This window comes from Octopus bimaculoides, chromosome 10 (genome assembly GCF_046866305.1).
Source record: "Octopus bimaculoides isolate indiv1 chromosome 10, ASM4686630v1, whole genome shotgun sequence".
In the NCBI taxonomy this organism is placed as follows: Eukaryota; Metazoa; Mollusca; class Cephalopoda; order Octopoda; family Octopodidae; genus Octopus; species Octopus bimaculoides.
The window spans coordinates 50234158-50363169 of record NC_142937.1 but is presented as its reverse complement, the minus strand read 5'-3'; the positions used below and the strand labels follow the sequence as shown (position 1 = coordinate 50363169).

The 129012-nt window shown below is 42.1% G+C and overlaps 2 protein-coding genes across 3 annotated transcripts; both read right to left on the bottom strand.

Moving 5' to 3' along the window:
• Positions 1–12765: 12765 nt before the first annotated feature.
• On the bottom strand, positions 12766–47410 carry LOC106875499 (survival of motor neuron-related-splicing factor 30). The gene is made up of 7 exons (XM_014923668.3): positions 47340–47410; positions 37498–37563; positions 31548–31720; positions 24583–24670; positions 23582–23664; positions 16164–16290; positions 12766–15124 (listed from the first exon to the last, which is right to left on the bottom strand). Exons 1-7 carry the CDS (start codon positions 47385–47387, stop codon positions 14978–14980), a joined length of 732 nt encoding a protein of 243 aa, XP_014779154.1. The 5' UTR covers positions 47388–47410; the 3' UTR covers positions 12766–14977.
• Positions 47411–70220: 22810 nt separating this feature from the next.
• Positions 70221–94578, bottom strand: LOC149133712 (uncharacterized). 2 transcript variants are annotated; one of them, XM_089358627.1, is made up of 3 exons: positions 94228–94578; positions 81495–81649; positions 70221–74104 (listed from the first exon to the last, which is right to left on the bottom strand). In XM_089358627.1, the coding sequence occupies exons 1-3, from the start codon at positions 94494–94496 to the stop codon at positions 73947–73949; spliced, it is 582 nt and encodes a 193-aa protein (XP_089214753.1). In that variant the 5' UTR covers positions 94497–94578; the 3' UTR covers positions 70221–73946. The 2 variants fall into 2 exon arrangements, with proteins under 2 accessions (XP_089214753.1, XP_089214752.1); XM_089358626.1 differs by lacking the exon at positions 70221–74104 and adding an exon at positions 76699–77023.
• Between the last annotated feature and the right edge of the window lie 34434 nt (positions 94579–129012).

Genomic DNA, 129012 nt, shown 5'->3' with positions numbered 1-129012 from the left:
AATTTTTTGCAACCCCACTCCCTGCCCTCAGTCGTTTCAGTTTAGAAATTACAATATTGGAGAGCCTGAGAAGGCCGTTGCTGGCATTTATCCACAATGATTTTTTAAAAAAGAGTTGTCATCATCATCATCATCATCGTTTAACGTCCGCTTTCCATGCTAGCATGGGTTGGATGATTTGACTGAGGACTGGTGCAACCGGATGGCTACACCAGGCTCCAATCTAATTATGTAAATGATAATTCATTTCAGTAGCATACTTTTCTGTTAGGAGCAATAACTAGTGACCGAGACCTTTGGCAATATGCTGTGCTTGAGAAGATCCGTTAATCCAAGTGAAATTGTAGTTGTGGCCAATACTGGTGTCATGTAACAGGCACCCGTGCTGGTGGCACATAAAGTGCACTTTCAAGTGTTGGGCCTCATGGAGGCAAAGTGGCTGAGTTCACTTTGAGCATTGGGCCTCACGGAGGCAAAGTGGTTGAGTTCCTTTTGAGCGTTGGGCCTCATGGAGGCAATGACCGAGAACTTTGGCTTTATGTTGTGCTTGAGAAGAAGACCGATCGAGCCAAGCAAAATTGCAGTCGTGGCAGATACTGGTGTCATGCAAATGGCACCCATGTTGGTGGCACATAAAAGCACCCATTACACTCTCAGAGTGGTTGGCATTAGGAAGAGCATCCAGCTGTAGAAAACCATGCCAAACTGGACTGTAGTCTGGTCCAGCATTCTACCTTACCAACTCCAATCAAACTGTCCAACCCATGCTAGCATGGACAACAGACGTTAAATGATTATTATTATTATTATCATCATTATTATTAAAGCAACAATCTACAGAATTGTTAACACATCAGACAAAATCTTACCATTTTTTCCAGTTCTTTATTTTCTTGAGTTCAAATTTCCCTGAGATTGATTTTTGCCTTTCATTCTTTTGCAGGTCAGTAAAATAAGTATCAGTTGATCACTGGAATCAATGCATTCTGTTTCCTTCTTGTCTTAAAATTGCTCGCCTTGTGCCAAAATTTGAAGGAATTATTATAGTTGTTGTTGTTGTTGTAGTGTATCATTAATTATTGTTATAATATAATGACTGGAAAATCAGGTTTACTATTTGTCTAGTTTAATTTTATAGCAATGGCAAAACAAATATAATACAACAATAAAACTTTATTTCATTACATTCAAAGAAGCAAGGTCAATGAATACATGAATAAAAGTGATAACAATATTATAATACAACCGCAATAGGAACAACAACTGCATCAACAATAACATCCAAATACTCTAATAGAAGGAGCCACAACATAATCACTCATCCTCCTAGAAATAGTAGCTAAATCTCATTCACATTACACTATGCCTTTTTAAAAGAAGAAAATATATTAATGCAGTCATGAATATACTAAAGACTGGATAGTCATGGCTGGGGTATATTTGATCATACATAGGTTTCCTCAGAGCTGACTTTTTGCTAAACAATAAATATTCAAGTTTTGTTAGCAAGAGAGTTCCTGTGAAGTCAATCAACCTGAAAGTTATAGCAGGTAAATTTTCCTCAAAGCACATCATACCATTGTAAAAAGGATGGTCACATTGGCTAATGTAGTCCAGTTACACAAAGTCTGGAAGAAAAAAGATGGAATGGTCATGACTGGAACACTTTTGATTAGTGGAATCTTCAATCAGCACCAATAACAACAGATGACATCCAATTCCTCCAACAACTCACACAGACAGGCACCACACAAATCTGCAAATATATATTATATATATATATATCTGGCTATCAATCTGTGTATGTACACACACACGTGTATATATGTACTTATATATATATATATATAAACAAAAGAAGCACTGTCGGTTACGATGATGAGGATCCCAGCTGATTCAATCAACGGAACAGCTTGCTCGTGAAATTAACATGCAAGTGGCTGAGCACTCCACAGACATGTGTACATGAATAAAGATAAATAAAAAGTACAGTAAAACAAAAATATTATTAAAAGCTTCAATAATGATGAAGGTTATGAGCTATTGCTTGTAAAAAAATCTATCTTATTTTTGGGACTATATTGCTCAATAATTATCTGCAGCTGTTTCTTTATATCTTTATACTTTTGTTTTAGTCTCATAGATCTCACCTCAATCAAATTCAACCTTTCTCAGTTGTATCAAGTGTTCTTTCCTTTTCAGTGCAGTAATTAATTTTCATATATTCGGATGTGTGCAAGTTAAAAAACTTTGTAGTGCCCCTTAAAGGGATAAATGGTTATTAGTGTGAGGCATATCCAATTCTGTTCTAAAGCAGACATTCCAACTATCAATGGGAAACAAAGAAGTTCTTCATTGTCTAATTCCTCTAACTCGCATGCATCCTATGTACAATAATTCAAAGTAGGACACAAGTTCTTGCGGAAGATTGTCATTATCTACAAGATCTTTGAATCTGTCAATTACATCATTGAGAGGAAGAAAAGTCAGTACTGAAAAACATCTGCTTTTAATGCTAAACTCATTATCTTGATGGTATCTTTCCTTAAAGCCAAATTCACAAACTTTTCTGTACACATTTTGAGAGAGATGAAAAAGACAATATGAGATGGAAGCACTAGGAAACACAGATGAAATGCTATTAATGTGAGCTTTTTCAAAATCCATCATGTTTTCAGAGCTGTCCTTGATGTAATTCATTTAGCTAATTAAAAAGGTGTAAGTTTCTAGATTTTTGTTTGGAAACAATCACAGAACACTTGAATATGAAACATGTACAACTGATAAAATATGGTTGAAAAGCACTTAAAAGTTCCATCATCTGCCTAGTGTTTTGCATTCACTAAGTCACTTAGTCATCAGTTGCAAACATAAGCAATCAGTTTTGCCACTAACAAGGAACTTATAATTCATCAAGTATCTCATAACCAAATTGACTGAGGGATTGGAGGCTCACTTACTTTTGCTCGATGCCAGTTCCTTATATTGTGACTTACATATGAAGAGGAAGGCATGTGAGCCATTTCATTTTCATCAAGTTTTTCACAAGCAGTTGCAATTAATGAACAAGAAGATTCCTGGGAAGCAGCTGCTTGTGCCTTTAGGTCTGCTAAAGTTTGTGAACTTTGGGTTTCGAAGCACACAGACAATGACGATGTTCACCAATGTGCTTAATTATGGTGTAATCTTCATTGTGTGTTATGGTGTGGACTCGAGCTTTACAGGACTGAATTTTGCCTTTCCAGTAATTCTTAGATCAATTGGCATTTTGTTTCTGTGCTTCATATATGTAACAAGATACAGTTATATATACTATAATAATAATAATAATAATAATGATAATGATAACAGAGAGTGAAAGAGAGAAATTGTCACAAAAGAAGTTATAGCAACCGTGTGACCAGGAGATGGTGACGAAGGAACGGCTCCTTTTGCGCATCGCACGATCAGCACAAATATATAAAAAAACAAAAGATGGAATGAGGTAAGTGCCAACAAGAAAAGAGAGAGACTCAACCGGTACAGATGTATGAAGATAAGGTTTTATTGGTTGTCAACTTGAATGTCTGTGTGAGTGTGAATGCAACATAAAACAGAATATAAGACAGGCCGTCGTGTAAACAAGAGTGTGTGTATACAAATATGTGTATGTGAATGCAAGAGATACAGAGCATAGAAAACAGTCTATAATAAGGACGTTAGAAGAAAGTCCAGACACAAGGATTAGAAATACCAGTTCGTAGCTAAAGTACACAGTAGGTTGAAGTGCTGTAGAAGAGGTTGTGGCATCGAGGCATAGCTAAGAAGTCACATGTCGTAAGAAGTTGAGGCTTCCATGCCGAGCCATTTACTTGGTACAGAGGGTCTCGCTGTTATTCATGGTGAAGCAATTCACACAAACAATGTGGAGAAAGTTATGTTAGCGTTGCTGATTTGGTGTGTATGTTGAGACATCGGTGTAGACGCTGGCGACGAAGAAGCTTGTAGTAAACAGTTAGTTGAATGGTGGTGTTGGTTCTCCAGTGGAGTGGAGTCATGTCGTCGCTGGAACTGGCTGGTGCTCTGTAGTCAGTAGCTAGACCTTAGAAGGTCTAGGGCCAAAGATTTTCTTTTTATTCCTAATAAATAGGATACATAGAGGGGACAAACAAGGACAGACAAAAACATATATATAGGTCTTCAGTCTTTTATGAGTGTTCTATCGAATGGATGTTATAATGATATAATGTGATATGGTACATTAAAATATAAAAATTTTTTTCTTTTTAAATTCTCTTTTTTGGTTTGGGTTGTCTTACTAACTCACTGGTTGATTTCCCTATTTTTGTGTCTTTTCTTTTCTTTCTATGCTCGGTCTGGCTGTGTTGGCATGGCTCCTTGCATACTCAACTTTCTTGTGATTTCCTTCCATCTTTTCGCAAACACTCTTTGCGGCAGGCTCCTCCTCTAAAGACGGATCTTGAAAACAAGATGGGCAGTGAAATGGTTCACCAGTCCTTGTCTGGAAATGAACTGTCCTGTCACAATTCCTTCCAAACGCGTCTTCCATATCGTTTCTTTCAATATGGTTATTACGCAGAGAAATGCTGCCTTCTTCTCTTTGGAGAGAGAGGAAAGCAGTACAATCTTAATCATGAACTCAGTCGAGAGCCGTACTCCTTCTGTATCTGACATCAGTTGTTCGGCATAGGTTATCAAATCCCTCAGGTCCTCACAGTGTACAAAGGTGTGCGTCATCGTTTCACTGGCATGCCCGCACCTCGGACATGTGGGGGAGGTATCATATCCATGCCTCGATAACCTTTCCCAAACCGGTAAGGCCGATCGGTAGCACAGCCTGGTCAAGGATTTCTGGTAGTTATCCAGAGATCTCAACCTGAAGGTCCTCCCAAACAGGCTGGCTAGCTGCTTCTTATCGAAGCCCAGAGTCTCCCCCAGGACATCGTCAGACTTAAACTCTACCAATCTGCTATAAATATCCGCTGTAGTAACCCTGATGTCAGCATTGCTCACCCGGGAGAAGAGGAAAAGTGCTTGTTTGTACTCCACCTGCCATTCCCCCGTCTTAGGTCTTCGCCTGATCCATGCTCCTAAGTCCCTCAGGGACCTATACTTTGGGAAGTCTTGTTCGGCAAGCGTTGACCACACCTGCTCACCATCCAGGTGGCACTGGAGATGTCTCAGCCTCAGCGTGTGCTTGCACATCATCAGCCAGGGCATCCCTAGACCACCCTTTAGCGGTTTCTGGCAACAGATGGAGCGCCTCACAAGTGGAGTTTTCCTTCCCCACAAAAAGTGGAAAAGTATCCGCTCCAACTTGTTCAGCCACAAACCAGGGCAAGGTACAATGGTTAGGCGGTAGGTTTTCACCAATGATAAGAACATCTGCGCAACCTCCGCCCTTCCCAACAAGGATAACCTCCTCTCAGACCACTTCTGGGCTATGGCTGTCACCTTGCTCACCACCTCACTCCAGTTCTTCTCCACCTGGAGGTCTGGTCCAAACCAGACCCCAAGCATTTTAACTGGGCCCTCCATCCAGTGCCCAACAACGCTGTTGGGAGGCATCGACTTGCCCCTCCAGGTGCTGAATTGCAAGCCGACTGATTTTTCCTGGTTAATTTTCGCCCCTGCCACCATCTCATATCCTTTGATGGCGCTTTCTAAGCGAGGTAGGCGCCCTTCATCCGACACAATGATGGTGACGTCATCTGCGTATGCCGTCACATTCCTTCCGCAACAAGGATCATGCGGGTCCACCCCCACGTCCCTCAGTTTCCGCAGCAATGGCTCAAGTGCTAATATGTACAGAATCGGGGACAGGGGACAGCCCTGACGAAATGAACGCTCGATTGCGAAGGGGTTCGAGAAGAACCCATTCACCCAGACTATTGATTTGATATTGCTGTACATGGCTTTGATCCAGCCTCGGAAGGTTGGGCCAAATCCGGCCGCCCGAGGAACTGCCGCCAGGTATCCATGGCCAACCCTATCGAACGCCTTAGACTGGTCTAAGTTCACCAGTGCCTCATCGTTGCCATGCATTTTACCCACCCGCTCTATGGTGTAGCGAATGAGGTGAAGGTTTGTCCTGTATCGTCCTTCCTAGGATGGCACATGTCTGTGCTTCCCCCACCAGGTCGCCTATGACAACCCTAACTCTCTTTGCGAGCACCTTGGCCAAAATCTTTAACTCTGTGTTTAGCAGAGTTATGGGCCTAAAATTATTAACATTATCCCCCTTGCTCAGGTCTTTCTTGATTAGTGTCTTTCTTGATTAGTGTCACCAGACCCGGCGACTTGTCCCCGGAACTCTCGGACAGTACCTCTCTGATCTCCTTGGCTGTGATTGGTCCTTTGCAGCACTCAGCGTCATGAGTTGAAAGACGCGGGCTGCCGTCCAGAAAATGCTGTAAGGCATCCCCATGGTCCAACATCCCGTCCCTCCCGAACAGCACAGCAAAGTGCTTGTGAAAGGCCTTACATATCTTGTCTTGTCCTTGGATCTTCCTGTCCAGACTCATCTGTCAAAGACCCGATCGTAGCATCGATGCCACAACGGGTTTCTTCCAAGTGAGTCCATCTAGCAACATTGATACCTTCAAGGCCCATTGCACGTGTCCTAGCCCGAACTCTGCATCCTTCGTGTTTGGCATTGAAGTGTCGGTCCAGTGCCAATCTCGCTGTCAACACTTGTGATGTAGGGCCTGATCTCAGTGCCTCGTCTAATGCTTTAACTAAGTCCCTTTCTATTTTAGTCTGTTCTAGACTTAACTGTTTGCTAAATCTAATTGACTCAATTCAAAGGGCTCTTTTGAGGGCACTCCACCACCGGTTGTTGATAACAGCGCCGGTAAGTGCCCTCTTCACTAACTCCTTAATCTGGCTATGGTAAACCTCGCAATCCAATAAAGTCTTGTTCAGCTTCCAGTAGCCAGATCCCTGTCTATGTATCTTATCTATATTCACCCTACACGTCACTAACTTGTGATCTGTGTAGGGTACGTAGGTAAACTGTGGACAGCTAAAGCTATGTCTGTCTCTAGTATTTACTACTATCCTGTCTATATAAGACCTGACCATTCTGTTGTTTCTTGTCCAGGTCCACACTGGAACGTTCAGGTGGTCAAGTCTATATTGATCTGCCAGCCTGAAACACTTCAGCAGATGGATGAGGCATGAGTTTCCCTTTCTATCTTTTGAGCCTACGCTATCCAGGCGTGCATCCAGTATAGCATTGAAGTCACCTAGTACAACTACTGTCTTCGATGTCACCAGGAAATTCTCCAGGCGATGAAAGAAGTCAACCCGTTTGCCTGCATTACCAGGCTCGTAGATGCCCACCAGCCTGAAGGCTTTGCCACTGTATGTTAGATCCAGAACAACCAACTCGCCTTCTGAGTCCACGAAGATTGTACATATCTGCATGACCAAGATTTTACAGATCAAGACAGCCACCCCTCTGCTCCCTCCCTCCCAGCTAGGAGAAATTATTTTCTCATAGTCATTCAGGGAGTGTAGAGAAGGCCTGCAGCTTGTCCAGCCTGGTTTCTGTAATAACCATCACATCTATACTATGTGACCTGAGGTCGTCAAGGAGGCACGCCTGCTTCTACTTCGAGCTCAAGCCACGCACATTTAAATACGCTATGTTCAACACGGCCATATATAACATAGAAGAAAAAAGGGGGACCTACTTACCATCTCTTTCTTTCCAGGGAAATGGCTCTCAAGACGTTTGAGACCACTTCTCTATCTTCTTCTGTTCCTCCTATAAAGGGTATCTCCAAGGAGGTTTCAACCGACGGGTCAAATACTTTTTTAAAATCATTTAGTATGCTTATGTCATTGGGATGTAATTTGTTCAGATCGAAAAACAGAGTCCTTGCTATCTTTGCTATGACATTAGGACTCTGTTTAAAATGGTTTTTGTAGACCAATGAATCATTATGTGGTCCATCTAGATAAAGTGCTTTTTGTCCGGTATGCGATCGTCACTCGATCAACCGGTTTTGGTATTGTTATAGGGATGTCTATAAATGACATCTTTTCCCCTCTTTTGGTCTTTGGGGTTTCTTGTTTGTTCAGGGACTCCATCTTCCTCGAACAAACCTGGTACTTGTCTGTTGGTTTTCCTCTTCGCTATCAGTGATGAGTTCATATGATGTGGTCACTCCTAGGAGTGCCGTCTCTTGGTTGGATGAACTCCTGGTAACGGCCTCCGTGGCCAGGAGTTCACCCTCTTTAGTTGATGTCTTTTTGGTTGTAGCTGGGGGTGCACCTTTTTTTGGTCCTATAGGTGTTACAACACTTATAGGACTTTTTTTTGGTTCACTTTGGTTTTTCGATGATCCCTCCTGGGGATCATCTTCCTTGGAGGTGGACTGTTCCGTTTTTTATTTTCGGGACACTTTTCTCTTAAGTGTCCCTTCTTCCTACACTTGAAACAGCGAGTATAAGTATCCACATAAATGAGGATACTTATATCATCCATTATAATAGTTTCTGGTAGCTCCTCGAGATCTTTTGTTGTGGCTTGCACCAGGATCTCGAGGGTCTGGCCCTGCCAGTTCTGTGGGCCGTCTTTTGTGATCTGTATAATTTAAAATTTTTCTTCCCTTTTGTATAGCAGGGTGGCCACGATCCAGCCCACCTCCACCTCCGGGGGGATGTTTTTAATTTTTATCCGGAACGTCCTACGTCCCAGATATAGTGGCAGTAATAAAATGTTGCCACATTGCAAGGTTCTTGTTGACAGATCTCCTGCACATTCTGTCGATTCGAACCTTGCTTCAATGGTTGCGAATCTTGTTCCTCTATTTAAATACTTAATCTGGTTCATTATTGTGCCAAGACATTTCTCGATGCAACTCTCCTTCAAATCTTTTTGACTCCATATTATAAGTTTTATAAATGATAGCCTTCTCTTTTATTTTATTTTGGAGTTCACTTGGAGGAGTTATTCTTGATTCACCATCCTTTTTCGATATCATTCCGAAGAATGCCTGAATTTCCTCCACTTTCAATTTTATTTGTTCTCGGCCACTGACGGCCACAGCAAAATTCATATTTGTGTTTTCTTCCATGGAAGCCATTTTTTTTTTAAACAAAACAATTCCGTATTACGGAGAAAAATAATGTTTTCAAAAATGGAACCACAATCCAACAACAGTTCATACAGTATTCCTTCCCCCGAAGGGGGAGGGTAACAGTTCACAAAAGGGTTTGGAAGTCTGCATTATGCTACTTTCTTGTCACAAAAGTAAATCATTTTTGAATCAAATTGTAACATGATGAGAAATGGATCCAATACAATAACCGTAAACATTCAGCATAATACATTTTACATGTAAAGATTCATGTCATCCACAAGTTTCTTCATTCTGCAGATACTGTTAAAAACGTGAGGCATGATGTATGTATATTTCCTTTTAAGTAACTTTTATATCCTTGTAAATTGGATAAATAATTTAACAAAGTATTTACACGAATGCACAAGACTTAATACAAGGTTACACAGCTCACAGTGAACTGCTTACCAATCAACTGATAACTTGACAGTTCTTTATAGCAAATGTGACAGTCCACTTTTAATCATAAGTGGGTGGTTGGAATCCTTCCACAACAGCAAGGAATGAGGCAGGGATGGATCATGAGTAAACCTATAAACTGTAAACCATCATTGTCGCCATCGTCAACAACAACAATGAATTTCAATGTTTTATTTATTTATTTTTTCTAATATTAGGAGTGAAATTACCTAGAATCTTATATACATTCACATCATCATTGTATGTCCGTTTTCCATGCTGGTATGGCTTGACAGAATCTGTTGAGACCAAGGGACACACCAGGTTTCTTTATAAATACATATATATTCATGTGTATATAAAGAGAGACAGCTATGTTTCGCTGTCTGTCTGCCTGCCTATTGCATGGTATCCTCAGATGAAGATGATTTTCAAATAATTTATTTAGAGAAATGAAATAAAAAAAACAATGAATTTTTTCAATTTATTAATTGAATTTATATATGTAATATAAGAAAATAAGGTTTGCGTTTTATTTTTTTCCCTCAGAAATCAGTGAAAAAAAAGTAGCTATCAATATTCCACTCTTAAATACAATGATATAATGTGTGATAAAGGTAAAAAAAATAAACTAGAAGAAGAAAGAGAAAAGCGATAAAAATAGTGATGATCATTAAAACAGTTAATTCCCCAGTAAACCTATTTCAAATTGAATGCAGTTTATTCTACCACTTGAAACAACATATTTTGAAGTGGATAAACTATTTTATGAAAACCTTCAGCCAGTAAGACAGTCAATTAATTATTACCATCACCATCAGCATTCCAGTTGTCTCATTTCTATTGCATGTTTTTACTTCACAACTAAGACTGCTTCCTAGCTCTATTATAAAAACTTTGTTTTAAGTGACCTAAATTAAAACCTTCTATCAAAATATCAGCTAAACAATAAGTTATTTTACTAAACTCATCATGTTTTCAAAATTTACTGAAACAAAAGCAATATGTATCAATAGAAATATGATAACAAAAAGGTTAATCTTTTATTAGTTTTAGTCATTGGACAGCAATCATGCTGGAACAATGCCTTCAAGAGATTTTTTTGTCAATCATAGAACCTGTCAGTATTTATTCAGAATTACTGCCCTTCTAGACAGATTGTAGGTCCACACCTTGCTCATATTTTCCATTTTTGGCATCATTTATAAGGCTGGATGACCTTCTTAACACCTAGTGTCCTAGTGTACAGAGTTTTGCTGGGTGCATTTCATCATAGCATCAATACCGGTGAATTTGTCATGTCTAATGGGCTCTCTCAATTTTTGAGTTGTCTCCATTCATTCACCAACCACTTTATAAAAGTGTACTGAATGCATTTTATCATGATGTCAGTACTATTGAGATTGCCTTGTGCCCCCTCAAGACGACTGTGTTCTCACTACTTTATGGTGTCTTCATTTGTTTAAGGATCATACAAATGAGATTGATAGCAGAAGAACCAAGATGAGTGGATGGTGAGACGGAGAATATGATGAGAGAAACAGAGTTGGTGTGAGAAGTCAGTGATAAACTTGTAACAGGTGGATGTAAGAGTAAGTGATGGAACTCAGTAACAAATAGTTAGAGGAAGAGAGTTAGTTGGCAGCACAGAAATGGTGATGACAGAATGTATCATATACAAACAGATCTTATGATATCCTTTATATGTAGGCATCTTGATGGGAAGAGGAGTGATAAGGGTAGTGGCAGAATATACAAGGGTCCAATGCCATCTATCCTCTGTACATTACTACACTGGTAGCATGGTACAAAAGATAGGAGGGGAGATCCATTACCATTGTTTGTTACAGATAGCATGGCATAGAAAATAAGAGAGAGTGAGCAAAGAATATAAGTGATGAAGAGATGACTGATAAGATAAATATCTAATATAAGTACGTTTATACCTTCCAGCCTGTATCCCTACCACCTTTTGAATGTTCATTTGACCATGCTAACATTGAAATCGCAAAGTTGTGCAATAATAACATGCTTGAGTTAAAACAATGTGAATATATAAGCATTACACTTGACAGAATAATATGAATGCTAAAGGATTAATCAACATTATCTTCAAATTTATTTGCATAAAAAATTCATGTTTTACTCTACTCCTGACTTGTTAAAAACTTCATATTTTGACCACTTTGAAGGAATTGATACAATAATAAATTTCTAAAATGCTCAACTCGATGCACTAAAAAATGTTGAAATATATGTAAGAGATTCTGCAACTAATTTTGTCTTTTTTCATATACAAAAATATTTTTCCACATAAGTCCTGGCCATTTTCACCAAAAAAATGTTGAAATAACCAAACCAGTCTTGTTAGCCTTTTCAATTTCTGGCCATTCAGCACATTAATTTCAAGAATCCAGAATTCTATGTTATCATAAAAAATAAACTTGTTTCTTAGTAGCAAAAATACCAACTTTCTAATGATTATTTTGATCAATATAATTTCGGAACAGAAAGATACTGCTTTAACCCTTTAATATTTAAACAGACCATATCTGGTTCAAATATTTAACCTGTTTTACATTAAAACAAGCCAGATCTGGCAACCTATGCCTATCCAACATTTTCATTTTAAAAATAAACAATCAGGAGTGGCTGTGTGGTAAGTAGCTTGCTTACCAACCACATGGTTCCGGGTTCAGTCCCACTGCATGGCACCTTGGGCAAGTGTCTTCTACTATAGCCTCGAGCCAACCAAAGCCTTGTGAGTGGATTTGGTAGATGGAAACTGAAAGAAGCCCATCGTATATATATGTATATATATATATGTATGTATTTGCCCCCCCCCCCCCACCATCACTTGACAACCGATGCTGGTGTGTTTACGTCCCCATAACTTAGCGGTTCGGCAAAAAGAGACCAATAGAATAAGTACTAAGCTTACAAAGAATAAGTCCTGGGGTCGATTTTCTCGACTAAAGGCGGTGCTCCAGCATGGCCGCAAATGACAAACAAGTAAAAGAGTAATCACATCAGCAAAGCTCTAAGCTACAGAGATAATGCATAATTAATTCAAAACAATGTGAATAAATAAGCATTTGATAGAATAATTTGAATGCTAAAGGGTTTAAAGTTTATAGAAAAAATTTTGTAGCAAACTGACTGGAGAAATGAGTTTTGATTTTCAAACAAAAACATAAAAAAGCATGACAAAAAACAAAACAAAAAAACGACAACATATCTGAAGAAAACAAATTTATTCACTTCTGTTGACTATTTGTTTATATACAACAGCTCCTTTAAATAGAAAATGAAGGCCAAACATGTTATTTCAGTCTGTCACACAAGTGAGCTGCCAAAACACAGTATAGCTTCTACAAGTGCAACAAGACTATGCTTTATACATGAACAACATACAATGGAGTAAACAAGCTTGCTCTTTGAATTTAAGATGACAAATGAATTTTCTTAAATCCAGCAGAATTTAATATCTGGGATATAACCAAAATAAATTAAAAGGTAAAAAACAAAGTAATGCAGAAAGGTTTTGGAGTTCTTTAATTGAAGAAGGAAAAAAAAAAAAATTTGGTGAGATTACTTTGTAAAAGTTTAAGAATTTTACAACAGAAAGTAGGGGAGAAGAGAATCAAGCCAAAGTTTAAATTATGAATATGTTATATGCATTGCAATGCAGTGGCAATTTATAGAATCCTGACTAATTGTTTTTTGATGCTAAATTCATGTATACTGGAATAGATGTCACTATCTAGCGGCAAGAGATCAATGGCTAGGTAATTAGCTTCAAAGTGCAAGCAGTGCTAATTCTTAAGTCCTCATAAGAGAGCTAGTATCTATCCCAACATAATTTCAACCAATTTCTATTTTGATAAAGATATCAGTAAGAAAGGTGTTGTGCTCAATTTCAACTTACTAATATCTAATTTTTATTTACTTTTTACGGTAGCATTTTTCTTCATTTGAATTACAGAAATAGTAAACACCCATTAGAAATTAAAAACGTAAGTACAAATAAGAATGTTGATTTTATCAGTCATTTTGAAAATATAAGGACTTTCAAAAACAAAATAAATACTGAAATGAAAATTGAAGTGTTAAAGAAAGAGAAAAGTGATATCATGAACTTGGAACTGACATAATTACCCCGTATCACAGACAACAGGTGCCTATATTCACTAGTATTATGATTGTCAAAATCAAAAACCAACAAGAGATTCTGACAAAACTACTGACTTTCCCACACTATCACCAATTCCAAATCAAAATTGGCTGTTCCTATTCTACTAGAAGAGCATATCAAAATCTGAGTTACACCAAACATATTCCTAGATACACACAGGTTGTGGACTATGTACAGATGAAAACTAATTCTTACAAAATATATCCAACAAATGTTTTTATTAGAAACCTATTATAATGGCATAATTGCAAATTGTTTATGCTCAAGAATAAAATATAGTACAGTTGCTCCTTCTTCAAGTAAGAACTGCATGTGTGTAGATTTGGACAAAACAACAAAAAGCTAGCAAAACAACTACTTAATTTAGATTAGATATAAATGCAAAAACTAGTAATACACCATCTAAAAATTCTGAAGATCCAAATGTCTCTTCAGACACAAAAACAACTCGTATAGACATGGACAGTTTGTGGGTGAGGAAGGGTTTATAGATAGGAGAGCACCATATTAAAAATTTCTTAAGAATATAGTTTTGCACAACAAATTATCTAAAAGGAAAGTGTAAGCTGAAATATACCAGCTATGTGATATATTCCATGCAAATATTAAACATTAAGTCATTCATTACTGTATGCAAGACTTGTACATAAAAAAACCTAACAATAGCTTAATATCATGAAGTATTATAAAATATCACCATTCAAGGTTTGTAAACACAGCCACACACATAATTAAACCTGTACATAAAAGTTATTTGGCAACATCTAAGAAGTTGCACTATTTAAAATTTTCATGTTGTGCAAGTAAATGGAAGTAAGCTTTCTTTTAACATTCCATTTTCTTTAAACAAAAGTCCTGATCAACAGAGGAAGAACTTTGAGGAATTAAAAGAAATTAAATTTTCGACCAACAAAGATACTTAACACAGCAATAGAATATTATCAGCACCATTGAAAAAAATCTGTTACGATAATAGTTCCTAAATCATTTGGTTTACTGATTTTAAAAAAATAAATATGTTACCTAATTAAAAAAAAAAAATGTTTAATTAAAAAAGTAAGCAATGAGATAAATGTAAAAAATTGTATAGATGAATAATTTCAAGAGCAAGTTTAATGATAAAGTTGAAAGTTAAGAGTTATGTGTCAAAGAAAGAAAGAAAAAAAAAACTGATGGAGCTCAACAATAATCTATATACAAATCTGAGAGGCCATAGAAAAAAAAAATATTTGGGATGGGAATGAAAGCAGTTTCACTTTTTCCACTTTTCTTGGGGATGGTACTCTGTCATAGGTTTCCCACCAGTTCCACATGTACCAATTCCAACTCTTCCATTGATATTATCTGGAGAAGCAAATATAGACCTCTTCACTTTCCCCTTGTTTGTCTTGGAAAATGTCTGAAAATAATTTCAAAATATGTTTTCAGATTTTCTGCTACATTCTAAGTTTTTCATACATTTATAATCAGAACATGACAAAGAAAAATAAACATGCTATATAAATACATAAAATTTTTTGTTTTCAATTTTAGATTCTCTTAGATTTGGAGCAACAAATTGGTAGATTCTTTAACCCTTTCATTACCATATTTCTAATGATATTATTATGAATTTAAGTCTTACCTAGGTTAAATTTGCCTTTTATCCTTTTGGGGTTGACAATAAAATACCACTTATGTACTGTAGGATCAATGAAATCAACTCCTCTCCCAAGTTTCAGGCCTTGTATCTTTATTAGAAACCATTATTATTATTATCAGCAGCAGTAGTAGCATTACCATTTTTAGATTTGCTTGTAAGACTTTCTGGACAATAAATTCTCTTATTATTTCCATGTAATTCTTTAATTGCAGATAAAGTTTATTGAATAAATCAAAGACAAAGGCAGTGCAAATAAGAAGTGTCACCAGTCAAAGCTAATCTGCAGGTATGCATATCTCTTGCACAAATGAATTATTCAAGATGATTGAAAAAGTGTCATCAATAGAGCTACAACAAAGATTTTAATAAGTGACTATATTGGCTCTAAAATCAGTTAAGGCTTAAGTGCATCAAAATTATATTGTTCCAATCTAGTCACTAATGACATGCAAGAAAATTAAAAATAACATAAACAATATAGAGTAGGGGTTCCCAAGCTGATCAATTTTGTTATTTAAAAAATCTGAAGTAAACTAGTGAAAATAATAGTTTTCTTTGCTGATAATGGAGGAGTCTCATTCAGAAAACTTAGGTTCTGGAATCTGCTCATGGGTTCATAAGTGAAATAACAATATGCGCTATCTTCATGTTGTTTCACCTTAGTATTACAATACAAACAACATAGTACTATGAATAAAATAGCTAAAAATTGAGTATTTTTGTTGGAAAAAAAATTTTTTTTGCAGTAATCGCAGTCAGTAAAAAGTGAAATGTACATAAAAAAATTATATCTTACCTTTGCATTAAAATCAAGCCATTTATTTTTCTCGGTTTCCCTCTCCTCTTCTAATTGTTTCATGCGCTGGGCTTTCTTTTGTGCCTTTTTCCGCTTTTTCTCACGTTCTTCAGCAATCAGATCTTTCCTATTTGGAAAATAATTTAATCAGTACAGAATAATCTTTATATTCAAAATTAGAATATAAAAAAAATCAATATATAAACCTGATTTTTTTCCCCCAACTTCCTTAAATCAAGCTTCAAACTACAGCAAATGCTACATTTGATCCCATATTCTTCTCCCACTTTTTTTTTAACAAAGTGATAGAATAAAGTAAAACATTTAAGAAATTCTAAATATAAATTTTGAAAGCACATTCCCAATTTTTATATCACATTTTACATTTTTTAAAACTGAAATTGAAATGAAAACCTATATTATGTTAAAATTTGTAAGAGTTGAAAATACATAATAGTATAGATTTTAGTTGCATAAAAAACATATTGAGTTGGCAAGAAAGTAATTTCGTTTTTTTAGTGTGAAATAAAAGTAATTTTTTTCTCATACAAAGAATCATATATTTTCCATTTTGTTCAATGACCTTTTGCCATCTTTCTGGCAATTTCATGGTTCTGCGCTTATAGAACTTCTGGTCCTTATCAGCCAAACACTGAAGTGCGATTTCAGCTCATCACCATTATTGAAAGAATTTTGCAAACTTTGAAATAAATGGTAATCTGATGGTGCAAGATTAAGGTTATATGGTAGATGTGACATCACTTCCCATCTAAGCTCCAATAATTTTTCACAAGTTAGCAAAGACGTGTGTGGTCCAGCATTGTCATGGTGGAACACGATTCCTTTACGATTTGCCAATTCTGGCCAATAATTTTTCACAAGTTAGCAAAGACGTGTGTGGTCCAGCATTGTCATGGTGGAACACGATTCCTTTACGATTTGCCAATTCTGGCCATTTTTCTTTGTTTCCTTCAGTAAACATCTAAATTGATTGTTTGATTCCTTGGAAGCAGCTCAAAATAAACAACACCTTTGTAATCCCACCAAATTGACAGCACAACCTTTTTTTGATGCAATTCAGCTTGGACTATGATCATTTTCAATTGATGTTATTGTAGACAATCTATTTTTCATCACCAGTGATGATTCCTTTAAAAAAAAAGGGCAATTTCATTGCATTTGAGATGCATATCGCAAATATTGATTCATTGGGTTAAGTGAATCTCTTCCAATTTATGTGGAACCCAAATATCAAGCTTCTTAATAAGCTCAAGACATTTTAAGTGATTTTCAATTGTTTTGTGTGATACATTTAACCCCTCTGCAATCTCTTGCACAGTTATATGACAATCAGATTCAATTATGGCTTTGATTTGGTCATCATCAACTTCAGTAGGTCAACCAGAACAGAACATTGGTCAACTTTGAGTGAAAAATCTCCAGAATGGAATTTTTAAAACCATTTCTCATATGTGCATTCTGTTAACCCTTTCATTACCATATTTCTAACCAAAATACACCCCTTATGTGTTTCAATTAATTTCTAACATCAACATCATCATCATCATCGTTTAACGTCCGCTTTCCATGCTAGCATGGGTTGGACGACTTGACTGAGGACTGGTGAAACGGGATGGCAACACCAGGCTCCAATCTAAATTTGGCAGAGTTTCTACAGCTGGATGCCCTTCCTAACGCCAACCACTCAGAGAGTGTAGTAGGTGCTTTGACGTGTCACCTGCACGAAGGCCAGTCAGGCGATACTGGCAACGGCCACGCTCAAAATGGTGCATCTTATGTGCCACCCGCACAAGAGCCAGTCCAGGGGCACTGACAACGATCTTACTTGGCTTGCCGGGTCTTCTCACGCACAGCACATTTCCAAAGGTATCGGTCAGTAGTCATCGCCTCGGTGAGGCCCAATGTACGAAGGTCTTGCCTCACCACCTCAGCCCAGGTCTTCCTGGGCCTACCTCTTCCACGGGTTCCCTCAACTGTTAGGGTGTGGCACTTTTTCACGCAGCTATCCTCATCCATTCTCACCACATGTCCATACCAGCGCAATCGTCTCTCTTGCACACCACAACTGATGCTTCTAATGTTCAGCTTTTCTCTCAAGATACTTACACTCTGACGGGTATTCACATTGACATTACACATCCAACGGAGCATACTGGCTTCATTCCTTGCGAGCTTACGTATGTCCTCAGCAGTTACAGCCCATGTTTCACTGCCATGTAGCATGGCTGTTCGTACACATGCGTCATTCAGTCTGCCTTTTACTCTGAGTGAGAGTCTCTTTGTTGCCAGCAGGGGTAAGAGCTCTCTAAACTTTGCCCAGGCTATTCTTATTCTAGCAGCTACACTTTCAGCGCACCCACCCCCACTACTAACTTGGTCGCCCAGATAGCAGAAGCTATCGACTACCTCTAGTTTTTCACCCTGGAATGAGATAGAAGTTGTTTCCTGTTTGTTTACAGTCTTTATTGCACCTGAACATCTGCCACAAACAAAAACTAACTTCCTAGTTAACCTGCCTTTGATGTTGCTGCACCTCTTATGTGTCCATAGCTTGCACCGGGTACATCTTATAGAGTTACTACCTACTCCTTTTCTACATACTGAGCAAGGCCATCTACCTGAAGGTGTTTGTGTTTTATCTACCTTCCTACTTATTAGGATTTTGGTTTTAGCTAGGTTGACTCTCAGGCTCTTCAATTCTAGACCTTGCTTCCACACCTGAAACTTCTCTAGTTCTGATAGTGACTCCGCAATTAGGGCAAGGTCATCAGCATAGAGGAGCTCCCAGGGGCAACCTGTCTTGAACTCCTCTGTGATTGCCTGGAGGACTATGATAAATAAGAGGGGGCTGAGGACGGAACCTTGGTGGACCCCTACCTCTACCCGGAATTCATTGCTGTACTCATTTCCAACCCTCACCTTACTGGCAGCATCTCTGTACATGGCTCGCACAGCTCTCACTAACCATTCTTCTATCCCAAGTTTCCTCATTGACCACCAGATAAGGGATCGGGGGATCCTGTCAAAGGCTTTCTCCATGTCAACGAAAGCCAGGTACAGAGGTTTATCCTTGGCTGGGTATTTCTCCTGCAGCTGTCTTACTAGAAATAAGGCATCAGTAGTGCTTTTACCTGGCATGAACCCAAACTGCATCTCATCTAAATTGATTCGCTCCCTAATTAGTTGGCCTATGACCCTCTCTGTAACTTTCATAACCTGATCTAACAGCTTAATGCCTCTGTAATTATTTGTATCTAAAGCGTCACCTTTACCTTTGTAGCAGTTGACTATGATGCTGCTACACCAGTCATTGGGTATGACTCCTTCGTGTATCACCTGGTTCGTAATACGGGTGACTAGGCTATAGCCAACACTGCCAGATATTTTGAGCATCTCTGCAGTGATTGCTGATGGGCCAGGGGCTTTCCCGGTCTTCATACTCTTAATTGCTTTATCTACCCTGGTACTATCAACTCGGATAGCTGGTCCCTCTATTGGGTCGACATACGGCAGGCTCTCTTCCTCCCATTCATTCTCTTTATTAAGCAATCTATCGTAGTGGCATCTCCAGACCTTTTTCTTTGCATCCTCATTTAGTGCAAGCATACCATCATCCATGCGAACACATTTCTCTCCTACGACATCACTATTTTCTCTCCTACACTGTCTTGCAACACGAAATACCTCGAGTCTTTGGTCCTCATGGCACAGAACATTGGCAAATCTTTTCTTATCTGCTTCCCCTCTGGCTAAATAAACCTGTTGCCTAACCTCCCTTTTGGCACATTGGTACAATTCCCTGCTACCACCGTTCTTCCAGTCCTTCCAAGCCTGTTTCTTTTGTCTAATAGCCCTGTCTACCTCCTTGTTCCACCACCACATTACTCTGGGTCGAGAGGGGACCTTACACCAGCCACAGATCTGGTCGGTGGCTTTCAACAGGTTGTCCCGCAGAAATCTCCAATTGTCTTCCACATTGTATGATGCTATATCCCCTTCTATTTCGTTAAATGCTTCAAGTAACTTGTCTCTAAGTCTCTGTCCATTTGCAGGGTCTTTAAGCTTCCACACCCTTCTCCTCCAAGCCGGTCTAATTCTGGGCACCCATTTTGCCTTGATCCCAAAGTCGCTAACTACTAATCTATGTTGTGGGGTACATTCTTCGCCAGGGTAGGTTTTGGCATTTATAAGCCGCCCTCTTTCCCTATTTCTGGCGAGGATGTAGTTGATTTGGCTAGAGTGTCTGCCAGAGCGGTAGGTGACTAGGTGACTGGCAGGTTTCCTGAAGTTGGTATTGCAGACCATAAGATCGGTTGCATCACAGAACTCCAGCAGTCTGGTTCCCTCCTCGTTGCGGGAACCGAAGCCATAGCCTCCATGTATGCCATGGAAGCCTCCAGCACGACGTCCGACATGACCATTGAAGTCTCCAGCCACAAAGAGAAGGTCCCTGTCACTCATCGACGAGGTAGTTTGCAAGAGGGTGTCATAGAATTGGTCTTTCAGACCATCTGGTAGCCCCGGTTGAGGTGCATAGGCTGAGATGACAGTAGCTAATCTATGATGAAGCACTAGTCTAATCTTAAGTACTCTGTCACTTACTCTAACGACCTCGATTACCTTATCCACCCATTTCTCTGCTAGAAGTATTCCTACGCCCCTGACCCCGTCAGTGTTCCCTGCCCAGAAAATCTTGTACCTGTGTTCTTTGCCTGTGAGGAACCTCGCAGAACCTCCTCTCCATCTTACTTCCTGGATGCAGCACATATCTACGCATCTCTGTTCAAGCATCTCAACAATTTCACTAGATCTACCTTTCAGCGTGCCGACGTTGAGAGTGCCAATCCTAACAGTATGGGTGTTGGGGGTGTGGGCCTGTAGCCTGGGAAGGGGAAAAGCAGTGTCGTGTACCTGAAAAGAAAACTTGCAATTGGAAGAATTCATAAGCAAAACAGTACCTACAACCTGCAAACATTACTCAAGCGTTATGCGCTACCCAAAGGTAGGGGAGAGGATGGCCAAGGCCACTAGATGGGTTCCGGGAGACAGCCGAGGATGACAGGATGACAGAGGAATGAACTTCCAGTGGAGGGGGTGGGCGGGCGGGTGTACCATCAACCAGGAGATGGGCCTCTTAATCGTAGATTTTAAATATTTGAGAGACAACAATGCATAAATCGTAATTTTTAAAAGAGCAATGAAACCTAGGTGAATAGAATATATAAGTAGCATGAATTTAGGAAGCTTAGAAAATGAATAAGTATGAATTTAAGACAAAAACTGAATTCAATTGAATTTCATGGAGAGAAACAAAATAAATAATAGAGGACAGACTAAAGCGCAAAAGGTATGAGATGTTGAGGCCGTAAATAAGTAAAAATCTCTATCTTATCTGCATCTTGGAGACTTCGTTGTAGTATGTCAGCGGAGAAGAGATTGAGATAATTTAGAAGGGATTTCTTATTTATATATACCCAGAACCTGAAAACCTTAAGGAAAAAACTACGATAGAGAGAGAGAGAGAGAGAGAGAGAGAGAGAGAGAGAGGGGTAGATGGAGGCATGGCGGGAGAAAGATAATCATAAATTTAGTCTGGTTTCATTAAACAACTCTAACTTTTTTAATTATAAACATATTAATGTGATTTTTGGAAGATAATTTAACAAAAGGTTCTCTTACAGGTAAATTCAACAAAATATAAAATTATTAAAATTTTTGTTCAAACATCGCTATAGAAAATGGGTTATTAGCTAATATTCAATTGGGTATACGACAAAATATTATTATAGAAGAGTTGTGCACATTACTGGATTCATTACTGTCTCTTTTGCCAGTATAAAATTAAAATCCAGAGCAATACCAAGTATTTGATTCACAAATCTTCCAAACTTTGATCCCCCATTTTGTGGGCTTTCCTGGCATATACTGTCGAAAATGCACTCGGTCTTTATAGCCCACCATATCCTCATCTATAAACTGTTTTATATGTGTTTTGAACACAGTCAGTGAGGGGTCTTATTTTAAATAAGGGATCAAAGTTTGGTTCTCCACGTACTGGTGTACTGCTCGTGTCTCTTACATGTAGATATTGAGTCAATTTTAAAAACCGTATCCTCGTCATTATACTTGAGACATATTCCTCTCCAAAGGGTTCATCACTACTCCAGTAATTTGTTATTCTAGGTAACATTCTAATGCCCATAATAATATTTATGGCAAAATATGCTTTAATTTCATTCAAGTTTGTGGGAAACTACAAACTATCCTTTTTTACGCTTTGTTTACATTCAGCGTAACGGTTTGTTTCCGCTGTAATCAATTCAAATAGGTACATCGGAAAAAGCAAAAAGAAATAGTCTAAAGCTTTACTCTCCTGGGTAAGACTGTGACTTGGTCCAGTTTCTTCAGAAAAATCACTGAAAGAAGGAGTTTTTAAATTTTCACTCCATTCAGGTACTAATTCATTATCTTTATCGCTATCATCGGAGCTCTCGGATTCACTGCTTTCATTTTCGGAAAATGAAACATCAGATTCATTATCAAATACCACGTGCTTTTTTTTTCGGTTACAGAGTTAGATTTATTAAGGTCTTCAGTGGAAAATCCTTCGAATTCTGACTCACTGCTTGACAGAATAAAATTCGTATCCATTTTTTTGTCAGGATTACAAATTTTGAAAACACAATAGGAACAAATTTAGAAAAAAATCTCCCAAAATTCACAAAATAAAAAAAAAACACGTCGATCGTCGTACAAAACTATAGCTGAACTGTTTACACAAATAATCACGTGTTTTCACGAATGTACTAACGAGATTTGCTTGGATATTCTCATTTAAATATGAATAGGTGATTACGGGCGGTTTTGGGCGGCTTGGTCATATGAACCAAAATTTTTTTCGGGCGGCTTTGGGCGGTTTGGTAACGAAAGGGTTAAACTTAAGAACTCCACACATCTCTTTGTGAGACTCAGCAGCTTTCTTGCCTTTAAGGAAATAAAAAAGCAAAATATAGTGAAAATGTTCGTTTTTGCACTCCATGTTGAAAATGACACTGAATAGTTGTAAAGAAAATTACATGCAATTTGCTTCTAAAGTAAGCTAAAGGTAATGGCTACCAAATGTCAAAAGGAAAAAAATCATGACATTGACAAAAGTCATTAAAAAAAATCAACCATCTATTTATGAAAAACGAAATTACTTTCTTGCCAACCCAATAACACCTAAGCAATTTACTTGTACATTGATGTTGGAAGCTCTGTAATGAAAGTGGCCCTATTTCAATATGATTTTTAACTAATAAAGTATACGAAGAATTTTACTATCAACCTAGAATTACCAGAAAATATCATTGTATTAATTATCTTAATTTAAGTGTGATCAATAATTATTAACTTACTTTGATTTAAGTCGTTTGGCTTCAGGACCCAATCCATCCACACCATGATCATTATCAGCATCAGATGGTTTTAATAAATTTGCCTAGAGCATTGGGAAACAAAAATTAGAAAAAAATTCAGCAGCAATCTAGTGTTTGTGAATAATAGGCGTAGGAGTGGCTGTGTGCATAGGCATAGGAGTGGCTGTGTGGTAAGTAGCTTGCTTACCAACCACATGGTTCAGGGTTCAGTGTCACTGCATGGCACCTTGGGCAAGTGTCTTCTACTATAGCCTTGGGCCGACCAAAGCCTTGTGAGTAGATTTGGTAGATGGAAACTGAAAGAAGCCCGTCGTATATATGTATATATATATGTGTGTGTGTGTGCGTGTGTATGCTTGTGTGTCTGTGTTTGTCCCCACCAACATCACTTGACACCCGATGCTGAAGTTACGGGGACGTCCCCATAACTTAGCGGTTCGGCAAAAGAGACTGATAGAATAAGTACTAGGCTTACAAAGAGTAAGCGCTGGGGTCGATTTTCTCGATTAAAGGCTATGCTCTAGCATGGCCGCAGTCAAATGACTGAAACAAGTAAAAGAGTAAACTATTATGGTTATAAATACACAGCTAAACAATAAAGCTGAGCTAATATTAATTTCAAATTGTAGAAAGTACAAAAGGCAGCGAGCTGGCAGAAACGTTAGCACGCCAAGCAAAATGCTTAGCAGTATTTTGTCTGCTGTTATATTCCGAGTTCAAATTTTGCCGAGGTGACTTTGCTTTGCATCCTTTCGGGGTTGATAAATTAAGTACCAGTTATGCACTGGCGTTGATGTAATCGACTCAACCCCTTTGTCTGTCCCCTTTATGTTTAGCCCCTTGTGAGCAATAAAGAAATAAGAAAGTACAACATAAAAAAAAAAAAGAAATCACCAGAAAATCCAAGAAGATACAAATTATTTCAGGAGAAATTTTGCATAAACCAAATGAATATTAATTTCTCTCTTCAAAATATTTACCTGTGTAATGTCTGTATTTCCATAACCCTCAAATGTTACAGTACATGTTCCATCAAGCAATATCTCATCAATTTTTGCTTCATAATACCTACAAAGGGAAAATTAGGTTATCTTAAATTTGTCAAATGAATTTTCTAATTGTAAATATCCCTGCCCATTTAGCAAGGCAGGTGTGAAAAGACTTAGCTGATGAAGCCTACTAAAACTGAAATATGTTGAACTGTCATTGTGTTTGGTACAATTAACATTAGACACCACTCAAGCAAAAAAAAAAACAAAAAAAATTTGCTGTGAAATGCTTAATTTCTTCAAATTATATCCCCTCCCATTTCAAAGTCTCAACTAGAAATTCTTCATTAGGAACTATTTGGGTATACCATTCAGTGTATTAGCATGTAAGCTACCATCTAAATCGTGGGTCACCAAACTACGGCCCACGATGTCAATTTGTCCGGCTTGCTGTCGGATGCTGAAAGAATGCTTTCATACTGCTTCTTATAAAAGCATGAAAAAACATGCTTTTATACTACTTCTTACACTTCTTAGATTAGGCATGTCGTATGTATACTGAGTCAGTCACGTCATGTGCTATGTATTTCATGTGCCATAATTACTACATAATGACTAGCTTGAGGCACATGTGATGTGCCTCAGGCTAGTCAGTTATTAGTGATCAGACGTGACAAAGCGAGAGAGAGAGGAAGTAAGATAGAAAGAGAGAGGAGTGAGAGAGAAAGAGAGGAGTGAGAGAGAAAGAGAGAGTGAGTGAGAGAGAAAGAGACATCATTGGTGACAGTGTTCGTTTTGTGCTTTTAAATGTTTCAGAGAGGAAGAGAAAGAGAGTGAGAAAGTGAGAGAGAATGAAAGAGACAGTGCGTGGTGAGGGTGTTCATTTTGTGTTTTTAAATATTTCAGAGAGGATGTAAGAGGGAAAGAAAGAGAGTGAGAAACAATGAAAGAGAAAGAGAGAGAGTGAAAGAGACAGCGGGTGCTGATGGCGCTCGTTTTGTGTTTTTAAATGTTTATCACATCGCAAGAGAAGTAGATACATATACACGTTGTTTAATCAAAAGTGGGAGAGAAGAGGGACACAAAGGAAGTGAAAGAGAAAGAAAGTGAGAGACAATTCATACATAGATACATAGACACAGCAAATATTGGCTGTCAGTTTCACTTTTCATTATCAGACAAGAATAAAATCAACTCACAAATGGCTGAGTACTCCACAGCTACAACTCGAGATATATATATATATATATGTGTGTGTGTGTGTGTGTGAATGTATTTGCATGTGTGTATAGTATAGGTTAGGTTAGTTAAAACATGTTTGCAATAATAAGTGTCGCGTGGTGGAAATAAACGCAATTACCAAACTTTCATTCATAAATCTATTTATTATTTCGTTCTTTTGCATTTCAATTTGTACCCAGAAATTTTCAACAACTGCACACCAGAAGAAATAGAAAAAAAAAAAAAAAAAAAAAAAAAATTTCTCAGAATAAAACTTAGCCCAAGTGATGCAAATATTCCATTCACACTAAACAGACTTCAGCTTCCACTTCGACTTGCATATTCAATGACAATTAATAAGGCTCAAGGGCAAACATTTGAAAAAGTATTTTCTCATGGTCAATTATATCTTGCATTTTCAAGAGCACAAGCTATGAACAATATCAAAGTAAGAATAATGACACTCAATTGGGATAACAGACAAGGCCAAAAACGTGGTGTGACATACACAAAAAATACTGTCTACCATAAACTACTGTGAGGAAGACCACCACACCAGCTAGCATCACCAGCACACCAGCTGCTCCATCATTACACCTTTCAGATCAGGGAACCAGTTAGGGGCCTGCTGGATTTCTCTCGGCATACCAGCAAACAACAAAATTGCACCAGCCAACATTACCACTACCTCCAAGCCAGTTGTATGTGTGTATGTATGTGTGTGTGTTTGTCCCACCACCAGCATTGCTTGACAACCGATATTGGTGCATTTGCATCCTTGTAATTTAGTTGTTCACCAGGCTTACAGGGAATAAGTCCAGGGATCAATTTCGACTAAAGGGTGGTGCTCCAGCATGGCCACTGTGAAATGACTGAAACAAGTAAAAGAATAAAAGAATACCCGAAAAACGTTCTGTACCACTAAACCAAAAAGGTTCTGTACGATGTATTTTAAGGATAAATAGTAATTCCGTTTACGTTTGTGTAACTGAGATATTTTGGTTAGATTATATAGTCATTGGTGTTACGTTACTTTCTATATTCTGTAACTGTCACAATATACTTTTCTAGGCCTGAAATTTTTGTGGGGAGGGGGCCAGTTGTTTAGATTGACCCCAGTACACAACTGGTACTTAATTTATTGACCCCTAAAGGACGAAAGGTAAAGTCAACCTTGGTAGAATTTGAACTCAGAATGTAAAGACAGATGGGCATAATATGCAAACATTTCTCATGACACCAGTACACTTTATAGATGCTTACATTTTTTATGTTTTCTGTGAATTTTTCACAGGTCCTGCTAGTTACAATTAAAACAGGAATATCTGACGCTGAGGCCTAAGACTGCTTTTGTTTTTCTTCACCCATCATTATGGCTACTAAGAAGAGAAAGGTTGATGATGAATGTTGCACTTTCAATAAATGGGGAGAAAAGTTGCGGTCCGAGAAATTTGAATCTTTGAAATGTAGTTTGGAATCTCAAAAGAATTTCTTTACGAAAAAGTTTGTTGGAAATGAATCTATCACTCGTGTAAGTTACAAAATAGTGAAGAAGTTGACAGAGCGAGGAAAACCATTTACTGACAGAAACTTTATAAAAGAGTACATGATGGAAACAGCAAATGACTTGTGTCCTGAAAAAGCTAACATGTTTGACTGTATCAGCCTTTCAGCAAATTCAGTTGTGCGGAGAATAGAACTTGGAGAGAATATACATATACATGAGAAAGCTAAGAAATTTTTGTGGTATTCTCTTGCAATGGATGAGTCTACTGATCTCTCTAGAACGTCACAACTTCTTGTGTTTGTAGTGTTAATTGAAACCTTGAGATTATTTCTTGCGTACTAAAACCGGTTACAACTGTGGTGAACTTTATTCGGAATCAAGGGCTTAATCACCGACAGTTCCAGGCTTTCCTTGAAGAAATGGATTTTAATTTCTGTGACTTGCCTTACTACACAGAAGTGAGATGGCTCAGTTGTGGTGAATTGAACAAAATATTTATCTGGCCCACTATGGAAAAAGTTTGGTGACCCAATCTAAATTAATGCCATTGATTAGTTTTTTGTAATTTCAATAATTTATATTAAGACTATGCATTTTTTGCTTCAATATTGGAGATGTGCTGATACCATTTGCAGTAACTAGCATCCTACATGTGCAGAAGAGATTTAATTCTGGAATATCTTAATAAAACTTTCCACTAACTATATAATCATTTCCATTTATATATACTAGCAGAGATACCCGACCTTGCTCGAGATTAAAATGGCATAGATTTTTATTGCTTTACTTGTTTCAGTCATGTGACTGTGGCCATGGTGGAGCACCGCTGTTGGTTGAAGAAATTAAGCACAGGATTTATTCTTTGTAAACTTAGTACTCATTCTGTCTGTCTTTTACCAAACCGCTAAGTTACAGGAATGTAAACAAAGCAACATCAGTTGTCAAGCAATGGTGGGGGTATAAACACAACACAGGCACACACACACAAATATACGACAGTCTTCTTTCAGTTTCTGAGTACGAAATCCACTGACAAGATTTTGGTCAGCCTGAGGCTATAGTAAGCATGCATATATATACATGTATATGCTTTCGGTGCGAATGGCTTTATTATACGGTGCCATATTTTACAATCCTATAAATAATAATAATAATGGTATTTTTATATAAGCTTAAAGCTTATGCCATGACTAACGAAAATAGTCTAATAATGGAGCATATAAGCCCCCGACAAAAAAATAAAGGCTTTTCCCATCCGCGTGGAATGCGAACCCACATCCCTTTGTTAACATGACTAAGTGTGTTACCTTCACACGCGGATAGGAAAGCCTTCTTTTTTTCTGTTGAGTGCTTATATGCCTCGTTATTAGACTATTTTCTTTAGTCATTGCACGGTGAACGCCATACACTTTAAGCTTATATAAAAATACCTTTATTATTATTTACAGGATTGTAAAATACGGCGTCGTATAACAAAAACCATTTGCATCGAAGGCATATATATATATAAAATTCGAAAACATGAACAGTTTTGTAACATTGTTTACAAAATAATAGCTGATCGTTTGCGAAGGAGCGTGTCTACAGTGAACACTTATGATTTTTGGTCTGGTTACTCCTGCTCTCTCCATGCACGACCAGTTATATGTCGCTATGAGTAGAGCAACAGATTCAGCAAATTTGGAAATAAGTTGTGGAGAAATGGAGAATATCATTTATATTGTGTATCACTCACTAAAAAGACAAAACTTTAAAAATCTGTTATCTCTCTCTCTCTCTTTACACTGTCGCTAGAAGGGGACTTAACTCATGTTTGCAAATGCCCCGACTTGAAAATTGTTAGAAGTTATGGTTTAAAATTATTTTTAATGCAAAAATTCACATCTTAGGAAGCAAAACAAAAAAAAATTAAAAATAATAATAAATGGCATTTTCGACCATGAGGAATCCATTGGTGCAACTCCCAGATTGCTATCTTGTAAGGTGTGGATTTCTATAGATGCAACACACACACACTCACAAACTCAGCTTTACAATATGTACTGATATATATATATATATATATATATACAGATAGGTAGATAGAAATAAGCTAATTTATTTTTGAACACAGACACAGTTGGAACAGCTGAAACATTGGGTAAATTACCCTTACAAAATGAAAAAATTTGTCAACAACCAGCCATGGTACTTGAACCCATACCCTTCAAGACTCCGACCACGTGTTTTACCATTAAGCTAATCTGCCTACTGACAAATCAATCTGCTTTTTAGATGTTTTTAAAACTAAATGTGCAGCCACATGTATAAATATAAACAAACGTCTTTTTTTTTTTTGTAAGTGTGATATAAATATCACACAATTTATTCTCTAGTAAATACATACTTGTAAATAGTACTGGCACACCATTTTATAAATGTAAAAGAATGATATCTACAATTATAGTCATAGTAGCAATTTTTTTTATACAGCCACAAGGCATCAGATTGTTGCTTAACAACAATTTAGACCATGGCTGGCTCTGAATGAACAGGTCTTTGGTGAAAGGATTTTCAACTTTGACCATCCCATTTTTTTCCTACATGCGAGAAACCTAGAGCCATATTAACCCATGTTTTCTTCTCATACAGTAGGGTGAGATTTGGCCACAATTTCTACCTGCCCAACTAATCATACAGGGGCTCCTTTGATGGCTCAAGAGGCACTCAAGCTTTGTGTTTAATAAGAATGACTTGTTATGTTGGAAACTTAACTGAAAATATTAGAAATAATAAAAGAACAAAACCAAAGTTTTTATGTCAAGAATTTGAGGATATATTCTATCGGTATCTTTTGCCGAACCGCTAAGTTACGGGGATGTAAACACACTAAGGTGCTATGCAGTGGGACTGAACCTGGAACCATGTGGTTGGTAAGCAAGCAGGCAGGCAGATAGATGTTTCTTTATTGGCCACACAAGGCTGAACACAGAGGGGACAAAATACAAAGTAGAGCTATTCTTTTTGGGAAGAGAGAAAAAAGGGAAGGGGGATAGAAATTCGATCAAAAGGGATCGTGGAACACCCCCACCCCCCGATCAATAGGGATCGTGTATCACAGAAATGCCATGATGTAAAAAGGGGAAACAGACTAGGTTTATCCATGGAAAGAAAAGCCTATGGAAAAGACCACGGTAACCTCTGGCAATAATGTCATGCAAAAAAACACATTACAGCAAGTGACTCTTTTTTCCTTTCTTTTTTAGGTTCATAGGATTATGCTCAATGTGGCTCCATCATTCACACATGCCATCCTTGCTACATTCACCCATCTTTTTTTGAAACATTCACTAGACAAGACTTCCCTCTCACCTTCCTCTTCAAGTGATACTTGAAGAAGTTGATGAGAGATTCACCAGAGAGGAAAGTGTTCATCTCTAGACCTTTCAGATGCGTCCACCATACACATTCTTTCGCCATAGCCACAAGTACGATGAAAATGGGTCTTCCTTCCCATTTCAAGGAAGGAGGTATGACAATATTCACGATATATTCGGTTGATAAACTGACTCGTCCCACACACGATAGCAGTCGTTCGACATAGGCCCACAGGTCAGAAATGGTTGGACACTGTAACGAGTGTGTGCAGAATGGTTTCATCCCTCTGACCGAATGTCAGGCAGGTCAGCCTTATGTTTCTCGAGCCATGCCTGTAGAGCTTATCCCAAATGGGTAGCACTTCTTGATAGGACTGCCAGGCCAGGGATCTTTGGAAGTTGTCCATAGGTCCCAGCCCAAAAGTCGTCTTGAACAGGCGGATCAGGTATTCCTCATCGACACCCAAGTTTGCCCCCAAGATTGTCGTTGTACCTCCCCTCCACTAATCACCTATAGAATGCTTTGGTTGTGTTGCAGTTGCTCAAGGTCGACCTGGGACAGCATAGTTGCTTGAGAGCAACACGACACTCGCGGTGCCATTCGCCCTTCCTCAGTCTCTTTTCGACCCACGACTGCAGTTTGGTCATGGATACGAGTTGCAGGAAAGCACGCCTCACAAACGGCGACCACACCTGTTCACCGTCATCTACATAAAGCCAGAGATGTCGCAGTCTCAGTGTGTGTCTGCGCATCATCAACCACATACAGACAGATATATATATATATATATATAAACACACACACACACATACAATTTATTTTTGCTTAAATGTTTCTATAGTAATTTGAAATGAACTGATTTAATACTTACTGTCCATCTACAGACCAAAGAGCTTGACAAGCATCCCCAGCACTCCAGGTTGTCTGAACTGCTTCTGCAGCTTCTGTGTTTGTTGATACTTCTTCACCATTGCCTTCTTCAGCATTAGAACTTCCTGAAGTTGGGCCAATGTTCAGCAGCTGCAGAGTTAGTTCTATCACCTCCTGAAGAGACAAAAAGTTGTGTTAGATCAAATAAACCAAAAAGATAAAAGAGACAAGGAAATGTTACAAGAAAGGACTGAAATCACTGAAAGCAGTCATTAAAATCCCAGCAACAAGGCCCCAAAAATGTTTTTCTTTTTTAAAATAGGGTCCACAACATTAAAATAAAACAAATATATCACCTCAAGTCTTAACAGACAGACATTCTCCAATTTACAAGGACAAAATTTACTAAAATTTCTTTGATTGACTTTAATGATTGGAATGTTTAAATTATTAAAAGTAAAGAAAAAACAAGTTTGTAAATTAGCCAGTTTTTTTTTCCTACCATATTTCAATAAATTATAAAGATCTATTCTATTCAGAATTTCTAATTTGTTTAGTTAAAACGGAAGCTATAAAATTTTTTCAAAAGTATTTCTAAAACAAATTCTTTACTGGTGCAATTCTCTAAAGCTTCAACTGCATATTATCTTAAGCTTTTAAGAATTTTCTATAGTTTTTGACTCAATTACACCTAGTAGTCAAATTAGGAGAAAACTAATTTAGATTAACTCAACTCAAAAAAGCTCAAATTTTGAAGATATTCACACAATAATGTGGTTTTGCTCAAGATGAACAATACTTTGTGATAGCAAATATTTAACAGCTACCTACAAAAATGTGTAAAATATCTATTTACCAGTCAGTGTTAGTTGAGCTAACCATAGGAGATGAAGAGATTCAAAAAAGAGTTATGAGTTTAATATTTCACTGATCAAACTTCACTAGTAAAGATGTGTTTGGGATAACCAAAAGACAATTTTTCTTTGGATGTTAAGCCAGAAATACGTAATGCCACAATATTGGTGAAAATTTCCTTTGATAAGGTACAGAGGTTATTCTTGAAAGGAAATCAACTGAATTGGTCCAGTACGCTACTGGCACTTATTTTATCAATTTCTTGGAACTCAAAATGTAGTAGAACAAAAATATTAAAGTCTTTTGTTTTGTGCTTCTACCCTGCCAATTTATGATCTTTTATTAGTAATAAGATACAGCTGGATGAAAAATTTAAGTAATACCTATTGTGTTTCCATGAGACTTAGCTGGTGTAAAAAAAAAAGGATTTTTAAACACTACACATTTAAATTACAATAGTTAATTTTGATGGTGCATTCAGGTATCCAAAATTAGTCTGTTTACACATGTTTCTAAACATGAGGTACTATTTAATTGTTCTAAGCTCTAATAGATAATCAATATTTTCAAAAATCTAATAATTCTGTTTATATACCATAATATAGCAATATAAGTTTAAATTTTAAAAGGCAACTTCATAGCAAAACCGTAAGTACATATATGAAGTACTGCGAATGAAGAAAAAGTAACTGAAAGAGGACTGTGTTAATGGGCAGGCAATCTATAGGCATTCTTCAATACATGCTGAGACATGCTTTGACAATATGAAGAGAAATAGGTTCCAAGTTAGAAATGTCAAGGAACATTTGTAGATGCCGGCATGTTCCCAAAACACATGGAAACACAGAATAAACAAGATCAAATTTAATTTAGACTAAAATTTTTTATTTTAAAAGTATATAAAAAGGTAAAAAAAAGATGGAAAAACGTTCCATTTTTCACATGGTGTTGTTTGTGTCAATATCCCACCACAGAAGTGTAACTAGTTCAAGTATTCAAACTGTGGAGAGTATACTTACTACTCAAGGATCACCGTCTGTGAGTCTTTCAAAACATACGAAGAGCGTGTATCGCCCCTTCATCTAGAAATACAAGAGTCTGAGAACAAATTAGATTGACTCAACCAATATGGACTTAGAGGACTAGGTTAGGAGGAGCAGAAGGCATTCATACAACATAACAACAACAGCATTGCCATTATTGCATGTGAAAAGCAACCATACACATGCATTCAGATAATTCAAAAATGAATATGAGGCGAGTACAATCTATATAGTGGAGACGAAATAGATTATATGAGATAAAATTACATACAATTTACAATTCTAAAATGGTTACCATTTAGGTGAATTTCTTTTGCTTATTCTAAAATAGGAAAAAAAAACAAAAAACAAAAAAAACATAACATCTTACAATTTAAATTAACAGACATAAACTGTTGAGAAAATATATGCAATGTCACTTAAGTTTACAGTTAATATTCACTTTTGTTTTTAAATAAGTATTTGAATAGATACAGTGAAGGCACATGACATAGTGGTTAAGCTGTTGCACTCATGATTGCTAGATCATGGGTTCAGTTCAAAGATTGGGTGATGCAGTATGTTCTTGAGCAAAACACTTCATTTCACATTGCTCCAGTCTCCCTTTCAATTAGGGGGGGATGCTCACCTAGACAGTGGGGTGGCATCATTTGAAGGCTAATATGATGTATAGCATGCTATGACCAGCAATGTGTAACATTTGATAGCTTGGTCAGTCATGTGACTACATGAAATAGATATAGGTCTGGAGTTGTCTCATGTATTATCAATTTGTATTTTGTAAATATAATTATCTAGATTGTGCCAACAAGCAATTGTTAGATATATTGTTCTGCTCTATACATAATTGCACAAATGAAACCAAGACATTCTGGTAGAGTGCATTCTGGAGAAAACATTATTAGTATTAGACTAATACTAAGAGTTATAAAATTTATTTTGTAACTGCATAAAATTAAGATTTTTAAAACTTAGAACATGGATATTTATTAATGAGTTAAATACCTTGTTCGTGGTTTAAAAAAAAAATCTAAACAAACATTGCTGATATGTCACTAATCATTTTCTTCTCAAAAGTACACTGTTACTTCAAATATAATTTTTTTTTTCATTACATTTTCAATGAAGTATAAGTGGTTTTTTCAATTCCACTGCCTCCTGAAAGTGAAACAATTCTGAAAAGAAAATAATTGTGTCCTTTCTTTCAGGTTAAATGTAACTTCTAGTGTATATCATCTATCTCTCTATCTTCTATCTATAGGTGAATTTCTTTTGCTTATTCTAAAATAGGAAAAGAAAAAAATAACATAACATCTTACAATTTAAATTAACTGACATTAACTGTTGAGAAAATAAATGCAATGTCACTTAAGTTTACAAGTAATATTCAGTTTTGTTTTTAAATAAGTATTTGAATAGATACAGTGAAGGCACATGACATAGTGGTTAAGCTGTTGCACTCATGATTGCGAGATCACTGACTCAGTTCAAAGATTGGGTAATGCATTATGTTCTTGAGCAAAACACTTCATTTCACATTGCTCCATTCCTGCCATTTGATTAAAATGATAAAGATTACAAATAAAATAGTCATTTCCCCCTTTAAGAAAAAACAGGAAAAAAATCAAGTTGAAAATATCAACATTTCAAAGAGATGTCGCAGATACCACTGTCCATCCTTTTTTTGTTACTTTCTAATTTCTTCCCTTAAGCATTTATACAACTTTCAAGTGTCGTGGACTGAAAGATAGACATTCTCCCTATATTTTATGGGATATTTTTTGAACCACGGGTACTCTATTTTTTTCTTTTCTTAAAGGGTAAAATTACTATTTTATTTAAAATAAAATATTAATCTTTATCATCTTAATCAAAAGGCAGGAAAATAGACTGAGAGATTATCTCTTTATAGACAAAGATCAGTTGTAATGGGAGGAGCTGAATCTCATAGGAATGGAAAAACAAACAACAAGTAAGTTGTACCTTGTAACAAAACTCTTTTAAGAACATTCAAATGCCACTGCAACATTGAAATCGTTGCCTCAGTGAGGTAAATTAAGTATGTCATTGTACACCTTGAAATGAAATGACCAAGCTGCTGTTCAAATAAACAATGATAACAAAATTAGTCAATATTTAATGGGTAGGTATATTGGACAGTCCAAAGCAGTTGCATCCATTTTAAGAATTTCAATTCATGAAAGAGCACCTGCAATAGCAAGACTGCAAGTTCATCTACCAGATGAACAAAGAATATTGCTCAGAAATAATGAGAATATATATGGCTGTCAATGAACAACACTGACAGAAATCTTTTCATTGTGCATCAACGATGACTTTGCAAAAACATTACTTAATGCTGAAGTATCCATGTATTTCACTAGAAACAGTAATAAGAATGGCAAAGAAGAAAGTGAGGGGAAAAAGTTGAAACACTTGGTTGTGTTTATGTTATCACACCAAAGGCAGGAGAACAACTCTCTCAGATATGATCACCAGGATCACAGTACAGTGTGGGTAATAAAAACAGTGGACAAGGATAAATTTAGCAGGAAGTGAAACTGAATTCATTTGCAATATTTCATACAATAGCACAAGACAAATCTATGGGAGGCAGTAAAAAAAAGGAGGAATGATTAATACTAAATGAAGGAGGTACAAATACTTTTCTTGAAAGTTCTTAACTTCAGAAGAGCTCATAAATGAAAGTGCCAAATAATTTAATTTAGAATCATGCTAAGATGCAAATAAAAAATATATATATATTGTAATCGCCTCATATTTAAATTAACTAACATTGCTCATAGCCATTAAATATATTTCTTACAATCAAAATAGACTGAATTGTTATAAAATGAATGGAAAAATAGAGTAAAGGAGATATCACAGGCACATTGCTCCCATAAAACATACCAATGCCAAATATATGAAATCTAGCATTTAATAAATGCATGTTACTATAATATATAAATATCAATAAAACACTAAGTACTTATGAATTAAGTATTTGAAATTATCAATTAAGACTCATTATAACTAAAAATGTTTGGTGGAATAAATTTTGTTATGTTGGAGAAAATCTAAAATTTTTCTTCTTCATAGCATAAAATTTATAATACATTAGAATTTTTTCCCCATAACATAGACCATCACAAATTTTCTAAGATTCTAACTTTCACTAAAAATCATTTAAAAAAAAATTCACTAGGATTTAGATATACTCTACTAAATTACTTACAATGAGCAACATTTGGGGGTAAAATTTCATTAACTGATTAACATAACTGAAAACATTTACTGATGATAAATTTCTTTAAAATTAAGAAACTGACTACAAAGACTATGAAATTGTGTCTGTATTTGTATGTATGTTACAAGAACTATCAAAACAGACTAAAACTCAAAATCCAACACTGTAAACAGAACAACTTTCGAACAGATCAAATAATATGCCAAGAGTTCAAAATATCTGAAAAGTTTTTAGCAAAACAAAAACTTCCTTGAAAGAACCAGTATGATATAATGCAATATTAAAATAAGCAAGAATTAAATAATTATACTCTTAATTCAAATCATGTGTGATTAAATAAATAAAAAAACCAGTAATATATGCCAAGTTAAATAACTAAAACCCCAAACTAATTGACAGCTGAAAGGTTTGAAGACAAAAATACAAACCAATTATTCCTAAGTAATAATATAAAGACTAAACTTCTAGTTTTAGCAAGAATAAAAGCCCCAACTTTTCAGTCATACTCAAAAAAATAACAACTTTCATGACTTTCTGATGTAATTTCATAACTTTTTCATATTAGGACAATAGTACATTCCATTATTAACTTTCTTATTCAAAAGGGAAACATCTACTTGAATAAAATAGAAAACATCTAAATAAATTAAAGAATTGAGTTTATCTAAAATAGAGACAATATTTCCATACTTCTAAAGTAACTAATTAATACACTGACTATATATAATTGGCAATGGTAGAATATTTATTAGTGCAACTAGTTTTACAATGAAGGCAAAGTGGTCAGAAACAGCTGTACTAACCTGTAAATCTTTCTTCAACTTGAGAAGATCCAAATTATCAGGATCACTTGTTAAGGAAGCTTCAACCTGCATGAAAATCATTAAATTAGTAATCTGCATTGGGCAAACAAGATAAAAATAATAAAAAATCAACAAGCTTTGATCATATGAAGTGTCACTTTTCACTTTTATCAGTATTTCATTGTTGAGACCTCAAGTAACAGCAAGTTGGATGTTTTAGCATGGGTGTTATTTATGATAAGCAATGTCATATAACAGAGAAAGAAAGCCAGATTGTGTTAAATTTGTAATATTTTGATTCTGAAGCAGTTTGTTTCCCAATCACATAGTTCTGGGTTCAGTCCAACTGTGTAGCACCTTGGGCAAGTGTCTTCTACTAGCCTCAAACTGACCAAATCCTTGTGAGTGGATTTGGGAGACAGAAACTAAAAGAAGCTCATCTTATATATGTATGTATGTGTGTGTGTGTGTGTGTGTGTGTGTGTAATATATATATATATATATATATATATATATTAGCTTAAAAGCTGCCCTATTGGGCAGCTTTTAACATAGCTCTTGTGGAGGGCTCTTCATTAGACCTTGGGTCCAACAATAACACTTCATGCATTGAGTACATATTAAATTTTATTCAACTTCAACAATATTTTTCAAGCAATGAACAATTTTCATTAAAACAATGATATAATTTGTCAACTTGGGAGTTTATTGTATGATAAACAACAGTACCACCACCATTGCCACCACATCGGCCATGCACACACCATTCAAACTTCTGACGCCACCACCATCAATACCTTTGGCTTTGCCACCTTCCCCTCCACCACCATTATCATCACTGACTTTCACATCACTTACTCTCACTGTCATCCCTGACTGCCTTTGCCACCTCCTCCATTATTATAACTACAGCTCATACTATTACTATCACCCCATTACCATCACAGAAAGGCTAAATGTGTGTGTAAAAGAATTGTGTTCAGTATGTTAGTTCAGTCCCTTCTTTCTCTCAATCTTATTACTCCCACTGCCATCATCAACACTACTACTTTTAATAAAAACATTATCAACTCTCCCTAAATTTCTCTCTCTCTCCCTCTCTGTCTGCACCATCACCGCCTCTGCCTATTACTCTCACTCCAGCTTGAGCAATAGTAGGAGTGCCAATGAATAGTGAGAGAAGGGGTCGAAGTTTGACACACTGACACAGATATTAGTTTACGCATTTGTTATATATATATATATTAGAAAAAATAATAAGGTACTCAGATATCTGGATGGTTGCACATTTACAGATTTTTATTAATATGCCACATGTTTTTATAAATTAGCGCTTGCATCTATCCTAGTAGATTCTCCATATATATATATATATATATATATATATATATATATATATATATATATATATATTATATAATTTTAAAAATGAACATTCTTGTTTGCTTACAATGTTACATGGCCAAACTGGCACATAATGGGAAAATACTATAAATTAGGGCCCTCCTGAAATGTAAATACAAACAGAATAAAACAAGTTTCGCATAAATTGGATAACTGGTTCATGAGATATTGGGGGTTTTGGGGTGCACCAAAACGGTGCATAATGGGAAAATACTCCGAAAATAACTTAACCCTGAAAGGGAAGTCACACTTAGTGACTTTAATTTGCCAATGAAAAAAATGAGTGGTTTTTACAGTAAATGTTTTTATTTTCACTTTTGTTAATATTTTAATCATTTAGAAATATTTTTAAGTGAATGTGATTTCAAAAATGTAAGTTGTATGTACAGTAAGTATTTATATTTTAGCTTTCTTTAAACAGACAATATTTTAATCTTTTAAAAAATTATTTTCAAGTGAATACCGTTACAAAAACTTTTAGGAGCATATTTTAAAAATATTTCAAAGTGAAAATGACTTTAAAAATATGGTAAATATTTAAATATTTCATAAAAGACACGTTCGTAACCTCAGTGTGAAATAATTTTTTTCCATAGGTTTTTTTAAGTGCATTCAACGTATCATCATCATCATCATCATCATCGTTTAACGTCCGCTTTCCATGCTAGCATGGGTTGGACGATTTGACTGAGGACTGGTGAAACCGGATGGCAACACCAGGCTCCAGTCTGATTTGGCAGAGTTTCTACAGCTGGATGCCCTTCCTAACGCCAACCACTCAGAGAGTGTAGTGGGTGCTTTTACGTGTCACCCGCACGAAAACGGCCACGCTCGAAATGGTGTCTTTTATGTGCCACCCGCACAAGCCAGTCCAGGGGCACTGGCAACGATCTCGCTCGAAAATCCTACAGGAGCCAGTCAGGCGGTACTGGCAACGGCCACGCTCAAAATGGTGCATCTCATGTGCCACCCGCACAAGAACCAGTCCAGGGGCACTGGCAACGATCTTACTTGGCTTGCCGGGTCTTCTCACGCACAGCCCATTTCCAAAGGTCTCGGTCCGTAGTCATCGCCTCGGTGAGGCCCAATGTACGAAGGTCTTGCCTCACCACCTCAGCCCAGGTCTTCCTGGGCCTACCTCTTCCACGGGTTCCCTCAACTGTTAGGGTGTGGCACTTTTTCACGCAGCTATCCTCCTCCATTCTCACCACATGTCCATACCAGCGCAATCGTCTCTCTTGCACGCCACAACTGATGCTTCTAATGTTCAGCTTTTCTCTCAAGATACTTACACTCTGACGGGTATTCACATTGACATTACACATCCAACGGAGCATACTGGCTTCATTCCTTGCGAGCTTACGTATGTCCTCAGCAGTTACAGCCCATGTTTCACTGCCATGTAGCATGGTTGTTCGTACGCATGCGTCATACAGTCTGCCTTTTACTCTGAGTGAGAGTCCCTTTGTCGCCAGCAGGGGTAAGAGCTCTCTAAACTTTGCCCAGGCTATTCTTATAGCCTAGTCACCCGTATTACGAACCAGGTGATACACGAAGGAGTCATACCCTATGACTGGTGTAGCAGCATCATAGTCAACTGCTACAAAGGTAAAGGGGACGCTTTAGATACAAATAATTACAGAGGCATCAAGCTGTTAGATCAGGTTATGAAAGTTACAGAGAGGGTCATAGCCCAACTAATTAGGGAGCGAATCAATTTAGATGAGATGCAGTTTGGGTTCGTGCCAGGTAAAAGCACCTCCAAAGATTTGGCTGCTATTTCTAGCATGCCCTGGTACCATGTAACAGCTATTTGCGATAAAGGACCCAAAATAGCTGTTATGTGGTAGCAGGGCATGCAAGAAATAGCAACCAAATCTTGCCTTTTCTGGGAAAAACAGCTAAACAGCTCATGTGATTTCAATGTCACATTCATTGAAAGCATGTGAAATAACCTGGAAAAGAAAAAAAAAACCCACAAAACAAAACTCCGAGATCCCCACAAGCTCTCCCCCGCTTTCTTTTCCAGAAGAAAGTGGCTTGTGGCAGGTTTGGTGGTAAGATATATCAAATGCACTCAAAAAAACCTGTGGAAAAAATTTTTTCACACTAAAATACAAATGGGTCCTTTACAAAATATTTACCCAAGATCAGGACAAGCATGCGAATAGAAGGGTTGAAGAGGATGATAAGGCAAGGGCTGAGTGTCTGGTGGAACAGAGGAAAAGAGACAGAAGCAGAAGAGATCAGGAATCAGACACTTGGAGAGCTAAGCATCTGGCGGAAGAGGAAAAGGGACAAAAGCTAGAGACATCATGAATCGGATGCTCATGTGAATACAAACGAAACAAAACAAGTTTTGCGTAAATCGGACCACGGGTTACCAAGATAAGCGGTTTTTTCAGGTACCTTTATAAATAGCCAAACCAGTGTATAATGGGAAAAAATGCTTTGAAAGTAAAGTATTATTGAAATGTGAATACACACAGAATAACAGAAGTTTTGCATAAATTGGACCACAGATTCCCTGAGATATGTAGTTTTTTTTTTGGTACCTTAAACTATTGATGACCCAACAGGTCACAGGTAGTCTAGTATATATATATGTGTGTGTGTGTTTGTTCCCCAGCACTGCTTGATAACTGGTGTTGGTGTATTTACATCCCTGTAACTTAGTGATTCAGCAAAAGAAAATGATAGAATAGGTACTGGGGACGATTTGTTTGACTAAAATGCTTCAAGGAAGTGTTCAAGCATGGATGCAGTCAAATGACTGAAACAAGTCAGAGAACATTTTTTTGTAACTGATACTTTTAGGCTTCTCGGTATTTGGCCATAGTATTTAAGAGTGCCATTTAGTATTGTTGCCAAAGCTCTGATAACCACAGGTAAAGTTGTTGTTCCTAGATGCTACATTTTTAAGACCTTAATTCAAGGTCCCTGTAATTTCATCATCATCATCGTCGTTTAACGTCCGCTCTCCATGCTAGCATGGGTTGGACGATTTGACTGAGGACTGGTAAACCAGATGGCTACACCAAGCTCCAATCTGATTTGGCAGAGTTTCTACAGCTGGATGCCCTTCCTAACGCCAACCACTCTGAGAGTACAGTAGGTGCTTTTACGCGCCACCGGCATGAAGGTCAGTTAAGCAGTACTGGCAATGGCCACACTCAAAATGGTATATTTTACGTGCCACCTGCACAGGAGCCAGTTCGGCGGCACTGGCAACGATCTCGCTCGAATGTCTTCACACGTACCATCTGGCACAAGTGCCAGGAAGGTGATGCTGGGCACAGGTGCCATTGACGGTTTTGCTTTCGCTTGCCCCAATAGGTCTTCGCAAGCCGAGTTTCGTTGCCAATGAAGGAGACGACGTTGGCATAGGTGCCAGTCGTCGAATTTAATTCAATTTCGATTTCACTTGCCTCAACAGGTCTTTGCAAGCGGAGTTTAGTGTCCAATAAAGGAAGGTACGTATAAGTGGGCTGCCTGAGGACTTCAATTTAGGTTTCACTTGGTTTGCCGGGTCTTCTCACACTTTGGTTTTAGCTATTTGACTCTAAGGCCCTTCGATTCTAGTCCTTGCTTCCACACCTGAAACTTCTCTAGTTCTGATAGTGACTCAGCAATTAGTGCAAGGTCATCAGCATAGAGGAGCGCCCAGGGGCATCCTGTCTTGAATTCCTCTGTTATAGCCTGGAAGACTATGATAAATAGGAGGGGGCTGAGGACAGAATCTTGGTGGACTCCTACCTCCACCCGGAATTCTTCACTGTACTCATTGCCAACCCTCACCTTACTGACAGTGTCTCTGTACATGGCTCGCACAGCTCTCACTAACCATTCTTCTATCCCTAGTTTCCTCATTGACCACCAGATGAGAGATCGGGGGACCCTGTCAAAGGCTTTCTCCATGTCAACGAAAGCCAGGTACAGAGGTTTATCCTTGACTAGGTATTTCTCCTGAAGCTGTCTTACCAGAGATATAGCATCAGTGGTGCTTTTCCCAGGCACGAACCCAAACTGCATCTCATGTAAACTGACTTGCTCCCTAAGTAGTTGAGCTATGACCCTCTCCGTGACTTTCATTACCTGATCTAAAAGCTTGATACCTCTGTAATTATTTGTATCTAAAGCGTCACCTTTACCTTTGTAGCAGTTGACTATGGTGCTGCTACACCAGTCATTGGGTATGACGCCTTCCTGTATCACCTGGTTAACAATACGGGTGACTAGTCTATAGCCGACACTGCCAGATATTTTGAGCATCTCTGCAGTGATAACTGATGGGCCGGGGGCCTTCCCTGTCTTCATACTCTTAATTGCTTTATCTACCCTGGTACTGTCAACTCGGATAGCTGGTCCCTCTGTTGGGTCGACATTCGGCACACTCTCTTTCTCCCATTCATTCTCTTTATTGAGCAATCGTTCGGAGTGGCGTCTCCAAACCACTTTCTTTGCAGCCTCGTTTAGTGCAAGCGTACCATCATCCATGCGAACACATTTCTCTCCCACGACATCACGATTCTCTCTCACACACTGTCTTGCAACACGAAATACTTCGAGTCTTTGGTCCTCACGGCACTGAACATTGGCAAACCTTTTCTTATCTGCTTCCCCTCTGGCTAAATAAACCTGTCGCCTAGCTTCCCTTCTGGCAGTCTGATACAGTTCCCTGCTACCACCATTTTTCCAGTCTTTCCAAGCCTGTTTCTTTTTTAACTTTTTATGTTTTTAAAGAAGTGTTGCTGTCTACTGGGATTGACCTATGAGGAAACTTCTTTTTTTTCGTATGTGATCTTTTTTACCACAATAGCTGGTCTATTGGCCTGAATAGCTCAATCAGTTTGAATATCGAATAAAGAAGGGTGAATTATTATTATTATTACTATTAAGGTGATGGCTTGGTAGGATTATTAGCTTGCTGGACAAAATGCTTAGTGGCATTTCATCCGTCTTTATGTTCTGAATGCAAATACTGCCAAGGTCAACCGTGCCTTTCATTCTTGGGGGGTGGGGTGGGGGTAAATAAAATAACTACCAGCTGAGCAATGAGGTCAATGTAATTGACTAGCAACTCCCCTCTCCCAAAATATCAGGCCTTGTGCCAATAACAGAAAGGATTACAATCATTATGTTGCATTGCAGCCAGCTTATCATAGTCAGTATATTGCATCTGAAAATTAATTTTTGTTATCTAGTTGTTGTTGCCTTTCGTAGTGGTTTTGTTTATTGTTACTTAAACTAAGAGTGTATAGTAATAGAAATTTCATTGTGGTTTCTGTCTGGTCAAGCAAAATCAAAGTTCTAGGCTACGCACTACCTAAACATGTAGTAAACGAATATGAAAAAAAAATGCATTGGGAATGTTCCAAGTTCTCTCACCACTTCCCCATTCGTCGGCGAAATTTCTTTTTTTCATATTCATTTACATGTTGTTACACTTTTTTTTTCATTTTTGTGACCAAGTGTTAACATTGATTTTTCGGATCCTGTGAGATTGATCGTGTGAATTTTCCGGGTTATCCCCACCCCCTCCCGTTCGCCGGCGCTTTTTTTTCATATTCGTTTACTACATGTTTTACACCCATTACACTATTTATTTTTCATTTTTGTGACCAGGTGTCAAAGTGGGGTTATTGGAATCGTGAATTATCCGAGTCCGCATCCATCCACCCCTCGAATATGAAAAAAAAAACACCTATTGCACTTTTTTTTTTTTGCTCGGGTCAAACAATTTAGTTTGACGGGTCAATTATATATCTTCACTTTTTATATTGACCTATTTCTGTCCCCCTACCCGACTTTGGATGATCATAACTTTCAGAAAAATGGATATTTTTTTAATGAAATTTTCTATGAATACGTGTTCTATCATGTAGATTCCGAGGCAAGACTTCCTTTTTGTACCCCACCAAAAACAACCCCTTTTTTTATTATCTAATTTTTTTCGGCTACGAAGAATACGAATCTGCAAAAAAATTGGCAAAAATCGGCATTTTGGAATTACCCACCTAAATTCTTCATTTTAAACTTTTTTTCAGAAATTTTTGTTTCAAAATATGCGGAAAAATACGGAGATTATGATTCGGAAAAAAATTCCCAAAATTTTTTCTTAGGGTTAGGGTTTTAGGGTTACGGGAAAAAGTGAAAAATGAAGAAATAAAGCGAAGGGGGTAAGGGGGGTGCAAGCAATTTCAAAATTCCGATTTCTGGCAATTTTCCGGAATCTCCGTATCCGAAAATTTGGGATTTTGAGAAAAAAAAAAAAAGTTTGCGAGAAAATGGGGGAGGGGAGGAAGTCTTTCCAATTCCGAATATAAAATTTTGAGAGGGGGGGGGGGAATTCACCGGAGTCCACTTCAATTCGTCTTAACTTCCAAGAAAATGGATATAGAAATTGGGGGGGGGGGGGACAATTGGGGGTTATTTTTAAAAACTGTTCCCCACTCGGGGTTGTTTCGGAACAAGTGCATAATTGTTTTCTCCGTTTTGTGCAACAGGCAATGAAGCTTCACCAGAAAACTCGTTATGCTAACAATAGCAGCTAAAGGTCTGATGGGTCAAACCCTATAGTTTGACCGAAATATGTTATTAAGACGATATAACACATATTCGTAGAGAATTTCATTAAAAAATATCCATTTTTCTGAAAGTTATGATCATCCAAATCGGGGGGGGGGGGCAGAAATCTGTAGTCATGCCAATTTTGGTTAATGTTTATGGTACTACTAAAGCAGCGCGGACCCGAACGCGCAGTCGCGCGTCCGCACTAGCTAGTCTTGAGTGGTCGATCCTATCCCTAACCCTATCCCGCGTGTGCAAATGAATACGTGTTTAGGGTTAGGGTTAGGATCGACCACTCACGACTAGCTAGCGCGGACGCGCGACTGCGCATCGGGTCCGCGCTGCTTTAGTAGTACCAATGTTTATAAGTACAGTCGCACGGAAAAATTTTCTACAAATACCTTTCAGACGGCGGTAGATTACGATCAAATCGGAATGTAACGTGTAACAAAAACACATACATACTGACACACACATATACAAACAAAATGAAACTTAAAACTTTGACAAAAAATTGTAATATATATATGTATAAGCCCATCAGTTTCCCCACATTACATTCCCATATAATCGAAATAATACACCATCTGAAATATATATATATATATACCCACACGATATAAAACAATTGTTTACATCACAAAAACGCCCACTCAGAGAGGAACCATTAGAAGACATTGTTTATAGATTCATTTGCTTTAAACGAACATTGTGCAAAAGGAAATAAAATTCACAAAGCTGTTATTTAAATTAAGTTGCCAGAAGGGACAAATACGGGAAATAATGATTTACAGTAGCAGCAGTAAAGAAGTTTTTCAGATATTCAGTTTAATACATTGTGGTAACGGAGAAACTAAGGCAATCAATCACAAACAAGATCTCTGAACACAAATCAGGATTGCGTAACAGATTTTAAAAGATTTATGTGGAGTTAAGAAAATCTTTAAAATGACAGTAAAAATTTTTGGCGCCCCACCAAAATATAGTAAATAAAGACGCCTGAGTAAATTTCATCGAAAGTATTCTAATTTCCAAACAGTTAGAAAAAGGAACAATTTTCTTTAAGTGACTTGTAATTTCCATTGGAGGCAATCATCTATTTTTAATTATTTTTCTCCATTTTCTTACTGCCTACTTTTTCCCTTTTTTTTTTTAAGAATCAGTCATTTCAGAAATTAAAACATTCATAGCAATTTTCACATTTTTCTACTAAGGTGATTGTATCGATTGAATCAACCTAAGAATAATAGACAGAAGAATTCAGTGGGGGTTTTAACACAGAAAGACGGAAATAATTGTCATACTATTATTTTTTTTCCTACACAAAGCGACGACTTAGAGCAGGACAGTTTCATTGCGTCAATATTACATTTTAAAAGCTAGTTTCCAAAATGGAAATCAAGTCCAAATATAAACAAATTATTGTAAAAATTAAGCTATGAGTAAGTCATCTTCCTTGTAAGTATCTATTAGTGGAACAGGAAAGAATATGAATGCAATAAAAGAACTAAGCTGAGGACAAAAGAAAAATATATATACACGTGTCGAATACATAGAGCTAGTTAGTCAAATATATTCATAGAACATTCATGAATATAAATATAAATATAAATTTATTTTGTTTTTCAGTAAATTTACGATATTAGATATAAACTGAAAAGTAATATAGCAAGCAGTGATAATCTGCAGTTTGTTCGGGAACAATCCGTAACAATAGAAATGGTGACATTTTAGAAACCAAATAGATGAGGAAGACACAAAACAGAAAATAATCAGTTTATATTGTTAAAGATGACATTGAAACAGTCTACATAAATCATTAAATACAACAAATAATCAACTGTTGACATGTGAAAATAAAGAATTACCTGCTGAAGCTGAGATTTGTACAAGTTTAGTAGCGTCTCGTCCGCCATTTTACTATATCTTTCAAGAGGTCAGTTATACTTTGTTGTAATTTTATAACAAAAAATTTAATAAGAAATTTTTAATGGAAAACAAATATTGAGAAATCTAATTCTAGAAATCCTTCGATAGATTATCAACTGAATTGAAAATTATAAATGAGAAGAACGTCATTATATATTATCAAATTAACCAATGAACATTGCTATGAGTCATAACTCCCTACAACTCTTATACAAAGGACTTCCGTTGAACGTTTATAGTCTTTTCGCAATTATAACTTCGACTTGGTTTCCTCATAACTTTCAGAAAAAAAATTCATGTTTTTCGATGAAATTTTTTACAAATACCTTTTGTGATTACAACTGTGTCGGATTTTAATGTGAAAAATAAAAATTGGTAGAAACGCACACTTAATACTGTCATACTTAACATATATCTACAAAATGAAACTTTTGAAAAAATTTAATTCATGCTCGCATACCAAGTTTTTTGGTGTTTTTTTCCCCCACAAATTCCTATATAATTGTAATTTACAATATCTGAAAAATATCTACAAAAAAATTCAATAAAAATTGTCTATTTTTCCTGAAAGTCAGAGAGTGGGTACACTTGTGTAAGTATGTTACAATATTAATCATATCACCAATGCAATTCCAGCGATTGGGTAAACAAATACGAGGTGGTATCAAAACGTTCCCGGTCTAGTTTTGTAGCGTGCCAACAGATGGCAGCACACTTGCATGCACTGAGGTAGTGTGCTGGGTGAAATCACTATGTTTACTTCACAAGTTGTGTAATTGGTGCTTTTGTGATCGCGTGTATACTGTGATGAAACCACCTCTCTGCACTTTGCCATTGGTTGGGGCATTTTCATCTCGCCGTGTCTCGCAAATGCTTCAGAACTGTCAAGTAAAATGTCTGCTTAACAGTTTGACCAGGAGGAACAAATGCTTTGTGGACATTTCCTTTCACATCAATGAAACAAATCAGCATCGTCTTGATATTGGACTTGACACACTGTTGGGGGGTATGGTGATATTGAGTGCTTCCATTGACTTGACTGCTGCTTCATTTCTGGGTCATAGCCATTGCACCAGCTTTTATCACCAGTGATGACCTTTGAAAAAAGTTTCAGATCAACTTCCAACTGTTCTTTCAGTTTACGATATACATTCAGTCCTGACTGCTTTTGATCTGTGAGCAAGTGAGGCACAAATTTTGCTGCTACTCTTTTTGCAGTTCCTCACTAAAAATTTATTGGGAGGCACTCCAGAACACACCAGTCATATTAACAAGTTCATCAACTGTTTGGTGACATCCCTCCAAGATCAGTTCATGAATTTTCGTGACATTTTCATTTGTTCAGGAGGTCAACGGTTACCTTTAACGAGGTTGGTCTTCAAGTGACCATTCCTAAAGTGTGAAAACCACTTATAGACTTAGTGTTTTGCTCATGGTAGTGTCTTTGTAAGCTGTTGGAAGTATGAGAACTGTTTCGGCCACTGGTTTTCCCCAGCCGAAAACAAAATATCAGAGAGGTACACAGCCATCGCAAAAATCAACAAACACACTGCAAAACAAAGACACACCATGTGGCAGTACAACCTCACTCAATGCTGTTGGTCAGCAGACTGATGCCTGAGGGCCACATCAAGTGGCTTCTAGTTATGGAAGCCTGAACTAAAATGGGCTTGTCTCACAGAGAATGTTTCTGGTTACCTTTGGTACCTCCTTGTATACAAACAGATAAAGATATTGCCTCTTTATGGTCTTAAATTTAGTCTCAGATGGTAAGCTAAGAGAAATGATATATATATATATATATATATATATATATATATATATATATATATATATATATATATATCAACATTCAACATGATATTTCTTTGGAATAAGAACCTAAGAATAAACTTAGTAATGGTTTAGGTCTGACTACCTCTCTGGCTGACAGATAAAATTTGTACATGAGAGAGAAAGAGGGCATGCCAAATCAATTCAAGACTTGTTGTATGACAGTTAGATATGTAGTGAAACTACCTCTCTCACGGTTATATATTAACAAATGCGAGCGTAGCAGAAAACAACTCTTTCCCGCCTGCTGTGTCATCACCTGACTGACTATTATTTGAGCGGCAATTGTCTCCAGTCTGTTCGCCCCAGGACGCAAACCGACCAACCGTAGCCACTAATAAGGTCACGTGAGAGAGTGTTTTACTGATGCTCTCTGGAGCCTATCTGTATCTATAAATAGCCTAAATTATCCACGTCAGTTTGTCGCGGCTCAGATCCTCACAGATCTGGTTGTTGACCACACACGTAACACAACCAGCCAGTTTCCAGTGACGACATCAACAGCATTGTTCAACTTCCCCAGCGTCAACACGACTCTACGTACACAAGCTACCAAACAGCCACCGCAGCTTCTCAACCCTGTTTGTGTGATTTGCTCACCACGAAATTAACAGCTAGAACTCAACCTGCCTTCGCAGCAAGAATCCGGCCCGGCATCGAAGCCTCAACATCACGACAAGTGACTTAGCTCTGCCTTAACCATAGCCTCTTATATACAGACCTACAAAACTACTGTGTACCTTAACAGAACTGGTATCTTATTATCCGTGTTACTGACTCTTATCTATACTCTGTATCTCTTGCATTCACATACATATATTTGTACACATACACTATTTTGTTTACATGACGGCCTGTCTTATATTGTGTTTTATTATGTTGCACACACACACACACACAGACATACAGTTTAATGCTCCAATAAATCTTACTGTTATTCATCTTTATTGGTTGCGTTCCTATCTTTTATCTTACTGGCACTCCTTCGCATTTCACATGCGAATTCTCTATGTTATAGTATTATAACATATATCATTATATATTTTGTGTTGACCGTGCGACGCGTTAAAAAAGGAGCCTTTTTTCTATTCGTCACCATTTCTCCTTTGGTTCGCACGGTCGTTCTTACAGATATATTCATAAATGTACCTACAAGATAGAGGTATAATATTGAGGGATAAGAAAGTATGATAAAAGGACAGGAGCAGGAGTCTTGCTGAAAAGGTGAATACATGGCTTGCCCATTTGGAGAGAGAGAGAGAGAGATGTGAACTCAAGGTACAGGACGAATGTGAGAGAGAACAGTAGTGGAGGAAGATGCTCTGAAAATACCTGATATTTTTAGAGCAAATAACTTCAAAGGATAGAATTTTGAATTACATCCATATCACTAAAACTAGTTGTGCTACCTAGTCACTCTACCATCTCATGAGAACAGTATGTTTAATAAAGATCCTGTTTAGTAGTCCTAAATCAGTTCAGAATGACCCTACCTGTATTCAAAAGCATTCAAACCATGACCATTCTTTTATTCAGGAATAGCATACTCTATATTATATTATCCTGTATGCTCTTGTTCTCAAAGGTAGTTGACTATGGATGTTAGTTTGAGCAAATTAAGCTACCAAATAACAGTTTCTCATTCCATTGTGAAAAACCCTGTTGCCCACAGAGATAATTCCCTAAATATCACCATTTTTTTTTTTTTTTCAATACCACTTTCTGGAAAACTGTGGAATTTGTCTCAAGAAAGCACTCATATTGAAGTACAATGCTAGCAAACACAGAAATATCTCAGTTTCAGGTAAAAAGTGTTTTGCAGCAGCAGTGGAATTGCTGAGTCCAGATTTCAGCTTCATTAAGTGTTATGAGTATCCACTAGCAACCACATGCTTAGACAAATTTAGCTTCTGCTGATATAGAAAAACAGTGATTAACAAATAGATGGTACCACAAATAGCCGATAGGTGAGATAAAAAGTCATTATTAGTGATGGAAGCAGTATTAGTTCAACCCAGCATTCTGTATATCTTACTTAATGTGGATATAAAGTAGAAAGTTTTCTGGCTTTTTACAGTATATCCATGTTAAATAAGATTTCAGTTGCTATTAATGAATCATTGTCATTGTTTTAGACTCTACTTTTCCATTTTTGCATGGATAACCCAAGTTTCCAAGTAAGATAATATTTCTCCAAGTCTTTTGAACATGAAGAGCACAATGGCAAGAAATGCTTTTGCAGCAGATTGCAAATGAGCAACACCATGTGTATGACAGTGACATTTGTTTACAATTAGTGTGCAATGTCAAGAAAAGGAGAGGTGAAAACACACACGCATGCACACCACACACACACACATACATAGACATATATACATATATTTATACACACATGTTTATATATATGTAGTGAAACTACCTCCCGCCATTAGATACAAACTACTATCGCCATTACATACAATCTTCTCATTTAAATATAAATAAATGCGAGCGTAGTAGAGAACCCATTCCCTGTCATCACGTGACTGATTAATATTCGAAGCGGCAACTTCTTCAAACCGTTCCCGCCAGAACGCAAACTGACCAATCACGGCCCCTAATAAGGTCACGTGATAGAGTATATTTCTGATGTCTGGTGAGCCGATAATACGCTATAAATAGATCAACTCATACCCACCAAATTTGTCTCGGTCCAGTTTCTCTTTGAGATCTGTTCCGTGTACCACACGACAGCAGCAGCAACAATCAGCCAGCGACCACTTCAACAGCTTCGTCCAGCCAACGATGACCACCGCCGTCGCCATATCAGCAACACGTTTCTACGACTACTACCAAGCAGCAGCCTCTTCACCACCAGCGTCTACACGACTTTCTATGTACACCAATCCAAACCACCGCGGCACTTCTCTCTCTTCGATTCTGTTAGGTGACTCAGCTTCTCCACGATAAATAAACAGACAAGAATTTCAGCCAGCGACGAACATCTGTATGACAAGAATCACGGCCCGGCATCGATGCCACGACATCACAACTAGTGATAAGCTCTGCCACACTCAGCCTCCTCACTTTCACATACAGAACTTTTCCTATAGTGTACTAAAGAACTGGTATAATTACTCACGTGTTATTGACTCTCTTTCTCTCTGCTGTAATAACTCACATACACACTTTTCTATGTATGACGGCCTGTCTTTGATTATGTCCTTATATGTCGCATTCACACTCACACACAGACATACATTTTAACGCCATAATAAATTTCTGTTATTCATCTTATACGGTTGTGGTCTTTCATTACTGGTCATCTATGTTATCGTCGTATAACATATTATGTATATCATCTTTGATATATATATTTGTGTGTTCGACCGTGTGACACGTTTAAATAAAAGGAGTCCTCTGTTTTTCCATTCGTCACCATTGCTCCTTTTTGAGTTCGCACGGTCGTTCCCTACATATATATTTATACACATACACACAGTTTCTGTCTACTAAATTTCCTCCTAGAATAAAGATACTTGCTCAAGGTGTCATGAATCTGAAACTACATGGCTGCAAAGTGAACTTTTTAATCACACAAATGTCCCAGTGCTTCACAGAGATGCCTGGAGGATATTTGTTGATGTGCCTTCCAGTTACCATCTTCGATAGGTATGAAACACTGAATTTTTAGGGATGTGAGAATTTTTTTCTTCTTTTTCTCAAAAATATGGTTGTTTAAGAAGAATGAAAAAGGCTTTGAATAGGAATTACATCCAGTAGCTGACAATGTCTTTGACAAACAATTTAAATGGAATATTGCTGGCATCAAGCTCACCAGTACCAGAGGCACTGTTATGGATACTCTCTCTTCCTTCAGAACTCAGCAAATATAATGATAATAATAAATTCAAATTACGATAAACGTAAACAAACAAATGAAGTTTGCTTTTAGAAGTGTTGAGATGTCTTAGAAAGTTAAAGAAGTGATTTTAAATTCTCAATCGCAGGATAATGCTAATAATATAGCCTGAACAGGATAAACTACCCCTATTTTGCAGAAAAAAAAGTCTAAGTGGTTAGCTATGAGACACGAACTCATACCTCCGTGATTAAGCGTCGCGGTGCTCTGACCGATTGAGCTAAACTCTCCTACTACAAATTCCTCTGCAAATTTAAGATGTACAGAAATCTCGCTTTATGAGACACTATCATATGTTAAATTCAAATTACGATAAACGTAAACAAACAAACGAAGTTTGCTTTTAGAAGCGTTGAGATGTCTTAGAAAGTTAAAGAAGTGATTTCAAATTCTCAATAGCAGAACAATGCCAATAATATAGCCTGAACAGGACAAACCACCCCCATTTTGCAGAAAAAAGTGTAGGTGGCACCTACACTTTTTTCTGCAAAATAGGGGCAGTTCATCCCGTTCAGGCCACACTACTAGCACCATCCTGCGACTGAAAGTCCAAAATCACTTCCTTAACTTACTCATATACAATTTTTATTTTTTATTTTTATTTTTTCAAATGAAAACAATAACAGAACTCTCTAAATTAATCTACCTGCAATATTTGATGGTACTCTCGGGAAGTACAAAGTGATTTGATCTGAATATGTTTCTGAAGAAGAATGAAGTATAGATCTGACTTTAAGTGAGTTCCAAGAACAAATGAGATGTCATTCTCACTTTAACCGTGCTTCTCAAAAGTATTTATAAAAATAAACAATGAGGACATAAAGTGGCAATATACAAAGACTCGTTTCGTTTTCTCCATGTTTCGGTGTTTCAAGTTGTGTTGTGAAATTGTAGTTCAGTTGGAATGACCCCGTGAAATAAATAGTTTAGCCCCAATGAACATTGATTAAGGATGGGGTGATACAACTCATATTCTCTTCTACTCTAGGCACAAGGCCCGAAATTTGGGGGAAGAGAGGGCCAGGCGATTAGATCGACCCTAGTACGCAATTGGTACTTAATTTATCGACTCCGAAATATTATAATCTTATATAATAAAACACAAAGTGTGTCCTTGTTGGTCACACAGTAGGCAAAGAAGAGTAAAACCACAGACGGAGTGGGGGCGGATGAGAGTGAAAGATGCTAAAACAGGTGAACAACATTTAAAAGCTTTGCTCCAAAGACGTTAAGGGAAGAAGAGTAAAACAACAAACGGAATGGCAGTGAGTGATAGTCAGAGGTGGATAACTGCAGGCAGACTGTAGTGAGCTCTGAATTCACAAGCATTTCAATGAAAATAAAATTAAATTTCTATCATAAATTATATTTATTAATTTCACACACACACACACAAAGTGGCATATATGTTAGAATAAAATAATTTCATTGATGTAAAAAATGTAGACCATCTTATGCATGTGCACACACATTCATACACTCATGTGTATGCATATGTATATGTATGCATATGCATATGCATATGTATGCATATGCATAATGTACTTAAATAGGTATCTGTATGTATGAGTATATCATCATCGTTTAACGTCCGCTCTCCATGCTAGCATGGGTTGGACGATTTGACTGAGGACTGGTGAAACCGGATGGCAACACCAGGCTCCAATCTAATTTGGCAGAGTTTCTACAGCTGGATGCCCTTCCTAACGCCAACCACTCAGAGAGTGTAGTGGGTGCTTTTACGTGTCACCCGCACGAAAACGGCACGCTCGAAATGGTGTCTTTTATGTGCCACCCGCACAAGAGCCAGTCCAAGGGCACTGGCAATGATCTCGCTCGAAAACCCTACAAAGGCCAGTCAGGCGGTACTGGCAACGGTCACGCTCAAGATGGTACATCTTAAGTGCCACCCGCACAAGAGCCAGTCCAGGGGCACTGGCAACGATCTCACTTGGCTTGCCGGGTCTTCTCATGCACAGCACATTTCCAAAGGTCTCGGTCAGATAGTCATCGCCTCGGTGAGGCCCAATGTTCGAAAGTCTTGCCTCACCACCTCAGCCCAGGTCTTCCTGGGCCTACCTCTTCCACGGGTTTCCTCAACTGTTAGGGTGTGGCACTTTTTCACGCAGCTATCCTCATTCATTCTCACCACATGTCCAAACCAGCGCAATTGTCTCTCTTGCACACCACAACTGATGCTTCTCATGTTCAGCTTTTCTCTCAAGATACTTACACTCTGACGGGTATGCACATTGACATTACACATCCAGCGGAGCATACTGGCTTCATTCCTTGCTAGCTTACGCATGTCCTCAGCAGTCACAGCCCATGTTTCACTGCCATGTAGCATGGCTGTTCGTACACATGCGTCATACAGTCTGCCTTTTACTCTGAGTGAGAGTCCCTTTGTTGCCAGCAGAGGTAAGAGCTCTCTAAACTTTGCCCAGGCTATTCTTATTCTAGCAATTACACTTTCAGCGCACCCACCCCCACTACTAACTTGATCACCCAGATAGCGGAAGCTATCGACTACCTCTAGTTTTTCTCCCTGGAATGAGATAGAAGTTGTTTCCTGTTTGTTTACAGTGTTTATTGCACCTAAACATCTGCCACATACAAAAACTAACTTCGTAGTTAATCTGCCTTTGATATTGCTGCACCTCTTATGTGTCCATAGCTTGCACTGGGTACATCTTATAGAGTTACTACCTACTCCTTTTCTGCATACTGAGCAGGGCCATCTACCTGAAGGGGTTTGTGTTTTATCTACCTTCCTACTTATTAGGATTTTGGTTTTTGCTAGGTTGACTCTAAGGCCCTTCGATTCTAGTCCTTGCTTCCACACCTGAAACTTCTCCTCTAGTTCTGATAGTGACTCCGCAATTAGTGCAAGGTCATCAGCATAGAGGAGCTCCCAGGGCAACCTGTCTTGAATTCCTCTGTGATCGCCTGGAGGACTATGATAAATAGGAGAGGGCTGAGGACGGAACCTTGGTGGACCCCTACCTCTACCCGGAATTCATTACTGTACTCATTTCCAACCCTCACCTTGCTGGCAGCATCTCTGTACATGGCTCGCACAGCTCTCACTAACCATTCTTCTATCCCAAGTTTCCTCATTGACCACCAGATAAGGGATCGGGGAACCCTGTCAAAGGCTTTCTCCATGTCAACAAAAGCCAGGTACAGAGGTTTATCCTTGGCTAGGTATTTCTCCTGCAGCTGTCTCACTAGAAATATGGCATCAGTGGTGCTTTTACCTGGCATGAACCCAAACTGCATCTCATCTAAATTGATTCGCTCCCTAATTAGTTGGGCTGTGACCCTCTCCGTAACTTTCATAACCTGATCTAACAGCTTGATGCCTCTGTAATTATTTGTATCTAAAGCGTCACCTTTACCTTTGTAGCAGTTGACTATGGTGCTGCTACACCAGTCATTGGGTATGACTCCTTCGTGTATCACCTGGTTCGTAATACGGGTGACTAGGCTGTAGCCAACACTGCCAGAGTATATATTATATATATATATATATATCTGTAAATAATATGTGACAATTATTCGGTAACCATGATAAAACTCCAAGTTTCAGATGTCGGGGCGGAAACACACGCCACCATCTCTGCAGTTATCTGGCCATCGATTTTTTTTTTATGGCCATATAACTGAAGAGATGGTGGCGTGGGTTTCCGCCCCGACATCCGAAACTTGGAGTTTTATCATGGTTACCAAATAATTGTCACATATCATTTACAGATAAATTCCTCTATTTACATAATATCGAGGTCTCTTTATTCTTTTGTTGTCTTACCTTTTCTATCAATATATATGTAGTAACGCCATGCGCATGCGTAGTCTCACGCATGCGTGGAATTCAACATACCAAGCTTTCCCGCTTTGATCTGTCTCTTTCTTGCTGGCCAGCGATTGAGCAAGGACGTGTTTAGTTGTCTCTCTCCATCTTTCAAACTTACGCTCGACAGCTCGCTTACATCTACATACCAACGTCCCAAACAACCATGCTCACACACACAGAAGCTATAACAACAAACAAGAGCTAAAGATATATATATATTCTACCTTAAATAAATGTTGTTTGTGTTGATAGTCTGGAGTTCAGCGTTCCGTTATATTCTTAATATTATATAGGAAAGTCAGGTATACATCTAATGATGTATAACCCACTTTCCTATATATATATATATACAGGCGTAAGAGTGACTGTGTGGTAAGTAGTTCGCTTGCGCATGCGCTGTTGTTAGTGTTGTTCTTGGCACTTAGGAAGTCGCATGCTATTTTGTAGCTGCGAATTATTGACAAAAAGTTGAAAAAGTGAAGCACAACTACCAGTAAGACGTTTGTGTTTTTGGGATTCAGTGGGAGTTTGTTGCTCGTGTAAATTTATTTTTTTCGAACAAGAAATCTCCACTGAGTTCCACGCATTTGTCTGCCAGTGGTTGTGTTTAAAGTCTCACTTAGCAGTGTGTTTTGGGGGTATATCCCTCCTAAAATTGTGCTATTTTTTGTGACTATTCTGTGCCCTTGCCAAAAGGATTACCAAGTTGGCCAGGAGTACCAGGACAGCCAGAAGAATTTGCTGTGTTTTTTTAACTGTTTCTTGTCTTTTTCCTTCTCTTCCTTCTTGTTTTGTTGAACTCTGAACTTTTGTTTCCCGTCCAAGCAGTGGCTGGAAGACCTGGAGAAGAGGGCAGTGGTTCTACGGACCTATTCTAGGTCATGTGATGCCATTGCCCTCTTCGATAGGGATATCATTGAAAAAGAGTTGGCAAGGTGCTTGCCAGCTTCCAGGGGAGTTGAACACGCAATGGTGTGGTTGCTGTTTGACTCCCCTGAAGAAACTTGCAATGTGGCAAGCCAGCCCCTAGAAGGGGAGAAGATTTTGTTCCTTCCCACATATTGTGGGAAAAAAGTGATGAGGGCTTGGGTCTGTGGGCTGCCGCCCAGTTCATTTTTGTCGTTATCATCCTCATCACATTAATGTCTTTGTCCAGCCCGCAGCTACTATTCTGTGTACTCCCCTTGTGACAAATTGAATAAAATAAAGTAGCTTGCTTACGAACCACATGATTCCGGGTTCATCCCACTGCGTGGCACCTTGGACAAGTGTCTTCTACTATAGCTTCGGGCCGACCAAAGCCTTGTGAGTGGATTTGGTAGACGGAAACTGAAAGAAGTCAATCGTATATATGTATATGTATATATGTGCAAAGGAAGGTTAACTAGGATGTTAGTTTTCGTTTGTAGCAGATGTTCAGGAGCTATAAACACTGTGAATGTGCAGAAAACAACTTCTGCCACATTCCAGGGAGAAAAACTAGAAGTGGTTAATAGCTTCCGCTATCTTGGGGACCAAATTAGTAGTGGGGGTGGGTGCACTGAAAGTGTAGCTGCTAGAATAAGAATAGCCTGGGCAAAGTTCAGAGAGCTTTTACCTCTGCTGGCGACAAAGGGCCTCTCGCTCAGAGTAAAAGGCAGACAGTATGACGCATGTGTATGAACAGCCATGCTTCATGGCTGTGAAACATGGGCCGTAACTGCCGAGGACATGCGTAAGCTTGCAAGGAATGAAGCCAGTATGCTCCGATGGATGTGTAATGTCAGTGTGCATACTAGACAGAGTGTTAATACCTTGAGATAAAAGTTGAACTTACGAAGCATCAGTTGTGGTGTGCAAGATAGACGATTGCGCTGGTATGGTCATGTAGCGAGAATGGATGAGGATAGCTGTGTGAAAAAGTGCCACACCCTAGCAGTGGAGGGAACCTGTGGAAGAGGTAGACCCAGCAAGACCTGGGATGAGGTGGTGAGGCACGACTTTCGAACATTGGGCCTCATCGAGGCGATGACTTCTGACCGAGACCTTCGGAAATATGCTGTGCGTGAGAAAACCAGGCAAGCCAAGTGAGACCTAAATCGAAGGCCTCAGGCAGCCCACTTATACGTACCTTCCTTCATTGGACACTAAACTCCGCTTGCGAAGACCTGTTGAGGCAAGTGAAATCGAAATCGAATTAAATTCGACGACTGGCACCTATGCCAACGTCGTCTCCTTCATTGGAAACGAAACTCGGCTTGCGAAGACTTATTGGGGCAAGCGAAAGCGAAACCGTCAATGGGCTTGCGAAGACTTATTGGAGCAAGCGAAAGCGAAACCGTCAATGGCACCTGTGCCAGATGGTACGTGAAAAGACATTCGAGCGAGATCGTTGCGAGTGCCGCCGAACTGGCTCCTGTGCAGGTGGCATGTAAATACACCATTTTGAGCGTGGCCGTTGCCAGTACCGCCTGACTGGCCTTCATGCCGGTAGCACGTAAAAGCACCTACTACACTCTCGGAGTGGTTGGTGTTAGGAAGGGCATCCAGCTGTAGAAACTCTGCCAAATCAGATTGGAGCCTGGTGTAGCCATCCGGTTTTACCAGTCCTCAGTCAAATCGTCCAACCCATGCTAGCATGGAAAGCGGACGTTAAACGACGATGATGATGATGATGATGTGTGTGTATATATATATATATATATATATATGTTTGTGTGTCTGTGTTTGTCCCCCCAACATTGCTTGATAACCGATGCTGGTGCATTTACATAGCAGTTCAGCAAAAGAGACTGATAGAATAAGTACTAGGCTTACAAAGAATAAGTCCTGGGGTCGATTTGCTCGACTAAAGGCGGTGCTCCAGCATGGCCACAGTCAAATGCCTGAAACAAGTAAAAGAGTATATTTATATATTTGTTTTGCAAGATTTTTTATGTGATTTCATGTGTTGAAACAGATATTGTTATATTTAGGGACGGTCATATTGTCAGTTTAGCCAATGAAAACACACGCACTATATATTTGGTGTTCACTTGCTTCAGCTTTATTTTATATTAATTGTATTTCAGCCAGAGTTCTTTCGTCACTCTTCTGTGACCTCATTAGTGGTCCTTTGCTTTCTTCTTTCTTTTTTATGTGTCTCTCCTTACTAACGATCAGCCATTTTGTATTCCTGTTGTATGTGTCTTTATTTGCGTATGTGTATATCCCTGTGTGTGTGTGTGAATGTGTATGGCCCCTGTTTATACATGTTCGTTTAATTTACTTTTATTTATTTTATTCATTTGTTTATATCTGCTAACTTTTTCATTTCTTTTTTTTGTATTAGTTTAATTTAATTTAATTTAATTTTATTTATGTATATAGTTATTTAATTCCATTTATTTATCTGTGTATTGTATTATTTTCATATTATTATCAGTTTATGGGGATCTTATTCTGTCATAGGTTGTGGTGTGTGTAGGGGTGGTGGTGCTAGTGAACCATTCTAGTTTTCTATTCAGGCTAGGTTTATCTTCTATTATGTGTTTAGCTTCCATAATTTGTCTAAGTGTTGCGTCTATTCTATGTGTGGACAAGATTTTAACTTCTATGTTGTTGAGTGAGCCCCCGTGTTCCCGCTCTGCATGCTGGTATAGAACCAATGAGCTCTTCTCTTCCTTAAGTTCTGTCCAATGCTCATTTATCCACTTTCCTATGCTCCGTGCTGTCTCCCTTATGTACGTTGTTGTCTTGTTACTGCACAGTCCCTCTGTACATCTTATACTATTGACTACATTCCTAGCTTTACAGTTTGTTTGTGGGCTAACTCTACATACAATACAGTTTCTATCAGTACAGGGTCTTCTACTAAAAGGGTAGGTTCTACCGATTAGGGATTTGATAGGGTTACCTGGCCTTTCTACAACCTTAATTCTTAGCTAAAGTTTGTCTAGGGCCCTTCTAAGCAGTATGCCAGTTTGCCTCTAGGGGTGGTGTCGACGAACATGACACTCTGGTATTTGTGGCTATCATACCATGAGTTGGCTTTCCCTATTTTCTTCTTAGTCCTTTCAATGGTGTTCCATGACTTGCTTCTATAGAGTGGGCAAATTCCATTCCTATTGTTACATATGATAGTTTCAAATTTCCTCATGGCTCATTTATATACTCTGATCCTTTCTCTATGGCTGTATCTTGAGAACTGCATGTGGTGAACAAAGTGTTGTATGTGTCTCTTTAACTCTGTAGGGTCGCACATGCGGGACACATTTCTCATTACTCTGTTGAGGTTTGCCATCAATATATTGAATTTGGCATTGTCCATGATAGCTGAGTTCCGGCGGATCAGATATTTGGAGGCCATAGGTTTGGCATAGTGTGAATGGAGGATTTGGGTTTTATTATTCAGTTTCCAGCCAGAGTTCTGTATCTGGTATTGGTAGTCTATGGTTAGGGTGTTTCATAGGGTAATCTTGGTGATGCTAACCCCGATGGCTACCACCTCATTCTGGGCATATATTTTGCTGTTAAGCTTAAATATGTAGCCTTTTAGGGTAACTCTTATACTAGCTCCTAGTGCATGTGCAATCATTTTTGGGGATCCGTATGGCTCTGGTATATCTGCTCCATTTCTCTATAGAGGTCTTCCTAGCTATAGATGTAATTGTAGGTGGGGGTCTACCTCTTAAACATCTACAGGGGCAGAAACTGGGACAATAACTTCTAAGGTCATGTTTCATTGGCTTAACTGGCAACATCCCCAAATACAACAATATATATATATATATATATATATATATATATATATATATATATATATATATAACAATATGAGTATATGCATATATATGTACATGTATGTATATACGTTCATCTACATGTACATATAGATACATGACGTGGCAAAAGAACAAGGACAAAATGGTAAACAAGGTGCAACAAACAAGCAGGCCACATAGAAACACCCCCTTCATCAGCTGCCACCATTAAAACTCCGGCGTTTCGAAGAATTATGGCAGTACGCATCGTTAAAATGGTTCTTCCCACGAACACAAATTAAATTGTTTTCGTGGAGGGTAGTGGTGGACGGAAAACAAGACAGGAAAACGAAACGGTGAAATAAACAAACAAAAAGGCTGTACAGCCAGATGTGAAGTGTGTATGTCTTGAACGCTGTGAAGCACGTACAGGAGGGGCAAAGAAGTACGTGCGAGCTTGGTGATTCCAAGAACGAAAAGAAATAGCAGCCGGACACACGTGACCAAGGCTGTGTGAAGAGAAAGAGTAGCAGAGGGAAAAGGAGGGGAGGAAGTAGAATAAAAGTGAGCAACGAGAGGTAGAGAGAGAGAGAGAGATAGTAGTAGTAACGGTGAGAGGCGAAGGACGAGTAACAAGAGATAGAGAGAGAGAGAGAAGTAGTGACAGGTAGAGGCGAAGAACAGTAGAGGGAAGAATGAGAGGGGGAGATAGAAATAGAGAGAGTCACGTTAGAAAAATAGTCGAAACTTACTGTTGTAGTGAAACTACCTATCGTCACTAGATACAAAACTGCTATCGCCATTCTTCTCATTTAAATATAAACAAACGCGAACGTAGCGGAAAACATTAACCTTGTCATCACGTGACTGATCATTATTCGAATCGGCAACTTCTTCGAACCGTTCCCGCCAGAACGCAAACTGACCAATCACGGCCCCTAATAAGGTCACGTGATTCGGGAGCCGATAAAACGCCTTAAATAGATCAACTCATACCCAATAATTTGTCTCGGTCCAGTTCCTCTTAGAGACTGTTCCGTGTACCACACGACAGCAGCAGCAACAATCAGCCAGCGACCACTTCAGCAGCTTCGTCCAGCCAACGATGACCACCGCCGTCGCCATATCAGCAACACGTTTCTACGACTACTACCAAGCAGCCTCAATCACCACCAGCGTCAACACGACTTACTATGTACACCAAACCAAACCTCCGCGGCACATCTCTCTCTTCGATTCTGTTAGGTGACTCAGCTTCACCACGATAAATAAACAGACAAGAGTTCTCAGCCAGCGACGAACATCTGTATAACAAGAATCACGGCCCGGCATCGATGCCACGACATCACAACTAGTGATAAGCTCTGCCACACTCAGCCTCCCCAACTTCACATACAGAACTTTTCCTATAGTGTACTAAAGAACTGGTATAATTGCTCACGTGTTATTGACTCTCTTTCTCTCTGCTGTAATAACTAACATACACACACATGTATCACTCACATACACACTTTTCTTTGTATGACGGCCTGTCTTTGATTATGTTCTTATATGTCGCATTCACACTCTCACACAGACATACACTTTAACGCCATAATAAAAATCTCTGTTATTCATCTAATACGGTTGCGGTCTTTCATTACTGGTCATCTATGTTATCGTCGCATAACATATCATGTATATCATCATATTTGATATATATATTTTGTGTTCGACTGTGTGACACGTTTAAATAAAAGGAGTCCTCTGTTTTTCCATTCATCACCATTTCTCCTTTTTGAGTTCAAACGGTCGTTCCTTACACTGTATAAAGGTAACGCGTGCGTTCTGTCGTGATACAAACAATATATATATATATATATATATATATATATATATATATATATATGTATATATATAAACATATATGTGTATATATATAAACATATATGTGTATATATATAAACATATATGTGTATATATATAAACATATATATGTATGTATATATATATATAGATAAATATATATATATATATATATATATATATTGTTTGTATCTATATATAAACATATATATGTATATATATATAAACATATATGTATATATATAAACATATATGTATATATATATATAAACATATATATGTACATATATAAACATATATATGTACATATATAAACACATACACACAGACACACACACACACGTATATATATATATATAATGGTTTTGGATTCCGTCACAGAGGAAGCCGATGTTCAATTTACGTGTTTGCTGACTATACTGTTTTGGTGTCTCTCTTGTTTATAATCGGGTGTAGAATTGGTTGAATGCGGTGTAGAACATTAAGTTGACAAAACTTTTAGGATGCGTTATAAGTTATTTATTAAAATGGTAACATTTGATATATCACAGTAGGTAAACAATAATAAATGAAAAAAAATGTTTACAAGAAACAAATGCAGTTGTGGTATTTGTGATGTATAAATTGTTATTTGTATATCTATGTGTTTTCACGTGTTTGGCAAGACAAAGTGTGTGTGCAAAAGAACCTTACTTGTATAGCTGTTGTTCTAGCGATGTGTGCTCTTAGATTAGTAGTAGTAGTCAGCAGTGAAAGATGTCTTAATTAGACAGAGGATCGTTCTTGCGTAGCGTAGCGTATGCGGCTGTGCCACCAACTCTCTGGTTCTTGGCCGAAATGTCTCTCTATTTATGTGGTTACAGCGCTGACAAGTCAAGCTATGTCTGGCTAGCGTTCCCTTGATTTATGGTGTCGAAGGTCAAGTGTTTTGGTCGTTAATTTTAGCCAAACATTTTCCTTGACATTTGTTATCTATGGTGAATTTCCTTAGTTTTGAATGTGTGGTCTTTTGCTGGGAAACTAAACTTTTGACCGTGGGAAACATTTTCCTCTGAGGTCGAGTTGTGAGCTGAGAGATTTGGGTTCAGTTTTGAGTTGAAATCTCTCTCTCTCTCACACACACACACACACACACACATATATATATATATATATATGGTTGTCAAGTCAGGGGGTGGGGTGGGTATAAGCTCCCACTACCCAAAAATGCATATATATATATATATAAGTTTATGTATATATTAATATTATCTTAGTTTAAAAAAACTTTGACAATATAAGTATGTTAATAGTTACCATGGGTAGCAAAAATTACATAAAAAAACAGGATATCACATCCATTTTATAGGTAGAGATACCAAGTTGAAGTGATGCATTTTGAGTAGATATGAATAATAACAATAATAAATGGAGCAAAACGCATATAAATAAAAGTTCCTTTAATTCCTACACATCTTTCAAAATATATGTGTACTCTACTCCAAAGAAGTAAGAGCTGCTGGAATTCCACATATATTCATCCTCAGGGAACCAACATATAGACAAATGCGAAATGATGAGGTAACTTACGAGTTATAATATTACGTGGCCAAGTAAGTGACCGTTAGAAGTAAGGACGCTTGTTTACATACAGATATAAAGGGAGGGGGCTGTAAACATTATACTAAAGGTTTAAATTGAATGATTAAAATGGGGGAGGAGGGCAAAACAGATCACAGTAAAGTAAACTAAAAGTCATAAGCTAATTGCTAAGTCCAAAGTGGAGGAAGGGAGAGAACCAAGAGAGTTCATTAAATATTAAAATATTTTCTCCTTAAGGAAAAAACTCATGACATACTAATATAAAGTGAAGAAAGTAAATATGAAAAATAAATAAAGCATCATAGCCTAGTAATATATTATATTATTATACGGATATTAACGCAAGTTAATGGTAAAACAAGGTACAGGATATTTAGTAGAGAAATAATAATAATAATGTGTACGCTTACAAGGAGAAGATTGGAAATACTTATGTTATTATCTGCAAACGCGACATTTATGACATTTGTAATGTCAAGTCCTTCCATGGATTGGAATGCTGGACAGACCACAGTCTGGTGCGAGCAAAGTTCCAAATGGTAATTAGAGTAAAAGAGAGAAGAGGACCAGTCAGCATTTCTCGCCGTCTAAATGTCCACAAGGTATATGATGTTGTGGTTAGGAAAGAACTTCAGACTCGCTTGTCCAGCATTGAAACTGCTGCAGCATGGGAGGATTTTCGAGACCACCTTCTTCAATGTGCAGCCGAAACCCTGGGATATGTTACTGCCAGACACAGAGACTGGTTTGACAAGAATGATGCTGAAGTTCAGCGACTATTGGTGGTAAAGCGCCATGCTCGCAGTGTATTGCTACACAGAGAACTGTCTACTGTGCAGTGAAGTCTAGCACTTGCCCACTATATCAGTATAAGATCACTACTGCAGCGATCTCTCAGGAAGATGCAGAACACTTGGTGGGAGGATCTTGCTGGTAATGTTCAGGCTGCTGCTGATGCAAATGACAGCAAGAAGCTTTACCATCTTATGAAGCAAGCTTATGGACCTAAGAGCTCCACGTCAGCTCCTTTGCTTTCCAAGGAGTCTTCCACCCTGTTTACTAAATCAACAGAAATCATAGGTCGCTGGATTGAACACTTCTCTGAACTCCTAAACCATGAGTCAGTTGTGGATGAAACAGTGATTGATACTATGCAACAAAGACCTATCATTGGCTCCTTAGACTCTTCACCCTCAATAGATGAAGTAATGACATCAATAAGTAAATTGAATCTTGGTAGGGCACCTGGAAAGGATGGAATTTGTGCTGAGGTCTTGCGATTTGGTGGTAATTACATCACACAGTCCCTTCATGAACTTATTAGTGCAGTCTGGAGGGATGGTGCAATGCCTAAGGACTAGAAAGATGCAATTATTCTTCCTCTATATAAAGGAAAAGGAGCCAGAACAATGCTGGTAAGGTTCTGGCAAATATTCTTCTTACCCCTCTGAATGGGTGTCTTGTAAATGATGTCCTATCTGAATCTCAATGTGGCTTCCGATCTGGTAGAGGGACAATGGATATGATTTTCACAGCAAGACAGATGCAGGAGAATTGCTATGAGCAGAATATGGATCTTGTCCAGGTATTCATTGATTTAACAAAGGCCTTTGATACTGTAAATAGGGCCTCTCTATGGAAAATACTTGGCAAACTTGGATGTCCGGATCACTTTATATCTATAATTAAATCATTTCATGATGGGATGGAGGCTTGAGTCAATGTTGGTGGTGGCATGGCGGGACCCATTCCTGGAGAGAATGGTGTTAAGCAGGGTGACATCCTTGCCCCATCTCTCTTTTCTTTGTACTTTGCTGCTGCTTTTACTCATGCTTTTGCTAAGCTTAGCTCTCTGGGAATATATGTCAGATACCGATCTTCTGGCCGCCTCTTTAATCTTCGCCGATTTGCTGCCAATTCAAAGGTTCTCCAGTCTATTATTTGTGACCTCCTTTATGCAGATGACTGTGACTTAGTCACTCATACAGTGGATGACATGCGAATACTCATGAATCGTATTTCTGCTTCTTGCAAGGCATTTGGACTTGGCATTAGCCTGGACAAGACTGTTGTAATGTTCCAGCCTGCACCAGGAAATCCATATGTGAAACCAGCTATCTTGGTTGAAGGAACAATTCTGAAGGTAGTAGACAAGTTTGTCTACCTGGGCAGCACACTCAGCTGTTCTTGCTCCCTGGATGAGGAAATATGTTTCAGGTTGCATAGAGCAACTAATTCCTTCCAGTCTCTTCAGTCTCGTGTCTGGTTCCAGCATGGCATAGCAAGGCAAACAAAAGTTGCTGTGTACTGTGCTTGTGTACTGACATCGCTCCTCTACTTGTGTGAAACATGGACTCTGTACAAACGTCAGGTAAGGGTCCTTGAACGCTTTCATCAGAGATGTCTCAGGTACATTCTCAATGTTGGCTGGACCTCAAAGATTCCGGACACACAGATCCTGAGGACAGCTGATATCTTGAGTATTGAGGCAATGGTGCACAAGCACCGGTTACGTTGGACTAGACACCTTGTTAGAATGAAGGATAGCAGGATACACACACACACAGAAAAAGATAGATTGATAGATACAACTGAGTGGGCAAACAAAAATATGAGACACTGCCTAGTGCTTTTTTTTATTTTGATAAGCCTGGTACTTATTCTACCAGTTTCTTCTTGTCAAACCAGTAAGTTATGGGGATGTAAATAAACAAACAGCAGTTGTGAAGCAGTGATGAGGGAGAAACACAGACAAAGACACACACATACACTTACATATATATACGATTTATTTCTTTCAATTTCTGTCTACAAAATTCACTCATAAGGCTTTGGTTGGTCTGAGACTATAGCAGAAGACACATGCCAAGTCACCACTCAGTGGTACTGAACCCAGGATCATGTGTTTTGGAACCAAGTTTCTTAGTACACAGCCACAACTGCACCTATGTATATGTGTGTGTATGGGTGTATATATGTATGCATGTATATATGTGTATATATATGTGTACATATTACAGGTACATCTATATATATACATGTACACATATACATCTATATCTATATATATATACATCTATACATATACATCTATATATATACAGCTATACATATACATCTATATACATACATGTATATATATATACATGTATATATATATATATATATATATATATACATGTATATATATATATATATATATATATATATATACATACACATCTATATATATACATTTGTGCACATACATATACACCCATATACATACATGTGTATATATATATATACATCTATCTATATGTATGCCTGCATACATGAGATAATAGTTTCACTTTAATAGTTTCAGTATTAAAGTGAAAATATCTGAAAAAAATTGGTTCACTTTTGACACGTAACACTGAAATAGTGGAGGAGATATGATATTTCTCTGGGCTCACAGTAGACAAGAAGTTAAAATTTTTTTTGGCCTATGACACTACATGGACCCTAAGTTAGGCATGTGTAAAATTTGAATGAAATTGATTGTGTAGTTCTCAAGTTTTAGGGATTCACACAGACAGACAGACAGACATTCTCATAGATGTACATATACATCATGGTGGCATATATATATGTACATGTGTGTGTGTGTATATGTATATATGAATGCTTATGTGTATTTATATGTACATATATGCGTGTGTGTGTGTGTGTATACATACATTCATTATGTGGGTGTGACAAGCTGGCAGAAATGTTAGCACGCCAGGCGAAATGCTTAGTGGTATTTGTTTGTCTTTGCGTTCTGAGTTCAAATTCCGCCGAGGTTGACTTCACCTTTCATCCTTTTGGGGTTGATAAATTAAGTACAAATTGCATACTGGGATAAATCTAATCGACTGGTCCCTTCCCCCCAAAATTTCTGGCCTTGTGCCTAGCGTAGAAAAGGATATTTTCAACTGAGATGTTACAATTGTATCTGATTCTTCTGTGTAGGTACATATATTTATTAATGGTTTTCCCTATTGTGTTGATGTGCTATTTGTAATCATTAATAAAGCTGTCAGCATTTTTGCTAATAATAATCCTTTCTACTAAAGGCACAAGGCCTGAAATTTGGTGGGAGGGGACTAATTGATTACATTGACCCTCGTGTTTCACTAGTACTTAATATTTCTTTATTGTCCACAGGGGGCTAAACATAGAGGAGACAAACAAGGACAGATGAAGGGATTATGTTGATTACATCGACCCCAGTGCATAACCGGTACTTATTTAATCGACCCCAAAAGGATGAAAGGCAAAGTTGACCTTGGCAGAATTTTAACTCAGAACATAAAGATGGATGAAATGTCACTAACCATTTTGCCCAGCGTGCTAATGATTCTGCCAGCTGTAATAAAGTGGATTCTAACTCTCACAGAAAAGTTGATTATTTTGTTATTTCTCTCCTTCCTAATTCATTTTTCAGTCAATTTAGTTTTGCATGATATCAAGATGATATAACATCCATGAGTCTAATATCCCTTACAGATACAATTGGCATTACATTGGCACCACTTGTGTTGATCTGGTGCCTCCATGATATTTGACATGGTTCAGAAGGCCAAATTGGGAATGGAACGGTCTAGCGCACTGATTGGCATTCTTTCTTTACAAAAGAACATGTAGTCAGCTTACTCCATACTGCTGTCGCTAGATAAAGAAGTTTTGCTCAGAGCGACTATGTCAATGTTGAAGCAGGCGAGTTCTTGGGAGACAAGTGCAGTACACCTTTCAGTTTGGTATGTGGTTTGCATGTCCATCAAAGTTCTCACATTCCATGCTTCCAAGGTCGGAGAATGGGATCGAATGGCAACACATACATACATATACAGTGCAAGCCCAATTTTTGATGTAGTTAGTTAGAATGCCACATGGAACTTTGCATGTGAAGTTTACTCAGCTAATATAGAATGAGTTGCTATTGCTTTCGTAAAATATTCCAATCAGAGTATAACAGTTTAGATGGTTAGGTTGTTCTTCCATCTAACGGGACTCTGCTCAGAAGGCTGTAATATTACTGTGGTAGTAACCAGGTAAAGAAATACATGGAACAAGATGATAACTTTAAATACATTTATTGTGGTTACGTATATATACACAAGCTGAATGGAAGTGGTTGATGAACATTTATTCATATCTCTACATGCATCTGCATGGGTTGTATGTTAGCTGCTAACCCTGGTGAGGAACTCACGAACAGCGATGTTAGAACCAGTGTTGTGCGTTGTGCTGAGTAGATGTTGTCAACGACGCTGGTGAGAGACATCATGGTGGCAATGAAGATGGAAGTTGCTGTAATGTGGTCAGTAGTTAGACCTTAGAAGGTCTGAAACCAACTGATGTTGAAACTAGAAGGGGTGAGCTTTTAAAGCTGATGGGTGGCTCAAATGCAGTTTGGAAAAGACTGTCTCACGTGACTTATTTGAAGGCTGTGATTGGTTGGGTTGCATATTGGTGCATGATAGAGTAAGAGACAAATTGCACCAATACCAACCAATCGGAGTGGTAGACACAACGGGTCCAAAACAGCGCCCAAAGGTTAGCTGTTACCTGCTACATTTGTATGTCTGTTATATAATAGAGAGAGGAAGTTCACTAGAGTTTGCTACAGCCCCCCCACCACAAGTCATTTTGTGGGAGAAAAAAATAGGAGTTATTATAGGAAGATATTTCTGTAGTGAAGAGGTGAAAATGGTTGCATAGCCAGCAAAACTTGATATGAAAACATGATGGACCTATGTCTAGCTAAGTGGAAATCACGGGAATGCGAAAAATCAAGGTAAATGAGAGAATATTGGCTGTTGTGAGAATGAGCAGTGTCAAGAATTTGCCTGCAACACAGTGAGTCATTTGCAGAGGCAAGGCTGTAGGTGCTAGAAAAGTGACAGTGACTATCAAAGCAAGTCAAGCCATAAAGATGGCAACAAAAGAAGTTCCAACATGCAAGAGACTTGATGTTGATCAAGCACCAAAGGAAGAAAATGCATGGAATGCTACGTGATGCAAAGAAAAATGTGTTTAGAAGAGGTGGTTTGTGCATCCTACAAACCAGAGAAGAAACGCATGACAAAAACACGTAAGAAGCTTTTTTCCAGATGAGGAAAGGCTTGAGAAAAACATTCTGCTAGATTAAACCTGTGTCGGAGTGGATAACATGAGGCAGACAGCATGTATGTGTGTGTATACGTATGTATGAACTTTGAGCAAAAAAATTTTTTAAATATTAACAAAACATTTAACAATCAAAAGAGGAACAACAAGGAAAAAACATTTAGCAAAGAAAGGTGCCCAACAAATAGAACAAAGCATATATGTACAATGATACAGAAAGAGAGAATATGTGAATGCGGTGTCTTTAGCAGCATAAGTCTATTCTCTGGAACAGTCACTGGTGAGGCAAAGTTAAGAAATGTAAATAGTCTGAGACAATTTGTTCGGCCAATGAACTGATCTGCCAGAACATGTCCTGTAAGGTGTAGAATGTGTTTTTGTAGTTGGTGTTTTGGTGAGTGGGGGGTCGTGCTTGTGTGGGTGGGGGTGGCAGTGTTTGTGGAATGATGGATGTGTCAGCAAGTGGCATAAATGTTTTGGAAAAGGCTTTTTTTACTCTGTTGATAGAGACAGTCTCTTTTTTTTCCATGAATGTCCAGAGTGAGCAGTTTCGGTGTGCTTTTAAGAACGCAATAGGGTTCAGTGTAAGGAGATGTGAGTAGTCCCTTGACCGCATCATTTCATACAAACGTGAGTCCAGGTAGAAATAGCCAGAGGTACTGTAGAGGAAATAGACTGGTCATGAGGAAGCATTGGTGGCAGGTCAGCAAAGAATGATCTGAGTCGCATGACGTAAGATGTGGGGTCTGCATTTGGTAAGTCAACAGGCGTGTAGTGTGTGCTGTGTCATGTCACCATTTTAGTTGGTCTGGAACGTTGTGGTCATCATTTTAGTAGGATAAGTGTTCATGCTGTCTCGGAAGGATAAGTGTTCACTTTAGTTGAATGAGTTGTATTTTCCACATCGGGTCACCAGTTTAGGTGGATAGGTGCTATTCCATCTAATAACTCTGTTCAGAAGGCTGTAATGTTACTGTGGTAGTAACCCGGTAAAGAAATACATGGAACAAGATGATAACTTTAAATACGTTTATTGTGGTCACATGTATATACACACAAGCTGAATGGAAGTGGTTGATGTACATTTATTCATATTTCTACATGCATCTGCATGGGTTGTATGTTAGCTGCTAACCCTGGTGAGGAACTCACGAACAGCGATGTTAGAATCAGTGCTGTGTGTTGTGCTGAGTAGATGTTGTCAACGACGTTGGTGAGAGACATCATGGTGGCGATGAAGATGGAGCTTGCTGTAATGTGATCAGTGGTTAGACTTTAGAATGTCTGAAACCAACTGATGTTGAGATTAGAAAGGGTGAGCTTTTATAGCCGACGGGTGGCTCAAATGCAGTTTAGAAAAGACTGTCTCACATGACTTATTTGAAGGCTGCGATTGGTTGGGTTGCATATTGGTGCGCAAAAGAGTAAGAGACAAATTGCGCCAATACCAACCAATCGGAATGGTAGACACAACAGGGTCCAAAACAGTGCCCAAAGTTAGCTGTTACCTGCTATGTTCGTATGTCTGTTATATAATAGAGAGAGGAAGTTCACTAGAGTTTGCTACAACAGAAATATATTGGGAATTACTTCAAATAGTTATAAAACATTAATAAATAAAATACACTAGACTTCTTAATCAAGCTTGTATAAAAAGAACAACAGTATGAATTTATGTGAATATCAATGCTCAACTTTAGATAATTTTGATTTTTAGAATCAGAAACACATTCTCTAATAATATCCTGCTTGTATGTAGTAATAAATTTCAGTTGAAATATATTTGTTAACTCACATAATATCACAATTCATATATATTGATTTCAGATTTTGGCACAAAGCCAACAATTTCGGGGAAAGGGGCAAGTTGATTACATTGAAACCAGTTCTCAACAAGTAAATTTTTTATCAACTCTGAAAGGATGAAAGGCAAAGTCGTACTTGGCAAAATTAGAACTCAGAACATAAAGACAGACAAAAATGTATATGAAGCATTTAGTGTGGCATGGTAAAACCTGCCAGCTCACTGCCTTAACAATTCATATATATATTGAGATACCATCATTCATTATTAACAATACCATAATGTTTGCACATTTAACATATCAATTAAAAAAAAACAGTAAGTAAAAAGATGTATCAAATATGACTAGATAACAAAGATCAAATCTAATTATAGTTTTTACAAAAAAAATATGCTTTAATAAAGTCAGTCTTTACAGCATTATATTAGACAATTTTTAGTATTTGCATTATAAAGTTCTTTTGTGTTGATTTTGAGTCAGTCACATTTTCATTGATGTATAATGCATTAGTTTATCATGTAGCTCTTCACTTTTAATGAAATATTCTGCAGCCAATATTTGTAACTAGTATTGTTCTTGCAATATCAATTATTTTACAAGCAAATGGAAATTCAGATATATATGTTAAAATAGTGAGATATATCTGAATTACCATAGGACATTTAAATACTCCATTAAATGAGATAAATGTAAAATTTGGAAAGATACATTTGGAATTAAGAGATTCAGATGAGTGTGGGACATGCAATAATTATAAGTAGTGTTTTTTAATTGCTTTCTTTGGTAAATTATAATTATTAAATAAGTACACTAGTATTGTCCCATTTATAAGTAATCATATACTTTCAACTATCTTTAATTAATTGTCTTCAACTGAAATTACTATGGGTTCTCTCATCTATCAATTCATGATTATTGTGAACATTTTTGTCTTCTGTTGACTGGTGTAAACAATGTTTTGCACTTTCAAAATTTGGGTCAAGGTTAAGAGCATCTTGCATGTCTTTGATAGCTTCATCAAAGTAACCTGCAATTCAGAAAACTAGTTTAGTAGTAATAAATCAACAGTCAAAATAAACAAACAAACAAAATGAAAAAATATCTATATAGATTTACAAAATTTACGGCATACAAATAAATATCTAAATGCCATCAGTGATTTTTGAAACACACACATACATTACCTGTCTGTAATCATCTGTTACACTATTTTCCCTCTTTACTGCTCTTCTATCCTATTCTGTTGTCACATCTTTTTCTTAACCTCTCTCTTTTTCTTTCTCACTTTCCAGGTGGGCAAGCTATGTATTCACCTCTTCAGCAAGACACCTGCTCCTCTCCCTCTATCACAGTTTCTAATTCCTCTAGTCTATACCCTGTTCAATTGAGGGAGTCTTATCTTGTAGATACTTGGTAATCTCACCAGTGCTGGTGCCATGTAAAAAGCATCCAGTACATCTGTTAAGTGGCTGGCATTAGGAAGGACATCCAGCTGTAGAAACCATGCCAAAGCAGACACAGAACCTGGCAGAGCCCTGTGGTTTGTCTGTTCTTGTCAAAACATACAACCCATGCCAACAAGGAAAAAAGGATGTTAAATGGTGAAGATAAAGATATAAGTGTGTGTGTGTGTGTGTGTGTGTGTGTGTGTGTGTGTGTGTGTGTGTGTGTGTGTGTGTGTGTGTGTAAGTAATCATCATCTTTTAACATAAATTTTCCATGTTGGCATAGTTTGATGAGAGCTGTGTTTTAGCAAGGTTTTTACAGGTGGATGTCCTTCCTAATGCCAACCACTTTATAGTGTGTATTGGCTGCTTTTTTCTTGGTACCAGCACCAGTGGGGTCACATAGTAACATGTAAGGCAAGACAAGGTCTCCTCAAATGGCAGGATGTAGTATTGAGGGAGGTGACTTTGTGCCAGTTGATGAGAGGTTAAAAGAGTAATAGAGGGATAGAGATAGGTGTCCTGCTGCAGAAGAGTTGCAAGAACACACCAGTTGGAGAATAAGGGAGAGAGAGAGATAATAGTAGATATGCGTCAGGACATATCCTCAAGGCATAGTGGTAGGTGAATATAGGTGAAGTGGTACAGAAGTTTGGACTGGGAAAATCATCATAACTTAATGTCTGCTTTCCATGCTGGCATGGGTTGGATGGTTTGACAGGAGTTTGTTGTTACATGTGGGAGGGACACAATACTTCTAGCACTCAATTTTGCTGACATGTGGGGTGGGGGGTCTTCTCTAGAACTCATATCACCAAACATCTTGGTCCATTGTCATTTTGTCCATGAGCCCCAAAAGATCAGTCATCACTACTTCATTCCACATCTTCCTGGTTCTCCCTCTTCCACAGGTACCATCTACTTTCAGTGACAGGCATTTCTGTATACAGCTGTCTTTACTCATATGCATCACATGTCCAAATCAATACATTCTCCTCTCCTGCATGCCACATTTAAACCCTCCTTATGCTTAACTTTTCTCTCAACACAGTTGTGCTTTGTCGGTCATGCACACTTATGTTGCAAATCCAAGGGAGCATACTATCTTCATCCTTCTCCAGTCAGAGCCCATGTCACACTACCATGTAATATAACCATTCTCACACAAGCATCATATAATCTACCCTTCACTCTGAGAGAGAGTCCTTTTGTTGCTGACAGAGGTAGTAGCTCTCTGAATTTCATCCATCCTATTCTTATTCTAGAAACAACACTTTCAGAGCAGCCACCACTATTATTAAATAATAGAAACTATCTACTACTTCAAGGGAACATCGTGTCTTAGTGCTTATTGTTCCTGAGCATCTGCCACACATGAAAGTGACTTTATCTGTTAACCTAACTGCAATTCCACTGCATCTCTTATGTGTCCAAAGCTTACACTTGGTGCACTTTCCTACATATTGGGCAAGGCCATTTACCATTTATCTGCTTTCTCACTAACAATAACTTTAGTCTTTGCTAAGTTAACTTTAAGGCCCTTTGATTCCAGGTTTTGCTTCCAAACCTGGAACTTCTCCAATTCTGCTACAGATTCTGCAAACTATGGTGAATGAGAGTGGATTAAGAACTGATTCCAGGTGAACCCCAACTTGTACACTAAATTCATCATCGAAAGAGAAAATGGAAGTTAAGTTTTTAATCTTTGTCTTATTTTATTTTATTGTGTCTGGGGAGAGTCATTCTCTTTTAGTGCCTTATTATTTTATTTTATTTTAATGTAATGCCATTTAATCTCTCTCTCTCTCTCCCATTCTGCATCCTTGCCCAGTTGATTTCTCATCTGTTTATTTGTTATTATGTAGCTTAGATCAGTACGAATTCTTCTATGTTATATGTTAGCAGGTAGATTAGAACAGTATGGTTTTTTTATATGCTCCTAAGTTTATATGATGATATATAGTTTGAAAAGTTAATTTATGATATTATGTGGCTTAGGGTGTATTAATGATAATAATTACAATAAAATGTTGAATAAAATCATAATTAACTGATCCTCCTGTATTTTCTTTTACTCAAAACCAGGAACTTTTCAGCACCCACCCGTATGTTATACACACACACACACACACACACACACATATTTTTATATATAAGAACACAAATGAGTCAAAGGTTCACTACAGCTGTTTCAGAAACATCTTTTTTATTGACGAATAGTTCAATTACAACAATTATACCATGTAATAGCTGTTTAAAAGTTTAGCTTAGAGAAAAAAATACAAGGTGTGGATTGACCCTCTCAATCCACATCTTGTGGTCTTTATTACTCAAAATGCAGTACAGCAAATGGTAGAATACTTCTAATATCATAAAATACAAGCAAAATAGGTACTGCAGCAGTTGGTATCTGATTTGAAGGGGAGAAGAGTGGAAGTCAGCTCTGAACTGCTGGAAGCATTTGAAGCCAATGAAGACTTGCTCATTTGTTTCTTTCTGATCTGATGACAGACAAAACATGATTTATCTTTAAGCATGGAATGGAATCACACCTCTTCTCCAAGACCTCAAATGTTCAAGAGCCAGTAAACAGAATAAGTCAGGGCGAGAGTTTTTTGGGATAAGAAAGGATTTATTCACTTTGATTTTCTGGAACATGGCTATACAGTGACCCATGGACAGTACACTGAAACACTCAAAAAGCTTACAGAAACCATTAAGTAAAAGAGACCAAATAATCTGAAAATGATCCACATTCACCATGGTAATGTGCAAACACACATCTTTGACAAAAGTCAGGCAATCAGCAAACTGAAGTTGTCTGTTGTCCTCCATCATACAACCTAGATCTGGCATCTTCAATGTCCACTTGTTTGGTCCAAAGAAAGATAGTGTTCAAGGAACAATGCTTTAATGACACAGATGAGGTGAAAGTGGTTATTGAGAAGTAGGTACAGCAGTGTACACCTGAATTTTTTCAAGAAAGATTTGAGAGTTGGATTCAGTAGTGGCACAAATATATTGCCAGTGATGAATATCATATTGTGTAGTATCTTTGTATAGAGGAAAAATTACTCTCCCAACATGTGTAATTTGAATGACTTAAGTTTGTTAATATAAATGTTATGCCCATGTTTTGCACATTACTTTCAGTATAACCATTGTGTATATATATGTGTGTGTGTATTAACCATCATCATCGTTTTACGTCCGTTTTCCATGCTGACATAGGTTGGATGGTTTGACTGGGATCTGGGAAGCCAGGAGGCTGCACCAGGCCCCAATCTGATCTGGCAGTGTTTCTACAGCTGGATGCCCTTCCTAATGCCAACCACTCTAAGAGTGTAGTAGGTGCTTTCTACATGCCACCGGCATAGAAGCCAGTCAAAGCTGCGCTGGTATCGGCCATGTTTGGATGGTACTTTTTATGTGCTACCGGTACAGCGGTCACAACTACAATTTCCATTTGATTTGATTTTGATATTGCCGTTGATGATGTACTTGACTCAATAGGTCTCCTCAAGCACACATACACACATATATAGGGGCAGGCATAGCACCTTAAGCAAGTGTCTTCTATTATAATTCTGGGCTGACTAAAGCCTTGTCAGTGGATTTGGTAGACAGAAAATGAAAGAAGTCTGTCATATATATGTAGTTGTTTATGTCTCTTTATTTTGACCTCACATCGTAAGTGAATGTAATTCATTTTCAATATTGGGAAACATGTCTGGCCATAGCTAAGTATATACCTAGCTGGTGACAGGAAGGGTGCCCAAATATAGAAAATGGAAAAACAATGTATATTGATATATATCATCATCATCATCATCGTTTAACGTCTGCTTTCCATGCTAGCATGGGTTGGACGATTTGACTGATGACTGGCAAACCAGAAGGTTGCACCAGGCTCAAATCTGATCTGGCAGAGTTTCTACAGCTGGATGCCCTTCCTAACACCAACCACTCCGAGAGTGTAGTGGGTGCTTTTACATGCCACTGCCACGAGGGCCAGTCACACGGTACTGGCAACGGCCACGCTCAAAAAGGTGTTTTTTACATGCCACCTGCATGGGAGCCAGTCCAGTGGCACTGGCAATGACCTCGCTCGAATGATTTTCTAACATGCCTTCAGCACAAGTGCTAGAAGGCGACGCTGTTAACGATTACACTGAAATGGTGCTATTTACGGGCCACTAGCACGGAAGCCAGACAGCTGCTCTGGCAATGAATACGCTCGGACAGTGCTGTTAGTGCTCCACTGGCGCAGGTGCCAGTCATCGAGTATGGTTCAATTATAATTTCGATTTCACTTGCCCCAACAGGTCTTCGCAAGCAGAGTTTAGTGTCCAATGAAGGAGAGGTTGGCATGAGTGCCAGTCGTCGGATTCGGTTCAATTTCGATTTCAGATTTCAAATTTCAAATTCCAAATTTACTTGCCTCAACAGGTCTTCGCAAGCATACTGGCTTCATTCCTTGTGAGCTTACGCATGTCCTCAGCAGTCACGGCCCATGTTTCACTGTCATGTAGCATGGCTGTTCATACACATGCGTCATACAGTCTGCCTTTTACTCTGAGTGAGAGGCCCTTTGTCACCAGCAGAGGTAAGAGCTCTCTAAACTTGGCCCGGGCTATTCTTATTCTAGCAGCTACACTTTAAATGCACCCTCCCCACTACAAACTTGGTCACCTCGGTAGCAGAAGCTATCAACTACGTCTAGTTTTTCTCCCTGGAGTGTGGCAAAGGTTGTTTTCTGCACATTTTCAGTGTTTATTGCTCCTGAACATCTGCCACATAAAAAAACTAACTTCCTAGTTAACCTTCTTTTGATATTACTACACCTCTTATATGTCCATAGTTTACACTGGGTACATCTTATAGAGTTTCTACTTACGCCTTTTCTACAGATTGAGCAGGGCCATCTACCTGAAGGGGTTTGTGTTTTGTTTACCTTCCTACTTATTAGGACTATGGTTTTAGCTAGGTTGACTCTAAGGCCTTTCGATTCTAGTCCTTGCTTCCACACCTGAAACTTCTCTAGTTCTGATTGTGTGTATGCTTGTGTTATTCTAAGGCTGTGGTGGATATGTCATTTGTTGTAGATGCATTCAAAAGGGGTCTGTATTTTGTAATAAAGAGAGTCTCTTTACCAATTTGTTGGCTACAGGTTGTATCGTCCTTGAATTGGTAGAGGGGAAAAATTCTGAAGCTTGGATTTTTGTTATTGGCGCAAATGTCGATGTGTTGACTGAATGCTATTTTTCTGTTTTGGGGAATTTTGATCTGGGATCCATGTAGAGCCATCCTTTGATGTAGACTGTTTTTTGTTTGGCCAATGTATTGCTCTTGACACCCAGAGCAGGTTAGTGCATATATCAGGTTCTCCAAAGCAAATGTGAAGTTGCTTTTCACTGTGAAACGTTCCAGTTTGAAGGAGAACTCTGATCCCTCAATTAAATTGACGCATATCCCAACACAGAAGTTGTCAGTAAAAAAATACGGAAGACCCAACTGTGGGATATGTGCCAATTTAATTGAGGGAACAGAGTTCTCCTTCAAACAAGGACAATGTCTCACAGTGAAAAGCAGCTTCACATGTGCTTTGGAGAACCTGATTTACAGGGTGAGGAAGCAACTGGACTAGATTAGAAATCTCCATTTCAAAAGCTGTGTTACTGCTTGCATCTTTGATTTGTTCTGCATAAAAAGTATACCACTCTGTAGGATTTGATGAGAAATATTTTGGGGATTTTGGTTCATTCAAAAATTCCACCGATAAGTACAAAAATAATCAAGTTTATGGTTATTTTTCATTTTATTTTCTTGATATAGTATCACACAATACAATACTATTACATTTTTACTTTATCCTTACTTGCATGGATAGATTGGTCTATTATTAAAGCTGAATTACTTTTATTCCATTGCTACTTAGACATCTTAATTCAGCAGTCATAGAAATAAATGCCTCTCGATTTCTTAAAAAAAATTACAATGGTTTACTACTTCTTTGAACATCAATTTTTCAATGAGCTATATTTCTTCATTTCGTTATCTTTTCACTTTTTAGTTAACACTTCATCCTATGTAAACCAACACGTTTTTGTTAGTTGTTAAGCTTATTAACTTAAGGCCTTATTTTTCATGCATTTTTAGTATCGTTAGTGGCCCCCATCATGCCATGCCGTCTATATCGCCTTTTCAATGGTTGCGTCATTTCAAATGCAATTGTAAGCTATGTGTTTTTAGTTTGATGAAGACTGTTCACCCGTATTTAACATTTTTTTCCTTTCTCGGTCACGGTCACCTTAAAAATCACACGCCGTCCTCTCAATGCTGCACAACTCTCTCTTCTTATTGAACACCGGTTGTCTATGTGCCACCCTCCCGTTAGTCCGAGTAAGTTTTCTATTAAATTTTCCTTTCCCATTTTTCCAAACCATTCAGTTTGCATTTTGTCTTTTAGGATTGGAAAAAACGGGAGTGGGTGATGTCAAAAGGACTGGCATGTGCAACCTGATCACTTCTGCCAGTCAAACTCCTGACTCATGCATTCACGTCGCGACACTGATTCTGCAAAATTGAGTTGTGTGTGAGTGATCGCTTTTTGAGAGACTGTATTATCCATTTGCATAGTATTTTTCCAATTAATTTTTTAATAAACTTTTCATTATTAAAAAAAACTTTTTAGGTTTTTAAAATGAGTCAGTTCAAGAACAGAACCCGAATGAAATTGCGTCAAAAAGCTAGTATATATATATAAACCTATTTAGATTAGTTAAATGACAAATTTTTTTAGAGTGATTAATCTTGAAATTCAAAGCTCAGTTGAACAAAATTAGCTCCAAAACAGCTTGCAGAAAGATTTTCATTTTATAAAGAAACACCAGTCAGATAACTGAAGAAATAATATATCTTCAGATTTTGTAACAATGATAAAAAAAACAACAAAATGTGCAATAAACTCACCAAGCCTGTAATGAATAAGTCCTCGGTTATAATAGGTTACTGGAAGTTGAGTATGATCTAAACCTTTTGTATAATCACTAACAGCTTCAGGAAAGTCAACATTCAAATATCGAAGATGACCACGATTGTTGTATGCCAGAGCAATCTGTTCTTGTCTACAATGGAAATGAATGACAATTCCTTACATGGAAATTATGTCAGGCAAAGGGAAATGGGAAGTTGTATCAATCATGTATTTCTGAAGAGCATTAATGAAAGTTCTAACTAGAAATCAAATTACAGTTGCAAAATGAATCAATTCAAGAAAAAAAAACTTACCGAAAAATTCAGAGCTTCGCACAGGAGTAGAAAATAATACAATAATATTATATTTAAAAGATATGAAATAAAAAGAAAAAATTACTTTTGAAGTAGAGAAAAATAATATTTCTAATTAATTCTAAATATCCTTTATCTAGGTACAGACAAGGGTGTGTGGTTAAGAAGTATGTTTTGTAATTCCATGGGTTCAGGTTCAGTCCCACTGCATGGCATCTTGGGTAAGTATCTTTTACTGTTACTCCAGGCTGACTAATATCTTGTGAATGAATTTGACATGAGTATGTGGATGCCCATCATATATAGATGACATCTTCATCATCATTTAATATCCACCTTCAATGCTGCCATGAGTGAGATGGTTTGACAGGATCTGCCAAGTCAGAAGACTGCACTTACACGTGTGTGCAGGGAAGTTGTGATTGTCTCTCACCATTTGACAACCAGTGTTTATTTCCCCTGCCCTAACATAGCTGTTTGGCAAAGGAGACAGATAAAGTAAGTACTGGGGTCAATCGATGGCCTAATGCCTCCAAGGCAGTGCTGTAGCATGGCTGCAGTCCAATGAGTTACACAAAGAAGAATAAAAGAATCAATGTTTTTTTTTGTTAATCCTTGTTTTACTAACCTGCATGAAACTTCTCCTGAACCTATGACATAAAATTTTAATTTTTTTTAAGTTTTCATGTTTAAATTAGAACCTTCAGTCAGTTTTACATAAGAACTTTTTGATAAATTCCAAACAGATTAGAAATAGGAAAATCAGTTGCTTTACAAAACTCTTCAAAATTCCCAATTATTTTCAAAATTAACCGAAATACACAATAGAAATATGGCAACAAAAGGGATACTATTTTTTAAATTTATTTATTACTTTTAATAGAAAGATGGTGAACTGGCAGAGTCATTAAAGCAGGCATGGGCAACCTACTGCCCATGGGCCAGATGTGGCCCACGAAGCTTTTTTTCTGGCCCGTGGAGACTCATAGTAGCATGGCCGTGAAGTGGTTAATTTTCTAATCTGGCTGACTAGTAGAGTAAATAGGCAAAAATGAAACAAGCTTTCATGGAATGCAATTTAACAAAAATTCTAGGAAAGGTGAATGGACTAAATTCGTAGAATCAAAATAGAGAAAGTGAAACTCATGTTTCCCTGAAAAAGAGACAGGAAACATCAGTAATAAAATAAAACTAATCTTAAGCCCTACTAATCAGTGAGTAGCTAACTTTCAATCCGTAAGGTTCTCTCTTCTTGACACTAACGAATAATCAACATGTCATTCACGCACTCACTCAAATTCTCTCAAAACCAAGAACCAGTTTAGTGAACGACCAAGCTACTAACTCAAGACATTCCAAGCCTTTTAATTTGCTAATATGCAAAGGCCAGAAATAACTCAACTCAAATGCATTTATCCAAATAATTGAATATCAAGAATATCAGCTATACACAACATACTGCTTTATTCTTATTCCTCTGATCAAGTATGTATTTTCCTTATATAAAGTTTATATTTCACACTCCAATTTAGGCTCTGTTATTTATCACTACAATCTATATTTTTTCCTCGAATTATCCAACCCTTGAATGTCATCATCAAAAAAGAGAAAAGTGGATAACGAATCCCGAGTGTTTCAAGAAAAGTGGACCAATGATTATTTTTTCATACAAATCTAAGACAAACCAGTGTGTTTACTCTGCTCAGAATCAGTTTCTGTCATTAAAGAATATAATGTAAAAAGACACTACATCTCCAAACGCTCATCTCATTACTTAAGTTTTCAAGGTCAACGTAGGAAAGAAAAAGTTGAAAATTTAATAAAAGATTTGAAAGAACGCAGACAATTTTTGTCAAGAGATGTGAAGATACTGAAAATATTTATGCTAGTTATATCATTAGCGAGAAAATTGCAAAACATTCCAAAAAGTATTCTGATGATTTAATTTGTAAAATAATGCCTACAAGCAGTAGTTGAAATATTTTGTTCAGGTAAAAAAAAAGTGGTGGACATTGGAATTAGACACTTAGGGAAAATGGCTGTAACTTTTTTATTTTTTAATTTTGACGATTTTCGTTTTCGATAATGTGTTCTATATGTCACGGTCATGCGATTCCCCCTAAAAAAAATTTTGGACAAACGGGGTTAGGGTTAGGTTTTGAGTTAGGGTTCGGGTAAACCTAACCCTAACCCTAACCAGATTTGGCTGTTATTTCTAGCATGTAAATAGCCTGCTTGGTGAGGGGAGGAATTGAAATTTTTCAAACAATTTTTTTTCAGAATCGGAATCTCCATAGCCTAAAACGAGGGATTCCGTAAAAAAAATAATAAATAAGGGGGGGAAAGGTTCAGATTACATATAGTCCATCTGGACCAATGCAAGATTTGGATTGTCCGCGTTTAGCTGTTATTTCTAGCATATCAAGTGGGGGGGGGGGGGGGGGGGGGGGTCCAAAATTTTTTTAAAGGGGGAATCGCATGACCGTGACATATAGAACACATTATCGAAAACGAAAATCGCCAAAATTAAAAAATAAAAAAGTTACAGCCATTTTCCCTCAGTGTCTAATTCCAATGTCCACCAAAAAAGTAATTGATAATATTAGTTTGTCTCGTAACAAGACGGGCTGACGAACTTGCAACTAATGTAGAATTAGGCTTGAAAAGACTTTCTTCGCATTTTAAATATTTTTCCTTAGCTACTGATGATAGCATTGACATGTCAAATACAGTCCAACTTGCGGTTTTTGTACGCAGAATTGATAAAGATTTAAATATTACAGAAGAAATGCTTGGTCTTCGGGGAATGAAAGATACCACCGGTGGGGAGGATATTTTTCAAGAATTGAAAATTTTAATGGCCAGATTTAATCTACATTTCAAAAACTTTCATGGTTTATCAACAGATGGTGCTCCTGCTATGGTTGGTCGTAAAGCAGGCTTAGTTTCTAAAATCAGATCAGAATTGGCTTCTATGAATATAGATACAAAAGATTTTTCATTGCATAATTCACCAAGAGAATTTGTGCACCAAGCCACTCAAATTTGAACATGTTCCCCGCCCCAGGGTCTCACAGGCCCATACCTCCCACAACCTCAGGGTTAGCACTCTCAATGTTGGCACACTGAAAGGTAGGTCTGGTGAGATTGTTGAGATGCTTGAACGGAGATGTCGATATCTGCTGCCTCCAAGAAGTAAGCTGGAGACGAAGTTCCACTAAGTTCCTCACACGCAAAGAACACAGGTACAAGATTTTCTGGACAGGGAACACAGATGGGGTTGGGGGCGTGGGTATACTTCTTGCAGAGAAATGGGTGGATAAGGTAATTGAGGTAGCCAGAGTATGCGATAGAATACTTAAGATTAGATTAGTCCTTCACCATGGTTTAGCAACAATTATCTCAGCCCGGGCTACCTGATGGACAGACTACCTCTGTCGACAAATGACAGGGACCTTCCCGTTGTGGCTGGTGACTTCAATGGACATGTTGGACAACAAAGGGGCGTATATGGAGGCTATGGTTTTGGCTCCTGCAATGAGGAGGGAACCAGGCTGCTGCAGTTCTGTGATGCAAATGACCTTATGGTCTGCAATACTAACTTCAGGAAACCTGCCAGTCACCTAGTCACCTACCATTCTGGCAGACACACTAGCCAAATTGACTACATCCTCACCTGGAAAAGGGAAAGATGGCTGCTTATAAATGCCAAAACCTTCCCAGGTGAAGAATGTACCCCACAACATAGACTAGTAGTTAGTGACTTCTGGATCAGGGCTAAGTGGTTGCCCAGAAGACGACCAGCATGGAGGAGAAGGGTCTGGAAGCTCAAAGATCCTGCGAATGGATAGAGATTTAGAGACTTATTACTCATAGCCTTTGACGAAATAGAAGGAGAGATAGCTTCACACAATGTAGAAGACAACTGGAGGTTTCTACGGGACAACCTGCTGAGGGCCACAGACCAGATCTGTGGATGGTGCAAAGTCCCCTCTTGACCCAAAATAACATGGTGGTGGAACAATGTTGTTGACAGGGCTATTAAACAAAAGAAACAGGCTTGGAAGAATGGTGATAGCAGGGAATTGTATCAGACTGCCAGAAGGGAAGCTAGGCGACAGGTTTATTTAGCCAGAGGGGAAGCAGGAAAGAAAAAAATTGCCAATGTTCTGCGCTGTGAGGACCAATGACTTGAGGTATTTCATGTTGCAAGACAGTATGTCTTGCAGCATAGGCGGCGAGCTGGCAGAAACATTGGCACGCCGGACGAAATGCTTAGCAGTATTTCGTCTGGCTTTACGTTCTGAGTTAAAATTCCGTCGAGGTCGACTTTGCCTTTCATCCTTTCGGGGTCGATTAAATAAGTACCAGTTATGCACTGGAGTCGATGTAATCGACTTAATCCCTTTGACTGTCCTTGTTTGTCCCCTCTATGTTTAGCCCCTTGTGGGCAATAAAGACATAAGACAGTATGTGAGAGAGAATCGTGATGTCGTGGGAGAGAAATGTGATAGTACACTTGCACTAAACGATGCTGCAAAGGAAAAGGTTTGGAGACGCCACTACGAAAGGTTGCTCAATAAAGAGAATGAATGGAAGAAAGAGAGTCAGCTAAATGTCGACCCAACAGAGGGACCAACTATCCGAGTTGACAGTACCATGGTAGATAAAGCTATTAAGAGTATGAAGACAGGGAAAGCCCCCGGCCCATCAGGAATCACTGCAGAGATGCTCATAATATCTGGCAGTGTCGGTTATAGCCTAGTCACCCGTATTGTTATCCAGGTGATACACGAAGGAGTCATACCCAATGACTGGTGTAGCAGCACCATAGTCAAATGCTACAAAGGTAAAGGTGACGCTTTAGATACAAATAATTACAGAGGTATCAAGTTGTTAGATCAGGTAATGAAAGTCACAGAGAGGGTCATAGCTCAACTAATTAGGGAGAGAGTCAGTTTAGATGAGATGCAGATTGTATTCGTGCCAGGGAAAAGCACCACTGATGCTATATTTCTGGTAAGACAGCTGCAGGAGAAATACCTAGCCAAAGATAAACCACTGTACCTGGCTTTCGTTGACATGGAGAAAGCCTTTGACAGGTTCCCCCAATCCCTTATCTGGTGGTCAATGAGGAAACTAGGGATAGGAGAATGGTTAGTGAGAACTGTGCGAGCCATGTACAGAGATGCTGTCAGTAAGGTGAGGGTTGGCAACGAGTACAGTGAAGAATTCCGGGTAGAGGTAGGGGTCCACCAAGGGTCAGTCCTCACCCCACTCCTATTTATCATAGTCCTCCAGACAATAACACAGGATTTTAAGACAGGATGCCCCTGGGAGCTCCTCTATGCTGATGACCTTGCACTAATTGCTGAGTCACTATCAGAACTAGAGGATAAGTTTCAGGTGTGGAAGCAAGGACTAGAATCGAAGGAGCCTTAGAATCAACCTAGCTAAAACCAAAGACCTAATAAGTAGGAAGGTAAACAAAACACAAACCCCTTCAGGTAGATGGCCCTGCTCAATCTGTAGAAAAGGCGTAAGTAGAAACTCTATAAGATGTACCCAGTGTAAACTATGGACACATAAGAGGTGTAGTAATATCAAAAGAAGGTTAACAAGGAAGTTAGTTTTTTTATGTGGCAGATGTTCAGGAGCAATAAACGCTGAAAATGTGCAGAAAACAACCTTTGCCACACTCCAGGGAGAAAAACTAGAAGTAGTTGATAGCTTCTGCTACCTAGGTGACCAAGTTTGTAGTGGGGAGGGTGCATTGAAAGTGTAGCTGCTAGAATAAGAATAGCCTGGGCAAAGTTTAGAGAGCTCTTAGTGTGCATACTTAACAGAGTAGAGTGTAAGTACTTTGAGAGAAAAGTTGAACCTAAGAAGCATCAGTTGTGGTGTGCAAGATAGATGATTGCACTGGTATGGACATGTGGCAAGAATGGATGAGGATAGCTGTGTGAAAAAATGCCACACCCTAGCAGTTGAGAGAACTTGTGGAAGTGGTAGATCGAGGAAGACCTGGGATGAGGTGGTGAAGCATGACCTTCAAACATTAGGCCTCACCGAGGCAATGACTTCTGACCAAGACCTTTGGAAATATGCTGTGCGTGAGAAGACCCAGCAAACCAAGTGAGACCATAATCCAAGGCCTCTGCCAGGGGTGTAGCCAGCCCACTTATGCGTACCTTTCCTTCATTGGACACTAAACTCCACTTGCGAAGACCTGTTGAGGCAAGTGAAATCGAAATTGAACTAAATTCGAAGACTGGCACCCATGCTAACGTCTCCTTCATTGGACACTAAACTCAGCTTGCGAAGACCTGTTGGGGCAAGTGAAAGTGAAACCGTGATGGCACCTGTACTTGTGCCTATAGTAGAAAGTATTATTATTATTATCATTATTATTATTATTATTATTATTATTATTATTATTATTATCATCATCATCATTAACATATTGTTGATATTATAATTGTTATATGTATATGGTGTTGACTACAAGATTTGAACTTGTCTTTTCACTGTAACAAGGACTTCTAACATAATGGTTCTTCTGTTATTATTGTTATATGTATATGATGTTATTAGAAGAACCATTATGTTAGAAGTCCTTGTTACAATGAAAAGACAAGTTCAAATCTTGTAGTCAACCACCTTTTGTCTTTCTTGAATCTATAAAATCAAATACCAGTCAAGTACTGGAGTCAATTTAATCAACCATCCCTCTCCTCTAAATCTGAAGTGTTATGCATCATCATCATCATCATGGGTTGGACAGTTTGACAACTGTCCAATCCATGCCAGATTGGAGCCTAGTGTAGCCATCTGGTTCACCAGTCCTCTGTCAAATCGTCCAACCCATGCTAGCATGGAAAGCAGACGTTAAACGATGATGATGTGTGATTAAAAGGAGAATTCATTGAACTCTTATGAAGAGCAGGAAGGTGTTGGTAGTCAGAAGTTACATCTATGAATATATTATTTTACCCCTGCTTCGTTAAAATCATATATCTGCAACCAAGGATATAAAATCTTTCAATAACTATACCCCACTCAGTTATAGGGGCTTGCCTTGCAGGTACTTGGTAACCTGACCAGTGCTGGTACCACATGAAAAGCACCCAGTATACTCAATAAAGTGGTTTGTGTTAGGGAGAGCATCCTGCTGTAGAAACCGTGCCAAAGTAGACATTAGTGGTTGGTGCAGCCCTCTGCCTTGTTAGGTCCTGTCAAATTATCCAACCCATGCCAGTATGGAAAAAAGGGACATTAAATGATGATGATGGTGACAAAGAAAGGTAAAATTACTTTAACTTAGAATGTAGATGGAGTCTGAACTCTTCCTAATATATCAACATAAATGAACTATATTAAACAGGGTTTCATACTTTTAAATGAGATAAGGAATTCCAGGCTTATTTATAAGCTGGTAAAATAAAAAACTTTCAATATATCCTGAGTAATGTAAAGAATACCATCAGAAAAATTTTCAGTACAAAGAAATAATGTATTTAACACTTTCAATCAATTCAGTAAATCTATATAGTAGACTAAGTGAAAGAAATGAAACACAGGCTTGTTGCTATTGAGCTTTATTATTATTATTAAGATAAATGTGGCAAGCTGGCAAAACTGTTAATATGCCAGACATAGCCCTGACTTCAAAATTGCTGGCTTTGTGCTAAAGTTTGAAACAAATTATCATTATTATTATTAAAGCAGTGCACTGGCAGAATTCCATGTACAAAAACCGCAAGTTGGACTGTATTTGACAAGTCAATGCTCTCATCAGTAGCTAAGGAAAAATATTTAAAATGCAAGGAAAGTCTTTTCAAGCCTAATTCTACATTATTATTAAAGCAGTGCACTGGCAGTGCCAGGCAAAATGCTTAACAGTATTTCATCCGCCTTTACATTCTGAGTTCAAATTCCACTGAGGTTGACTTTTCCTTTCGGGGCCAATAAAATAAGTACCAGTGAAACACTGGGGTTGATGTAATCGACTAGCACCCTCCCCCAAAATTTCAAGCCTTGTGCCTTTAATAGAAAGGATTAATATTATTATTATTATTAAAGTAGTGTCCTGGCAGAATTAATAGCATGCCGGACAAAATGCTTAGCAGTGGTCTATCCATCTTTATGTTCCAAGTTAAAATTCCACCAATGCCGATTTTGCTTTCAGGGTTGATAAAATAAGTAATAGTTGAGCACTGAAGTTATTGTAACCCACTTATCCCCTCCACTCCTAAAATTACTGGCCTTGTATCAAAATTTGAAACAAATTATTATTATTATTAACCGGCAGAATCGTTAGTGCGCCGGACAAAATGCTTAGCAGTATTTCTCCCGTCATTATGTTCTGAGTTCAAATTCCACCAAGGTCAACTTTGCTTTTCATCCTTTCAGGGTTGATAAATTAAGTACCAGTGAAACACTGGGGTTGATGTAATTACTAGTCCCCCACCTCCAAAATTTCACACCTTGTGCCTATAGTAGAAAGTATTATTATTATTATTATTATTATTATTATTAACATATTGTTGATATTATAATTGTTATATGTATATGGTGTTGACTACAAGATTTGAACTTGTCTTTTCACTGTAACAAGGACTTCTAACATAATGGTTCTTCTGTTATTATTGTTATATGTATATGATGTTATTAGAAGAACCATTATGTTAGAAGTCCTTGTTACAATGAAAAGACAAGTTCAAATCTTGTAGTCAACCACCTTTTGTCTTTCTTGAATCTATAAAATCAAATACCAGTCAAGTACTGGAGTCAATTTAATCAACCATCCCTCTCCTCTAAATCTGAAGTGTTATGCATCATCATCATCATCATCATGGGTTGGACAGTTTGACAACTGTCCAATCCATGCCAGCTAGCAAGTCTGAGTGCTGTACCAGGCTCCAGTCATCTATTTTGGCATGGTTTCCACAGTTAGATGCCCTTTCTAACACCAACCACTTTACAGAGTGTACTGTAAAATATGTGGCACCAGCACAGGTAACAATTTTATTAATAATCAAGGGGTAATCAAACAGGAGGTTGCATTTACATATTTTAGATAAAGGATTAGAACTGTCCCTGATGTAGCAGTTAGCTTCACAAGGACTATGAGCACAGAAGCAGTAAACTCAGATGAAATAGTCAATTGACATTTCTAACTGTTGTCATCACATTTTATCTGGGCTAAGATGCAGTATTTCAAAGCTAGTAGGGAGGGAGTAAGTTGTTAAATTGAACCGGTAAAATAGAAATGAAAAGTAGCCCTGAGCAAATGAGGAAGCCCTTTTTATATATTCATGTATCTATTGCGTGGTTTAGTCTGAGGAAGGACAGCATCCACAACTATTTTCAGGACTTCCAAAGCTCTTGAGAAAAAGGGAGAAAGATTTTGATGCCTTTAGTCCGGACACCTAGTTTGAATGCTTGTGACAGAATAAAGGGTTAGGCAGTAGTGATAAACCAGGTGACAAGTAGTCTATCTGATGAGCTTTTGTATAGTTTCTACCATCCCAATTTCACACACAAGCCTCAGGTCAACCCAAGCCTATAGTAGAAGTTACATACCCAAGCTGCTTACCAGTGGAATCAAATTTGGAAATATGTTATTGTGAAGTTAACTTCTTAATCATACAACTTTTCCTGAGTCTTAACTGTCAAATCTCTCTTGAATTCCACATTAAAGCTTGAAAAATGAAAAATACTTTTCATTAAAATGAAAAATACTTTGGTACCACTTACTGTCTGCTAGCATCAAATACTCAGGTGAGTGGATTGTTATCATCCCTGTGGCTAATGTTGGTGGCCTACTCAGCTTGGATGAACTTTGTGTCTCCATTGCTCTCAGAATGGGAGCTGACATACGCACGGGTTTGATCTGTTGTTGTGGCAGGCTCCTCAACTCCACAGGCCTCCATAACCTTTCTTCTTGCCTGAATGTTGGTCGCTTCACGTGTTATACAGAGTTGAACCTGATACTCAAGAGGAGCTTGGCCGGGGCAAACATCCCCTCCATCTTGGAACCATCTGAAGTGTCCAGATGTGATGGGAAGAGAACTGACGGCCTCACCCTGTGCCCCTGGTCGCAAGGCAGATGCCTTGTCTGGGGTGTTACAGTTAGCGAGTCCTTTGCTTCTTCTCACATCCTAGATGCTGCAGTCAGGGCGAGATCCACAGCTTCTGTGGCTGAGCGGAACAAAATCCTGAAATAGCGCAACCTGTTAGCCAACTACAGTTTCCATCCTGTGACATTCGTGACGTTTGGTGGGGTTGGACCACTAACTGCAAGTTTCCTGTCTTCAGAGGCAACTGGTGAGGCTCGTGAGGGCGCTTGGCAGTTCTGGCGCATCAGCCTCGCCAGCACACTTGCAGCGCCTCAACAGCCACTAGAGAGGTTTACCAACGCCCCCAATTTTTCGACCCAAGGTGGTGAATTGTTTTGGTTTTTTCTTTTTTCTCTTTAATTTTTTTTTTCAATTATGTTCTGTATTTTGACCAATTTTGTAAAACGGTAAACACTGTGAAGGCAATTAACATAAGTGAACAATAACAAAAGAAATAGGTTAGAAAGAGCAAACACTCTTTCAATTTACGTATTACAACAGGTAATACATTTGATTTGCATGGACACTGCACTAAACCATATCATCCACTCGATCGATACACAGGAAAGCAATTGTTAGATTAATGTCTCGCAAGGGAAAGCTTTTAAATAGCCTGTTTCATTTAGAAAATCTATTAATCTACATAAAATTGTGTTTAACATAAAGCCCAAGTTTATATTTTAAACTTTGGCTAATACAATAGGCCTGGATATACTATCTGCCGGGAGCAGGAGGGGGGGGGGGAGAGAGAGAGGGGGGCGAGACGACCATGGCTGGAATGTCTTTGATCTGAAGTTTGTTCGATCAGAGATGATCTGGACTTCAACAATTAAAAATGTTCTTATTGAGAGTCGATGTAATTAGCAGAGCTCAAAAACGATACAACGGTATCTTCTACTGATATGACGGGGGGTGAAAAGATAGATAAAATTATTTCCAACAATATAGTAGAGTTGATTCCCACTATATGACTTGTACCGAACTAAAAAAATAAATAAAGATCAAGAATTTCAGAAATTAGCGTTAAAAGATTTTGGTATTTTCATTCTTTAATCTCTCTCTTTCTTTGTCAAGTTCAGTTGTCGTAAATGTTTTTGTCCGTGGTGACTATTTAAAAGTAAAAACATTAATTACTCTATAATATAACCAAGCTCGATTTCAACGGCTTTTGTTGTTTTGCCCAAGGTCAGTTGTAATCGACAGACCTATGATCAAAAACCTTCCAACAATGACCAACCCATCATTTTTCCAGGTACACTATATCAAGAATTACAGCATCCAAGGTGTCTTTCTTTCTCTTCCTATTTGTTTAAAGATGGTAGAGCGTGATTTGGAGATTGACTGTTATTTCTAGCAGGTATAGCAACACATAAAGGTATCCACGTTGGCTTGTCTCTGTTACGTTGTTTTGTTTAATAGATTAGCTGAAAAATCAATTTGAAATTCGCCAAACGTGTTTTTAGTTTTGGTCTTCCATTATAATTAATTCTATTCACATTTAGGATACTTTATGGAAAATATTATTTCGCCCTCCAGAAAGACGAAAGGTGAAGTTAATCTCCGATGGCAGTTGGGGTACAACAAGGGCCATAATTAGACGTCTAATACCCTAGCGATCCACCGGGACGGATCGGTTAGGTAGTCATCTATACAAACGCTCGTATTTACCAATATATACATATATACACACACGATGTCGACTTAAAGAGGGGGAAGCCCAATGCAGTCATTCGACTATCGTAGAGGTTACCTGAAATACATTATCTACCGTCTTCATAAGAACAGTTGGATAATGTAGGCCTAAAAACGCTACATATAATGCGGGATAGACATAAATGGAACGCCTTTGATTCATAGGTCTACTTGATCATGGTTGACCTGGGGCATATAATAGTAATGCAGTCGATTCTGTAAGCTATGTCTTTTAAAAGACGGAGGTAGTATAATGGTAAACGCAGTTACAGTAAAATGCAGCTGAATCCCAGACAAGCGCTGATCGAAACAGTCTCATGATGATATGACATTCCGTTCGTGACCATTCCGTCTCTTTTGTTTGTATTTTATTTATTTATTTTTAGATATAGCGTTCTAGGGTCACATTACGAAATCTGTGCGTGCGTTTTTTACTTTGGTTCTTTTATTTAAGACCATAGTGTGTGATTTGAGAGGAACTTGGCTATAACTATTTTGTTGACTATGTTGAGAGGGTCATATACATGAAGCAGAGGTAGTAAGTTATAAGATAAAAGATTGGTTAACAAACATAGAAGACAAAAAAATTAAGGAACTCTTACAGCTTAAATTTTACTGGTTCGTTCGGAAGCACCTTTAGCTTACACTCAGCAAGATCTATGAACTGAGAATATCGATTCATTGCTTCCTCACGTCTGCCATAACTGGCCAGTTCTTCAGCATTCTGAAACATGGTGGCGATGTCTTCCATTTTTGTGAAAACAACAGAAGATAAAGAAAATCCTTTAGAAATAAGCTGTCGACGAGGAAATATCAGTTGTCTACTGATAGCTCTGGAATTATAATTAGTTAGCTGTTTGACCAGGAACATTCACGCACTAAATAGATAAAACAAATGAAGAAACATGCTCGGAGAAAACCGTCAACAAAGCGTCACCGTTTGTTGGTTATTCAAGAATTATAGAATGAAGCAGCCGAATCATTCGCTTATTCCGATCTACTATTCTGTTTTTGTTCGAAAATTTATTCTTTTACATTCTCTATTCTCGGAATGTATTCGTGTTCAGTGTCAAATTAAAGAAAAGGATGAAAATTGTCAAAAGCTTTATCATAATCAAATGCGACTTTGCAGAAAAATATTTTATCAAACAAAATTATATATATATATATATATATATATATATATATATATATATATATATATATATATATATATATATATATACATATATATATATATATATATATATATATATATCAACAAAACTGTCCAACGAACGGGAACATGAAACCCTGAGTAACAGTTTTTGTGATATTTCTGCTGCTTTTTAATGAAGTGTTTATATCACCATCATCGTTTAACGTCCGCCTTCCATGCTCGCATGGGTTGGACGAGTTGACTGAGGACTGGTGAAACCGGATGGCAACACCAGGCTCCAATCTAATTTGGCAGAGTTTCTACAGCTGGATGCCCTTCCTAACGCCAACCACTCAGAGAGTGTAGTGGGTGCTTTTACGTGTCACCCGCACGAAAACGGCCACGCTCAAAATGGTGTCTTTTATGTGCCACCCGCACAAGAGCCAGTCCATGGGCACTGGCAACGATCTCACACGAAAGATATCATGTATCGCCCGCACATGAGCCAGTCAAGGGGCACTGGCAACGATCCCGCTCGAAAGATTTCATTTGTCGCCCGCACATGGGCCAGTCCGGGGGCACTGGCAAACGATCCCGCTCGAAAAAAAAAAAATGGCTATTCTTATTCTAGCAGTTACACTTTCAGCGCACCCACCCCCACTACTAACTTGGTCACCCAGATAGCGGAAGCTATGAACTACCTCTAGTTTTTCTCCCTGGAATGAGATAGAAGTTGTTTCCTGTTTGTTTACAGTGTTTATTGCACCTGAACATCTGCCACATACAAAGACTAACTTTGTAGTTAATCTGCCTTTGATATTGCTGCACCTCTTATGTGTCCATAGCTTGCACCGGGTACATCTTATAGAGTTACTACCTACTCCTTTACTGCATACTGAGCAGGGCCATCTACCTGAAGGGGTTTGTGTTTTATCTACCTTCCTACTTATTAGGATTTTGGTTTTTGCTAGGTTGACTCTAAGGCCCTTCGATTCTAGTCCTTGCTTCCACACCTTAAACTTCTCCTCTAGTTCTGATAGTAACTTCGCAATTAGTGCAAGGTCATCAGCATAGAGGAGCTCCCTGGGGCAACCTGTCTTGAATTCCTCTGTGATCGCCTGGAGGACTATGATAAATAGGAGGGGGCTGAGGACGGAACCTTGGTGGACCCCTACCTCTACTCGGAATTCATTACTGTACTCATTTCCAACCTTCACCTTACTGACAGCATCTCTGTACATGGCTCGCACAGCTCTCACTAACCATTCTTCTATCCCAAGTTTCCTCATTGACCACCAGATAAGGGATCGGGGGACCCTGTCAAAGGCTTTCTCCATGTCAACGAAGGCCAGGTACAGAGGTTTATCCTTGGCTAGATATTTCTCCTGCAGCTGTCTCGCTAGAAATATGGCATCAGTGGTGCTTTTACCTGGCACGAACCCAAACTGCATCTCATCTAAATTGATTTGTTCCCTAATTAGTTGGGCTATGACCCTCTCCGTAACTTTCATAACCTGATCTAACAGCTTGATACCTCTGTAATTATTAGTGTCTAAAGCGTCACCTTTACCTTTGTAGCAGTTTACTATGGTGCTGCTACACCAGTCATTGGGTATGACTCCTTCGTGTATCACCTGGTTCGTAATACGGGTGACTAGGCTGTAGCCAACACTGCCAGATATTTTGAGCATCTCTGCAGTGATTCCTGATGGGCCGGGGGCTTTCCCTGTCTTCATACTCTTAATTGCTTTATCTACCCTGGTACTGTCAACTCGGATAGCTGGTCCCTCTGTTTGGTCGACATACGGCAGGCTCTCTTTCTCCCATTCATTCTCTTTATTAAGCAATCTATCGTAGTGGCATCTCCAGACCTCTTTCTTTGCAGCCTCATTTAGTGCAAGCGTACCATCATCCATGCGAACACATTTCTCTCCTACAACATCACTATTCTCTCTCCTACACTGTCTTGCAACACGAAATACCTCGAGTCTTTGGTCCTCACGGCGCAGAACATTGGCAAATCTTTTCTTATCTGCTTCCCCTCTGGCTAAATAAACCTGTCGCCTAGCTTCCCTTCTGGCAGATTGATACAATTCCCTGCTACCACCGTTCTTCCAGTCCTTCCAAGCCTGTTTCTTTTGTCTAATAGCCCCGTCTACATCCTTGTTCCACCACCACGTTACTCTGGGTCGAGAGGGGACTTTACACCAGCCACAGATCTGGTCTGTAGCTCTCAACAGGTTGTCCCACAGAAATCTCCAATTGTCTTCCACGTTGTATGATGCTATATCCCCTTCTATTTCGTCAAATGCTTCAAGTAACTTGTCTCTAAATCTCTGTCCATTTGCAGGGTCTTTAAGTTTCCATACCCTTCTCCCCCAGGCCGGTCTACTTCTGGGCACCCATATTGCCTTGATCTCGAAGTCGCTAACTACTAATCTGTGTTGGGGTGTACATTCTTCGCCAGGGAGGGTTTTGGCATTTATAAGCCTCCCTCTTTCTCTAGTTCTGGCGAGGATGTAGCCGATTTGGCTAGAGTGTCTGCCGGATTGGTAGGTGACTAGGTGACAGGCAGGTTTCCTGAAGTTGGTATTGCAAACCATAAGATCGGTTGCATCACAGAACTCCAGCAGTCTGGTTCCCTCCTCGTTGCGGGAACTGAAGCCATAGCCTCCATGTATGCCATGGAAGCCTCCAGCACGACGTCCGACATGACCATTGAAGTCACCAGCCACAAAGAGAAGGTCTCTGTCTCTTGTCGACGAGGTAGTTTGCAAGAGGGTGTCATAGAATTGGTCTTTCAGCCCATCCGGGAGCCCCGGTTGAGGGGCATAGGCTGAGATGACAGTAGCTAGCCTATGATGAAGCACTAGTCTAATCTAACTACCTCGATTACCTTATCAACCCATTTCTCTGCTAGAAGTATTCCTACGCCCCCGACTCCGTCAGTGTTCCCTGCCCAGAAAAACTTGTACCTGTGTTCTTTGCCTGTGAGGAACCTCGCAGAACCTCCTCTCCATCTTACTTCTTGGATGCAGCACAGATCTACGCATCGCCGTTCAAGCATCTCAACAATCTCACCAGACCTACCTTTCAGCGTGCCGACGTTGAGAGTGCCAATCCTGACAGTGTGGGAGGAGTGGGCCCGTGTGACCCTGGGATGGGGGTAAGCAGTGTCGTGAACCTGAAAAGAAAGCTTGCATTTGGCAGAGTTCATAGACAAAAACAATACCTACAACCTTCATATACTACCCAATCTTTATGCGCTATAAGGTCCATAAGAGGGGGGGGCTATAAGGTCACAGGCAGTGTTCGCGGAAGATGATCTAAAAAGACTTCCGGTACTGGTGGAGGGGGTGGGAGGGCGGGCGTACCGCAGGCTAATGGAGCTTCGTCGTGGATTCTATTAGCATAGAGATTCCAGGTACGAAATGGTGGTGGAGTTGGAAAGTGAGCTGGTTATATGTTTGGGATTCGCGCGCGAGTCGAAGAGGAAATGGTGGAAGAAGTGGTGATTCAGAGAGAGAGAGAGAATACAATAGGGAGGGAGAGGGAGAACCGGCAGCAGTACATCATGCTGGTCAATTCGTTAGGTTTTTAGGAAAAAGTTGAAAGATTTAGATTTAGATTCAAAATTGAATATGGTACTTATGTTTAGGCACCAGAATACAGTATGGTATTATTCAAAAACCATTCTAAGAGCAAGTCGATCAAAAAATCAAAATAAGCAACACGGATTTTAAAGATGATTGCAGTATGTATTCTTCTTCCCATTTAGATTTTAGATGTTGCCACAATTATAATATGTCTATTCTACTATAATTTTTCTACATTTTTGTGCAGCTGAAGATTGCTCTACATATTGCATTTAATGTAATGCTTGCATTACTTAAATAAATGGAGTAGCATGAAACGTGTGTACTGCAATCATCTTCTTTAAAATCCATGTTGCTTATTTTGATTTTTTGATCACCTTGCTCTTAGAATGGTATATATATATATATATATATATATTTCGTTTAACGTATTTTTACAATAACAAATCTAGAACCAGACTCGTGTAGTTTTATAAGTGGAAATATAAAAAAGGTAAATGCTGAATCAGGAATTTTTTTTATATAATGTAATATATATATATATATATATAAATATATATATAAAAGTTGATGAATACCACCTCTTGATCCCCTCCATTTTCTTATTGCCATATATATATATATATATATATATATATGAGGCGTAGGAGTGGCTGTGTGGTAAGTAGCTTGCTTACCAACCACATGGTCCCGGGTTCAGTCCCACTGCGTGGCATCTTGGGCAAGTGCCTTCTACTATAGCCTTGGGCCGACCAATGCCTTGTGAGTGGATTTGGTAGATGGAAACTGAAAGAAGCCCGTCGTATATGTGTATATATATGTGTATGTGTGTGTGTGTGTTTGTGTGTCTGTGTTTGTCCCCCCAACATCGCTTGACAACCGATGCTGGTGTGTTTATGTCCCCGTAACTTAGTGGTTCGGCAAAAGAGACCGATAGAATAAGTACTAGGCTTCCAAAGAATAAGTCCTGGGGTCGATTTCTTCGACTAAAGGCGGTGCTCCAGCATGGCCGCAGTCAAAAGACTGAAACAAGTAAAAGAGTAAAAGAGTAATATGAGGAAAATAAGTCAAGGGGTAGAAAATGCTAAAATAATTTTATCATAAAAAACATTTAGGGATCTTTTTGGTTTGATGGGCAACATTTTTCATTAATGTTTTATGTAGTGTTTTTGGTACTGAAACACTTTCAAACTTCGTATACTTGTATATTTTGTATTATAGAACAGATAAAAAATTTTGTATTCAAAGTTATTTCATGTAAAAAGTTGTCGTATTTCGGTAATTTCAACCAATCACTGACGTCTATTGAGGTGAAAACAATTAATGCCGTGGAATGTAAACAACGGTGTCATGGGATCTTTTCCCTTGAATAAAATTAGTGCTGTTGTTTGTCAACAACAACTACCCGTGTTACTCTTATTTATGACATCGTTCGTGCATTTGTACTGGTTTTAGCTTTAGGGTTTTAGGGTTAGGGTTATGATTATTTTTGCCATAACCTCACTCATAACCCTAACCCTAAAACTCATAACCATAATCTTAACCCTAACCCCAACCCTAACCCTAAAACCCTAACCCTAACTCTAAAACCCGAACCCTAACCCTAAAACCCTAAACCCTTACTAGGGAATGATGATATAATTAAACAGGGAATAACATTCTTGACACCGGTAAAAATTATTGTTTATAAAAAGAGCACTAATTGTATTCAGCTGAATAGACGTCAGTGATTGGTTGAAATTACAGAAATACGACAACTTTAACATGAAATAACTTATTAAGAACTAATTTTTGTTAAGAAGGCTAAGAGAAAAAGATGTTTTATATGACACATTCTACCAGTATCCCAAGTTTGAAAGTGTTTCGTTAAGAAAACAAGTGTTGCCCGTCAAACCAAAAAGATCCACATTTAGTACCAGTTTCAGTCATTGAAACTTTTTCAACTGTAAGTATGGAAAACAATTAAATTTTGGCAAAATTAAAAGTTTTTAAATGAATATTTGCATAGCATTCAAATACAAGGGGCATTTTCCTTGTTTCTGCATGTTGTACGGGTTTGTTGTGCATGGTTGTTTAGTAGATTGTTGGAACGAAAATTTCAACTGATAACTCCTTATGGGGCGGGGGAGGTTGCAATGTCTATTCTGAGGGTAGTGATTTTTCCTTTCTCTGTTTGAAGTTAGAGTACTCCCGATATTGTATCGCTCATGGCTTACAAACTTAGGGTTAGAACTTGTATTCTTTTTTTGGTAGGGATGATGGTTGTGTTTTTTAGATAGGTGTGAATCAGTGTTTGAGTGTTGTTTTAATCTTCTTATTTTCAGGAAAGAGTTGTTGGAAGCATGCTCCGTTTGAAAGATGGTTTCATAGATTGAGAACCAAGAGGCACTTTTCTCCCAGCATTAGAGGGATTTCAGTTCTTCTTTATCACAATCCTCTTTCCATAGTATGGAGATCTTCTCTTGGTCAGGGCCTTGGGTCATTTTGATAATTTCTTGGTTGATCTCTTCATTGATGGATTTTACTTCATCTTCATTCGTCTGAGCCCTCAATTTTAGAAGTTCTATTTCCATTTTCATTTTCTCCAGTGCCATTCTTTCCCTGAGGCATCTTTGTGTTTCAGGTTCATCTGTAATAGCTTTGATCTGGAGTTTACGTGGGAGAATTTACGGTGTCTGATTGAGCCATTCGCTTTGTTGTTGGTTTGGATCATCTTCCAAAAGGCGAACTTTCTATCTCTGAATGATTTGTTCCATTGTGGTACCATGTGATGTTTCATTTGGTATGTTGTGAGAGTATTGATCCCATATGCTGCCTTGTTTGGAGATCCTTGGTTTGTGTTGTTAGAGAAAAATGTTCTAATTACTTTGCATAAATTTCCAAGGTTTCTGATGATTTTGGAGGTTGTATTTTTCGTATCAATTTCCTCATTGTTTTCTCGATTGGGTTCATGTGTCGAGTCAAATTTGTTCAAAAGCATTAACAGATCTGTGTTGATTTTCTTGAGTTTTTTCAGTATTTCTTCATTTATGGTAGTAAGTGTGTCTGTTTTTGTTGGCATTTTCTGTATCTCGTGTGGGGTTATGAAATGTAGAAGGTTGAAAAGGAACACACGAGATATGTATAAGGAAAATAAGTCAAGGTAGAAAATGCTAAAATAATTTTATCATAAAAGGCATTTTAGTACACGTTTCATTCATTGAGACTATTTCAACTTGTATATATACATATATACATATATATATGTGTGTGTGTGTGTGTGTGTGTATGTATATGTATATATATATATATATATATATATATATATATATACACACACACATACATACATGTACAAACATGTATATAAGTATATACTGAAAGTAATAGAAATGAAACTAATATATATATAGATACATAATGAAAGTAATCGAAATTGAAACCATATAATAGTGAAAGTATTAAGAGATATGTTATTGTTTCACTTTTGACACAATACAGAAACAGTTTAAGTGATAAGAGATTGCCCTGGGTTCGCATTAGGCAAGAAGTTGAACATTTTTTTGGCCCATGACACTGCATGGACTATAAGTAAGGCATGTGTAAAATTTGAATGAAATCAGTTGTATAGTTCTTGAGTTTTAGTGATGCACACATACATACAGACACACATTCTCAGTTTTATATATACTAGCAGAGATACCTGGTGTTGCCCGTGTTACATGGAATTCAAGAATTAGACTTTTCTTTTATATTTTCACTAATGAACTGGAATACCTATGATTTGACTTTCATCAAAATTGTAGATTAAGAATTTTAATGAGGGTTCTTTCCCACTTCACACACCCTAACAAAAATTCTAATCACAACAAATTTATCCCATACTACTCATCTTTATGACTAGTTTCCAAAATCCAAATCTTATAAAAGCCTATTCAAAGGCTGAACAATGGAGCACATGGAGCTCTAAAATGTGGCAGTTAAGGCCCCTATTAGGGGAGATATCTTAAAGTCAACCATAGAAGTTGAATTGTTGGGTATCTTTTTTAACTTGTGTCTTATATCTATTGTTCAAATTTCTTTGAATGTTCACTGGGTTTGTAAAAGAGACCAAAGCTACAAGAAACCAAAAGATGAATGACCACAATAAGCAGTCAGCTACCCTATCCTAGTTGTTACCACTCCTCATTGTAGGATTCCTCACCATGCAGGTGACCAACACAGCTGTAAGATGCATTACAGATCTATAGCAATTGGAAGAGCGTGATCCAACTGAAATAAACATTAAAAACTGTGTGATGTGACGGGTAATGGAAAATGAAAGTGTCACCTCTGGAGTTTGCCAATGATCACTATGCTAATAGGTAACTGAACAGAATAAATTTGCAATCTATAAATCTCTTTGAATGACCAATCACTTACCTGGAAAGGCCTTGAAATCAATGTTATCATCTGGGGACTATCTCTGACCCAGTGATAATAAAAAGACTCAAACGAGGTCTGCAACCAAATAACTTTACTCAAAATAACACTATGCAACTGAATCACTGGAGGCAAAGATGCTTCTCCTTTACTTAACAATTTATGCACCACATTGCAGAAATTACAATCTAAGTGTATCTCAAAGCAAACCCTAACACTGTTGTACTATTGAATTACAAATAACGCTCATCTTGTATGCTCGGGTGACTCTAAAGCTTCCAAGACTACAATTGTATTCTTCTTGGCTTAGGAAATATGACTAAATTCTGGGTGTCCTTATGTATAGAATATAATTTCCAAATTTCATAAAGATCCATTCAGTACTTTTAACTTAGTTTTGGATCATAAAAAATGACAAAAATTTGGGAGTTAAGGCCCCCGTTAGGGGTCTTAGAATCCTTATAAGAAGTGGAAACCTTGGGAATACTTTTGCCGGTGACCCCGGACTGGCTCATGTGCGGGTGACACATGATATCTTTCGTGCGAGATCGTTGCCAGTGCCCCTGAACTGGCCCATGTGCGGGCGACACGTGATATGTTTCGAGCGAGATCGATGCCGGTGCCCCTGGGCCGGCTATTGTGCGGGTGACACATGAGGTTTTTCGAGCGAGATCGTTGCCGGTGCCCCCGGACTGACTCATGTGCGGGCGACACATGAAATCTTTCGAGCGGGATCGTTGCCAGTGCCCCTGGACTGGCTCATGTGCGGGCGACAAATGATATGTTTCGAGCGAGATCGTTGCCTGTGCCCTCGGACTGGCTCTTGTGCGGGTGACACATGAAATCTTTCGATCGGGATCGTTGCCGGTGGCCCTCGACTGGCTCATGTACGGGAGACACATGAAATATTTCGAGCGGGATCGTTGCCAGTGCCCCTGGACTGGCTCATGTGCGGGCGACACATGATAACTTTCAAGCGAGATCGATGCCAGTGCCACTGGGCCGGCTCATGTACGGGTGCCACATGAAATATTTCGAGCGGGATCGTTGCCATTGCCCCTGGACTGGCTCATGTGCGGGCGACACATGATATCTTTCGAGCGGGATCGTTGCCAGTGCCCCTGGACTGGCTCATGTGCGGGCGACGCATGAAAGCTTTCGAGCGAGATCGATGCCAGTGCCACTCGACTGGCTCCTGTGCAGGCGACACATGAAATCTTTCGAGCGAGATCGTTGCCGATGCCCCTGGACTGGCTCATGTACGGGTGACACAAGAGGTTTTTCGAGCGAGATCGTTGCCGGTGCCCCCGGACTGGCTCATGTGCGGGCGACACATGAAATCTTTCGAGCGGGATCGATGCCAGTGCCCCTCGACTGGTTCATGTGCGGGCGACACATGATATGTTTCGAGCGAGATCGTTGCCAGTGCCCCCGGACTGGCTCTTGTGCGGGTGACACATGAAATCTTTCGATCGGGATCGTTGCCGTTGCCCCTGGACTGGCTCATGTACGGGTGACACATGAAATATTTCGAGCGGGATCGTTGCCAGTGCCCCTGGACTGGCTCATGTGCGGGCGACACATGATAACTTTCAAGCGAGATCGATGCCAGTGCCACTGGGCCGGCTCATGTACGGGTGACACATGAAATATTTCGAGCGGGATCGGTGCCAGTGCCCCTGGACTGGCTCTTGTGCGGGCGACACATGACATCTTTCGAGCGGGATCGATGCCAGTGCCCCTCGACTGGCTCATGTGCGGGCGACACATGAAATCTTTTGAGCGAGATCGATGCCGGTGCCCCTGGGCCGGCTCTTGTGCGGGTGACACGTGAGGTTTTTCGAGCGAGATCGTTGCCGGTGCCCCCGGACTGGCTCATGTGTGGGCGACACATGAAATCTTTCGAGCGAGATCGATGCCGGTGCCCCTGGGCCGGCTATTGTGCGGGTGACACATGAGGTTTTTCGAGCGAGATCGTTGCCGGTGCCCCCGGACTGGCTCATGTGTGGGTGACACATGATATCTTTCGTGCGAGATCGTTGCCAGTGCCCCTGGACTGGCTCAGGTGCGGGCGACACATGATATCTTTCAAGCAGGATTGTTGCCAGTGCCCCTGGACTGGCTCTTGTGCGGGCGACACATGATATCTTTCAAGCAGGATCAGTGCCAGTGCCCCTGGACTGGCTCTTGTGCGGGCGACACATGACATCTTTCGAGCGGGATCGATGCCAGTGCCCCTCGACTGGCTCATGTGCGGGCGACACATGAAATCTTTTGAGCGAGATCGATGCCGGTGCCCCTGGGCCGGCTCTTGTGCGGGTGACACGTGAGGTTTTTCGAGCAAGATCGTTGCCGGTGCCCCCGGACTGGCTCATGTGTGGGTGACACATGATATCTTTCGTGCGAGATCGTTGCCAGTGCCCCTGGACTGGCTCATGTGCGGGCGACACATGATATGTTTCGAGCGAGATCGTTGCCGGTGCCCCTGGACTGGCTCATGTGCGGCCGACACATGATATCTTTCGAGCGAGATCATTGACAGTACACCCGGACTGGCTCTTGTGTGGGTGACACATGAAATGTTTCGAGCGAGATCGATGCCAGTGCCACTGGGCCGGCTCATGTACGGGTGACACATGAAATATTTCGAGCGGGATCGTTGCCATTGCCCCTGCACTGGCTCATGTGCGGGCGACACATGAAATCTTTCGAGCGAGATCGATGCCAGTGCCCCTCGACTGGCTCCTGTGCAGGCGACACATGAAATCTTTCGAGCGAGATCGTTGCCGGTGCCCCTGGACTGGCTCATGTACGGGTGACACATGAAATATTTCGAGCGGGATCGTTGCCAGTGCCCCTGGACTGGCTCATGTGCGGGCGACACATGATATCTTTCGAGCGGGATCGTTGCCAGTGCCGCTGGACTGGCTCATGTGCGGGCGACACATGAAATCTTTCGAGCGAGATCGATGCCAGTGACCCTCGACTAGCTCCTGTGCGGGCGACACATGAAATCTTTTGAGCGAGATCGATGCCGGTGCCCCTGGGCCGGCTCTTGTGCGGGTGACACATGAGGTTTTTCGAGCGAGATCGTTGCCGGTGCCCCCGGACTGGCTCATGTGCGGGCGACACATGAAATCTTTCGAGCGGGATCGATGCCATTGCCCATCGACTGGCTCCTGTGCGGGCGACACATGATATCTTTCGTGCGAGATCGTTGCCAGTGCCCCTGAACTGGCCCATGTGCGGGCGACACATGATATGTTTCGAGCGAGATCGATGCCGGTGCCCCTGGGCCGGCTATAGTGCGGGTGACACATGAGGTTTTTCGAGCGAGATCGTTGCCGGTGCCCCAGGACTCACTCATGAGCGGGCGACACATGAAATCTTTCGAGCGGGATCGTTGCCAGTGCCCCTGGACTGGCTCATGTGCGGGCGACACATGAAATCTTTCGAGCGGGATCGATGCCATTGCCCATCGACTGGCTCCTGTGCGGGCGACACATGAAATCTTTCGAGCGAGATCGATGCCAGTGCCCCTCGACTGGCTTCTGTGCGGGCGACACATGAAATCTTTCGAGCGAGATCGATGCCGGTGCCCCTGGGCCGGCACTTGTGCGGGTGACACATGAGGTTTTTCGAGCGAGATCGTTGCCGGTGCCCCGGGACTGGCTCACGTTTAGGCGACACATGAAATCTTTCGAGCGAGATCGATGCCGGTGCCCCTGGGCCGGCTCTTGTTCGGGTGACACTTGAGGTTTTTCGAGCGAGATCGTTGCCGGTGCCCCCGGACTGGCTCATGTGCGGGTGACACATGATATCTTTCGTGCCAGATCGTTGCCAGTGCCCCTGAACTGGCCCATGTGCGGGCGACACATGATATGTTTCGAGCGAGATCGATGCCGGTGCCCCTGGGCCGGCTATAGTGCGGGTGACACATGAGGTTTTTCGAGCGAGATCGTTGCCGGTGCCCCAGGACTCACTCATGTGCGGGCGACACATGAAATCTTTCGAGCGGGATCGTTGCCAGTGCCCCTGGACTGGCTCATGTGCGGGCGACAAATGATATGTTTCGAGCGAGATCGTTGCCTGTGCCCTCGGACTGGCTCTTGTGCGGGTGACACATGAAATCTTTCGATCGGGATCGTTGCCGGTGCCCCTCAACTGGCTCATGTACGGGTGACACATGAAATATTTCGAGCGGGATCGTTGCCAGTGCCCCTGGACTGGCTCATGTGCGGGCGACAAATGATATGTTTCGAGCGAGATCGTTGCCTGTGCCCTCGGACTGGCTCTTGTGCGGGTGACACATGAAATCTTTCGATCGGGATCGTTGCCGGTGCCCCTCAACTGGCTCATGTACGGGTGACACATGAAATATTTCGAGCGGGATCGTTGCCAGTGCCCCTGGACTGGCTCATGTGCGGGCGACACATGATAACTTTCAAGCGAGATCGACGCCAGTGCCACTGGGCCGGCTCATGTACGGGTGACACATGAAATATTTCGAGCGGGATCGTTGCCATTGCCCCTGGACTGGCTCATGTGCGGGCGACACATGATATCTTTCGAGCGGGATCGTTGCCAGTGGCCCTGGACTGGCTCATGTGCGGGCGACACATGAAATCTTTCGAGCGAGATCGATGCCAGTGCCCCTCGACTGGCTCCTGTGCAGGCGACACATGAAATCTTTCGAGCGAGATCGTTGCCGGTGCCACTGGACTGGCTCATGTACGGGTGACACATGAAATATTTCGGGCGGGATGGTTGCCAGTGCCCCTGGACCGGCTCATGTGCGGGCGACAAATGAAATCTTTCGAGCGAGATAGATGCCAGTGCCCCTCAACTAGCTCCTGTGCGGGCGACACATGAAATCTTTTGAGCGAGATCGATGCCGGTGCCCCTGGGCCGGCTCTTGTGCGGGTGACACATGAGGTTTTTCGAGCGAGATCGTTGCCGGTGCCCCGGGACTGGCTCATGTGCGGGCGACACATGAAATCTTTCGAGCGGGATCGATGCCAGTGCCCCTCGACTGGCTCATGTGCGGGCGACACATGAAATCTTTCGAGCGGGATCGTTGCCATTGCCCCTGGACTGGCTCATGTGCGGGCGACACATGATATCTTTCGAGCGGGATCCTTGCCAGTGCCCCTGGACTGGCACATGTGCGGGCGACGCATGAAATCTTTCGAGCGAGATCGATGCCAGTGCCACTCGACTGGCTCCTGTGCGGGAGAGAATTGAAATCTTTCGAGCGGGATCGTTGCCAGTGCCCCTGGACTGGCTCATGTGCGGGCGACACATGATAACTTTCAAGCGAGATCGATGCCAGTGCCACTGGGCCGGCTCATGTACGGGTGACACATGAAATATTTCGAGCGGGATCGTTGCCATTGCCCCTGGACCGGCTCATGTGCGGGCGACACATGATATCTTTCGAGCGGGATCGTTGCCAGTGCCCCTGGACTGGCACATGTGCGGGCGACGCATGAAATCTTTCGAGCGAGATCGATGCCAGTGCCCCTCGACTAGCTCCTGTGCGGGCGACACATGAAATCTTTTGAGCGAGATCGATGCAGGTGCCCCTCGACTGGCTCCTGTGCAGGCGACACATGAAATCTTTCGAGCGAGATCGTTGCCGGGGCCCCTGGACTGGCTCATGTACGGGTGACACATGAAATATTTCGAGCGGGATCGTTGCCAGTGCCCCTGGACTGGCTCATGTGCGGTCGACACATGTTATCTTTCGAGCGGGATCGTTGCCAGTGCCCCTGGACTGGCTCATGTGCGGGCGACACATGAAATCCTTCGAGCGAGATCGATGCCAGTGCCCCTCGACTAGCTCCTGTGCGGGCGACACATGAAATCTTTTGAGCGAGATCGATGCCGGTGCCCCTGGGCCGGCTCTTGTGCGGGTGACACATGAGTTTTTTGAGCGAGATCGTTGCCGGTGCCCCCGGACTGGCTCATGTGCGGGCGACACATGAAATCTTTCGAGCTGGATCGTTGCCAGTGCCCTTGGACTGGCTCATGTGCGGGCAACACATGAAATCTTTCGAGCGGGATCGATGCCGGTGCCCCTGGGCCGGCTCTTGTGTGGGTGACACATGAGGTTTTTCGAGCGAAATCGTTGCCGGTGCCCCCGGACTGGCTCATGTGCGGGCGAAGCATGATATGTTTCGAGCGAGATCGTTGCCGGTGCCCCCGGACTGGCTCATGTGCGGGCGACACATGAAATCTTTCGAGCTGGATCGTTGCCAGTGCCCTTGGACTGGCTCTTGTGCGGGTGACACATGAGGTTTTACGAGCGAGATCGTAGTCGCTGCCCCTGGACTGGCTCATGTGCGGGCGACACATGAAATCTTTCGAGCGGGATCGTTGCCAGTGCCCCTGGACTGGCTCATGTGCGGGCGACACATGATATGTTTCGAGCGAGATCGTTGCCAGTGCCCCCGGACTGGCTCTTGTGCGGGTGACACATGAAATCTTTCGATCGGGATCGTTGCCGGTGACCCTCGACTGGCTCATGTACGGGTGACACATGAAATATTTCGAGCGGGATCGTTGCCAGTGCCCCTGGACTGGCTCATGTGCGGGCGACACATGATATCTTTCAAGCGAGATCGATGCCAGTGCCACTGGGCCGGTTCATGTACGGGTGACACATGAAATATTTCGAGCGGGATCGTTGCCATTGCCCCTGGACTGGCTCATGTGCGGGCGACACATGATATCTTTCGAGTGGGATCGTTGCCATTGCCCCTGGACTGGCTCATGTGCCGGCCACACATGATATCTTTCGAGCGGGATCGTTGCCAGTGCCCCTGGACTGGCTCATGTGCGGGCGACACATGAAATCTTTCGAGCGAGATCGATGCCAGTGCCCCTCGACTAGCTCCTGTGCGGGCGACACATGAAATCTTTTGAGCGAGATCGATGCCGGTGCCCCTGGGCCGGCTCTTGTGCGGGTGACACATGAAATCTTTCGAGCGGGATCGATGCCGGTGCCCCTGGGCCGGATCTTGTGTGGGTGACACATGAGGTTTTTCGAGCGAAATCGTTGCCGGTGCCCCCGGACTGGCTCATGTGCGGGCGACACATGAAATCTTTCGAGCGGGATCGATGCCAGTGCCACTCGACTGGCTCCTGTGCGGGCGACACATGAAATCTTTCGAGCGGGATCGATGCCAGTGCCCCTCGACTGGCTTCTGTGCGGGCGACACATGATATGTTTCGAGCGAGATCGATGCCGGTGCCCCTGGGCCGGCTATTGTGCGGGTGACACATGAGGTTTTTCGAGCGAGATCGTTGCCGGTGCCCCCGGACTGGTTCATGTGCGGGCGACACATGAAATCTTTCGAGCGAGATCGATGCCAGTGCCCCTCGACTGGCTTCTGTGCGGGGGACACATGAAATCTTTCGAGCGAGATCGATGCCGGTGCCCCTGGGCCGGCTCTTGTGCGGGTGACACATGAGGTTTTTTGAGCGAGATCGTTGCCGGTGCCCCGGGACTGGCTCACGTGTGGGCGACACATGAAACCTTTCGAGCGAGATCGATGCAGGTGCCCCTGGGCCGGCTCTTGTTCGGGTGACACATGAGGTTTTTCGAGCCAGATACTTGCCGGTGCCCCCGGACTGGCTCACGTGCGGGTGACACATGATATCTTTCGTGCGAGATCGTTGCCAGTGCCCCTGAACTGGCTCATGTGCGGGCGACACATGATATGTTTCGAGCGAGATCAATGCCGGTGCCCCTGGGCCGGCCATTGTGGGGGTGACACATGAGGTTTTACAAGCGAGATCGTAGCCGGTGCCCCTGGACTGGCTCATGTGCGGGCGACACATGAAATCTTTCGAGCGGGATCGTTGCCAGTGCCCCTGGACTGGCTCATGTGCGGGCGACACATGATATGTTTCGAGCGAGATCGTTGCCAGTGCCCCCGGACTGGCTCTTGTGCGGGTGACACATGAAATCTTTCGATCGGGATCGTTGCCGGTGACCCTCGACTGGCTCATGTAGGGTGACACATGAAATATTTCGAGCGGGATCGTTGCCAGTGCCCCTGGACTGGCTCATGTGCGGGCGACACATGATATCTTTCAAGCGAGATCGATGCCAGTGACACTGGGCCGGCTCATGTACGGGTGACACATGAAATATTTCGAGCGGGATCGTTGCCATTGCCCCTGGACTGGCTCATGTGCGGGCGACACATGATATCTTTCGAGCGGGATCGTTGCCATTGCCCCTGGACTGGCTCATGTGCCGGCCACGCATGATATCTTTCGAGCGGGATCGTTGCCAGTGCCCCTGGACTGGCTCCTGTGCGGGCGACACATGAAATCTTTCGAGCGAGATCGATGCCAGTGCCCCTCGACTAGCTCCTGTGCCGGCGACACATGAAATCTTTTGAGCGAGATCGATGCCGGTGCCCCTGGGCCGGCTCTTGTGCGTGTGACACATGAGGTTTTTCGAGCGAGATCGTTGCCGGTGCCCCCGGACTGGCTCATGTGCGGGCGACACATGAAATCTTTCGAGCGGGATCGTTGCCAGTGCCCCAGGACTGGCTCATGTCCGGGCGACACATGAAATCTTTCGAGCGGGATCGTTGCCAGTGCCCAAGGACTGGCTCATGTGCGGGTGACACATGATATCTTTCGTGCGAGATCGTTGCCAGTGCCCCTGAACTGGCTCATGTGCGGACGACACATGATATGTTTCGAGCGAGTTCAATGCCGGTGCCCCTGGGCCGGCCATTGTGGGGGTGACACATGAGGTTTTACGAGCGAGATCGTAGCCGGTGCCCCTGGACTAGCTCATGTGCGGGCGACACATGAAATCTTTCGAGCGGGATCGTTGCCAGTGCCCCTGGACTGGCTCATGTGCGGGCCACACATGATATCTTTCGAGCGGGATCGTCGCCAGTGCCCCTGGACTGGCTCATGTGCGGGCGACACATGAAATCTTTCGAGGGAGATCGATGCCAGTGCCCCTCGACTAGCTCCTGTGCGGGCGACACATGAAATCTTTCGAGCGAGATCGATGCCGGTGCCCCTGGGCCGGCTCTTGTGCGGGTGACACATGACGTTTTTCGAGCGAGATCGTTGCCGGTGCCCCGGGACTGGCTCACGTGTGGGCGACACATGAAATCTTTCGAGCGAGATCGATGCCGGTGCCCCTGGGTCGGCTCTTGTTCGGGTGACACATGAGGTTTTCGAGCGAGATCCTTGCCGGTGCCCCCGGACTAGCTCATGTGCGGGTGACACATGATATCTTTCGTGCGAGATCGTTGCCAGTGCCCCTGAACTGGCTCATGTGCGGGCGACACATGATATGTTTCGAGCGAGATCAATGCCGGTGCCCCTGGGCCGGCCATTGTGCGGGTGACACATGAGGTTTTTCGAGCGGGATCGTTGCCAGTGCCCCTGGACTGGCTCATGTGCGGGCGACACATGATATGTTTCGAGCGAGATCGTTGCCAGTGCCCCCGGACTGGCTCTTGTGCGGGTGACACATGAAATCTTTCGATCGGGATCGTTGCCGGTGCCCCTCGGCTGGCTCATGTACGGGTGACACATGAAATATTTCGAGCGGGATCGTTGCCAGTGCCCCTGGACTGGCTCATGTGCGGGCGACACATGATATCTTTCAAGCGAGATCGATGCCAGTGCCACTGGGCCGGCTCATGTACGGGTGACACATGAAATATTTCGAGCGGGATCGTTGCCATTGCCCATGGACTGGCTCATGTGCGGGCGACACATGATATCTTTCGTGCGGGATCGTAGCCATTGCCCCAGGACTGGCTCCTGTGCGGGCGACAGATGATATCTTTCGAGCGGGATCGTTGCCAGTGCCCCTGGACTGGCTCATGTGCGGGCGACACATGAAATCTTTCGAGCGAGATCGATGCCAGTGCCCCTCGACTAGCTCCTGTGCGGGCGACACATGAAATCTTTTGAGCGAGATCGATGCCGGTGCCCCTGGGCCGGCTCTTGTGCGGGTGACACATGAGGTTTTTCGAGCGAACTCGTTGCCGGTGCCCCCGGACTGGCTCATGTGCGGGCGACACATGAAATCTTTCGAGCGGGATCGTTGCCAGTGCCCCAGGACTGGCTCATGTGCGGGCGACACATGAAATCTTTCGAACGGGATCGATGCCGGTGCCCCTGGGCCGGCTCTTGTGCGGGTGACACTTGAGGTTTTTCGAGCGAAATCGTTGCCGGTGCCCCCGGACTGGCTCATGTGCCGGCGACACATGAAATCTTTCGAGCGAGATCGATGCCAGTGCATGAAATCTTTTGAGCGAGATCGATGCCGGTGCCCCTGGGCCGGCTCTTGTGCGGGTGACACATGAGGTTTTTCGAGCGGGATCGATGCCGGTGATCCACGACTGGCTCCTGTGCGGGCGACACATGAAATCTTTCGAGCTGGATCGATGCCAGTGCCCCTCGACTGGCTTTTGTGAGGGCGACACATGAAATCTTTCGAGCGAGATCGATGCCAGTGCCCCTCGACTAGCTCCTGTGCGGGCGACACATGAAATCTTTTGAGCGAGATCGATGCCGGTGCCCCTGGGCCGGCTCTTGTGTGGGTGACACATGAGGTTTTTCGAGCGGGATCGATGCCGGTGACCCTCGACTGGCTCCTGTGCGAGCGACACATGAAATCTTTCGAGCGAGATCGATGCCAGTGCATGAAATCTTTTGAGCGAGATCGATGCCGGTGCCCCTGGGCCGGCTCTTGTGCGGGTGACACATGAGGTTTTTCGAGCGAGATCGTTGCCGGTGCCCCGGGACTGGCTTACGTGTGGGCGACACATGAAATCTTTCGAGCGGGATCGTTGCCAGTGCCCCTGGACTGGCTCATGTGCGGGTCACACATGATATCTTTCGAGCGGGATCGTTGCCAGTGCCCCTGGACTGGCTCATGTGCGGGCGACACATGAAATCTTTCGAGCGAGATCGATGCCAGTGCCCCTCGACTAGCTCCTGTGCGGGCGACACATGAAATCTTTTGAGCGAGATCGATGCCGGTGCCCCTGGGCCGGCTCTTGTGTGGGTGACACATGAGGTTTTTCGAGCGGGATCGATGCCGGTGACCCTCGACTGGCTCCTGTGCGAGCGACACATGAAATCTTTCGAGCTAGATCGATGCCAGTGCCCCTCGACTGGCATTTGTGAGGGCGACACATGAAATCTTTCGAGCGAGATCGATGCCGGTGCCCCTGGGCCGGCTCTTGTGCGGGTGACACATGAGGTTTTTCGAGCGAGATCGTTGCCAGTGCCCCTGAACTGGCTCATGTGCGGGCGACACATGATATGTTTCGAGCGAGATCAATGCCGGTGCCCATGGGCCGGCCATTGTGCGGGTGACACATGAGGTTTTTCGAGCGGGATCGTTGCCAGTGCCCCTGGACTGGCTCATGTGCGGGCGACACATGAAATGTTTCGAGCGAGATCGTTGCCAGTGCCCCCGGACTGGCTCTTGTGCGGGTGACACATGAAATCTTTCGATCGGGAACGTTGCCGGTGCCCCTCGACTGGCTCATGTACGGGTGATACATGAAATATTTCGAGCGGCATCGTTGCCAGTGCCCCTGGACTGGCTCATGTGCGGGCGACACATGATATCTTTCAAGCGAGATCGATGCCAGTGCCACTGGGCCGGCTCATGTACGGGTGACACATGAAATATTTCGAGCGGGATCGTTGCCATTGCCCCTGGACTGGCTCATGTGCGGGCGACACATGATATCTTTCGAGCGGGATCGTTGCCAGTGCCCATGGACTGGCTCATGTGCGGGCGACACATTAAATCTTTCGAGCGAGATCGATGCCAGTGCCCTTCGACTAGCTCCTGTGCGGGCGACACATGAAATCTTTTGAGCGAGATCGATGCCGGTGCCCCTGGGCCGGCTCTTGTGCGGGTGACACATGACGTTTTTCGAGCGAACTCGTTGCCTGTGCCCCCGGACTGGCTCATGTGCGGGCGACACATGAAATCTTTCGAGCGGGATCGTTGCCAGTGCCCCTGGACTGGCTCATGTGCGGGCGACACATGAAATCTTTCGAACGGGATCGATGCCGGTGCCCCTGGGCCGGCTCTTGTGCGGGTGACACTTGAGGTTTTTCGAGCGAGATCGTTGCCGGTGCCCCCGGACTGGCTCATGTGCGGGCGACACATGAAATTTTTCGAGCGGGATCGATGCCGGTGACCCTCGACTGGCTCTTGTGCGGGCGACACATGAAATCTTTCGAGCTGGATCGAGGCCAGTGCCCCTCGACTGGCTTTTGTGCGGGCGACACATGAAATCTTTCGAGCGAGATCGATGCCGGTGCCCCTGGGCCGGCTCTTGTGTGGGTGACACATGAGGTTTTTCGAGCGAGATCGTTGCCGGTGCCCTCGAACTGGCTCATGTGCGGGTGACGCATGATATCTTTTGTGGGAGATCGTTGCCAGTGCCCCTGAACTAGCTCATGTGCGGGCGACACATGATATGTTTCGAGCGAGATCGATGCCGGTGGCCATGTGCCGGCTATTGTGCGGGTGACACATGAGGTTTTTCGAGCGAGATCGTTGCCGGTGCCTCCGGACTGGCTCATGTGCGGGCGACACATGAAATCTTTCGAGCGGGATCGTTGCCAGTGCCCCTGGACTGGCTCATGTGCGGCCGACACATGATATGTTTCGAGCGAGATCGTTGCCAGTGCCCCTGGACTGGCTCTTGTGCGGGCGACACATGATATGTTTCGTGCGGGATCGTTGCCAGTGCCCCTGGACTGGCTCATGTGCGGGCGACACATGATATGTTTCGAGCGAGATCGTTGCCTGTGCCCCCGGACTGACTCATGTGCGGGCGACACATGAAATATTTCGAGCGGGAATGATGCCAGTGCCCCTCGACTGGCTCCTGTGCGGGCGACACATGAAATCTTTCGAGCGGGATCGATGCCAGTGCCCATCGACTGGCTTCTGTGCGGGCGACACATGAAATCTTTCGAGCGAGATCGATGCCGGTGTCCCTGGGCCGGCTCTTGTGCGGGTGACACATGAGGTTTTTCGAGCGAGATCGTTGCCAGTGCCCCCGGAGTGGCTCATGTGCGGGTGACACATGATATCTTTCGTGCGAGATCGTTGCCAGTGCCCCTGAACTAGCTCATGTGCGGGCGACACAAGATATCTTTCAAGCGAGATCGATGCCAGTGCCACTGGGCCGGCTCATGTACGGGTGACACATGAAATATTTCGAGCGGGATCGTTGCCATTGCCCCTGGACTGGCTCATGTGCGGGCCACACATGAAATGTTTCGAGCGGGATCGTTGCCAGTGCCCCCGGACTGGCTCATGTGCGGGCGACACATGAAATCTTTCGAGCGGGATCGTTGCAAGTGCCCCTGGACTGGCTCATGTGCGGGCGACACATGAAATCTTTCGAGCGGGATCGATGCCGGTGCCCATGTGCCGGCTCTTGTGCGGGTGACACATGAGGTTTTTCGAGAGAGATCGTTGCCTGTGCCCCCGGACTGGCTCATGAGCGGGCGACACATGAAATATTTCGAGCGGGAATGATGCCATTGCCCCTCGACTGGCTCCTGTGCGGGCGACACATGAAATCATTCGAGCTGGATCGATGCCAGTGCCCCTCGACTGGCTTCTGTGCGGGCGACACATGAAATCTTTCGAGCGAGATCGATGCCGGTGTCCCTGGGCCGGCTCTTGTGCGGGTGACACATGAGGTTTTTCGAGCAAGATCGTTGCCAGTGCCCCCGGACTGGCTCATGTGTGGGTGACACATGATATCTTTCGTGCGAGATCGTTGCCAGTGCCCCTGAACTAGCTCTTGTGCGGGCGACACAAGATATCTTTCAAGCGAGATCGATGTCAGTGCCACTGGGCCGGCTCATGTACGGGAGGCACATGAAATATTTCGAGCGGGATCGTTGCCATTGCCCCTGGAATGGCTCATGTGCGGGCGACACATGATATGTTTCGAGCGGGATCGTTGCCAGTGCCCCTGGACTGGCTCATGTGTGGGCGACACATGATATGTTTCGAGCGAGATCGTTGCCAGTGCCCCTGGACTGGCTCATGTGCGGGCGAGACATGATATCTTTCGAGCGAGACCGTTGCCAGTGCCCCCGGTCTGGCTCATGTGTGGGCGACATATGATACCTTTCGAGCGAGATCGTTGCCGGTGCGCCTGGACTGGCTCTTGTGCGGGCGACACATGAAATGTTTTGAGCGAGATCGTTGCCGGTGCCCCTGGGCTGGCTTTTGTGCGGGCGACACGTGAAATCTTTCGAGCGAGATAGTTGCCGGTATCCCTGGGCGGGCTCTTGTGCGGGAGACGCATGAAATCTTTCGAGCGGGATCGTTTCCAGTGCCCCTGGACTGGCTCATGTGCGTTCGACACATTATATGTTTCGAGCGAGATCGTTGCCAGTGCCCCTGGACTGGCTCATGTGCGGGCGACATATGAAATGTTTTGAGCGGGATCGTTTCCAGTGCTCCTGGACTGGCTCTTGTGCGGGTGACACATGAAATGTTTCGAGCGGGATCGTTGCCATTGCCCCTGGACTGGCTCATGTGAGGGCGACACATGATATGTTTCGAGCGAGATCGATGCCGGTGCCCCTGTGCCGGCTATTGTGCGGGTGACACATGAGGTTTTTCGAGCGGGATCGTTGCCGGTGCCTCCGGACTGGCTCATGTTCGGGCGACACATGAAATCTTTCGAGCGGGATCGTTGCCAGTGCCCCTGGACTGGCTCATATGCGGCCGACACATGATATGTTTCGAGCGAGATCGTTGCCAGTGCCCCCGGACTGGCTCTTGTGCGGGCGAGACATGATATCGTTCGAGCGAGATCGTTGCCAGTGCCCCTCGACTGGCTCATGTGCGGGCGACATATGATATCTTTCGAGCGAGATCGTTGCCGGTGCACCTGGATTGGCTCTTGTGCGGGCGACACGTGAAATGTTTCGAGCGAGACCGTTGCCGGTGCCCCTGGGCCGGCTTTTGTGCGGGCGACACATGAAATCTTTCGAGCGAGATCGTTGCAGATACCCCTGGGCCGGCTCTTGTGCGGGAGACGCATGAAATCTTTCGAGCGGGATCGGTGCCAGTGCCCCTGGACTGGCTCATGTGCGGGCGACACATGATATCTTTCGAGCGAGATCGTTGCCAGTGCCCCCGGACTGGCTCTTATGCGGGCGACATATGAAATGTTTTGAGCGGGATCGTTTCCAGTGCCCCTGGGCCGGCTCTTGTGCGGGTGACACATGAGGTTTTTTGAGCAAGATCGTTGCCGGTGCCCCCGGACTGGCTCATGTGCTGGCGAAACAAGAAATATTTCGAGCAGGATCGATGCCAGTGCCCCTCGACTGGCTCCTGTGCGGGCGACACATGAAATCTTTCAAGCGGGATCGATGCCAGTGCCCCTCGACTGGCTTCTGTGCGGGCGACACATGAAATCTTTCGAGCGAGATCGATGCCGGTGCCCCTGGGCCGGCGCTTGTGCGGGTGACAGATGAGGTTTTTCGAGCGAGATCGTTGCCGGTGCCCCGGGACTGGCTCACGTGTGGGAGACACATGAAATCTTTCGAGCGAAATCGATGCCGGTGCCCCTGGGCCGGCTCTTGTTCTGGTGACACATGAGGTTTTTCGACGGAGATCCTTTCCGGTGCCCCCGGACTGGCTCATGTGCGGTTGACACATGACATCTTTCGTGCGAGATCGTTGCCAGTGCCCCTGAACTGCCTCATGTGCGGGCGACACATGATATGTTTCGAGCGAGATCGATGCCGGTGCCCCTGGGCCGGCTATTGTGCGGGTGACACATGAGGATTTTCGATCGAGATCGTTGCCGGTGCCCCCGGACTGGCTCATGTACGGGTGACACATGAAATATTTCGAGCGGGATCGTTGCCAGTGACCCTGGACTGGCTCATGTGCGGGCGACACATGATATCTTTCGAGCGGGATCGTTGCCAGTGACCCTGGACTGGTTCATGTGCGGGCGACACATGAAATCTTTCGAGCGAGATCGTTGCCGGTGCCCCCGGTCTAGCTCATGTGCGGGCGACACATGAAATATTTCGAGCGGGATCGTTGCCAGTGCCCCCGGACTGGCTCATGTGCGAGCGACACATGAAATCTTTCGAGCGAGATCGATGCTAGTGCCCCTCGACTGGCTCCTGTGCAGGCGACACATGATATCTTTCGAGCGAGATCGTTGCCGGTGCCCCTGGACTGGCTCATGTACGGGTGACACATGAAATATTTCAAGCGGGATCGTTGCCAGTGCCCCTGGACTGGCTCATGTGCGGGCGACACATGATATCTTTCGAGCGGGATCGTTGCCAGTGCCCCTGGACTGGCTCATGTGCGGGCGACACATGAAATCTTTCGAGCGAGATCGATGCCAGTGCCCCTCGACTAACTCCTGTGCGGGCGACACATGAAATCTTTTGAGCGAGATCGATGCCGGTGCCCCTGGGCCGGCTCTTGTGCGGGTGACACATGAGGTTTTTCGAGCGGGATCGATGCCGGTGACCCTCGACTGGCTCCTGTGCGGGCGACACATGAAATCTTTCGAGCTGGATCGATGCCAGTGCCCCTCGACTGGCTTTTGTGAGGGCGACACATGAAATCTTTCGAGCGAGATCGATGCCGGTGCCCCTGGGCCGGCTCTTGTGCGGGTGACACATGAGGTTTTTCGAGCAAGATCGTTGCCAGTACCCCCGGACTGGCTCATGTGTGGGTGACACATGATATCTTTCGTGCGAGATCGTTGCCAGTGCCCCTGAACTAGCTCATGTGCGGGCGACACAAGATATCTTTCAAGCGAGATCGATGTCAGTGCCACTGGGCCGGCTCATGTACGGGAGACACATGAAATATTTCGAGCGGGATCGTTGCCATTGCCCCTGGAATGGCTCATGTGCGGGCGACACATGATACGTTTCGAGCGGGATCGTTGCCAGTGCCCCTGGACTGGCTCATGTGCGGGCGACACATGATATGTTTCGAGCGAGATCGTTGCCAGTGCCCCTGGACTGGCTCATGTGCGGGCGAGACATGATATCTTTCGAGCGAGATCGTTGCCAGTGCCCCCGGTCTGGCTCATGTGTGGGCGACATATGATACCTTTCGAGCGAGATCGTTGCCGGTGCGCCTGGACTGGCTCTTGTGCGGGCGACACATGAAATGTTTTGAGCGAGATCGTTGCCGGTGCCCCTGGGCTGGCTTTTGTGCGGGCGACACATGAAATCTTTCGAGCGAGATAGTTGCCGGTATCCCTGGGCGGGCTCTTGTGCGGGAGACGCATGAAATCTTTCGAGCGGGATCGTTTCCAGTGCCCCTGGACTGGCTCATGTGCGTTCGACACATGATATGTTTCGAGCGAGATCGTTGCCAGTGCCCCTGGACTGGCTCATGTGCGGGCGACACATGATATGTTTCGAGCGAGATCGATGCCGGTGCCCCTGTGCCGGCTATTGTGCGGGTGACACATGAGGTTTTTCGAGCGGGATCGTTGCCGGTGCCTACGGACTGGCTCATGTTCGGGCGACACATGAAATCTTTCGAGCGGGATCGTTGCCAGTGCCCCTGGACTGGCTCATATGCGGGCGACACATGATATGTTTCGAGCGAGATCGATGCCGGTGCCCCTGTGCCGGCTATTGTGCGGGTGACACATGAGGTTTTTCGAGCGGGATCGTTGCCAGTGCCCCCGGACTGGCTCTTGTGCGGGCGAGACATGATATCGTTCGAGCGAGATCGTTGCCAGTGCCCCTCGACTGGCTCATGTGCGGGCGACATATGATATCTTTCGAGAGAGATCGTTGCCGGTGCCCCTGGATTGGCTCTTGTGCGGGCGACACATGAAATGTTTCGAGCGAGACCGTTGCCGGTGCCCCTGGGCCGGCTTTTGTGCGGGCGACACATGAAATGTTTTGAGCGGGATCGTTGCAGATACCCCTGGGCCGGCTCTTGTGCGGGCGAAACAAGAAATATTTCGAGCAGGATCGATGCCAGTGCCCCTCGACTGGCTCCTGTGCGGGCGACACATGAAATCTTTCGAGCGGGATCGATGGCAGTGCCCCTCGACTGGCTTCTGTGCGGGCGACACATGAAATCTTTCGAGCGAGATCGATGCCGGTGCCCCTGGGCCGGCGCTTGTGCGGGTGACACATGAGGTTTTTCGAGCGAGATCGTTGCCGGTGCCCCGGGACTGGCTCACGTGTGGGCGACACATGAAATCTTTCGAGCGAAACCGATGCCGGTGCCCCTGGGCCGGCTCTTGTTCTGGTGACACATGAGGTTTTTCGACCGAGATCCTTGCCGGTGCCCCCGGACTGGCTCATGTGCGGTTGACACATGACATCTTTCGTGCGAGATCGTTGCCAGTGCCCCTGAACTGCCTCATGTGCGGGCGACACATGATATGTTTCGAGCGAGATCGATGCCGGTGCCCCTGGGCCGGCTATTGTGCGGGTGACACATGAGGATTTTCGAGCGAGATCGTTGCCGGTGCCCCCGGACTGGCTCATGTACGGGTGACACATGAAATATTTCGAGCGGGATCGTTGCCAGTGCCCCTGGACTGGCTCATGTGCGGGCGACACATGATATCTTTCGAGCGGGATCGTTGCCAGTGACCCTGGTCTGGTTCATGTGCGGGCGACACATGAAATCTTTCGAGCGAGATCGTTGCCGGTGCCCCCGGTCTAGCTCATGTGCGGGCGACACATGAAATATTTCGAGCGGGATCGTTGCCAGTACCCCCGGACTGGCTCATGTGCGAGCGACACATGAAATCTTTCGAGCGAGATCGATGCTAGTGCCCCTCGACTGGCTCCTGTGCAGGCGACACATGATATCTTTCGAGCGAGATCGTTGCCGGTGCCCCTGGACTGGTTCATGTACGGGTGACACATGAAATATTTCAAGCGGGATCGTTGCCAGTGCCCCTGGACTGGCTCATGTGCGGGCGACACATGATATGTTTCGAGCGGGATCGTTGCCAGTGCCCCTGGACTGGCTCATGTGCGGGCGACACATGAAATCTTTCGAGCGAGATCGATGCCAGTGCCCCTCGACTAACTCCTGTGCGGGCGACACATGAAATCTTTTGAGCGAGATCGATGCCGGTGCCCCTGGGCCGGCTCTTGTGCGGGTGACACATGAGGTTTTTCGAGCGGGATCGATGCCGGTGACCCTCGACTGGCTCCTGTGCGGGCGACACATGAAATCTTTCGAGCTGGATCGATGCCAGTGCCCCTCGACTGGCTTTTGTGAGGGCGACACATGAAATCTTTCGAGCGAGATCGATGCCGGTGCCCCTGGGCCGGCTCTTGTACGGGTGACACATGAGGTTTTTCGAGCAAGATCGTTGCCAGTACCCCCGGACTGGCTCATGTGTGGGTGACACATGATATCTTTCGTGCGAGATCGTTGCCAGTGCCCCTGAACTAGCTCATGTGCGGGCGACACAAGATATCTTTCAAGCGAGATCGATGTCAGTGCCACTGGGCCGGCTCATGTACGGGAGACACATGAAATATTTCGAGCGGGATCGTTGCCATTGCCCTTGGAATGGCTCATGTGCGGGCGACACATGATATGTTTCGAGCGGGATCGTTGCCACTGCCCCTGGACTGGCTCATGTGCGGGCGACACATGATATGTTTCGAGCGAGATCGTTGCCAGTGCCCCTGGACTGGCTCATGTGCGGGCGAGACATGATATCTTTCGAGCGAGATCGTTGCCAGTGCCCCCGGTCTGGCTCATGTGTGGGCGACATATGATACCTTTCGAGCGAGATCGTTGCCGGTGCGCCTGGACTGGCTCTTGTGCGGGCGACACATGAAATGTTTTGAGCGAGATCGTTGCCGGTGCCCCTGGGCTGGCTTTTGTGCGGGCGACACATGAAATCTTTCGAGCGAGATAGTTGCCGGTATCCCTGGGCGGGCTCTTGTGCGGGAGACGCATGAAATCTTTCGAGCGGGATCGTTTCCAGTGCCCCTGGACTGGCTCATGTGCGTTCGACACATGATATGTTTCGAGCGAGATCGTTGCCAGTGCCCCTGGACTGGCTCATGTGCGGGCGACATATGAAATGTTTTGAGCGGGATCGTTTCCAGTGCTCCTGGACTGGCTCTTGTGCGGGTGACACATGAAATGTTTCGAGCGGGATCGTTGCCATTGCCCCTGGACTGGCTCATGTGCGGGCGACACATGATATGTTTCGAGCGAGATCGATGCCGGTGCCCCTGTGCCGGCTATTGTGCGGGTGACACATGAGGTTTTTCGAGCGGGATCGTTGCCGGTGCCTCCGGACTGGCTCATGTTCGGGCGACACATGAAATCTTTCGAGCGGGATCGTTGCCAGTGCCCCTGGACTGGCTCTTGTGCGGGCGAGACATGATATCGTTCGAGCGAGATCGTTGCCAGTGCCCCTCGACTGGCTCATGTGCGGGCGACATATGATATCTTTCGAGCGAGATCGTTGCCGGTGCCCCTGGATTGGCTCTTGTGCGGGCGACACATGAAATGTTTCGAGCGAGACCGTTGCCGGTGCCCCTGGGCCGGCTTTTGTACGGGCGACACATGAAATCTTTCGAGCGAGATCGTTGCAGATACCCCTGGGCCGGCTCTTGTGCGGGAGACGCATGAAATCTTTCGAGCGGGATCGTTGCCAGTGCCCCTGGACTGGCTCATGTGCGGGCGACACATGATATCTTTCGAGCGAGATCGTTGCCAGTGCCCCCGGACTGGCTCTTGTGCGGGTGACACATGAGGTTTTTTGAGCGAGATCGTTGCCGGTGCCCCCGGACTGGCTCATGTGCGGGCGACACAAGAAATATTTCGAGCAGGATCGATGCCAGTGCCCCTCGACTGGCTCCTGTGCGGGCGACACATGAAATCTTTCGAGCGGGATCGATGCCAGTCCCCCTCGACTGGCTTCTGTGCGGGCGACACATGAAATCTTTCGAGCGAGATCGATGCCGGTGCCCCTGGGCCGGCTCTTGTGCGGGTGACACATGAGGTTTTTCGAGCGAGATCGTTGCCGGTGCCCCGGGACTGGCTCACGTGTGGGCGACACATGAAATCTTTCGAGCGAAATCGATGCCGGTGCCCCTGGGCCGGCTATTGTTCTGGTGACACATGAGGTTTTTCGACCGAGATCCTTGCCGGTGCCCCCGGACTGGCTCATGTGCGGGTGACACATGACATCTTTCGTGCGAGATCGTTGCCAGTGCCCCTGAACTGCCTCATGTGCGGGCGACACATGATATGTTTCGAGCGAGATCGATGCCGGTGCCCCTGGGCCGGCTATTGTGCGGGTGACACATGAGGTTTTTCGAGCGAGATCGTTGCCGATGCCCCCGGACTGGCTCATGTACGGGTGACACATGAAATATTTCGAGCGGGATCGTTGCCAGTGCCCCTGGACTGGCTCATGTGCGGGCGACACATGATATCTTTCGAGCGGGATCGTTGCCAGTGACCCTGGACTGGTTCATGTGCGGACGACACATGAAATCTTTCGAGCGAGATCGTTGCCGGTGCCCCCGGTCTAGCTCATGTGCGGGCGACACATGAAATATTTCGAGCGGGATCGTTGCCAGTGCCCCCGGACTGGCTCATGTGCGAGCGACACATGAAATCTTTCGAGCGAGATCGATGCTAGTGCCCCTCGACTGGCTCCTGTGCAGGCGACACATGATATCTTTCGAGCGAGATCGTTGCCGGTGCCCCTGGACTGGCTCATGTACGGGTGACACATGAAATATTTCAAGCGGGATCGTTGCCAGTGCCCCTGGACTGTCTCATGTGCGGGCGACACATGATATCTTTCGAGCGGGATCGTTGCCAGTGCCCCTGGACTGGCTCATGTGCGGGCGACACATGAAATCTTTCGAGCGAGATCGATGCCAGTGCCCCTCGACTAACTCCTGTGCGGGCGACACATGAAATCTTTTGAGCGAGATCGATGCCGGTGCCCCTGGGCCGGCTCTTGTGCGGGTGACACATGAGGTTTTTCGAGCGGGATCGATGCCGGTGACCCTCGACTGGCTCCTGTGCGGGCGACACATGAAATCTTTCGAGCTGGATCGATGCCAGTGCCCCTCGACTGGCTCTTGTGCGGGTGACACATGAGGTTTTTCGAGCGAGATCGTTGCCGGTGCCCCGGGACTGGCTCACGTGTGGGCGACACATGAAATCTTTCGAGCGAAATCGATGCCGGTGCCCCTGGGCCGGCTCTTGTTCTGGTGACACATGAGGTTTTTCGACCGAGATCCTTGCCGGTGCCCCCGGACTGGCTCATGTGCTGGTGACACATGACATCTTTCGTGCGAGATCGTTGCCAGTGCCCCTGAACTGCCTCATGTGCAGGCGACACATGCTATGTTTCGAGCGAGATCGATGCCGGTGCCCCTGGGCCGGCTATTGTGCGGGTGACACATGAGGTTTTTCGAGCGAGATCGTTGCCAGTGCCCCTGGACTGGCTCATGTGCGGGCGACACATGATATCTTTCGAGCGGGATCGTTGCCAGTGACCCTGGACTGGTTCATGTGCGGGCGACACATGAAATCTTTCGAGCGAGATCGTTGCCGGTGCCCCCGGTCTGGCTCATGTGCGGGCGACACATGAAATATTTCGAGCGGGATCGTTGCCAGTGCCCCCGGACTGGCTCATGTGCGAGCGACACATGAAATCTTTCGAGCGAGATCGATGCTAGTGCCCCTTGACTGGCTCCTGTGCAGGCGACACATGATATCTTTCGAGCGAGATCGTTGCCGGTGCCCCTGGACTGGCTCATGTACAGGTGACACATGAAATATTTCAAGCGGGATCGTTGCCAGTGCCCCTGGACTGGCTCATGTGCGGGCGACACATGATATCTTTCGAGCGGGATCGTTGCCAGTGCCCCTGGACTGGCTCATGTGCGGGCGACACATGAAATCTTTCGAGCGAGATCGTTGCAGGTACCCCTGGGCCGGCTCTTGTGCGGGAGACGCATGAAATCTTTCGAGCGGGATCGTTGCCAGTGCCGCTGGACTGGCTCATGTGCGGGCGACACATGATATGTTTCGAGCGAGCTCGTTGCCAGTGCCCCCGGACTGGCTCTTGTGCGGGCGACACATGCTATGTTTCGAGCCGGATCGATGCCGGTGCCCCTGGGCCGGCTCTTGTGCGGGTGACACATGAGGTTTTTCGCGCGAGATCGTTGCCGGTGCCCCCGGACTGGCTCATGTGCGGGCGACACATGAAATATTTCGAGCGGGAATGATGCCAGTGCCCCTCGACTGGCTCCTGTGCGGGCAACACATGTATTTCGAGCGAGATCGTTGCCGGTGCCCCGCGACTGGCTCACGTGTGGGCGACAAATGAAATCTTTCGTTCGAGATCGATGCCGGCGCCCCTGGGCCGGCTCTTGTTCGGGTGACACATGAGGTTTTTCGAGCGAGATCGTTGCCAGTGCCCCCGGACTGGCTCATGTGCGGGTGACACATGATATCTTTCGTGCGAGATCGTTGCCAGTACCCCTGAACTAGCTCATGTGCGGGCGACACATGATATGTTTCGAGCGAGATCGATGCCGGTGCCCCTGGACCGGCTATTGTGAGGGTGACACATGTGGTTTTTCGAGCGAGATCGTTGCCGGTGCCCCCGGACTGGCTCATGTGTGGGCGACACATGAAATCTTTCTAGCGGGATCGTCGCCAGTGCCCCTGGACTGGCTCATGAGCGGGCGACACATGATATGTTTCGAGCGAGATCGTTGCCAGTGCCCCCGGACTGGCTCTTGTGCGGGTGACACATGAAATCTTTCGATCGAGATCGTTGCCGGTGCCCCTGGACTGGCTCATGTACGGGTGACACATGAAATATTTCGAGCGGGATCGTTGCCAGTGCCCCTGGACTGGCTCATGTGCGGGCGACACATGATATGTTTCGAGCGGGATCGTTGCCAGTGCCCCTGGACTGGCTCATGTGCGGGCGACACATGATATGTTTCGAGTGGGATCGTTGCCAGTGCCCCTGGACTGGCTCATGTGCGGTCGACACATGATATATTTCGAGCGAGATCGTTGCCAGTGCCCCTGGACTGGCTCATGTGCGGGCGAGACATGATATCTTTCGAGCGAGATCGTTGCCAGTGCCCCCGGTCTGGCTCATGTGCGGGCGACATATGATATCTTTCGAGCGAGATCGATGCCGGTGCCCCTGGGCCGGCTATTGTGCGGGCGACACATGAGGTTTTTCGAGCGAGATCGTTGCCGGTGCCCCCGGACTGGCTCATGTGCGGGCGACACAAGAAATCTTTCTAGCGGGATCGTCGCCAGTGCCCCTGGACTGGCTCATGTGCGGACGACACATGATATGTTTCGAGCGAGATCGTTGCCAGTGGCCCCGGACTGGCTCTTGTGCGGGTGACACATGAAATCTTTCGATCGGGATCGTTGCCGGTGCCCCTGGACTGGCTCTTGTGCGGGAGACGCATGAAATCTTTCGAGCGGGATCGTTGCCAGTGCCCCTGGACTGGCTCATGTGCAGGCGAGACATGATATCTTTCGAGCGAGATCGTTGCCAGTGCCCCCGGTCTGGCTCATGTGCGGGCGACATATGATATCTTTCGAGCGGGATCGTTGCCAGTGCCCCTGGACTGGCTCATGTGCGGGCGACACATGATATGTTTCGATCGGGATCGTTGCCAGTGCCCCTGGACTGGCTCTTGTGCGGGTGACACATGAAATGTTTCGAGCGGGATCGTTGCCAGTGCCCCTGGACTGGCTCATGTGCGGGAGACACATGAAATCTTTCGGGCGGGATCGTTGCCAGTGCCCCTGGACTGGCTCATGTGCGGGCGACACATGATATCTTTCGAGCGAGATCGTTGCCAGTGCCCCCGGACTGGCTCTTGTGCGGGCGACACATGAAATGTTTCGAACGGGATCGTTTGCCAGTGCCCCTGGACTGGCTCATGTGCGGGCGACACATGAAATCATTCGAGCGAGATCGATGCCGGTGCCCCTGGGCCGGCTCTTGTTGGGGTTACACATGAGGTTTTTCGAGCGATATCGTTGCCGGGCCCCCGGACTGGCTCATGTGCGGGTGACACATGATATCTTTCGTGCGAGATCGTTGCCAGTGCCCCTGAACTGGCTCATGTGCGGGCGACACATGATATGTTTCGAGCGAGATCGATGCCGGTGCCCCTGGACTGGCTCATGTGCGGGAGACACATGAAATCTTTCGGGCGGGATCGTTGCCAGTGCCCCTGGACTGGCTCATGTGCGGGCGACACATGATATCTTTCGAGCGAGATCGTTGCCAGTGCCCCCGGACTGGCTCTTGTGCGGGCGACACATGAAATGTTTTGAGCGGGATCGTTTCCAGTGCCCCTGGGCCGGCTCTTGTGCGGGTGACACGTGAGGTTTTTCGAGCGAGATCGTTGCCGGTGCCCCCGGACTGGCTCATGTGCGGGCGACACATGAAATATTTCGAGCGGGATCGATGCCAGTGCCCCTCGACTGGCTCCTGTGCAGGCGACATATGATATCTTTCGAGCGAGATCGATGCCGGTGCCCCTGGGCCGGCTCTTGTGCGGGTGACACATGAAATCTTTCGATTGGGATCGTTGCCGGTGCCCCCGGACTGGCTCATGTACGGGTGACACATGAAATATTTCGAGCGGGATCGTTGCCAGTGCCGCTGGACTGGCTCATGTGCGGCCGACACATGATATCTTTCGAGCGGGATCGTTGTAAGTGCCCCTGGACTGGCTCATGTGCGGGCGACACATGAAATCTTTCGAGCGAGATCGATGCCATTGCCCCTCGACTGGCTCCTGTGCAGGCGACACATGAAATCTTTCGAGCGAGATCGTTGCAGGTACCTCTGGGCCGGCTCTTGTGCGGGAGACGTATGAAATCTTTCGAGCGGGCTCGTTGCCAGTGCCCCTGGACTGGCTCATGTGCGGGCGACACATGATATGTTTAGAGCGAGATCGTTGCTAGTGCCCCCGGACTGGCTCTTGTGCGGGCGACACATGAAATGTTTCGAGCGGGATCGTTGCCAGTGCCCCCGGACTGGCTCATGTGCGGGCGACACATGAAATCTTTCGAGCGGGATCGATGGCGGTGCCCCTGGGCCGGCTCTTGTGCGGGTGACACATGAGATTTTTCGAGCGAGATCGTTGCCTGTGCCCCCGGACTGGCTCATGTGCGGGCG

What these genes read in the sequence shown, in the direction of transcription:
- LOC106875499 (XM_014923668.3), bottom strand. Translation starts at nt 47,387, where the DNA reads ATGGCGGACGAGACGCTACTAAACTTGTACAAATCTCAGCTTCAGCAG. An exon ending in GCCAAACGACTTAAATCAAA is followed by an intron (nt 16,291 to 23,581) that starts GTAAGTTAATAA and finishes TTTTCCAAATAG; the next exon opens with GAAAGATCTGATTGCTGAAG. An exon ending in GGCTTGATTTTAATGCAAAG is followed by an intron (nt 15,125 to 16,163) that starts GTAAGATATAAT and finishes AATTATTTTCAG; the next exon opens with ACATTTTCCAAGACAAACAA.
- LOC149133712 (XM_089358626.1), bottom strand. Translation starts at nt 94,496, where the DNA reads ATGTTCCTGGTCAAACAGCTAACTAATTATAATTCCAGAGCTATCAGT. An exon ending in GAACCAGTAAAATTTAAGCT is followed by an intron (nt 81,650 to 94,227) that starts GTAAGAGTTCCT and finishes TTTCCATTGTAG; the next exon opens with ACAAGAACAGATTGCTCTGG. An exon ending in ACTTATTCATTACAGGCTTG is followed by an intron (nt 77,024 to 81,494) that starts GTGAGTTTATTG and finishes GTCTGTCATCAG; the next exon opens with ATCAGAAAGAAACAAATGAG.